This window comes from Vitis riparia, chromosome 18 (assembly GCF_004353265.1).
Source record: "Vitis riparia cultivar Riparia Gloire de Montpellier isolate 1030 chromosome 18, EGFV_Vit.rip_1.0, whole genome shotgun sequence".
In the NCBI taxonomy this organism is placed as follows: Eukaryota; Viridiplantae; Streptophyta; class Magnoliopsida; order Vitales; family Vitaceae; genus Vitis; species Vitis riparia.
Genome location: NC_048448.1, coordinates 13673854 through 13817502, shown reverse-complemented (window position 1 = coordinate 13817502; position 143649 = coordinate 13673854). Strand labels below are relative to the sequence as shown.

At 34.4% G+C, this 143649-nt stretch overlaps 12 protein-coding genes and 1 non-coding gene across 15 annotated transcripts; 6 read left to right on the top strand and 7 right to left on the bottom strand.

Annotated features, from left to right (window-relative positions):
• Window positions 1–7812: 7812 nt before the first annotated feature.
• On the bottom strand, window positions 7813–9091 carry LOC117905433 (bifunctional aspartate aminotransferase and glutamate/aspartate-prephenate aminotransferase-like). Its single transcript, XM_034818357.1, has 2 exons — window positions 8837–9091; window positions 7813–8124 (listed from the first exon to the last, which is right to left on the bottom strand). The coding sequence occupies exons 1-2, from the start codon at window positions 9089–9091 to the stop codon at window positions 7813–7815; spliced, it is 567 nt and encodes a 188-aa protein (XP_034674248.1).
• A 27090-nt stretch (window positions 9092–36181) lies between these two features.
• Window positions 36182–39302, bottom strand: LOC117907242 (alcohol dehydrogenase-like). Its single transcript, XM_034820712.1, has 10 exons — window positions 38932–39302; window positions 38499–38635; window positions 38325–38371; window positions 37916–38241; window positions 37719–37801; window positions 37552–37627; window positions 37376–37437; window positions 36937–37032; window positions 36695–36856; window positions 36182–36538 (listed from the first exon to the last, which is right to left on the bottom strand). The coding sequence occupies exons 1-10, from the start codon at window positions 39101–39103 to the stop codon at window positions 36416–36418; spliced, it is 1284 nt and encodes a 427-aa protein (XP_034676603.1). The 5' UTR covers window positions 39104–39302; the 3' UTR covers window positions 36182–36415.
• A 16726-nt stretch (window positions 39303–56028) lies between these two features.
• TRNAL-AAG lies at window positions 56029–56109 on the bottom strand. Its single transcript has one exon. It is a non-coding gene; the product is annotated as a tRNA-Leu (tRNA).
• Window positions 56110–58301: 2192 nt separating this feature from the next.
• Window positions 58302–61408, bottom strand: LOC117906038 (auxin efflux carrier component 6). Its single transcript, XM_034818974.1, has 7 exons — window positions 60964–61408; window positions 59998–60632; window positions 59370–59571; window positions 59204–59289; window positions 58973–59130; window positions 58811–58887; window positions 58302–58641 (listed from the first exon to the last, which is right to left on the bottom strand). Exons 1-7 carry the CDS (start codon window positions 61389–61391, stop codon window positions 58575–58577), a joined length of 1653 nt encoding a protein of 550 aa, XP_034674865.1. The 5' UTR covers window positions 61392–61408; the 3' UTR covers window positions 58302–58574.
• Window positions 61409–74678: 13270 nt separating this feature from the next.
• On the top strand, window positions 74679–77333 carry LOC117905469 (alcohol dehydrogenase 1-like). Its single transcript, XM_034818381.1, has 10 exons — window positions 74679–74789; window positions 75166–75302; window positions 75413–75459; window positions 75560–75885; window positions 75967–76049; window positions 76149–76224; window positions 76332–76393; window positions 76478–76573; window positions 76681–76842; window positions 76931–77333. The coding sequence occupies exons 1-10, from the start codon at window positions 74753–74755 to the stop codon at window positions 77045–77047; spliced, it is 1143 nt and encodes a 380-aa protein (XP_034674272.1). The 5' UTR covers window positions 74679–74752; the 3' UTR covers window positions 77048–77333.
• Window positions 77334–84775: 7442 nt separating this feature from the next.
• On the bottom strand, window positions 84776–94816 carry LOC117906721 (putative transcription elongation factor SPT5 homolog 1). Its single transcript, XM_034819885.1, has 22 exons — window positions 94374–94816; window positions 92907–93145; window positions 92647–92793; window positions 92360–92518; window positions 92162–92245; window positions 91954–92024; window positions 91050–91407; window positions 90786–90941; window positions 90582–90679; window positions 90453–90501; window positions 90223–90375; window positions 89997–90140; window positions 89751–89844; window positions 89438–89596; window positions 89301–89349; window positions 89108–89202; window positions 88920–88998; window positions 87649–87706; window positions 87435–87552; window positions 87222–87359; window positions 86360–86460; window positions 84776–85795 (listed from the first exon to the last, which is right to left on the bottom strand). Exons 1-22 carry the CDS (start codon window positions 94681–94683, stop codon window positions 85550–85552), a joined length of 3105 nt encoding a protein of 1034 aa, XP_034675776.1. The 5' UTR covers window positions 94684–94816; the 3' UTR covers window positions 84776–85549.
• Window positions 94817–98307: 3491 nt separating this feature from the next.
• LOC117905432 (peroxidase 43-like) lies at window positions 98308–99738 on the top strand. The gene is made up of 5 exons (XM_034818355.1): window positions 98308–98419; window positions 98544–98698; window positions 98778–98960; window positions 99067–99229; window positions 99314–99738. Exons 1-5 carry the CDS (start codon window positions 98308–98310, stop codon window positions 99736–99738), a joined length of 1038 nt encoding a protein of 345 aa, XP_034674246.1.
• A 1262-nt stretch (window positions 99739–101000) lies between these two features.
• On the bottom strand, window positions 101001–109812 carry LOC117907963. Its single transcript, XM_034821650.1, has 2 exons — window positions 109614–109812; window positions 101001–101299 (listed from the first exon to the last, which is right to left on the bottom strand). Exons 1-2 carry the CDS (start codon window positions 109749–109751, stop codon window positions 101231–101233), a joined length of 207 nt encoding a protein of 68 aa, XP_034677541.1. The 5' UTR covers window positions 109752–109812; the 3' UTR covers window positions 101001–101230.
• A 4773-nt stretch (window positions 109813–114585) lies between these two features.
• LOC117907887 (probable beta-1,4-xylosyltransferase IRX10) lies at window positions 114586–120762 on the top strand. The gene is made up of 8 exons (XM_034821560.1): window positions 114586–114990; window positions 115746–115892; window positions 116043–116107; window positions 117337–117406; window positions 118189–118407; window positions 119585–119728; window positions 119818–119953; window positions 120054–120762. The coding sequence occupies exons 1-8, from the start codon at window positions 114622–114624 to the stop codon at window positions 120281–120283; spliced, it is 1380 nt and encodes a 459-aa protein (XP_034677451.1). The 5' UTR covers window positions 114586–114621; the 3' UTR covers window positions 120284–120762.
• Window positions 120763–121331: 569 nt separating this feature from the next.
• Window positions 121332–124149, top strand: LOC117905820 (psbP domain-containing protein 4, chloroplastic). Of its 2 annotated transcripts, none has more exons than XM_034818682.1 (5): window positions 121332–121831; window positions 123097–123200; window positions 123320–123431; window positions 123582–123809; window positions 123930–124149. In XM_034818682.1, the coding sequence occupies exons 1-5, from the start codon at window positions 121501–121503 to the stop codon at window positions 123992–123994; spliced, it is 840 nt and encodes a 279-aa protein (XP_034674573.1). In that variant the 5' UTR covers window positions 121332–121500; the 3' UTR covers window positions 123995–124149. The 2 variants fall into 2 exon arrangements, with proteins under 2 accessions (XP_034674573.1, XP_034674574.1); XM_034818683.1 differs by having other exon boundaries at window positions 121739–121831; window positions 123093–123200.
• On the bottom strand, window positions 122792–126473 carry LOC117905819 (pentatricopeptide repeat-containing protein At3g21470). Of its 2 annotated transcripts, none has more exons than XM_034818680.1 (2): window positions 124696–126473; window positions 122792–124420 (listed from the first exon to the last, which is right to left on the bottom strand). In XM_034818680.1, exon 1 carries the CDS (start codon window positions 126470–126472, stop codon window positions 124760–124762), a length of 1713 nt encoding a protein of 570 aa, XP_034674571.1. In that variant the 5' UTR covers window position 126473; the 3' UTR covers window positions 122792–124420; window positions 124696–124759. The 2 variants fall into 2 exon arrangements, with proteins under 2 accessions (XP_034674571.1, XP_034674572.1); XM_034818681.1 differs by having other exon boundaries at window positions 122792–123835.
• An 806-nt stretch (window positions 126474–127279) lies between these two features.
• On the top strand, window positions 127280–129749 carry LOC117905431 (pentatricopeptide repeat-containing protein At2g29760, chloroplastic-like). The gene is made up of 2 exons (XM_034818354.1): window positions 127280–127438; window positions 127514–129749. Exons 1-2 carry the CDS (start codon window positions 127280–127282, stop codon window positions 129122–129124), a joined length of 1770 nt encoding a protein of 589 aa, XP_034674245.1. The 3' UTR covers window positions 129125–129749.
• Window positions 129750–139033: 9284 nt separating this feature from the next.
• LOC117906031 (bidirectional sugar transporter SWEET1) lies at window positions 139034–141473 on the top strand. Its single transcript, XM_034818964.1, has 6 exons — window positions 139034–139346; window positions 139475–139511; window positions 139982–140077; window positions 140527–140806; window positions 140903–141022; window positions 141114–141473. The coding sequence occupies exons 1-6, from the start codon at window positions 139304–139306 to the stop codon at window positions 141282–141284; spliced, it is 747 nt and encodes a 248-aa protein (XP_034674855.1). The 5' UTR covers window positions 139034–139303; the 3' UTR covers window positions 141285–141473.
• The last annotated feature ends 2176 nt before the right edge of the window (window positions 141474–143649 follow it).

Genomic DNA, 143649 nt, shown 5'->3' with positions numbered 1-143649 from the left:
AAGAACTACTATGGTCATAGTTTCCATGAACACACCTCCTTAGGATCACCCAAAGGAACACATTGTGTCAATCTCAAGATATATCATGGTGCGTCTATTGAGAATACCTATTGTTATCGGCTTTTATCAACAATGACCCAATCCCTAGGGAATATATGATCAGCATACGATCTCCCATCGATCAAAGACATTGCTAACTTAGCACAAACTCAATATTCTCTCAAGGTTGAGAGACAACACAATGAATCAGCTTAGTGAGGTCATGACTACTTGATAGCCTTAAGTTATGACTTACCGTAAGTCTTATCCAATGTGTAACCATACACACTACTACACTCACCATGGGAAACCCATCCCAATAGCCAAGATCAGTCATCCCTCCAATTAGGAGGTGGTGCACTACAACATTTAATGAGTTGCCTAGGTTCAAGAATCGACCGTGAACAAGTCATCTATTTGCAAGGAACCCATGACTTAGAACTTTTGTGCAACTCCTAATATACCTAAGTCACATACAATGCAAAAAATGCGACAAGAATGCTCATAAAATATTTTACATGAAATAAGGATAGACAAAAGTGAAACTGGAACATCATTAAATAAATAATTGTTGGCCCAAGGGTTCTCCTAATCGGGTTTTGATGATAACAAACCATGGTTAAATGACTAATTGGTTTAATGGTTAAGAATCTCAGGCATAAACTCGAAAATTCATCAAAGGACCAAATGGATACAAGATCGAGACGTTTGGAAGACTTGTGATAATAGAAAACTAATGTAAGATGAATGCATGAGTGCACTTAGGATTTTCATACCGTTTCATGCAACTTAGAAAACTCGGTTTATTCTTTAAAACTTTGATTTCATTAAAACCCGAGTTTTAACAAATGTACCTTAGGCAAAATGATTTAAAATTGGCATAATAATTCACCTAAAAACCTTGCCTAAGTGTTAGAAAAGAAATGAATTGAAAAAGATAGGTTTTCAGGGCCAAAAGGCTCAACCAGTCGAGGTTATGGCCAACCGACTCAACCGGTTGGGAAACCTGTCGACTGGTTGCCCTTGTCCGGTCGAGGACCGATCGAGGGATGCACAAAATTTACTCTCTCTCCCAGTAGCCTTTTCTTCCCGGTCGAGGTCCAGCCGAGGCAATAGCTAGTAAACCGGTTGACCCCTAGCTCGACTGGTCGAGGTTACCTTTTGCTATTTTTGGGTCCCGAGCTTAGAAACCTATAAATTGAGAGCTCCACTTCATTTACTGACAAGAGAACACTTGCAATCAATTGTCTACCTACCTGTTCTTGTCCAAAAAGCTCTCATTTCTTTCTTAGTGCATTAAATCATCACTTGCATATCCTTTAGTGCACTCTTGTGTGTCATCCTAACTTTGTCTTGTATTTGAGCTAGGTTGAAGGATTCATTCTTGTAAAAACTGAGTGTTAAAGCCTTCAAAAGGTTTGAATCTTGAAGAGATTGTGTAAGAGCCCATTGGAGCCGGAATCAAAGTGTAAGAAGATTGGAAGTTTGGTTGAAGTTTCAAGTTAGTGGAATCCTCACTCGATTTGGAGATTGAGGAGAGTGGACGTAGGCAAGAAAGTGTCGAACGACTATAAAACCCGAGTGTGAATTCTCTAACTCTATCTCTTTATTTTGTCTATATTGTGTTTCAACTTATTGTGATTGAAAAGAATTTAAAAAACCCAATTCACCCCCCCCCCCCCCCCCCCCCCTCCCCCTCCCTCCCTCCCTCCCCCTTTTGGGTGTTTTTCTTAATTAAGCATAACATTTATTTTCTCAATTGGTATCAGAGCTAGACCTTTTTTTTTTTAAGACTTAATCGTCTAAGAGAAAATGACTATTTCATCAAGCTCATCTCAAGCTGAAATTTTTTCAAAACATAGAGTTCCATTCTTTACGGGAACCGACTATCCCTATTGGAAAACTAGAATGACTTGGTACTTACAATCTACTGATTTAGATGTAAGGGGCGTCATTGGAGATGACCCAACTTTTCCCACGAAACTAGTTGATGGAGTTTTGGTTCCAAAACCTAAGCAAGAATGGAATGAGCTTGATAGAAGAAACTTTCAATTAAATGCTAAAGCCGTTTTTACTTTGCAATGTGTTATGGATAGAAATGAATATAATAGAATATGTCAATGCAAATCGGCTAAAGAAATTTGGAGGTTGCTTGAAATAACTCATGAAGGAACTAATCAAGTAAAAAAGTCAAAAATTAATTTACTTGTTCATAACTATGAATTGTTTTTAATAAAAGAAAATGAGACTATTGTTGAGATGATTACTAGGTTCACCGACATTGTCAATGGTCTTGAAGCTTTGGAAAAAACCTACAAGGAATCCGAGAAAGTGATGAAGATATTGAGGTCTCTCCCATCAAAGTGGCATACCAAGGTCACCGCAATTCAAGAAGCAAAAGACTTGACTAAACTACCTATGGAAGAACTCATAGGGTCATTAATGACATATGATATCAATTTTACAAAGAAGCTACAAAAGGGTGAAGACAAAAAGAAGAAGAGCATAGCCTTCAAAGCTACAACTAAGGAAGAAGAAGATGTAGAAGAAGAAAAACCAAGTGATGAAGATGATGATTTAGCCTTCATCACAAGAAAGCTCAACAAATACATGAGAGGTGAAATGTTTAGAGGAAGAAAGTTCACCTTTAAAAGAGATCCTTCTAAAACGGAATCTTCATCCCATTGTGACAAGGAGAAATGGGAAGAGAAAAGAGATTTGATATGCTTTAAATGCAAAAAACCGAGACACATTAAATATGATTGTCCTCTCTACAAGAGTGAAGCCAAGAGAAGAATGAAGAAGGCAATGATGGCCACTTAGAGTGAAAGTAAAGAATCCTCCGAAGAAGAAAAGGAGAAGGAAGTGACAAACATGTGCTTCATGACAATAGATGATCTTGATGAGGTAAACTCTAACTTTAGTGATGAAGATATGCATGATGTTTTTGAATAATTATATGAGGATTTTGAAAAACTTAGTTTCAAAAATAATTCTCTTAAAAAGAAAATTCAAGAACTTGAAGAAGTAAAAGAAAAATTTTCAATTGTTGAAATGTTTAAAACTCATCTTAAAAAAAAATGAGATTTTGAGAAGTGAAAATGAGATTTTGAAAAAGAAAAATGAAAGGTTAACCTCCTCTCTTTCAATTTTCTGTTGTGGACAAAAAAGTTTTTAAATGATCTTAGCTAGCCAAAAATGTGTTTTTGACAAACAAAGGCTAGGATTCAAATCTTCAAAAAATCAAAAGTATTTTAAAAACTACTTTGTAAAAGAATCCGCAAGTGCAAGTCCTTCTACCATTTGCAATTTTTTTGGAAGAGGAGGGCACATTAGTAGTACATGTCCCTTAAGAAATGGTTCTCAAAAGAATTCAAATGCTAAAGTTAAAAAGGTTTGGGTTGAAAAATCCAAGGTCACTAACCCTCAAGGACCCAAAAAGATATGGGTACCTAAATTAACTTAAATTTTATTTTGTAGGGTTCAAAGAAGGATAAGTGGTTCTTGGATAGTGGATACTCAAGACACATGACCGGGGATGAATCCAAGTTTGTTTTCCTTACAAAGAGAAAAGGAGGATACGTTACCTTTGGAGACAATGCAAAATGAAGAATCATTGGTCAAGGCAACATTGGTAATGACACATCCTCTCTTATTGAAAGTGTTTTATTAGTGGATGGTTTAAAACATAATTTTTTTAGCATAAGTCAACTTTGTGACAAAGGTTTTAAAGTGATTTTTGAAGCATCTCATTGCATCATCAAGGATATTCAAAATGATAAAACCATCTTCATGGGTCATAGATGTGATAATGTTTATGCTATAAATATTTCAAAATATGATGGCCATGATAGATGTTTTTCAAGCATGCATGATCAAAGTTGGTTGTGGCATAGGAGGTTGGGACATGCTAACATGGACCTCATTTCCCAACTCAACAAAGATGAACTTGTTAGAGGCTTTCCCAAAATAATTTTTCAAAAAGACAAAGTTTGAAGTTTGTCAAATGGGAAAGCAAATAAAAAACTCTTTTAAAAAAAAAAAATCATTTCAACAACTAGGCCTCTTGAATTGTTGCATATGAATTTATTTGGTCCCTCTAGGACACCAAGCCTTAGAGGAAAATCTTATGCATTTATTATTGTGGATGATTTCTCTAGATACACTTGGGTTTTATTTTTAAGTCAAAAGAATGAAGCCTTTTATGATTTTTCAAAGTTTTGCAACAATGTTCAAAATGAAAAAGGTTTTACAATTACTTGTATAAGAAGTGATCATGGGAGAGAGTTTGAAAATATTGATTTTGAAGACTATTGCAATGAGCATGGTATTAACCACATGTGGACCTCGCATTTCGTGCTCATGCGTTTCCCACTCAATGGCGAGTTGGATTTTTATTTGAAAAAAAATTGATTTTTATTGATTTTGAAAATGACTTGGAGTCGCCACTTATTTTTGTTTTATTTTTAAAGGGTAAACAAAATAAGAAAGAAAAACCCTAAGTATGACTCCTTATTTTGGAAAATGTGGTCTGTGAAAAACTGGATCAGGTTCGGGGGTCAGGTTACTTATCGGGAAGGTACGGTAAGGTCCGTAGCACCCCTCTAAGTCCCTAAAGTCAGGTCTCTACTAATGAGATGAAGCTGACATGGCAATGGATGAATAAATTAATGAATACTCAGAACGAAATATGCACATACGGGAGTCATAAAAATGCATATAGACTAACCAGAGTAGGAATGAGTGTGTACCTGAGCCGCGAACCACTATGTGCTATCGAGAGAGAGGGTTAGTGCAAAATAAAGAGCATAAACATAGCTCACATGTCACTAAATCGAGTACAAAATCATCAAAGGCACGCATGACACTCCACTCAAAATTCATTTTTATTTTAAAGAAATTTTATTTGATGTTGGGCCCCCCACCAAAGCCCGTTTATTTTTGCATGAATTAATTCCGTAAATTCCATCACTCGGAATTACAGAATTTAATTCTTACTTATTTTAAAAACATTTTAAAAACAAAGAAAATGCAAAAGTGGCTTGCCGGAAGAAAAATGGCAACCAAATTTTTATTGAAAATGGGATTTTGGTATCCAAAAAATTCTAAGGATGGAAAATTAGATGACTTGAAATCATTAAAAAAAAACCGGTAGTTGGAGAATCGTTTGAAAACGGGGTTAGAAAGTTATTTTTGAAATCAAAGGGAAAGAATTTGGAGGGTGACACGTGGCCCAAAGTTGGCCAAGCTAAAGATGGCCATGTGTACTTGCCTCAGAGGTTTAATTGGGTGCTTGGATAGTCACCTTTGCATTTCCATATTCTGAGGACAAAACGGATATGTCACTTCTATTTCTTCCTTTGCCATTGCCATTTCCATGAACCGGTTTCTGTGATTTCCAGGTGTTGAAAGAATGATCCCTTGAGTGATGGTGGTGACTGTCAATACTCGTCGTCAGGAGGCTGCTGAAACTGAACAGAAGCATGAACGCTTGCATTGCAACTACATATCTCATGGATTGCATGTTCTTGAATTGTCCAAGTTCTCTTTGCAAAGCCCTAATACCCCTTTCGATTATCTTCTAAACCATAGCAGTATTTCCATTGGCTTCTTCCAACTTTGCAATCGTTATCCAAATAGCTGGCTCCTTTGAGAGCTCCTCTCTTGCCTTATTGAGAACCTTTGTTTGCATTATCATAAGTTTCCAGCCTTGCAAGAGCAAGTCACAATTCTGCATGCAGAGGACAACATTCCACAGCCCTCTGAAGCAAATGCTTTGCACCCTCCTAATTAGCAAGCTCCACAACTGCTTTCCACAGCCTCACAGAGTCAGGTATATATTCAAGCCCTTTCTTCAAGACCATGCTTTCATTCACATCATCGTGCTTAAGCTTTGCAGCTTGCATCCACAACTTGACCGAATTGGATATAGACATCACTCCCTTAGCTATCACAACCTTGGCTTCATCAGGACTTGCAAGCCTACAAGCCTCAAACCGCACCTCCTCATTCTCGGGGCACTCCTCACATCCTTTGCGTATTAACTGTCTCGCAGCCTGTATCTTACCAGCAACCTCTTCCAGTCTTGCTGTAGCAATCCACCTAGGTAGGTGTTTTGGATTCGTCTGTGTGACTGACTTAAGCAATAATCTAGTCTTCTTAATATCTGAAATCTCTGCATCACTTGTAATCTTCATACTTTTAAGATCAGTCAAATACCCTTTCGGGTCCACAACCGTCAACCCTGACATGGAATCTGAAAGCCTATCCGACTTCAGTGATAAAATTGTTCCTCTCCTCTCTCCCACTGCTGTCAAATCTGTTGCTGGAGTTTGTGTCCATGGTGTTTCAATCCCACAGTCATCAACCATAGCCTTTCCGGTATCATCAGCTTACTATATCATTCATCTGATTCTTCCGCCATGCCGAAAATCTTAGTTTGCAACATAACCCATAAACCTGTAAACCTCCGCCATCATTTATCCCTCAACATGAAGCCACCACTGAGATCACTACACCGGGGATTATAAATTTATAGAGGGAGAAATGGGTTTGGGAGTATGATTTGATGGGTATGTACATGGGTAGGAAAAACGGGCATGGGGATGGGTGTGAAGAGGGGATTGGACTTCTCAATTCACTTGGTGCAAGGCAAACTGTGCACCCTTTGTCATGGCATCCGCCTTGTCCAGCAGAACCATCTTCAATAGATGTGTTAGCATCAAAGGAGTTCTGAGTGCTAACAAAAACCCTGTGTTTGCTTCCGCGACACGTCTATTCTATGATCACCAAAATAAAATTCAACTCAAAGATCATATTACAGAATTGCTCTCTGTATAGCTGAAGGGTGATTGAGAAGATGATTGAGGTCTCGTCCATGTCGGAGGTCCACACGGTAGTAGATGAGGCACAACTAATCATCACTCATGAACTTATCGATGGTACCAACAATGAACATGATGAGTTGCAGTGTCGGCAAGGAAACGTCATGCATGAAGACTAATGGGTGACGGATTTGAGGAATATGAGATCGAGATGGCAGCTTGAATGATGGTGGAAGGTTGGTGGGAAAGGTGGAATAATGTGCATGAGAATTGATGGGATGGGTATGGAGAACAGGTTCTGTGAGGATAATGGAGTGGTTTGGCTTGTTGTAGAGCTTGGTTGTGGCCTTGTGAAAATGCAAAGGTTTCTCCAAGTATCCCAAACTTAAATTCATTCACAACATTAGCTGTTGACATTGCACTTCTTGATGCCCAGAACTTCTTAATTTCTTTTCCCAATTATCTCATGTTGAATTCCTTGGAATGAGCAGTTACTTTATCAGTTTCGTGGCAGGGGATGAGCACTGGAGCTTTCCTCTTGACGATTCTTGACCTGGAAAGCGGAGATTAGATACCAGTAATCCATGATAAATAGTAGCTTCCCCACTTTTCCAGACTGGAGGATGATCTTCTCATGTTGTTTCCCTTACCAACCCAAAATCTGAAACCTTTGTGGTGAAATCATCTTCTAGTAGGACATTGCTAGCCTTAAAATCTCGATCAATTACACGAGGATTAGAATCTTCATGATGATAAGCCCATCCTCTTGCTGCACCAAGGGCAATCTTCACCCGTGCATGCATCCAAGGGTCCCCAAGATAGTGTTAGATAAGTTGCTAAGGATCATTTGAAGAATCATACCACATTACGGCACCAGAATCAGTTGGGGATGGAGCTATCTTGGAAACTCTCTTCTTTGAACGAGCCAGTTAACGCTTTCTGGATAGGCTTAAAGATTAGTGGCATCATTTAATTGAAACTTAAGAACAAAAGCAGAGCTCTCAGCTTGCCCCAGCTTCAAAGGGATGGTAACTTCACTGATGTTATATTGCTCAAATATCTGCATTGCCCATTGGTAGTAGTGAAGCTTCCATGCTGCAAATGACATATGACTATTGAAACCAAGATATGGCAATCCTGCTTCAGAAGGCAAACTCGGCAAGGCCCTTGAAGCTCCCTCTCCAAACGAAGTTTTGAAGAAGCAGCGAACAGATTCACAAATCCTCTTTTCCTTCTGTGTTCCATTTAAGCCACCTTGTGCCTGAGCAAGAAAAGAACATCCTAGAAGATGATGGGGTGCAAGCAGTCGACAGTGAAGGCTATGACATTAGGTAGATTGACTGTGGAGATTAAGTCATTGGGGGATGCAAACTTATAGAGAGAGAAGTGGGTAGATAAATGGGAAGGTACGTGGTGTGTGAGAGATGAATGAGTAGTGAGAAAAATAGGCTTGAATAATGAGTGGGATGAATGAAAAGTGGTTTAATGAATGCATGGGTATTGGTTAGTTGGATGAGTGGCAGAATATCGTGATAGAAAGGGATATAATGGGAGCGATAAGTGGAATGATCTGTAGCAGATGGGTGTGATGAAGGTAGACGTAATGATGCGTATAATGGACATGAAGGGTGAGGTGGCCATGCATGGCCATGCAAAGGTAAGGGGAATGGATTTGAAATGCAGCCACGGGTAGAGAGAGAGAGAGATAGGTTCAGTGGTGTTGTCCATGGGTAGGCTAGATGATAGAGGTGTAGTGTGAGAAATGGGTTAGTGGGGGGTTGGAGAATATGAAGATATAGGTGTAGAAATGGGTATTGATAGGTATGAAAATGGGTTAGTGGAATGAATTATGGAGGGAAGCGCGTGAGGATATTGTAGAAGTGGTAGTATGTATCTGAAGTCCCTTCATTCCAGGAGGTATCACTTCCATGTAGGGATCAGGTTGGTTTCGATAGTGAACAAAGAATCAGAACCTTTGACTTCTCACTGATTGTGGACTTAAGAACCTCTGGATCCAAGAGAAAATTGATGGAGATGAGTGTAGGAAGAATTACAGGCGTAGCATCAGCTAACCTTGCCACTCCAGGGTAGCTTACATAAAATGGACCAGGAATAATAACCTCATTACCTGGTGAACAAACTGCAAGCACAGCTTTAAGTACAGACTGCTTGGCTCCATTCATTGTATAACCTTCACGAATCGCATTTATCCCGGCCTCAGCAACCATAGTAAGGGTATCAAAATCAGGTTCTCCTGCTGCCAACTGTATAACTGGAACTCCAGCTTGCACAAGTGCAGTTGCCAAATCAGTTATAGCAATTGTTTTTTAAGGCTTCACAGAATTTACTCTTGGGCTCAATGAGATATCAACCTCCACTTGCTTGGTTATGCCTTCTGCCCTTACATTGGTACCCATTTTAAGGCGCTGCACATGAAACCTTTTCTCCAATGATTTGGAGATCCTCCCTTGTCTTGGCTTCAAGCAATCCCCATCATATCCAAAATCAACAAAACCAATGAGCCGGCTAAACCATCCTCCTATGATCTTCTTCTGCTGTTCCTTATTTCTTCATCTGGAAATCAGAATCCTCCTTTTCTTATACTCGTCTAACTTTACCTCATGGAAGCATGCCAACCAAAATAACCAACCCCCACCAACTGAACCCCAGCTCTGATACTCAGCATCCTAAACGCAGCAACAACAGAGGAATAAAAGCGGAAGAAAAGAAAGGAACTGGAGCACAGACGCATAGAACCCAATGAATATGGGATCGTTATTTGACCTCATATCCCTCCTACAAGGTACAGAACCCTGTCTTAGTAGCCCATCTCCTTGTAATAAACTTCGTGAATACCTTTAACAGGATATCTTACAAAGTGTGACGAGAGACTCATAGTATAAGATCCTCCTGTTCTTTTTCTTGGAATCTGGACTAGAACAGAGGAATTTGGAGAATGATTCAGCTTGAATTTGACAATTTTCCAGTTATCACAAGGCTCAACTTTTCTAAAACATTCTTATTCTCTGTTGACACTCTCAGTTGAACATCCAACCCCTGTTCCTGAAGAGACAGTATCTCATATCTGATGGGTAGGCAACAACCTTGCCCTTGTTGAGGTTCGAATGTGTATCCAGAATCATCAGTAGCTGAGAGATAGCATTAATGCCTTGCTATGGCCGTCACCAATCTTTTTGAGCAAAATAACCCAGCAATCTCACGAAGAAACGAAACAACTGCTACCCAAACTCAGAAACTGTGCCCATACAGAAATCAAAGCAATGCTGGCCAAAAACTCTTCTCCTTGGAGGGCATGAATGGCCATCGATCAAGAACAGAGTATGAACAGCAAGGGAACAAGCACAAAAACAGAGTATCAACTGAACCAAAGAAAACACCGACCCGAGCTCCCTTTCATATTGGAATCAAAAGGCTCATGTATAGGTGGGAAAATCAGTGGAAATAGGACCCAAAGATATGACTCAAAGCACCCAATGAAGAGATAAAAAGGAATCGGATCATTCTAAAACAAATTTTCTATGAAGAACAAAGCATGGATACATTATCACATAGTCACGGCAACCCCAAAAGATATCAATGGCAAGCAAAATGTGGTTTAGAAAACGTACCTGAGGATGCTCCTTTCCTCTATTATCTCCTCCTTCAACTGAATAAACTCCTTTGTAAGTCCTTCCCAAGCCAAGCAGTCTGCTACCTTCCTCAGCTCAAAGGATCCTCCCCTCTTTTTTTTTCTCCCCTTCCTCAGGAATCCCTTTTCAAAAAAATATCTCCTCCCTCAACAACAGAATCGGCCCCTCTGAAAAGCAACCACGGTTCCTGCAGCTGCCAGCCACCCCCCTGCAAATACGCTCCTCCTCCAACAGAAAAAGGCACCCCTCTGCAGCTCCCCTCCAGGTGTCAACCATTCAATGGCTCTTTCAACTCCACTACTTGATTCACTAAAGGCCAATTACGAGGTGACACGTGGCTCTTGAAAAAAAAAGCCCTCCACCTGGCAAAGAAAATAACCTGCATGAAAAAAGTGAATAAGCCCCAAATGGGGGTCTACAAATATGCCCCTCTTCGGTAGAGATCACGAGTGCAAGGAATATGAACACTGGAGTGAAAAGCAAGTGTGAATAGTGAGTGGAATGAAGTGAACTCTACCGAAGAACCAAGGAGACCCCCATAGGGACACTAGTGAAACACAAACTCACTCAGGCTAGCAGAAGAACACAAATGCTCTAATCCTAAAAGAGAAGGATGTCACAAAATGTCTCTGAAGTCACACTAAGGATCCAGGCTCTCTCTAAGATGTCTCCAAAAGTGACTCGAAAATCGATGTCAAAGATGAGTAACGGTCGAACCACCTTGGAGTATAGACAAGAACTCGTCTAAAGGATACTATTCTATGTGGACTACGAGATGAATATGCGATAAGCACAGGGTAACGAAGTGAGGAAAACCGAGGACGAATGCAAAACCATGAAGGTAAGATGTGCAATGCCAGTGAATATGAATGCCAGGAGCTGTGACTCTGAATGACAAGACTGACTCTAAACGCTAAACTGAGAAAAATAATGGCTCTGGAAGCCAAACCAAAAAGCTAACTCTAAACGTTAAACTAGAAAATAATAGCTTTGGAAGCCAAACCAAAAAGCTAACTCTAAACGCTAAACTAGAAGGCCCATAGGTGAAGACCTACGACGGTGATACAATAAAAATGCCCATAGATGCCTGATCTATGGTGGTGAAACTCTCAAAAGCCCAAGGATGAAAATCCATGGTGGTGAAATAACTGAAATGCCCATAGATGTCCGATCTATGATGGTGATAATCTCGAAAGCCCAAGGATGAAAATCCATGGTGGTGAAATAACTGAAATGCCCATAGATGTCCAATCTATGGTGGTGAAATCTCGAAAGCCCAATGATGAAAATCCATGGTGGTGATAATCTCGAAAGCCCAATGATGAAAATCCATGGTGGTGAAATCTGAAATGCCCATAGATGTCCGATCTATGGTGGTGATAATCTCGAAAGCCCAAGGATGAAAATCCATGGTGGTGAAATAACTGAAATGCCCATAGATGTCTGATCTATGGTGGTGAAATAACTGAAACAAATGCTCATAGATGAAAATCTATGATGGTGAAAAACTGATCAAAGCCCATAGATGAAAATCTATGGTGGTGAGAAATCGAAACAAAGGGTGATGCCCTAAGCAAACTGAAAATAGGGGGATGCCATAAGCAAGATGACGGTAGGGGGATGTCCTAAACAAACTGAAAAATAGGGGGATGCCCTAAACAAACCGAAAATAGGAAGATGCCCTAAATAAGATGACAATAGGGGGATGCCCTATACAAGATGACAGTAGGGGGATGCCCTAAACAAGATGACAATAGGGGGATGCCCTAAATGAGACGACAGTAGGGGGATGCCATAAACAAGGTGACAGCTCGTAAAGATCGACAAATGTGATCACGAGATGATGTGATCACGAGAGCATAGCCTTCTTATCATTGTTGACATATTTTTGAGATGATTGGATCAGGACACGGACACTTATGAGAGCATGCAGCGGAGTTTAGTCATTTCAGGGTTTGCCCTATACTGGGGCATAACCCTTTCATTGGCGTTTGATCTTAGAGATACCAGCTTACATTGGGGCATGATCATGTCTGGGCCCATTTTTTGTTGAGGCGTAGCCACCTTGCTTGATCTTTTTCACATTGAGACATGTTTTTTCTTTAGAGGAGGTCAGATACTCTCTTCACATTACCATGATGACTTCGAGGAGCGGAGATTCATTTTGATCAGATGATGTATGATTGGTTGCACTCCTCTCATCAACGTTTGATTTGGAGATGCTTACACTGGGGCATAGCCCACTCATCGATGATGATTTTGCTAGATGACAGTTTATGCCAGACACTTACTTTCTAGAGATCATTCTGCACTGAGAGCTTACCCATTCTGAGATGATGCGTTCATACTGGGGCATAGCCACCTTGCTGATTTTGATATTGAGACTTCATCTTCTGTTTATGATTGCTGCTTTCGATGGATCATAGAGTCATTGACACCCTAGGCTCAGTCTTCTCAGCATACTTGGTCCGACTTGGGTACCCACTTACCTTTGTTACACATCCATACATCCTACATTGGACATCGTTATACTTGCACCCATCTTATCAGAGCCTTACATCTTTTGAGCCCACATATTTCATCGTCTTACATGACCTTATCCTTTTTTCTTGTGATCAGAGGAGGATGCAGACTAGTCTCGGGTTTTCTAGTCGAGTTTTCACATGTCTTTGGGCATCAGGTTCAACATTTTCCATGATGGTAGGGCTTGTTAGATTATTGATACATTTGTGATGATGTACCCATATTGATAGTTGACATGTTGTGTCTTGATTTGCTTACATTTCAGACTTAGAGTTTTGGTCAGCATTTGTTTGATCCATTACTTTGGTTTTGCTTTGTCAACATAGTTTTGGTGATGTCTGGTCTTGTTTTAGCATTTGTTCATTGAGGCTATGTATATCCTGTTCATTGCATCATCGTTGAGCATATCCCAGAGTATCTTGTTTTGTGACGTTCTGTGTCTTATGTTGGTTACTATCTTACACTGGGGCATACCCCCATCCTTCAGTTCATCAGATGTTTTGCGGTTTTTCTCACTGCTTGATCTATTTCTTGATCTTTGTGAGTCGTCACACTGGGGCATACCCCCTTTAGCATTTTTCTATTGGGGCATACCCCCTCTCTTTGGGTTTACAGTGTCTCGTATTGATTTCATGGTTGTCAGACCCATTTGTCGATCTTTACGAGTTATCACCTAGGGCATCCCCCTATTGTCATCTTGTTTAGGGCATTCCCCTATTGTCACCTTGTTTAGGGCATCCCCTATTGTCATCTTATTTAGGGCATCCCCCTTTGTTTCGAGATTCTCACCACCATAGATCAGACATCTATGGGCTTTGATCAGTTTTTCACCATCATAGATTTTCATCTATGAGCATCTGTTTCAGATTCACCACCATAGATCAAACATCTATGGGCTTTGATCAGTTTTTCACCATCATAGATTTTCATCTATGAGCATTTATTTCAGTTATTTCACCACCATGGATTTTCATCCTTGGGCTTTCGAGATTATCACCACCATAGATCAGACATCTATGGGTTTTGATCAGTTTTTCACCATCATAGATTTTCATCTATGAGCATTTATTTCAGTTATTTCACCACCATGGATTTTCATCCTTGGGCTTTCGAGATTATCACCACCATAGATCAGACATCTATGGGCTTTGATCAGTTTTCACCACCATGGATTTTCATCCTTGGGCTTTCGAGATTATCACCACCATAGATTTTTATCTGTGGGCCTTTGAGAGTTTCACCACCATAGATTGGCATCTATGGGCATTTTTATTGTATCACCACCGTAGGTCTTCACCTATGGGCCTTCTAGTTTAGTGTTTAGAGTTAGCTTTTTGGTTTGGCTTCCAGAGCCATTATTTTTCTCAGTTTAGCGTTTAGAGTCAGTCTTGTCATTCAGAGTCACAGCTCCTGACGTTCATGTTCATTGGCTTTGCACATCTTACCCTCATGGTTTTGCATTCGTCATCGGTTTTTCTCGCTTCGTTACCCAGTGCTTATCGTATATTCATCTCGGAGTCCACATAGGGCAGTCTCCTTTAGACACGTTCTTGTCCGTACTCTAGGGTGATTCGACCTTTACTCATCTTCAGCATTGGTTTTTTCGAGTCACTTTTGGAGACATCTTAGAGGGAGCTTGGGTCCTTAGTGTGACTTCAAAGGCATTTTGAGACATCTTTTCTCTTAGGATTAGAGCATTTGTGTTCATCTGCTAGCCTGAGTTACTTTGCGTTTCACTTGTGTCCCTATGGGGGTCTCCTTGGTTCTTTGGTAGAGTTCACTTCATTCCACTCACTTTTCACACTTGCTTTTCACTTCAGTGTTCATATTCCTTACACTCGTGAACTCTACCGAAGAGGGGCATATTTGTAGACCCCCATTTGGGGCTCACTTTCATGCAGCTTGTTTTGCCAAATGTCGCAACCACAGGAGGCCACATGACGTCTTTTAATTGGCTGCCATGGAATCAGATAGTGCTTTTTGAAGGGCTATCAGGAGGCGACACCTGGAAGAGGATATGCAGAGGACGTTCAGAGTTTGTTAGAGGAGGAGCGTCTCCTGCAGGTGAGGTGGTGCTTTTGGGACGCCGGTGAGGAGCTTTTGAGATGGAGAGAGGCTGGTGAAAGAGGAGAGCAGAGGAGTGAGGAGAGAATTCTGGAACCTGGAGAGAACCAGGGAGAGGATTTTTGCTAGGAGATTTCCATTGCCAGAGGGAGAGAGTTTTTCACGGCCGGAGGGATATTTTTTCCAGCTGGGAGAGGGTGGTCTGGGCAGCCGTTAGAGGAGATTTTCAGGGGGCGCGTTTGAGAGAGAGATACTTTTTTTTTAAAGAGCTTTGTGAGTTTGGGTAGCAAGCTAGATGGTTAGAGGAGAACAGATTCTAGCTAGAGAAGGGATTCTCTGTTTGGGTAGGCTTTTTGCTTGAAGAACTCAGGTATGAACTCTGCAATCTTTTCATTTCTCCTCATTCACTGTCTTTCCTCAGATTGCTATTGTTTTTCTTAGCATTATATTGCTTGGGGTGGATAATGAAGGCCACTTGTTTGCTTGTTGAGATAATCTTGCATCCATGTTTGCCATTGCTGATTTGAGTATGCTATACCTCTATTATGCCAATGCCCATAGTTGTATTTGAGATGGGTTTTACTCACCAAATCAGAGTATTCACTGACGATTCATGAAGTGAGGACTTTGAGTTTTTCTTTATTTATTCATTTTCTTTTATGCTCTATTTCTCCCTCTTCCCCTATTTCTTTATATCCATCCATGGCATACATCGTTTATTTCATCTCTGTCTGAGGAGGTAAGGTGCTAAAAGATTTGCTAAGTCGGGACTGGCTCTCTGGTGAGCACTAGCCTCGCAGTGGTTGATTTGGTTCAGCTGGTGTTAGTGTCCTGAGTCACAGTATTGAGAATGGGGTCAAAACAGATGGGAACCTGTTCAGCGCCCCATCCCATTGTCGCAAATATCATTCTGGGGGCTTTTATGAATCAATGGGTTCCATTAAGCATTTCATTTCATCAAGTTGTGAAGGTGAACCATGGTTGGGGTAATAGTCTCCGGTCAGATTGCTGAATCTATTGGGCGAAAAGGGTCATTGATGATTGCTATAATTCCTAATACGATCGGATGGCTTACAATATCATTTGCTGAAGATTGTTCATTCCTGTACATAGGAAAGTTGTTGAAAAGATTTGGTGTGGGAATTATCTCTTATACAGTGCCTGTGTACATAGCCGAAATGTCACCTGAGAATTTGAGAGGAGAATCTCTTCGGTGGCTCGCTAAGATAGGTATGACAGCAGATTTTGCAGCTTCTCTGCAAGTTCGTTGGGGTTCTGATACTGATGTCACTTTTGAAGTGAATAAATTCAAGAGGGTTGTTGCATCAATGAGCAGAAGGATATCAATCCGATTTGCAGCAATCAAACAGAAAAGATATTGACACTTGGAAGCTCCTGTGGTAATGATCATCAATCAGACGGTGCATCAGTTGCTTGGTATTGGAAGCCATGGATCCTTGATGTCCTAGATTTCACTGACAGTGGATATATTAATACCTTGACTCTGATGAAGGTTGTTTCTGACGTTAATCCACATGGATCATCACGTCAGTTGCTGTAGGAGTTTCGTGGCTACGATATGGTGGCTATGGGCCTGCTTCCTACCTGGTACTTAGAGGTATCGATAGTAGGCTTGATAATCCTAGTGGATGTCGGCAGTGGTGTTGATGATACATGCAGTACCTAGCTGATGATAGAGGTTGGAACTGGGATATGGTTTAGTAGGGGCTGAGGTCATGTTGAACCTATCGCGGTGGCTACTTGTTATTTTACAACTTTCCTATGTTTCCATTATAACATCAGGGAGAGATCACCGAAGCTTTAGATAAAGGAAAGTGGCAGTTCCTACCACTAAACTGCTCAATTCCAACTGCTTGCCCTACCTCCAACTATCGTCATTACGCTGCTGCTAAATCACTTCTGCCATGAGTTTTATCTCAGAGAAATGATGATCTTCAAGCTGTTTCAAGGCTAAGGGACACTGTTCAACACAGAGAAGTAATGAAGCTGACTCAACCGCCTTTCACATGCAAAGACCATTAATCTCTCAACACCAGTACTATGATGCTGATTATCTATCCAGTGGCGATACGAGTGGCAGAAGCAGACCAATCAATACCAAACAATGATTCCAAGCCACACAACTACACGTCTGGAGCATCATAGCCATACCTCTCTCCCCATTTATCATCCTCTGCTACCATACCCATATCATCATGCCTTACAAATCCACTCCATTTCTCCACCACCTTCTCAATATCCACTAATCCATTTCTCTCGTTATTCACTCCCCCATGAAACCCACTGCTTTCATACCCCAACATATCCATCCACCCACAACCCTAATCCATAATGCCCACGTTTTCCATTTTTTTCAAATACCCATCAGACTTGTTTCTCTCACCACCATCCATCATTCATTTCATCAAAGATGTCCATTCTCCCTTCACCACTTTCCATCACCCCTAATGGTCCTCACCATACCCGTCACCATGTATTCATATCCGTTAACCCATCTCACACTAAATCCCACTACCTATTCCACCCATGACGCCCATTTCTCCCATTCATTACACCCATCTGCTACAACCTATTCCACATCCATATTTCCATTATGCCCTTACCCATCACATACCCACCACGTCCATATCTACACTCATCCTTCACATGCATCTCCTCGTCTTACCCATTTTTCTCCATTCCATGTTGTTCACTACATGCAGCCAGCACCTTTACCATGCATACCGATCCCTCCTTCTCACACGTTCTGCCATTCATCCCACTGATCACCTGACACTCCTCCATACCCGTCATCAACACTCCACCTTCTCTCTTACCATCTTCCATATCCATTTGTCAACAACCCATATCCAGTCTCTCTAATATTTATACTAACATATGTCCATCATCTACATACCGATATTTCATACTACGTGCCCCCCATAAGGAATGCATGGAAGTTTCAGCTGCTGGTGTTGATGTGGGCACAACTAGACAGCTTGGCGCAAGATTTTACCCGGCTTACTTGGTGATTGAGAAAGTGATTGTTACTATCAAGCACAATGATGACAAATAGTATGTACAGGAGTCCAAAGTTGGTAGAGCTTTCGCGGTTTCTGAGGACGTATGGAATGAACCACTTGGACACGAAACTGAGATCAGATTTGCCTTTCAGAGGAAGCCTGGGAAGAAGAAGGCCATTTGAAATCCATTCTTCTAGATCCAACTCCTGGGGCCGTTGTGGTAAAAATAAAGACCTTTGTGGTTTTGTTATTGTTGATTCTGTTCGTGGTGTCTCAGGTCCCGTATAGGACTGCTTTGCCATCCACTGTTCCGGTATTTCTGTGGTCCCCTCACCAGATTGAAATGAAGAAAGTTGTTAGTTATCAGGCACTCTCTCAAAGGGATTTAACCAAGTTTGTTGTGTCTGAAGAGGGCTGATCAAACTTGCTGTGCCCTGGGGAGAAAGATCAGCAGCCTGTGGATCTTGCACTTGCTTTTATTGGTAGAGAAGCCGCCGGCGGCGAAACGCCTCCGCCATCATCAAAGCACCAGTCCAACCATACCCAAATTTATTTCTTTATTGCTTCCTGACGTGAAAGCTCCTCCATCCATGCATCGGAGAGGATGCTTTACAAACTGAGAAGTGTAACTGGAAGCAGTGACTGGCCATTCATCAAATCAATCTGCATGATTAGGGAACTTTTGCTTATCTGTTCAAAACATGAGACGCCATCACCTATGAGTTTTGGTCTGATTCCTCACGTACACTTCACCTGCATGCATGTCCCTTTTGGACACTTTAAATCCCCGCCTCATTATCCAGAATCTCCTGCCCAGTTTCCAACTAATAAGTATATCAAATGGCATGCGCGAAGTGGGGTCTGGTCTCTTAAAGCTTGATATCCAGGCTGTTAAGGGATTGAATCCTAACATCAGGTTGGCTTCTGTATGAATACCCTTCTAGATCCTCAAAAAGTGGACTTCAATGTTAGGCATCTTGAGGCACGGTAAGGTAAATTCCTGATCAAGGCAGTTGCCACTCTTGAAGTCAAGTGTTCAGTCAAGGGTTCTATACAGAAATCTGATATTTTGGCTGCTAAAACTAGTTTTGTTGAAGCTGCCATGTCCACCAGTGAGGATAGAAGTATTCAGAAAGCTTCCAATGAGTCAAATGTTCTCAAATGCCCTGTAGATGGAATCAATGAATTATGTGGCAGCGATGAAAGAATTTCTGAAAGTTATTCAATTGCTCCTTCTGAAAATCAGCAAACATGTGAGGTTGAAGACGATGTGAATGGTGTTTCTGAGCTATCCATTAGGAACTTACCTCTCTCAGCCATTGGTGATCTTAGTAACTTGGATGCCACGGACCTACTCCATGCAAATAAGGGTAGGGCCATGCAAGATATTATTGAGCAGGTTTGAGATGGCAGTACCATCCGGGTCTATTTGCTTCCTGAATTCCAGTTTGTTCAAGTGTTTGTTACAGGAATCCAGGCTCCATCAATGGGAAGAAGAGCTGCAGCAGAAGCCTTTGTAGAGACAGAACTGGCATCTGATGAGCCAAATGGAGAAGAATTTGCTGAAATTCGGTTTGCTTTAATAATCAGTGCAGAGGTGTGAGCGCCTTCTCTTCTCTGACATTACTGTCGAGGTTCCTGTGTTATCTTCCTCCCACTTTAGCTACAGCAACCACGCTGCATATAATCACAGAGTGAGCCACAACACTTGGTGGTCTCAGTGTCAGTGATTGAGATACTCCAATCACTGAATCCAGTGGGGAGTTAATGTGCCTGCAATGGTTCTCATTCTTCCAGTTCCAAAAAGCGATCAGGATGCAGTTCAGATAGCCTCTCATCTTCATGACCATCCACAAGCCCACCGAAGAAACAAACTCCAAGTGCTCAGTACATTCTTTCCCACCAAATATTGCCCATTGCATGACATAGGCCCGATCCGAGTTTGAAGGTTTTTCTTGAGAAAATACCAGTAGAAATGAAGCATCAAATGAAGATGCACACTGGATGCTCCCCATCTTCCATGTCAACAAATTGAAATAGGATCCAGTTTCAGCAAGCCCCAATGGCCCTCACCCCGCGTGCTCCCTCAAGGGCGCATGACACTCTATGAGAAACGAGCCGCTCTTCAAGTCATTGATCGGCTTTTCTATATGGGGCAAGCTGATCTAATTGAAGGGCTTCAAAAAGGATTCATCATGTGGTGAAGCTGACTATTCTGGTGCTATTGCTGCCCAGGTCTAACGGCTAGCAATGGGGGTTAAACAACTTGCCTTAGCTCGACAGATGACTGTCCTGAATGGGAATTCTGGCCAGCTTTGCAACATAGCATCACGTGTAATCTCAGCTGTCACCTTGGGGCATGGGGGATATGGTCACATATGGTAGAGGGTATCAGATCTTATGTGCATAACGAAGAAGAATATGGGTACCATTGACCGGAATTATTCAATACAAATGAAAGTTTCTGAGATGACTTTGGTAGTGATGGCGCTGACAAATGTCTAAGGCACAAGATACATAGCATCCATGACTTCGTTGAAAAGTGCAGCAGATGAGGTGCGCCATCATGATGTTTTAAAGTTGCGTAGACATGCAGGAAGTGGACTATTGGGTACGTTGCAGGTGAGCCTCAGCCTGGCAGAATGTATTTTGATGTGACATATGGAGTCCATGCCGTGAAGTTTGGCAATAAGGCTTCCATTTTGCAAATCCTACCAGTAAAGGCCCAAACCCTCTTCTACAAGGTTTGCATGGCCACCTTGGACGTGCAGCCTTTGACCATGAGTCCTCACCTTTTATTTCCTCATTCTCTGTTTTTAACCATTGCTCCTAATCCCATTTTGCAAGCATTTTCTCGGAATCTGGTTTTCAAATAACCCCAATTCTCTCATATTTCCCCCTTGGAATCTTTAGGTTCCAAAAGTCTCACTTTCCATTAAAAATTTGCTGTCATTTTTCTTTCTGGCAAGCAATTTTCACACTTCTATTTCTCAAATGTTTTAAAATAAGTATGAATTTATTTTTCGTAATTCTTGGTGATAGAATTTATGAAATTAATTCATACAAAAATAAACAAGCTTTGGTGGAGGCCCCACATCAAATAAATTTTCATCAAAATAAAAGTGAATTTGAAATAAAACCATGCATGATATTGGTGCTTTTTTATCTGGTTAGGTGATATGAGTGACATACTTTATGTTCATTACTATGCACTAACCCCATTTTGTCATAGCGCGTTGCCGTTTGCTGATCAGGTACGCATCCACTTTCACTTTGGTTATTCTCTATGTATATGCTGATACTCATATGTGCATGATCGATTCGAGTATTCATTGATTTTCTCATTGATTGTCATGTCAGCTTCGTTTTATTAGTAGAGACCCGACTTTAGGGACTTAGAGGGGTGCTACGGTCTTTACCGTACCTTCCCGATAAGTAACCTGACCCCCGAACTCGATCCGGTTTTTCATAGACCACCTTTTCCAAAATAAGGAGTCACACTTAGGGTTTTTCTTTCTTATTTTGTTTACCCTTTAAAAATAAAACAAAAATAAGTGGTGACTCCAAGTCATTTTTGAATAAATCAAATCAAATTTTCAAATAAAAATCGAGCTCGCCATCGAGTGGGAAACGCATGAGCCGAAATGCGGGGTCCACACCACAATTTTTCGACTCCTAGAACTCCTCAACAAAACAGGGTAGTTGAAAGGAAAAATAGAACTCTTAAAGAAATGGCTAGAACCATGCTAAATGAAAATAATTTACCAAAATACTTTTGGGCCGAAGCGGTTAACACTTCTTGTTATGTTTTAAATAGAATCTTATTGAGGCCTATTCTTAAGAAAACTCCCTATGAGCTTTGGAAAAACAAGAAACCCAACATTAGCTATTTCAAAGTCTTTAGGTGCAAATGCTTTATATTAAACACTAAAGACAATCTTGGAAAATTTGATGCAAAATCAGATGTTGGAATTTTTCTTGGTTAATCAACTTCAAGTAAAGCCTTTAGAGTTTTTAACAAAAGAACCATGGTTGTTGAAGAGTCCATCCATGTTATTTTCGATGAATCTAACAATTCTCTCCAAGAAAAAGAAAACTTTGATGATGATTTGGGCTTGGAGACCTCCATGGGAAAATTACAAATTGAAGATAGAAGGCAACAAGAAGAAATTGTAGAGGATCCCAAGAAAGAATAATCACATTTGGCACTACCTCCTCTTCAACAAGTGCAAGGTGAATCAAACCAAGACCTTCCTAAAGATTAGAAGTTTGTCATCAACCACCCACAAGATCAAATTATAGGTAATCCATCTAGTGGGGTAAGAACTAGATCATCTCTTAGAAATATTTGCAATAATCTTGCTTTTATCTCTCAAATTGAACCTAAAAATATAAATGATGCTCTAGTTGATGAAAATTGGATGATTGCTATGCAAGAAGAGTTAAACCAATTTGAAAGAAGTGAAGTATGAGAATTAGTGCCAAGACCTCAAAATCAAAGTGTTACTGGAACTAGATGGGTTTTTAGAAATAAAATGGATGAAAATGACATAATTATAAGGAATAAAGCAAGATTGGTAGCCCAAGGTTTTAATCAAGAAGAATGGATAGATTATGAAGAAACCTTTGCTCCCGTAGCTAGATTAGAAGTCATTAGGATGCTACTTGTCTTTGCATGTTTTAAAGACTTTGTTTTATATCAAATGGATGTGAAAAATGCTTTCTTAAATGACTTTATAAATGAAGAGGTATATGTTGAACAACCACCTGGTTTTCAAAGTTTTAATTTTCCTAATCGTGTTTTTAAACTTAAAAATGCACTTTATGGTTTGAACAAGCACCTAGAGCATGGTATGAAAAATTGAGTAAATTTCTTTTGAAAAAAGGTTTTAAAATGGGAAAAATTAATACAACTCTTTTCATAAAAATCAAAGAAAATGACATGCTCTTAGTACAAATATACGTTGACGATATCATTTTTGGAGCTACTAATGTCTCTTTTTGTGAAGAATTTTCTAAATGCATGCATAGTGAGTTCAAAATGAGCATGATGGGAGAACTTAACTTCTTCCTTGGACTTCAAATCAAGCAACTAAAGGAAGGAACTTTCATCAATCAAACAAAGTATATAAGAGATCTCCTCAAAAGGTTCAATATGGAGGAAGCCAAAACAATGAAGACTCCAATGAGCTCATCCATCAAGTTGTACAAGGATGAGAAAGGTAAGTCCGTCAACTCAACTATGTATAGAGGCATGATAGGTTATTTGTTATATTTGACCGCTAGCAGACCCGACATCATGTATAGTGTATGCTTATGTGCTAGATTTCAATCTTGTCCTAAAGAATCTCACTTAAGTGTCGTAAAACAAATTCTTAGATATTTAAAAGGGACAATAGACATAAGCCTATGGTATCCTAAGGGTGATAACTTTGAATTAATTGGATTCTCGGATGTTGACTTTGTCGGTTGTAAAGTTGAAAGGAAAAGCACTAGTGGCACTTGTCATTTCCTAGGACACTCACTTGTTTCATGGCATAGTAAGAAGCAAAATTCGGCAGCCTTGTCAACGGCGGAAGCTGAATACATAGCAGCCGGTTTATGTTGTGCACAAATCCTTTGGATAAAACAAACACTTAGTGATTTCAATTTATTTTTTGAGCATGTTCCTATTAAATGTGATAACACTAGTGCCATAAACATTTCAAAAAATCCAGTGCAACACTCTAGAACTAAGCATATAGAGATTAAACATCATTTTCTTAGAGACCATGCACAAAAAGGTGACATTATACTTGAATTTATGAGCACAAAAGATCAACTTGCCGATATTTTTACAAAACCTCTAAGTAAAGAGCAATTTGTTGATATTAGAAGACAACTAAGGGTCATTTCTTTATGATCAAATGATTTCTTGATGAATTCTTGATTGAATATACCTTATAATTGCGTGAATTTCATATCATATGCATCATATAGAAATAATCTTAGGAAAAAGGTCAAATTTTGACCAAAAATCAAAATTCCCTTGGCATTGGACATAAAAAATTAGGGATTTCAACTGAAAAGAGCAGAGGGAAGATCACGAGACAAGAAAAGGCAAAAAAAAAAATTTGGAACGTTGACCATTGACCATTGACCGTTAACCAAGCGGTCTACCGATTCGTCGGGGCTGGGAATTTAAAAAGGCCCCCACGCTTCATTTTTTTCACTGTTCTCCTCCATTCCTTGAAAACTCTTCACATACCTACTTCCAAAGACCATTTTGGGTTGGATTTTGGACTGATTGAAGACCGTGGAGTTGATTTTAGGACGCTTTTGAGGCTAGAGTTTCAATCTGAAACCTAGGGTTTTCATTTTTGGGAGCGATTCCTCTCTGACCGCGCACATCAACCAGGTTCAGCTCCACCTCAATGCACTTAGGGCTTCGGGTTGGATTTCATTCTCTCTTGTTTGGTTTCATTCTCTCTTCAAACTTCTCTTTCTTCATTTTTCGTTCTTTGGATGACGCCTAGGAGAGAAAAAGCTACCTCCAGGGCTCAGGGCAAGCGTCTTGTTGAGTCATCTCAGCCTGAGCAGACGGAGGCTCGCCGAAAGGCGAGGTATGACACGACGCTCTTCAATTCCGTCGAAGATTATCAGAGATACAAGCAAAAATTCGCCCAGAGAAAAGTCGTTCCAGGGAGAAGTATCAATTTCTCCAACTTCAGTACTTCGGGTTTAAGAGACTCTTCATTCGGATGGGATGGCTGCCAGTTGTGACGATTTTCAAGCCGATCTTCCCGACTCTGGTGCTGGCATTTTATTCACGGGTGACCTATGGACTTGGAAGACCGATCATGTCTACTGTTAGAGGTGTTGAGATCAGACTAAGCCTAAAGAGCATTTGCCGCATTCTCGACATTCCTTCAATTAGACTCCGGGTGTATGAGTCCAAGGTTTGGCCTATTGTGCCAGGATTCGAGCCTAAAGAAGCTATTCAGAGGCTGTGCGGATTTGCAGAGGCCTAGGGGATGGGCAAACCATCGGCACACAGCCTGACTGTGTCCAGTCGAGTCCTTCATCACATGATCTGCTCCATCCTATTGCCACAAGGCGGACATCGAGACGAGGTCTCCTACCTGGAGGCTTTCATAGTGGACTCCATTCTGATGAGGAGACGGATTCATGTAGGGTATCTGATGATGATGCATATGATATCCTACTATGAGAGCACGACCCGAGTACTCCCCTACGGACGCTTCCTTACTCGAGTATTCAAGGATGTCGAGGTCGATTTGAGCAGAGAGACGGACTTCGAGGCCCTTACTAGCTCTGACACTTATGATGAGCAGTCCTTGGGGTGAATGAAGTTCGAGAAGGCACCCGATGGCTCCTGGATTAGGAAAGCTGAGCGACCTCCAACACAGGCCCAGGGACAGGGATAGATGCATCCCAGAGTAGAGGAGAAGGCCGAGATAAGAGAGATGGAGGATGGGTTAGACCCTAAGAGGGATTTTAAGTAGAGAAGGTCCGGGCTTGACATTCCTCCTCCACCTCAGTCAGAGGGTATTCATGTTGAGACCACTTTCTTAGAGCCTATGATGACTGAGTCGTCTTATACAGCGGGACCATCATCTTAGCCATCATTCACTGAGCTTCCTCACACAGAGATACCATCTTAGGTACCTCACGCTCCTGATCATGCGCCTTAGATGTGTGTATCAGCACAGATCAGCTCCCTTGGGACTCGTATGGAAGAGCTTGCTTTAATCCATGATACTCGATTCTACTCTATGGAGGAACTCATAGATCAGTATCAGACTAGCTTCACTTCTCGATTTGAGCACTTCTAGTAGAGATTTGAGCGTATAGAGGAGAGTATGAATCAGCAGTAGGCTACAGTCAAGCATCTCCACCAAAGTAGTGAGCGCATTGAGAGTCGTCAGGCGAGTCAGCATGAAAAGATGATGGCTTACCTCTGCTCCGTGTTTCCTCCTCCACCCCCTTAGCCTTGAGTTTATCTAGAGTTCTCTCAATTTCTTTTTTATGTTGCCAAATGGGGAGAAATATCTAGGATCTAGGAGACCCTCATGCATATCATTGTCATATCTATCTTGATTAGCATATATGTTATGTTTTCGTGTACATGTGAGGTTACCATATATATATACGATATGTTATTTCATGATCCATTGTTTCCTATTCAAATTTTCATGCTTTACATTGTTTCCTATTGAAAATTGATTAATTGATCCATGATTGGTTTAAGGGGGAGATTTTTTTTTCTCTCCTAGATAACCAAGGTTTGTCATCATCAAAAAGGGAGAGATTGTTAGCCCAAGGGTTCTCCTAATCGGGTTTTGATGATAACAAATCATAGTTAAATGACGAATTGGTTTAATGGTTAAGAATCTCAAGCATAAACTCGAAAGTTCATCAAATGACCAAATTGATACAAGATCGAGACGTTTGGAAGACTTGTGATCATAGGAAACTAATGTAAGATGAATGCATGAGTGCACTTAGGATTTTCATACCGTTTCATGCAACTTAGAAAACTCGGTTTATTCTTTAAAACTTCGATTTCATTAAAACTTGAGTTTTAACAAATGTACCTTAGGCAAAATGATTTAAAATTGGCATAATAATTCACCTAAAAACCCTACCTAAGTGTTAGAAAAGAAAGGAATTGAAAAAGATAGGTTTCGGGGCCAAAAGGCTCAACCGGTTGGGGAATTGGTCGACCTTGTCCGATCGAGGACCGGTCGAGGCAACAGTAACCTGTCAAGCATTAAATGCTCAAACAGCTAGTGAACCGGTCGACCCCTAGCTCGATTGTTCGAGGTTACCTTTTGTTGTTTTTGGGTCCCGAGCTTAGAAACCTATAAATTGAGAGCTCCACTTCATTTATTGACAAGAGAACACTTGCAATCAATTGTCTACCTACTTGTTCTTGTCCAACAAGCTTTCATTTCTTTCTTAGTGCATTAAATCATCACTTGCATATCCTTTAGTGCACTCTTGTGTGTCATCCTAGCTTTGTCTTGTATTTAAGCAATCCTTAAGCTAGGTTGAGGGATTCATTCTTGTAAAAACCAAGTATTAAAGCCTTCAAAAGGTTTGAATCTTGAAGAGATTGTGTAAGAGCCCATTGGAGTCGGAATCCAAGTGTAAGAAATTGGAAGCTTAGTTGAAACTTCAAATTAGTGGAACCCTCACTCGGTTAGGAGATTGAGGAGAGTGGACGTAAGTAAGAAAGTGTCGAACCACTATAAAACCCGAGTTTGAATTCTCTAACTCTATCTCTTTATTTTGTCTATATTGTGCTTGAACTTGTTGTGATTGAAAAGAATTTAAAAAACCCAATTCACCCCCCTCCCCCTCCCCCTTCCCCTTTTAGGTGTTTTTCTTAATTAAGCATAGCCTTTATTTTCTCAATAATGAATTCCAAATTTATTACATCTTATCATGCTTTTAAGGGTTTTATCCTAACAATAGAAATGTTGAGACTTTTAAGGCTAGACTTGTAGTGAAGGATTATAGTCAAAAACCTGGTTTCGACTATGATGAGCTCTTCTCGTCGGTAACCATGCTCAAGTCCATCACAATACTCCTATCCATTGCAGCATATCTTGACTATGAAATATGCCAATCTTGATGAGAGCGTCTATATGATGCATCCATACAATTTTGTAGCAAAGAGTCAAGAGCATATGGTATGCAAGTTGCATAAATCCATTTATGGATTAAAGCAAGCATCCCGCTCATGGAATAAACGTTTCGATCAAATAATTAAGGCCTTTGACTTTGATTAAAACAATGGTGAACCTTGTGTGTACAAGAAGATGCAGAGAAACATGGTGATCTTTATGATCTTGTATATTGAGGACATTCTACTCATTGATAATGATGTAGGGTTATTGTCATCAGTCAAGATGTGGTTGTCTACTCAATTCAAAATGAAAGATCTAGGAGAAGCGTAGTATATTCTTGGGATTAAGGTCTTTAGGGATTGTAAGAATAAGAAACTGGTGCTATATCAAGCTACCTACATAGATAAGCTTTTGGTCAAGTATGAGATGTAGAATTCAAAGAAAGGTTTGTTACTTTTTAGGCATGGAATTCCTTTTTCTCAAGATCAGTGTCCTGAAACACCTGAGAAGAAAGAACGCATGCAGTCATTACCTTATGTCTCTATAATGGGTAGCCTTATGTATGTGATGCTACGTACTAGGTTAGATATTTGCTTTACAATAGATATTGTGAGTAGATATCAATCTAATCCAGGTCTAGAACATTGAATTGCTATCAAGCATATACTCAAGTATCTTAAGATGAAGAGGGATTATGTGTTTGTGCTCCAAAGTGTTGAGATAGTTTAAAGGGTGACATTTAGGATGACTCTATAGCATAAAATGGGTGTATTACATAAAATTCTGAGAAAATGACTTTATTGATCGCTTCAAGGCACGTTTGGTTGGAAGAGGTTTTACTTAAGAATTAGGTATTGATTGTGATGAAACATTTAGTCTTATTGTGAAAACAACTACCATTTGACTTGTCATAACTCTTAACTCTTTTTTTTCAACTAGAAAATGAATCAACTTGATATAAAAATTGACATTTTGCATGGTCATCTCAAATAAATAGTACATATGGAACAACCGTTAAGGTTCATAAATTAAGCCATGCCTAATCATGTTTGTTTACTCAAAAAATCCTTATGCAGTTTAAAACAAGCACCTCGTGCTTGGTTTGACTGTCTTTCCTTATTTTTGCTTTATCTTGGGTTCTATTGTAGCAAGGTTGATTAGAGGTGTCCAATGGGTTGGACCGCCAATTTTAGCCTATGGCCCAGCACTACCCAAAAGAGCAGGTTGTGCTAGGCCTAAGGAGATGGCCCATCGTGCTATTGTGTTGGTCCATCGTGCCATCGTGCTAGCTCGTCATGCCAACTGGCCTATTCAAATATTACTTTTTACTTTTTACTTTTTCCTTTTATTACATGTCAAATGTTTATAATATTCATCTCAACAACTATATAATGACTAATTTGAGAGGTAAAAAAGTGAATTAATAGCTATTTTTTATTTTATTTTTTCAAGTCAAATGTCTATATTACTCCTTCCAACAACTATAGAACGACTAATTTAAAGGATAAATAAGTAAATAACTTATAATTAGTATTTTTTTATGTCAAATATCTATAATATCTCTCTCAACAACTATATACCGACTAGTTTTAGGGATAAATAAGTAAATGACTCACCAATAATTTTCTAGAAATACCCTTCATTTTAATTATTTCTCACATAATTCTTTATTCTCACTTTTCACAATGTTTACAATTCTCTCTAGTATCTCTTTCTATAATTCTCTAAGTTTAAATTCTCTACAAGTCCTTCAATTCAAGGCTTCAAATTATCTACTCTCCACAAGTGTTCATTAGTTACAAGTTTTTTTTATGATAAAGATATCTACTAACTTTATAAGTGTTCATCATCATAAGGTTGAGGTATTTATATTTAGTTATTTCATTTATTTTTTTAATTCTATATTTTAATTTAATTGTTATCTTCTTTTTACCCATTTTTCTCTCTAAAATTAAAAATAGATTCCCATTACCTAGATGTTGAAAACCTTGACTTTGGTATCGATGAATATAATGATTTTAATCCTTTTGAAGTGAAGAGAACCCTATCCTTGCTAGTGTCCTTCCCTCTAACCTTCCCCAACTTGATCCTATAAGCAAAATACCTAGGGTTAATAAATGCACATCTATAGTATGAATTTACTTCACTATAATAATTAGACAAAATACAAAATGAGAGGTAGAAAATCTAATTGAATGTAAATATTGTAAAAATAAAAAATAAAAAATAAACAAAAAATAAAAAACATATAATTACAAAGCTAGTGGTAGCATAGGTCACCTTAGAAGACATGCCGAACAATATACCAAAAAAACATGGTGCATCAGACCCTAGGCAATCCCAAATAAGTCAAACTGAAATATGATCTAGTATATCTTCAATGTCCCCCATTACATACAATCAATAATTCATGAGAACAAGGTTAGTTGGAATGGTAGCTAGTATAAGGCTTTCAATAGCATTTGGAGAAGATCCTATATCCTAAATTTTTCCTTCCATTCTTTTTCTTCCTCATTCTTCTTCAACTTTTTTTTCCAGCCCTTTTCTCTACCCAAAAACTCTTACACGGGCCCCTATTTTTTTGCTCCATTTTTTCTCCTCACTCCCACACGGTCGAAGCCTCCGATTTCTTCTTCCTCATTTTTCTTTTTTTCTCTCTCCATTTCCATTCCCAAAAGACCGATCAACCCCCCATTCCTTTTTTTTTCTTTTTCTTTTTTTGTTTCTCTCCCTGAACTCTCACATGGCTGGCCCATTTTTCACTCTCCATTTCTCAACTATTCCCCTCATTTTCTCCATTTTTCTCTACACAATCGGCCAAGACAACCTCCATATTTATTTATTTATATTTTTTTCCTCTTTTTTTTCTAGTTTTTTTCCTCCATTTTTCTTCTTCTTCCCACAACACTCCTCCCACTTTTTTTTGTTTCCCATTTGTTTTCTCCTAGTCAGCCCTCATTTCTTTCTTTCCCTCATTTTTCCTCTCTTTCTCTCCATCCAAACACTCTTCTTTTGATTTCTACTTATTTTCTTTTCTTTCATTTCTTTTATTATTATTATTATTATTATTTACTCTCCTCTCACCATACCCAATTTCTCACCACCGTCGGCAAGACCACTGGTCAGTCGTCGTCGGCGAGCCACTACCGACCGACAACACCCTCCCATTTTCTCTCATTCCCCCACTTTCCAGTCGCACTCATTTATTATTATTATTATTATTATTATTATTATTATTATTATTATTATTATTATTACTTTTTTCTTTATTTTTCTTGATTTGATTTTAATAGTAATTGTTGTTGATATTAGGCTTGTGCATTTATGTTTGTTTGTAGGCCTTATGTTTGGGCTTTGTTAATTAGTATGGAATTTAAATTAATTTTTTGTTGGTAATATGAAATTTGGGATAATTTATTGTTGGTGAATTAATTTAGAATTGGCTAATTTGGGTTAGATTAATTGATAATTTATATGGTTGTGATCATTTTAATGATTTAATTTGGATATGATATAATATTTTGGATGTTGGTTTACATATTAAATTGAGTTGATTTTGGTAGTGGATTTAGGTTTACATATTAAATTTAGGCTTGTATTATGGGTTATTAAATATAGGCATAATAGGATTTATTTTAATTGTGACATGTTTTGGGTTTGATTAGTTAAACATATATTTTGACTATTAATTTGGAAACTTTAGATTAGGGTTTATGACATGTGAGATGTTTTTGTTGGACTATATTTGTTAACTTGAGCCCATTTTTAATTGCTGAAATTTATTTGACTAATTTGAAATTTGAATTTGGATTTGAATATTTGTTTGGTATTTTGTACATCTCTGGATATTTATATTCGTGTTATTTTTGTTTTTGCAAGGACCTATTCTGCAATGTTGTTGGTTGAGTACGAATTTATGACACGTGGAGTATGAAATTTCATGGAAGAAAGTGAGATTGAAAAAACTGTAAAAAGACATTGAGCTTGTTGTAAGTTTATTTGGGTACATATTTTATTTCTCACATTTGTTTGATTTTATTTTTATTAGTTCTTGTAAATATTCGTTTGTATATATTTATTTAGTGTGTACAAAATTGAACATCGAACAAACTAGAAATTTTGTTTAAATAAGAAAAAGAATTCAGTAAATATGTTTTAACAAAATAATAATTTTAAAATATTATTTTTAATAAAAGTAAGTTTTTTTTTATTAATAAAAATTCAGAAAAATGCATTTAGAAAAATCCAAAAGAATTGTTTTTAATAGAAATTGAAAATTTGTTTTTAATAAAATTGTCCAAAAATTTCTTTGTTTAATAAAAATTGTTTTGTAAATAAAGGTGTTCCAAAAATTATTTTTTAATAAAATTGTCCAAAAAATGTTTTTTTAAATGAATTCTTTTTCCTTTATTAAAATGGATTAAAAGCATTTTTTTTAGAAATAGATGATTTAAATCTTTTTTTTTCTTTTTAATTAAAATTCCTTTTGCAAATAAAGTCATCTCTTTTTAAATAATTTGTATAAATCACTTTTCTTAAATGAAAACAAATTGAAATACTTTTGTAAATAAAATTGTAAAAATTCATTCATTTTTTGTAAAAGCAAGTAAAATAATTTTTGTTGTCAAATTGAAATTTTGTAATAAATTATTTTAATGCAATAAGTGTAAATAACTTTTTTGAAAATTGAATACAAATGAAGTTGAGAAAATAAATTGACTTTTTTTTGTAAATAAATAAATTGAAAATTGTTTTTAACAAAATTCTTTGAAATTTCTTGAAAACTGATTCTTTTGAAATATTTTTTTAGTTCAATAAATCATTTTGCATAATTCTTTTATCATTTATTTCGTGTATTCTTGTAATTAGATTTCATAATTATTTTTATGTATATTGATTTTCACCATGACCTATACATACGCATTTGCATGATTATTTTTCTTGGTATCCATAATTAATTAATTAATTGTCACAATTCCCTTAATTTGTTTAGTAGAGACCGTATATATACGGGCTTAGAGGGGTGTTACGGCTCATCACTGTACCTTCCTAATAAGTAACCTGACCCTCGGGACCCAGACTCGATTTTTCACAAACCTGTTTTTCCTTTAGGAGTCACACTTAGGGTTTTTCTTTCTTATTTTGTTTTTCTCTTTAAAAATAAAACAAAAATAAGTGGCGACTCCAAGTTTTTTTTTTTCTAAAAATCAATTTTTCACAAAATAAATATGAAAAGCGAGTCTTGTCGTTGAGTGGGGACGCATGTGAAAAATGCGGTCCACAATAATTCTATAACAAGTATTTTTAAAGAGTACAACATACAAAACAAAATTTTTAGTATTACACTTGATAATGCTTCAAACAATACAAGTGTCATAGATTTATTTGTAAGAACAACTAGAGGAGGTCCACTAAGTGAGATATTTCATATGAGATGTTTTTTTTCATATAATTAATTTAATATTACAAAACGGTTTTAAATTAATATCACCCTCATTAGAGGCTATCTAGTTTGCTTTACATTTTATTGTTTCATCTAACAAATTACAAGAATTTAATACTTTATGTTAATCAGTAGGTTTGAAGAAAAGAGAATTTCATCATAATATCAGTCATTGTTAGAATTCTACCTACCTAATATTAAAATCTTCTGTAGAGTATAATAACATAATATTAGATTATGTTAATAGTAACCTAGGTGAAATTAAAATAACTTCAAATGATTGAGAGAAAGGTTTTTCTTTTTTAAAATTTTTGAAGGTTTTTTATAATACCACTGACATGTGTTTTGTTGTATATACCCCCACATCTTGTATAACACTTGGATGTATTTGCAACATGAGTGTTGTGTTTCAACAATATAAGGAATATCCCATTTTTAGTGAAATATGTGTAAAAATGGAAAAATTAAATTGAAATATAAGAAAACTATTTCACTACTTTTTTGTTTAGTTGCTTATATAAATCCAAGGTTTAAGGTTGAAGGCGTAGAAAACATTTTAAATTTTATAGCTACTTGTATGAACCAACCATTCAAATTAGAAGGTAAAATATATGAACAATTAAACAACTTATATAAATATTATGAGAATAAATATGGTAGTGCCTCTTCAAATGCTATAACTCCATCTATATTTGGAAATGATCAATTCTTTATGCAATTAGTTAAGGGAAAGCAACAAGTTGGTCCTTCAAGTATGTGTGATCTTTCAAAATATTTGGATAGTAATTACTATTTATACATATCCCCTAATGAAAAAAGAAAAAAAAATGATATTATGAACCGGTGGAAATCTCATAAATCCATATTTCCTATGCTATCTAAAATGACACGTAATCTACTAACCCCACTAGTGTCTATTGTAGCATCGAAAATTGCTTTTTCTATGGCAGCAAATATAATTGGAGACCATAAGATAAGTCTTGCACTAGATATGCTTGAAGCCTTGACATTTTTGAAGGATTGGAAAGTTGGATGCATGGGGCTTTGAACTTTAGAAGATGACTATAAAGAAGACCTTGAGAAATTGGATCTCAATACAAAAAAAGATGTTCAACAGATTGATGACGATTGAAGATGAAGGATGAAGATGAAAAAGAAAAAAGAAAAAAAAGAATGAAGATTGAAAAAGAAGACAAAAGTGAATATGAAAATTAAAAAAGTATATGTTGTCCGTTTCTTAAATCTACTAAATGTAACTAATTTTTAAAAGTTAAGTAATGCATATGATTGATAGTTCAGTGGGTGTCAACCTAGTTAGGATGTACTCAAACTATAGTGATTCAATTCTCACTTTTTTTTCTCCTTATTTTTTCATGTAATCTGTTGAAATATTGAATAAAAGAAAATTTGTTATTTCCTATTGTATTCCAATATTTTAAATTTATTGTTATTTTGATTTTAAAAAAAAGTTCAAATATGATTTTTTTTTTTTTTTTTTACTATTTTTAATAACAAAAATTAACATTTCTATAGATTTTACAATTACAAACTTAAATATAAATATAAAAAATAAAAAGTATAATTATTAGAGATGTTTAAAGAAAAAAAAAAAAAAGAAATTTCATTTAATAATGAAAAAATTAAGACAAAATGACTCAAAAAATTAAATTAAAAATTTTAACAAAGTGAGTAGGCCATAAGTCGTGGGTCATCAGCATGATCTATCGACACAACCCCTTGGCAAGGAACAAGATGGCACGATTGGCATGGCTCAGCTCGACACGACACAATACAAAACGATTGGCCTACGGACTTATGGGTCGTGTCGGGCCACCTATTTGGTTTGCAAGGGTTGGGCCAACCTGACACGATTTTTAAGTGGGTCATTCCAACCAAACATGTTGGCCCATAATGGCCCGCTAAACATTGGGTCGTGCCAACCCAGCACAGCCCATTGGATACATTTAAAGCCTACTCTTCTTTCTTTATTTATCACAACAATAATATTGTCACTATTCTCCTTATATATGAGGATGAAATTCTTGTTGTTAGTAACAATGACCACTTTATTTCATATTTAATCACCCATTTTGGTCATAAGTTTGTAATAAAGGACCTCGATTCATTGCATTATTTCTTGGGTGTGGAGCTTCGACCTTTCTTTAGTGGCATTGTCCTCTCCCAAACAAGATACATTCAAGATCTTACTTGAACAAAGATTTTTGACAGTTCTTCCATAGCCACACCAATGGTCCTTAAAGAGAAGGACAACTTTTACATGACCTGACATTGTTCATGTTGCAAATCGGATATCTCAACATTTCAACAATCTCACGTTGGTTCATTTAAAGGCAGTGAAGCGAATCCTACAGTATCTAAAGGGCACTCAACACATTAGGTTACACTATCTTTTGCAAAGTCCTTTATATGCCTTCAGCGATACTGATTGGGTAGGATGTTCAGTGGTTTTTGCGTCTTCTTAGTTATTCTAAGATAATATGATCACACTCCATATGTCAATCAATCCAATGTTTCATGCCCGATCTATACATAACGAGTTTGTCTACTAGAAAGTTGCTATGGGTTCTCTTGTCACATGGTACATTTCTTCATCCTCTCAGCCCGCGGATATCTTCACAAAACCTTTGCCTAAAACGAAGCTATCTTTCTTCTAAGACAAGCTAGGAGTTCATTTCCATTCCCTCTCTAGCTTAAGGAGGCGGGTTAAGGGAGATTATTCTACCAAGGAAATAATCTCCCTCCTCATTGTGATAGTATCAAGGAAGGTTGACCAAGGTCAATCACAGTTAATTTACATTAAAAAAAAAAAAAGATTAAAGTTCTCTTTTGAACTCACAACTCTACAATGAAATCATAAGAGTATAAATCTTAGCCAATCCCTCTCTATCTTAAATTTCTTAATAGGCATGGCAAAGATACCCGTAATTTCCAATTCTCCCTATTAAGATTTCTTATGATATCAATGGAAATATTACTAACATGTATTGAACCTCAGAGAAAAAAGAAAGATACCCAGAATTTCCGAAAGCGAGTGGGAGTTGTTTTTGAATCATCCTTAACAACACAAGTGTCTAAAAGGCTACACCATATAACGTACACAGCCAAATTTCTCTTGCGTTATACGCATTCGCACAGGCTCACTCCTCCCTTATTTTCTCATCATCTAACATAGACTCCACTCATGGAGTGTGTTCTAGGCTCCCATGCGGATGATGCACCGGAGGCCTTCCCCCTTCAGCATGTAGTCAAATGCTTTGTTGATATCAGAGAAGGAGACTTCATGGGTGATGAATTTCTCCAGTTGCAGGTCCAGCTCCTGCAACATTAAGCCACCTGTGAGATCATCTACACCTAAATAAATGGTCTGCAGAGCGCCCTCTAGAAGGCCATGGCTCCTATCCTTAATTTTGCAAGATTTTCCAGTTCCTCAAACAACAACCAGTAACTCTTGTGGAGAGATTTAAGGTTTTACCTTATTCACGTATTTCTCCACGAGACGGGGAAGATCGGTGCGGGGTTTGAAGTTGCCAAAAAATGTGCCCTTGAGAGTCCTCTCATTCAGTAGATTCATGGGGTGAGTTTTGAATGAATCGTCTCTGTTTGGCACACCAACAAGAACAGCAACGCCCCAACCCTGAGAAGGAAGCATCTTAAATTTCAGCTTCTGATTACTAAACTTAAAAGTACATGAATAAGGATGATGAGTAGAATTACATCATGAACACATTCAAATGCAGAGATCATGGCGGCAATGCTTCCAGTACACTCTATGCTCCGGTCAACTCCTCCATCGGTCATCTCAGCAATCACCTGATGAGCAAAATCCATACACAGTTTGTATCCAAATATCCAGTTGTAAACCATTGCCTATTGAAAAAAATCAATGCTGCTGCAACTACTATTGAATATTTAAAGGAACAGAGCAGACTCTGTTCAGCAATCTCAATTCCTTCCCAGATGGACCTCATATACTGGAAATTTTCCAGGAGAAGTTTAGTTAACATTCTCCAATATTCATGCTTCACCATGCTTTTTGCTGTATTAAATTTTTAGGATACTTCTCTCACCAAGGAATGAAGAGCCTCTGGGAAGCAAGGTATATAATCCATTGCACATGAAAGTAGAATTTGAAGTGAAATGTCTAGAAACCAACCTCTTGAACAGGTTTGTCATGATCTTTGGGGTTCACGAACTCGGTCACACCAAACTTCTTGGCTGTTGAGCGACAAGAATTTGAGTCACCATCAATCATTTAAAAAGGCTAAGAGTATGGGAGTAAATAAGTATGTGTGTATTATTCACCCACATGTTTGTACTTGATTCATTTACCTTGTTCAAATCTACTGGCGTTCAAATCGACACCGATGATCCTTGATGCCCCAGAAATCCTAGCCCCTTCAGCAGCCTAACAATTACAACAAAAGGGGAAGGAAAATGAAGCCACATCACAAAATCAATTTCTTTTTTGGCTCAAACAGGACAGAGGAATAACTCACTGCAAGGCCTACAGCCCCCAATCCAAAAACTGCAACAGATGAGCCCTTTTTGGGTTTTGCAACATTGATAGCAGCACCCAGACCTTCAAAAGCAAAACCAAATCCAATAAACAAAAACCCAAATGAATAACACTGTCATCATCATCATCGTCCTCATCATTATTATTGCCAAAAAGATGGAATTTTCTTTTCCAAACCTGTAGATATTCCACAACTAAGAACACAAACTTTGTCAAGTGGGGCAGCAGGATTGATTTTGGCCACACTGCCAACATGGGCAACGGTGTATTCGCTGAAAGTGGAGGTCCCAAGGAAATGGTAGATGGGCTTTCCCTTAGCGATGAACCTCGATTTGCCATCACTCAGCATAACAGTCCTGTCAGTATTTATCCTAAGGAGGTCACACATGTTGCTCTCTTCTGATTTACAGTGCCGGCACTCCTTGCACTCTCCGGTGAACACCGGGAGGACAGTGTCTCCTGGTTTGAGATCCGTTACGCCCTCACCCACGCTCTCAACCACTCTAATAACCAGAAAGATCAAATACAACTATAAGTACTTGATTTCTAATGAAGCTAATGCCACTGTTAAGATTTGGATGCATACCCTGCAGCTTCATGGCCAAATATCCGAGGAAATGCTGGTTTTTGTCCCTGCGATGTAGAGAAATCGTTTCAGATTTAGAGACCTATTTGCAATTTATGGGATAACATAAGATGAAACCGAATCTCACTTATAGTTAATGAAGAAGATGCCTACAAAGGAGGACAATTATGTTACCTTGGCCTCCCAGAAGTAAACATCAGTGTGGCAGAGAGAGGTGAAAAGGATCTTTATACGAACTTCATTTGCCTGTGGTGGAGCCACCTCCACTTCTTCAATCACCAGCGGCTTCCCTGCCTCCCATGAAACCGCAGCTACAATCCCATACACACCCAGTTAACCACTACACCAAACTGATAAAGGAGATCAAGATTGCTTAGGTAGACCCAAAACAAAATCCCCAATTTGGGAAGAAAACTATGAATATATACCCCCAAAACAAGGATACATAAGCATCACGAAAAGCAAAAAGGTTGGGATCCAACCACATGCCATATGCAGACAAACCCCAATTACCCAAAAATTAAAATATCAGACTAAATCAGATGATAAACCCAGACGAAGAAACAATAGTAAAAGGCAGAAAGAGACAGATCAAGTTGATATCTACCCTTGCATTTAATGACCTGACCAGCTGTATTAGACATGGCTGCTTTAACAACTCTGAGAGAACGTTTCGTGGAGTAATGAAGATGCTGTGGGTGATACTTATGGTGGAAGAAAGGGGGAAGAGGCCACCGCGCTCCAGTCGAATGGACAAGAATACCATTTTGTTTCATCATTTTTACCGGTCTCCACTACCCTATCTCTCTCCGAATAATTCCCTCTAACGAGAAGACACGATCATAAAGCTACGTGCCACCTTCTCAACCCGTCCAAACAGAAATGCGAGATCCGAGAAAATGCAGGAATTTGGCGTGGAATAAGTAAATAATAGTAACTTCTCCAAACCTCGAAAACCAGTGAGTGGGGGGGGCGGCGGGACTGACTGATTTACAACAAGGGGTAAGTGAGGAGGAGAATGAAAACAGGGCACGTGGTATGATTTGTGAAACGTGGTGGCCCCGTTGATAGACGTGGATAAGTTTGAGTGTGGGGCTCATGCACGGTGGCACGTGTCTCATCACCGGAGATCAGCACCCTCCTTACATCACCCAACCAATGGCAATTTCCAACCAAAACTGTTGGCGATCCACAGTGTGATCCCATGGTTTGGAACCCCTCATCGTTATCTCATTGCTCATATTTCCTTCAAACGATTTAGACAGATATAGGCCAGACTACCTATTCAAAACGTATCATCAAGTACTTATATTTTTAAGTCTCATTGTATTCGTTTATAACCTCCAACCTTTCTATCATTATTTCTTCAATAATTTAAATTCCATTGTATATATTTTCCAATTGACTGACATTACCATGTTCTCTTTAGCATTTTCCTTTAGATTTTATTATATAATTGAATTCCCAAGTTTAATCTACCAATTCAATACTCCAACATTTTCTCATAAATAAGTGAAAATGAAGAAAGTTTCTAGGATGTGATTCTCCTTGTTTGCGCCATCTAATTTAACTCTACTTCAATTGTTTTAGTGCTTTTATTATAATATTTATGATGCATATTTGAAGTATTTTAGAAAAAAAAAAGTTAAATTATAATCATATATATACAATAACACCACATATTTTAGACAAAAATCAAATTATAATTATATTATAAATCCTAAAATTTATTGAAATTTATTTTATATTAATTTTAAGTCTAATTTTATCTTTAAATTTTAATTTCATTACATTTTGATTTTTCTTCAAATCTTAACTTTGTCATTTTATTTTTATTTGAATTTTTTTTTTCATTTTTCTTTCTCCCGCTCCCTTACCCCTCGAAGAAACCCACTCACCCTATCTCCCTCTTCAACTTTTTTTTTTTTTTTTTGTCCTCTTTTTTCTTTATTTTCTTTTCTTCTTTTGGATTTCCTCCTTTTTTTTCTCCCCCCTCCATCTCCCATGGCCGACTGCCCTCATGATCTCCATGTCCACAACCCCTCCACAGCACCACTACCATCCCATTCCCCACCATAGGATTTCAAAGATGGGTAATTTCTTTTCCCTCCATCTCTATAGTAATTGTTTTTGGATTTGGGCTCGAATTCTGTCTACTTGGGGCTTGTGTTTGATGTGTTCATTTCACTTGGGCCTTGATGATTTGGGTTTATTGGTTTGGGTTTTGTTTGGATTCATTGATTGTTGGATTTTGGGTTTATAGATATTGAATTTAGGTCTAAATTTAGTTTGGTTGATTGTGCTTATATGTTGGTTATTAATTTAGAATTTTGGATTAGGACTTATAACATGTTAGATTTTTCTATTGGGCTTTATTATTAATTTGGATTCATTTTTATTGATGAGATTTATTCGATTAAGTTGAGGATTGTGTTGGGGTTTGTTGAAAGTTTTGTACATTTCTAAATATTTACTTTGGGTTCATTTTTGTTTTGTATGAGCATATTCGACCACTCCTATTGGTATTTTGTAAGTTGAGCACGAACCTATGATGCATAAAGTCATGAAATGAAACTAAAAAAATATTGTAAATAGAGCATGAGACCTTAAGCAAAAGCAATGCATTGAGTTTGTTATAAGTTTGTTTTTAGTTTCATTTCTATTAGCTCCTGTACATATCCTTCTTTATACATTTATTGGTTGTATATAAAGTGGATGTTTCATAATCCAAAGATTTTGTTTTAATAAAAGAAATAATTTATTAATTGTGTTTTAATAAAATAATAACTCAAAAAATATACTTCTTAATAAAATAAATTTTCTTAATAAAAAAATTCAGAAAAATATTTTTAGAGGAAGCCAAAAAAATTTATAATAAAAATTCAAAAAATTGCTTTTAGTAACAATCATCCAAAAATGTAGTTGTTTAATAAAAATTGTTGAGAAAATTGAATTTTAAATAAAATTGTTCAAAAAGATAACATTTAATAAAAATTGTCCAAAAAAAATGATTTTTGAATAAAAACTATCCAAACTATTAATTTTTTATAAAGTTGTTCAAAAAAATGATTTTTTAAATAAAACTTTCTTTCCGCAATATGAATGCCATTAAAAGTAATTTTTATAAATAGAAATTTTAATTTTTTTAAAAAATAAGAATAGGATGAGAAAATAATAAAAATAAATTCCTTTGTAAATAAAATCAAATTGTAATATTCTTCTATAAATAAATTTGTAAAAATATTTTTAAAAATAATTCATAAAAATCTTCTTTCTAAATAAAATCCAAAACCTTTTAAATAAGAATTGAATTAAAAGACTTTTTTTAAAAAAAAATAAATTGGTAATAAATAATCTCTTTCTAGACGAAATCTAAAAAAATTCTTGTGTAAATATCTTGCTTTAAGTTTGTAAAAAATATTTCTTTAAAAATAAATAAAAATTAAATCAAAATACTTTAATAAATAAAATTATAAAAATTTATTTTCCAACAAAGGTGAATAAAAATCATTTTCCTATAAAAAAAATCAAATTATTTTTTTAATAAATTCTTTTGGCGACAATAAATGTAAATAAGAATAAAAATTGAACACAAATAAGATTGAATCAAATAGCTTATGAAAAATAAATTGGAACTTTTTGGCAAATAAATAACTTTAAATAATTAATTCAAAATTCTTTTTAACGTCCATAAACCCTTTTAAAATTTCTTGAAAATATGTTTGATATTTGAAATCATTAAACCTTTCTTCCTATTTACTTAATAAAAACCATTTGCACATTTATCTTATTATTATTTTATATATTTTTGCAACCTGAGCTTCACCTTAACTTTGTGTATGTTTATTTATATCATCATGTTTCTAGGTTCCATACTAATTAATTAATTGTCATAATTCCCTTTCACTTGCTTAGTAGAGACCTTTTTAGAGTTTAGAGAATGCTACCCTATGGTACTTTTCCAATAAGCAATATGACCCTCGGATTCGAATTCGATTTTCACAGATATATTTTTTCCTTAAAATAAAAAAAAAAAAGTCACATTAGGGTTTTATTTTTTATTTTATTTCCCCTTTAAAAAATAAATAAGTGATATTTCGATTTTTTTTTTTTTTTTTTGGGATAATTGTGTTTTGGGCCTAATTGGATCCAAAAATTAACATCTGGTTCATATAACTTACATAATTAAGAGAAATGATATAAGATGTTAAGAGATCAATATACCCTTCAAATTTCTACATATCACCTTTTAAGGATATAAAATAGTGATAGACTAAAATACCTAATGACCTTTCACCTAAGCTTTTTTAAAATTTGGATTTTAACAATTTTCACACCACTATTAACGCAACCATAATAATTCTATTTTAACAATTTGGATTTTTCATTGTTTTTAAAAATTTTTTATAAATAATTGAAAATCAGCATTATTTTCTATTTTAAATTATAAATAAAGAAAAATTATGTTCAAAAACTATTTTAAAAAATACTTTCTAAAAAAAATGGTAATTTTTGTAAAATTATAAAATGAAATGAGAAGAAAACAAGATAAATCAGAATGTAAGAAGATAATAAAATGCACAAGAAAACTCTTTCTTCAATTTCATTAGGGGTCTCTCCCTTTTATAGGGAGTTACAAGAGATATTTATGGATGATTATCCACAAGTTACCATAGTGGTACAAAATCTCATATTTTATAACACTCCCCCTTGGATGATCATAAGAATATGTCTCATTGAAACCTTACTAGGAAAAACCCTAGTGAAGGAAAAATAGTACAATATTCTTTTGGATTACTACAACTGCCTCGTTAAAAACCTTGCTAGTAAAACCCAATGGGACAAAACCTGGACGAAGGAAAAAAAAAAAAAAAGTGCAGTATATCCATATTATCAATCTCCTCCTCATGTAAACATGATTATGATTTCTTCAACATTTCAAATGGTAGATCTCTCGATCTTTGTATTCCAAAGTCATACCTTAACTTTTTCAATGTGGTCAAAGGTAACGCCTTTGTGAATAGATCTGCTAGATTATTGCATGATCAAATCTGCTGAACATCGATCTCAACTTTCTTTCGGAGCTCATGAGTATAGAAGAATTTAGGAAGATATGCTTAGTTTTGTCACCTTTTATGAATCCTCCTTTAATTTGCGCAATACAAGCAACATTATCTTCATGTAACTTGGTTGTGTTGCCTCTGATGGAAGGTAATCCACATGTTTCTTATATATGTTGGATCATTAACCTTAGTCATACACATTCACAACTTGCTTCATGAATTGCAAGAATTTCTTTATATGGATTTGAAAGATATTTTGCATCTGCATATCCAAGTAATTGTTGCTTTGATTCCATTGAGTAAAATAGACCCATACTAGTAATTCCGCAAAGATAAAGCAATATATGTTTGATACCATTCCAATGTCTTCGAGTTGGAGCGGAACTAAATATTGCTAATAAATTGATAGAAAGAGCAATGTTTGGACGTATACAATTGGCAAGATATATAAGTGCACCAATAGCACTAAGATATGGTACTTCATGTCCAAGTAATTCTTCATCATTTTTCACAATGACAAAATGGGTCATTTTTCACATTAAGTGATTGAACAACCATTGAAGAACTTAAAGATGCGCTTTATCCATATAAAAACACTTCAAAACTTTCTTAATATATGTTGATTGATGTACTAAAACTTCATTTGGAAAATGCTCGATTTGCAGGCCGAGACAAAATTTTGTTTTTCCAAGATCTTTCATCTCAAATTCCTTCTTAAAGTAATTTGTTGTTCTTATGAGCTCTTCAAGAGTTCCAACAAGATTTAAGTCATCAACATACACTATAATAATTGCAAATTCGGTTTGTGATTTCTTAATGAAGATGCATGGGCATATAGGGTTATTCATATACCCTTCTTTTAGCAAGTATTCGCTAAGGCGATTGTACCACATGTGTCCAGATTGCTTGTATCCATACAAGGATCATTATAACTTGATTAAGTATATGCTACAAGGCTTTGTACTATTTGCTTCAGGCAATTTAAATCCTACATGGATTTTCATGTATATATCATTATCCATGGATCCATATATAAATATGTTGTAATAACATTCATGAGACACATATCTAGTCCTTCTAGGACTGCCAAACTAATTAAGAAATTATATGTGATTGCGCCCATGACGGGAGAGACTGTTTTCTCATAGTCAATACCAGGTTTCTACGAGAAACCTTGTGCTACTAATCACACTTTATATCTTATGATCTCATTATTCTCATTGTGTTTTCGTACAAATACCCATTTGTACTCAACAGGCTTTACATCTTTAGGTGTTTAGACTACAGGTCCAAAAATTGCTCATTTTGTTAATGAGTTTAACTTTGTCTATATAACTTCTTTCCATTTTGGCCAATCATTTATATGTCGGCATTCTTCCACATTTCATGCTTCAGGATCTTCATCATTCCTTATGGAAGCCACTTGGGAAGTGAAAATAATATTATTTTGATCCCATTTTTCTCCCATGTATACTATTGAGATCTCACAATTTTCAGGTACCTATGCCTCTTCAGGGGCTTTTTGTTTAATATGTGCCTCTCCAGGGGCTTCTTGCTCAATATGTGCATCTTCAGAGGCTTCTTGTTCAATATGTGCCTCTTTAGGGCCTTCTGCATTATTTGTGCCTCTTCTAGGGCTATAGATTTATCAACTTTAAACTAATTAGTTATTTTTTATGACTTCTTTTAGAGTACCAAGTTTTTCTTAGGTACTCTTTTTGAGGAGAGTTACATCCTTTGAGCCGACAGGTCTACCACGCTTTAGGCGTATCTTAGATTAATTTGTTAACTGTCCTATAAGGATATCAATCCTTACCGGAGTATTTGCAACCGGGATATATGACTTTGTCACTTTCTTTGTATTAATGAATGCATCTTGTAATTGATTTGCAAGATTTTGCAAATGAGTGATCCTTTGAACTTCTAGTTGACATTGATTTGTATGGGGATCAAGATGAGTCAAAGTCAATGCATTCCAAATAATTTCACACCATTCTTCTAGAACTGGCTCTTCTCCCCCTAACAGCGAGATAATTGTCTCACTAAAATGATAATTTGCACAACAAGTCATTCTACCTTTTAAGTGTATAGGTAGACTAGTCACTAAATAAAAACTTCTGGTTTTATAATGTACATTCATGTGATCTTTTACCCCGGGGGACCAAGTTGGTCTTAAAAGATTCTTTTGGATTTATCACCGTATAAAGTGTCATTCACATGGAATCAAATACTACGAGTGACACAGTATAAGCTCTTCTGGAGCCTTTAATTAGGTTTCTATCACCTGATATAGTATTAACATTGTTTGTCATCAATGTTGTGCAATGAATGAGACAAGAGTTTCATCAAAATATCAAGTCATAAAACATTGTCATAAAGACTTCATCTTTATGGAGTTGAAGAAATATTATCATAGAAAAAGAGTTAAAATCAATGGAAAAATATTAGTCATCGATGATGACTTAACTTAATAACTTGCGTAAAAGCAATGAGAGCATATATAACACAATAAAACAAATATGAAAAGATAATTTAAAGTTATATATTTCTTAAATAATCTCACACATTTGATTTTGTAAGTGTGGAGCAATTTATACATGAAATAACAAGGAAGTATTTCAATAACCAAACTAATTGTAGTGATAGATCAATAATTTTATTCAAAATATTATTATGATCTAAATCAATGTGCAAAAATTAATTTATAAATCAAAATTTCAAGAGAACATATCATGATTTAAAGCATCGTGTTGTCTCAAAACTTTAATTGAAATACTACAAATCCATCTAAACATATATGTAAAGATATAACATAATATATTGAGAACAATAGTTGAACCTATTGTAATTTCAAAATTATTTTCGATAATGAAATTATTGCATTAATAAAAATACTGTATGTGGCAACATACAATAATATATGTAAATTTTTCTACTAATGACAGTATAAATTCTAATAATAGAAATTTATAAAAACTATCAAACACTTACCTATTTGTATAACTTGATATACAAAAATATTAATCATTTGATAATATGTAAATATTATCTATATGCTTGTTATCATAGCTTCAGGCTATAATATATTTCATTATAACTTTTGGTTATATAAATTTCATAAAGTTGTACAAAATTGTTAGTTAACAATTTCGTTCTCTATAGCTTCTAGCTATAAGAAAGTACATATTAACAATTTTGGCATAACCTTTGATTAGCACAAAGAATATTAATTTTCTTACTTTCATAACTTCGGGTTATAAAAATAATATTTATATAACTTCTGGTTGTATAACAAAATTAAAAAAATTATGCATCTTTTAGGTACATAGTTGTTCATTTCAACTTCCTTTTCTTTTATTGATGTTTGGTAAAGGTCGATCAAATATTTGGGCGTACAATAGGTATGCGACCAATACCCCTTCATACCACATATATAACAATTATTCTCATGGTTCTTAGGAGGTTTATTTTGTAAACACTTCCCATTTTCTTGTTTTACCTCAATATTATTCCACTTCTGGTGGTGCAATGAGGCTTTCCTTTTCTGAGAATTTGGTGAATTATTACTATAAGAACCATGGTATAGGGGATTTCTTCCACGACCACGTCCTCGTCATCGTCCACGAGTTTGGGACAATATTGCATTCACTTTAGGGAATGATTAAGATCTAATTGGACGAGACTAGTGATTTCTCATCAAAAGCTCATTTTTTTTCTTAAACCTTCATGGAGATGATGACGAAGGAAAAATCAGTGTTTTTGTACGATCCTGCAAGGATGCTTGATTTCCTTCTTTGATCATAGCTCCAAGATTCATTGACAATTTTGTTTTGAATAACTTCTAATTATACAAGAGAATTAGAAATTGTATGCATAGCTTCTAGCTATGAAACTATTGTTAATAAAAATTATTTTTCATAATTTATGTTGTGAAAAATAAGTGAGTACAAAATAAAAATTAAAAGTCAATATTTTTCATAACTTTGAATTATGATCATTTTTTCGAAACAAGAAAATACGCAAATTTGTACATAGCTTCAAGCTATGAACTATTTATGTATAACTTCTAGTTACATAATATAATTAAAAGAAATTAAAAGTTAATATCTTTCAAAGTTTCAGGCCATGATTATTTTGTTAGAATAAGAAAATATTTAAATTTGTACATAGCTTCAGGCTATGAATTGTTTTTTATATAAATTTGTGCATAGTTTCAAGCTATAAACTATTCATTGGGTAGATTTGTGCATAACTTCAGGTTATAAACATTTATTTATTTCATAGTTTTTGGCTATAATATTGTTTGGTATAACTTCTAGTTATACCGTATAATTAAAAATAAATAATTAAGGACCATATACATAACTTCTAGTCATGTATTTGTAATTTATAATTTTCCCTATAATTTTTTATTTTAGGGATTGCACATATTTTTCATAACTTCTAGTTATGAATGTACTCTATAATTTATAATTTATGATTATAGGGATTGTACATATTTTTCATAACTATTGATTATGAATTTACCCAATAATTTATAATTTATGATTATAGGAATTGTACATATTTTTCATAACTATTGGTTATGAATTTACCCTATAATTTATAATTTATGATTATAGGGATTGTACATATTTTTCATAATTTCTGGTTATGAATGTACCCTATAATTTATAATTTATTATTATAGGGATTGTATATATTTTTCATAACTATTGGTTATAAATTTACCTTATAATTTATAATTTACCTCATAACTTCTGGTTATAGGGATTATACATATTTATGTATTCAAATAAAATATATGAAAGTAGAGATCAAAAGGTAATAAAATAGAGAATCATGATATAAGTTTATCACATACTTTTTTGTGAGAAATAAGAAAGAAAATTTTTCTATTTCTCTGAAGGGAAGAACATTTTTCTATTTCTCTAAAGAGAATAACGTCTTTCTTATTTCTTTGAATAGAGAAAAATCTTTATATCTCTTTTGTAGAAACTATTCATGCTGATAACGTGTTGTAAAATTATAAAGTGAAAAGAGAAGAAAACAAGAGAAATCAGAATGTAGGAAGAGAATAGAATGCACAAGAAAACTCTTTCTTCAATTTCATTAAGAGTCTCTCCCTTTTATAGGGAGTTACAAGATATATTTATGGATGATTATCTACAAGTTACCATAGTGGTACAGAATATCATATTTTATAACAGTAATATGATTTATATTTTTTATATTTTCTTTTTGAAAAAACATTTAATTAAAAAATGAAACCTATTTTTAAAAATAAAAATTGAAAACCTTGTTTAGTACTATTTTTTTATATGAAAATAATAAAAAGAATTAAATTTTATTCATTGATTATCCATTTTTTTTTGTTCCATTAGTTATTTTAATAATAAAATATAAAAAAATATAGTATGTTTACAATTAAACAAAGGAATTAGTCCATTATGTGTTTTTTTGTGACTATCTTTTACATGAAAAATAATTAAATAACTAAATTATATATATTTATTACTCTTTTTAATTTTATTTCCTTTATTTATTTTTTGTCTAATAGAAAATTTTTTAATATATCCATAATTAACAAAGTAATAGATTAATTGTGCACATTTTGATTAAAAAAAATTACTTTCTAATTTAAATAAATAAAATGAAATAAGTAGATAAATTTGAAGTTATTTCTATTTTTTAACATATCTTGCATTAATATTTTTTATGGTTGAATAAATTTTTTTATTATTTTTTTCTTTAATTCCAAAAATAAAATGAAATAAATAAATAAATTTGGTATTTTCTAACTGATCTTATATTCATATTTCTTATGGTTAAATAAATTTTTTATTCTTTTTTCTTTATTTTAAAAAATAAAAGGAAATAAATAACTAAACTTAATTTAAATAATAGTTTTTAAGTAATTTCTTTGTCTTATTTTTAATTACATTTTGCATCGAAAATAAAATAAAATAATGTTTTATTTGTTTTAATTATTTTAAATGTCAAACTATTGGGAACATAGTTTACACATTCATGTGGATATAATTTATGCATATATATGAAATTTATACCATTATACAAGGTTATTACACTAATTGTACAAGGGATGTACAAGATTGTACATTTTGAACAACTTTTTTTTTCCTTGTCATCTAAGGATTATATACTCTCAAATCACAAATTCTTTTATTTTATGTACTTTATTTAACTTGCATATAACAATTCAAATACTTACCTTAATAATTATGTTTAAGGAAAAATTTTGTTTTTACGTTTTATATCATTTTTTAAATCAAACCATTGGAAACATGGTTCACACATCATATGTGGCACATAATGTATACATATGGATAAAATTTGCACCATTGTACAAGGGTGTTATACTAACTATACAAGGTAAATGTCTAATTGAACAAGGCAAATATTCTAACTGTACAAGATAAATATTCTAACTATACAAGGGGTATATAAGGCTATCCTTTGTGAAAAATTTCAATCATTTTGGACAACTTTTTTTTTTTGTATTGTCATCTAAGAATTGCACACTCTCAAGGTACACATTCCTCTATCACACACTCATCTTATGTACTTTATTTGACTCGCATATGACAATTCGAATACTTATATCACTAATGATGTTTGAAAGAAAATTTTGTTTTTTCATCTTCCACTATTTTTTTGAACCAAACCAATGAAAACATGGTTAATCTACCTATGGTTACACATTGAGTAGGGGGTATATGGAATTTGAGTCGCTGTACAAGGTATGTACACTAAGTGTACATGATAAATATACAACTGTACAAGGGTGTACAAGACTATTATTTGTGAAGGATTTTAAGTGATTCAGAAAAACTTGTTTGTTTATCTATCCTAACCGAGGATAGATGACATTCCTTACACACATTGATTAAGTATACATTCATCTTATGCACTTTATCTAACTTGTATATGGTCATTTGAATAGGTACCTCACTTATGATGATTGTAAAACAAAATTATACAACAATTTTTATTTTATTTTTTAAAACAAAACCAATGCAAACATGTTTAATCGACTTATTATCAGATATTCATGAGATGATGTATGAAATTTGAGTTATTGTACAAGAGTATTACACTAACTGTACAAGACAAATTTACTAATTATACAAGGGTGTACAAGACTACTTTTTGTTAAAGATTTCAAGTGATTTTGAAAAACTTTCCCTTTTTTTTCCACTCAAGGATTTTTCTGCACTCAAATTCTCTCACTCAAGAATTGTTTCAAATTTTATTTTTAAATTTCATCATCAAAATTTTGTAATTGCATATTTTGTTTTTGTAGTTTTAGCAATGTTCTTTCTTTCCACTATTTTTTTTTTTTTTTTTTTTGTGAAATTTTATCCAAATGAATCTCTATATTTAAAATTATAATCATATTTATCAATTTTTTTACTAAAATTATCTTTAATTCTTTTAATATATTTATACTCATTCAGTTAAAAAATGAAAAACTAATTTTTTTTTTTTTGTAAACATGTTCTATTGTCTTTCAAATAAAAAATTAGATAAGTTTTAAAGTCAATAAAAAAAATTAAATACCACTTTCAATAATTTTGAGATAAAATTTTATATAATATATTTTATTTAAAATTTAATTTCTAAAGTTTCACTAACAAAATACTTTGCATTAGTCTATCTAGATAAGAAAAATTATTAATATAATATTATAACTTCATATCTTAGTTATTTTTTTCAATAAATTTATCTTTTAAAAAAATTTAAAATAAGAACATTAAAAATTAAAAAGCTAAAAGGATATATATATATATATATATATATATATATATATATATATAGTGAAGTGATAGTCAATTTTAAAATTTTTTAAAATATGGTTAATGTAGAAAATATAAAAAATAATTAAAAATAAGAGAAAAGTATAAATGAAAGGGTAATATAAATTCAAAATAAAAAATGAAAATTAAACTAAAAGATAAATACGAAAAGATAAAAAATATTTGGATGAAAAATCCCAAAATTTTTATCCTTGCTTATAATAAGTGAGAATGGCAATGGGCAGGTTTGGGACGGGTCACCCTTATCTCATTCCCATCCCAAACCCGGGGCGGGGCGGGGTGGGGCATTCCCATCCCCGTTATGGAGTTAAAATTAAAATCTCATCCCCGGCCCGACCCGGGTATGTGTTGTCGGGGCAGGCTAGGCTGGAGTTATTAATGAAACCAAATAGTTGTAAAATATATTTCTTTAACAAGAACAATTGTAGAGCATTTGAAGATACCTGTTAACACCAATGTCCTCCATGTTATGAATGCACCTACTACAAAGGCAATGAACAACCCAGTAACAATAAAGAGCTACAAAGCAAGTAAATTGCCAATAAAAGGCTTGATGATGATGAACAAAAAACCGAATGCCCATTATAAGCTATTCAAATCCAAATTATTTCTGGAAGCAAGTTCAAAGAATAATGCTTCTTCTTAAAGAATTTTAGAAGATTCTGAATATTGGAGTCATTGTAAATTTTAAAATATATATATATATATATATATATATATATATATATATATATATATATATATATATATATATATATATATATATATATATATATATATATATTTCTATTTCTTCTAAGGTTATGTGCCCAATCACTTAATTTCTGGACTAATTGCATGCAATAACAAATCACATTGAAATCATACAACTTGAAATCATTTATATGATCATTATAAATTATTCTTCAATAAAATTGCTTCTGAAAACATTAAGAAACATTGCTTCTTGAACATGATTTGATGTTGCTAGTGTTTCTCGATGATTTGTAGGTGTTATTTTAGCAATGAACACTGGTATCTGGTCATACAGAGAAAGAGAGAAATGTTTAAAGTTTACAAATTTACATATTTATCAGAACTTGTCATGAATATGTTGTATACAATGAATAGAAACTGCATACCAAAACCAGAAACAAAAGGGAAATGATGAGTAAAAAAAAAAAAATCATAGCCAATAGCACAAATTCCATTTAAGGAATGATGGTTACCATACAATTGAACAGTTTTCTAGGTAAAAAGTGGGACCTATCCATTAGATTATCTATGTGCACTAAAGAAGGAAATTTGCAATATAAAATACTACCTTAAGTGATAAACATGATTTGAAATTTTTCTAATTATAAGAACATATGAGGAAACACAACAAACCTTAATAGCATAAAATAGATGTGCTACACCTATTTGTGATCAATCTACTCCAACCATAGGCATGAACTGCCCTAGAACATCTAACCTGTAATAAGAATGCAAGACAAAAGGAGTCAGATGGATCCAAGCAAGAATATATGATCTACCGATGCTTGTATCAACCAAACTATAATAGAAGTGAAATTCAATCCAAAAACTTCTAACATACAACGTATCAATTTTTAACCTTAGAAAAAATTTTGAGTACCCTTACTTGGTAATTGTCCCATCAACATCTAAGATTACTATGCGAGTGTTCCATTTCCACAAATAAATCATGGCATCAACCTGTTAACAAGTATTTCAATAAAGCATGGCAACAAAGAAAAACATAGAGGAAAAGATGTGTGTGTGAGAGAGAAAGAGAGCTAGAAAAAGAAATTGAAAAATGAAGCAACAAGTGACTTGTTGTTCCCCTAGCATTGTAGTTGAGAATGAAGCAACAAGGCTAATGAAGAGCCAGCATATAAACATGTTTTTTTTTTTTTTTTTTAATAGGTAAGGATCTGAACTTGGATAAATTTTAACTAATATATAATATGAATGCTACAAGAATTACCCCAGTTCTCTTTTGATTTAAGCCTCCATTGGTAGCAATCATCAAGAATCGATTGGGAACTGTGATAGCTACAGCTTCTGTAACATGAAAAGCATGGTTAGATCAAGACTCAAATTATTAAATTGAAAACACAATGCAAGTGTAGAAAGATAAAATAATTGCTACACATTACAAAGCCAAAGGTTAGCAAGCAACAATTAAAGAAACCCTAGAAACAATATGAATGGAGTGGAAGCATTTGACGATAAGAGTTGCTTTGTCCCTATTAAGATTCGCAAGAAAGGGATTCAAAACCCTAAATAGCAACCCGAAAACTAATAGAAAAAAAAAAACCTTCAGTAATCTGAAACTAGAAATGGAAAAATTCTAAATCTCGTATCTCTTTCCCGAATTAGAAATGGACTACAACGCCAAATCAAGGCATCATTCAACCAAAAAATCAACAAAAAATCATACCGGTTTGTAGATATGTGAAAATATGATTCCTATGGCGAAAATGGTAGTAGCGTAAACTCATGAGACTACTAATAGTTGTGATTCTTGTGAATATGGGATAAACAAGGATGAATCGAGAAGAGATGGAGGAAATGAGATTATTGAATGGATTTCTGCATTGAGTGGGAGGAACAACCCTAGAGTCGACAGGAACGAGAACCCTAAAATGAGATAAAAAGACCTAAAATGAGAAGAGGAAGCAAATATTTATAGGTGGGGGGTAAAGTTGTAATTTCATATTCGGGACGGGGCAGCGCAGGTCAAATTATAACTAAACCTAATCCCGCCTCGAACCCAATTTGGGTTTTAGAAAAAAACCTAAACCTATCCCATCCCTAATTTCCATGTTCCTATACCCATTCCAATAGGGACAGGTCGGGGCGGATGACCCGAAAAACTCGCGAAATTTCCATTCCTAATAATAAGAGTAAAAAAATTCAATATCTTTAAAAATGAAAAAAAAACGTTGTTACTTTTTATTTGACATAAAATAGAAATATAAATTGGAAGAAAAAAAAAAGAAAAAAAGGTTAGAAATGAGTAATACTTAATAGGGAATAGAAAAAGGAAAAAAAAAACACAAAAAAATTGAAATTCACACTAGTGCCTAGGTAACGACCCCAACTATGTAGATATTGTCCGCTTTGGGCCCAAAGGACCTTCATGACTTTAAAACGCGTCTACTTGGTTAAGAGAAGTCTCTACATATATAGCGACATGAACATTCTCCCCTATCTAATGTGGGACATCACAAACACCCCCCCATACAGACACAACATCCTCGTTGTGTCCCATGGGATTGCGGGGCCAAACAAACCCCCACACCGGGGTCGGGGATCGACTCTAATACCATTTGTAACGACCCGCACCCAACCATGTAGATATTGTCCGTTTTGGGCTCAAAGGGGCCCTCACGATTTTAAAACACGTCTACTTGGTTAAGAGGAGTCTCTACATATATAACGCCAGGAACATTCTCCCCTATCCGATGTGGGACATCACAACCTATGTAAGGATTAAGGTTATTTTAGAAATTAATGGAGGACAATATCCTTCTTCTCAATTTTCAGACTTTATTTGGGTGTTGGGCTTACTTATATAAGATATATGGACCAGATCTTAATTTTTGGACTCAGTTGGGCCCAAAACACAATTCTCCCTTTTATTTTTATTCCAACTGATTATCATGGCCGATTTTGTTTCGTCCGCGATCGATATCCAATATTTCGGAGAAAAAAACCGATTTTTCAAACACGGGACATATGGTTCATAGATTTTTGATGATGTGGGATAAGTTTTGATTATAATAAAAACAATAAAAGGCGGTTAACAAAATAAGTGGAGGACCATTGGGGTACACAACCACTTTAATAAATAATATGATAAATATCAATATATCCTTTATTTAAATTTTTATCATATAAAACATTTAAACAAGTATAAATATTTATATTCACTATTCTTTTTATAATAATTATTGATGATAAGTATGAAAATTATATAAATTAATTATTATAATAATTTTAAAATTTTAAAAATAATAAAATACATAGATATGTAATTAATTAAATGTTATAATTTTCTTTTCTTTTTAAATATATCTTTATATTTAAATATTATACATATTTTATTTAATAAAATTTAATATATGAATATAATTTTATTTATCATTATCATTTAATTTAACATTTCAGATATAAAAAATAAAATATTATTAAAAAATTTAATATATATATATATATATATTAATTTCTTATAATTATTTTTAATTTTAATAAAATATAAATTATATATTTATAATATAATCATTTCGACCTCAATCAACCACTGAATTGTAAATTGATAATTTTTTTGGATCAATGTGTGCATTAATGCTATTATTTGAAGTGCAACAAGACACCTTACTATAATGAAGCCACCACTGAAAAATATCTAAATTTTTGGAAAAAGATGGAAGGTTGGTTTAGGGTTTGAGTGGGAAGATTTTCTAAAATTGCCCTTAAAAACCAAATTTTAAGAATAATTTTTAAAAATAGTTGTGTAATGTTTTTTTTTTTTTTTTTTTGATAAAAAACTTATGAACTTGAAATGTTATTAATATGTTTTTCATATTAATTTTATTTTATCACTTTTCATATTTATATAATTAATTTTTAAAATAGCCTCTAAAATTTAAATAAAAAGAATTAAAATATATTATAGAAAACAATATATTTTCATAATAAATTCAAAAAAAAAATATTTTAAAAAAAAGCAAAGTTTATATATTTTTTCCTGAAATAAAAAATCATTTGGTAAAAGTTGAAAAAAAAATTAAAAAATAAGAAGGATAAAAAGTAATGTGTTGAGAGTGGGATTTGAACCCACGCCCTTTCGGACCAGAACCTTAATCTGGCGCCTTAGACCAACTCGGCCATCTCAACTTTGCTGAATTTTTCTGAGCTATTCTATATAAAAATAATAAAGATCTGTTTTATTTTTGTTAAGAATAGTATAACTTCATGATATTTTAACACACACAGCGAAATAGATTTAAATGATTATTGGGATTCTTCATGTTCTCATCAAAGTATGTGTATGATTAGATCCGGTAAATTTTGGAACATTAAATTATCAATAAATTTATCAAAATTTGAACTTGTAGTGAGTGATAAGCTCTAGCTGTTCACTGTTCAAGAATTCTTGTTAAGGCAATTTATACTATCCATACATAGTGTTTTGATATAAGATTTCAATTCTTTCATGTTTCATTAGTAGCAAATTGTTTCATGAAGTTAAGGTCCAAAATATAAAAGAAACAAGTGTTTTCATGATTCTACCACACAATCAATTTTATTTCACTTAATTTTTATTTCATGATCACATATCCTTTTGGACAAGGAATGAGAAATATTTTCCCTGTTACATGAATCCAATTTTCATTTCATCTGGAAAAAGTCATTTTTCTTAACGTCTTTGTCATTTTATTCAATAGTCATATGTTAGATAGGAACGGATTTGACCAATGATGAGTTATACACATTGAACACATGACATGTACATGATAAAATTTGTAAGGCTACAAGATTAAGTCTTACAAAATAAAATCAACTCAAATAATTGAAATGAAAAGAGAATTAGAAATAAACATTCAGTCATTGGCAAATATCCTAAACAAAAGAAACAAATCTTTCCATTAAAGTAAAAAAGGAATTGAAAATAAATATTTTCCTATTGACAAATTTCCATACAAGTTATTAAAACAAAATAATCAAAGTCTTTAAATCTTGAAATTTTAGATTTAATAGAAAGGATTAAAAATACAAATTTGAACAAGCCATTGTAGACCTTTAATTGATCTTCAACTTCAAGAAAGCACTCACATTGTCATTCAAAAAAACACTCATTATCATCCTTATAATTGTGATCAAAATGAATGAACAAGAGGAAAATATTATTTTCAAAACAATATTAGAACCAAGAGTGTACCACATTAATATTTCAATATCAATAATTTTTATAAGTATATTTTTCCTATGATTTTTTTTTTTTTTTTGAGACTCAAAATATCGATTCTCATTAAGCTTACTTAAGGGTAGGCTTTTTCAAATAAAAATTTGATTGAATTAGCATATTTATTCTTAAGACAAAGCCAATATTCTAGTAACTCATGTTACTTACTCCCTTAGGTTAAAGTACATGTTGGGTCATTTTCCTCCTTGGACATAAAGCTTGTTAACCTTCTACATTTCCCTTTCTTTTACATAAGAGAAACAACCCCTTCATGTTACATTTTCTATTTATAATTCCCACCTTTTCATCCAAACATTGGTATTAGAATAAGAAGTTGATGCATTAGATTCCACTCGTTTGTTGAAAAAGCCTGGCCCTTGATGCTATGTAATTGATATAAAATTGAGTTCCACGTGGGTGGATGTACATGAATCCAAATTAATGAATGAAAACCCACTATCATGCATCATATTATTAGGCCTGCTAAGAGCCCAAAAAAATGAGTCTTCCTACCCTTACCAAACAAGCAAAGCAAAATAAATGATGATGTTTCAAGACTTGTGCCACAAGTATGCATTAGAGAGACAAATTTTATTTTCTTTTCCATTCTTTGCTTCATAGGAGGCTTTTTAGGCCGTCTGAGACACAATGAAATGATTGCATTTCCATGAGACATTCATGGAAGGCCCTCGTCCTTACATTTTTGGATATAGTGGCAACAAATAAAGGAAAGAAAACTGATCAAACTTCTCTAGAGATCTCGCTTACAACATTCCAATTCTAAGACAATCTGGTCTTTGTTTCATATATTAAAATCGCTTCAAAAGTGGGAGGCAAGAACTAGTGTGGTGATCATTGTTTTACATATCCAAATGACACAAAACAAAAGCAGAAACGATCGAATGATTTTGCCTTCTCTCTCTCTCTCTCTCTCTCTCTCTCTCTCTTTTTTTTTTTTTTTTTTTCTTTTTACTTTTCTGGAGTCAAACACACTTGGTTACAGGCTTACATGAACAACTTTATCCAAGCCCAGCACCCCCCACCCCACCCCACAGGAAAAATAGGTCTTCTTCCTTAATCATAAGTCATGATCATCCATTTCCTTTCGGCTACCACTAGTCCATGCACCAAAACAACTCCCACGGCCTTAAAACCCTAATTCTTTTTTGTCAACTTCTAATTTAACCCTATTTTTCGGCTTTTGAAATTCTACAAACCCCAAGTCAGCCCCTAGAAAAGCATTTTCAATATTGGAAAAGCCTAGAGAAACCATTTTTAGTGGGTAATGAGATGGGCGTATGCCTTGGCTCAACCCAACATCAAGGGCCCAAGTGCTGACACGGAATACTTTGGATGCTCCACATGCTTTGCTGAAAGTAACCCCCAGCCTTTTTCTTCATAGGCCTAATAATATGTAGTAGAGGAGCGTTACTGGTAAGGACACTAACATGCCAAATATAACCCTGCAGTAGGAGGAGGAGGAAAAGTGTTCAAAGAAAAGACTTGACAGCGATTAATCCATGTCAGAACAAGTCAATGATCATAAGTAGCTTTTCTAAACACCATGGATGCAAAACAAACCAAACACCCTTTAATTTCTTAATCTTTTAAGGTAGCTAGACCTAGACTTACCCGGTACTCAGAATATCAGGATGCAACCCGTATTCTCTAGCGAAGACAAATGGTACAATCCCTTGAGGAAGAGCTGCCTGCATTACAGTATCAAGAATGTTACTTCCAAACCCTAATGTAAACTAACATGTCTATATATATACGTATGAAGATGCAACATGCCTGTACTATGGCTGCGTGAAGTCGAACTCCTCTTAGTCCAACAGCTATGGACGCAGCTGACATTAATATAGGCCCGCAAATGAAGCGGATCCCCATTCCCATGGTTGCCCTCTTTGTTCCACAGGCAATTATCCGGGGCTGAAGAGCCATGAACAGCCCTGCAATTTAGTGATCATGGTAAGCAGATATGCATATGATTGAGAATAAATGAAAGGCTGTTAACATATGTACCTAAACTGAACATGGCCATCCCTAGACCAGCATCTGAAATTATTTTTATTGAATACTTCACCAAACTCGGCATCCCCACATTCCATCTGCACAGCCATGGTCATCGTCAGTAATGTTCATGAAATTTCCACGTATTAACTGAGATCAAGTTAATAAACAGACTCACTTGAAGGAGATTAGAGACCACAGAAGGCCTAGGACACTTGAGTAGGTATTGGGATTACGTGAGAGCTTCCGGCCGACCATGGTCAGTATGAGCCGCAGCATCACATGGGTGCGTGGCATATCTTGACCGGTCGCTGTCGCTTTTGGGTCTTCTTCCTCCGCCACTGGAAATTTGGAGCTGTCCCTGAAACTAATCTCTCTTTCTGGGAGATTAGTGAATAATAATCCAGACCCATTTATATTTCGGATTCAGGAAAAATTAAGCAAATAAAGTGAAGAAAAATTAATCATCACCAAAATTGAATTGTTTGTCACTTTATCATGTTGGGTTAATTGTAGAAAGAGATATGGTCGAAGTGAATTGAGATGGTGTGTCAGAAGACAAAAATTTATGGGTTATGGAGACAAAACGTCCATGCAAACCTCAAAAGCCCAGTGTCTCCTTGATATTTAGGGTCCAACAATTATTCAGGTGTTTCTGTTTTTTCACGACTAATGTTGCCCTTTTAACCGCTAAACGACACAATTTCATCACTTTTTTCATCTAAACGACGACGTTTTTATGCCCCTTTGATTTTTTCTTTCTAAAAAAAGTTTTTTATAAAAGAGACAGGACACTGTCTACGTACCTCCGACGACATCTTTGCACCCTTGTCTCTCTCCCCCACCACCGTTGCACTTTCCCGGCGACTCCCACACCATTCTCACCCCTGAAAACGCCGGCGACTGTTGCCGGTAAACCTTCCCGGCCACCGGGGATCTCACCCAGAATGGCGTGTTCGTCGTTGTTATTGTAGTGGTGTCCAATTCATTGAAATTGGAGGCGCGTGGCGTCGGTTGAAGCGAATAAGCGTCGGACGAGGCGTACCCGGATAGTCGAGGACTCGCCGACCGATACCCGAATCCCAAATCTCCATTTCCGAATGCAATATCGGCGTTTCCGTTGTGGTACTCATGCAGCGGCGCGGGAGTGTTGACGGAGAAAATTTCGGCTCCGGAGAGATTGGACGCCCTGGGAGTGATGCCCATGGACGATGATAAGGCCGAGTCCGGAGCGGAAGATGTGGACCGTCTGATACGCACGCGGATACGACCATTGCCATCGATTTCAGATTCGGTGCGTACTGGGTCACGGCCATCTAGCGATATGACGTCTCCGTCTATCTCAAATTTCGATATGGAAGCGGCAGTGGAGCCTGGGAACTGGTTCTTGATCAGTAGAGTGGCAGCTCTGTATTCAAACAGGAAGAGCAGTAGAGTGTACCTGCAACAACGACATAATCTGCATGATAAACAACTCCATTTGTGTATCTAATTTTTCCTTTTTATTCCAACTTTTCAGCTTAATAAAGAATCCCCATGCTTATATCTGAATGTCTCATTCAAATATGGTTGCATTTCAGCCAAATAAGAATCAACTTTTGTTAAAGAAAGTTTGATGCTCTTTTGTTCTGTTCTATCACTTTACAGCATCCTTTCTTCAAAAGGTTTAGACAAGCAAACATCAAATAAAGCTGAGAGAGGAGAAAAAGAAAAATGGCCTTTAGCTTCCTCAACATACGGAGAGAGAACCAGAAAGATAATTAAAAAAATACCAGATAATGCACTGAAGAACAACCAGTTGCACCATGAGGCTCTGAGTGAAGTCTCCATACATGGCATTGAGCAAAGGGATGCCCATGACCAGAGTGTTTGGCAAAGTGGCGAGAGAGAAGAGAGTGATGAGCCAGTCCAACCCTCCCTTAAACAAGATAGCCCACACGGACAGCAACACAAGAACCAGCAACTTAGAGAGAGTGTCTGCAACTATAAACTTGGTATCCATCTCATATGGGTTGTTCTGAGATATGAAGTGGAAGGAAAGAACCGGAACGGCAAATACCGCAACGAACCGGTTAATGCCGGAGCACTGCTCCGGCGAGAATATCTTGCACCATTTCACTGACCCATATGCAACCAGCATTGCAAAATACAATGGAACCATTGCACACATGACCTTGTAGAAATCATCTGCACTGATCATTTTCTCTCTTCCTCCACTTCGTTTTTGAGTTTGGGTGGGCTGAGATGGCTGGGATACGTGTTTATATAAAGCTTTATAGACAAGATTGCCCCTCAAAAAGTCATTGATTTCCTACACATGTACAGTAATTTAGCGGGGATTACGGTGTGTCAACCTCATGATTCAACTTTTCTTAAAAAAATAAAAAAATAAACAATAATAATGTTTTTCCATCCAAAAATACGCCAGAAAATCCAATGTAAAATATCCCAAATGATGATACTACGTTTGGAAATGTGTAACATTTTCATTGTTAGGATCATTCCTTGGATTCTTTGCCCATGGATAAAAGTTGATTATAATTGAAATTCGATGATTATGTTTTTTTATATTTTTGGGCCCGTGAAATCACCCAAGAAAAAGAAAAGAAAAAAAAAAAAAAAAAAAAAAAAAAGTAATGGCTTTCCATTATTATTGTATGGCTCTCCATTATTACCATGGTGGGGATTGGGCATTTGGAGATAAAACAATTTGACAATGAAAGCAACAATAATGTAGCAGGAAACATGATGTTAACAGAGCAATGTGGGAGAGCTTTTTGATTCATCAGTAAATTAGGGTTTTTGCCAGGGAGAAGTCAAGGTGGGTTCATCAATGTGTGAGGGCTTGGCATGATGGTGATGATGAGGTGCCTATGATCATCAGCTTTGTTGTACGATGCCTGATCACTCTCATTATTTTAACAGTTGGTTGATGCATTCATTTGGACCACACGATTGGCTGCCCTACCCATGATTCATCATCATCCTCCATCACGAGAAAAAAAAGTCAGACAACTCCCCCCACACCCCATCATTTTAGGTTTGTTTGGTTAATTGAATGCCTGTTCTTCTTGTGAAAGGACAAAAATTCCCCCCCTCAATTCGATTAATTTTGGGGTGATTTTCCATTGATAATTATTACTCAAAAGAGTTAATAACATTATGTGCTTTTAAATAAGTTTATGATTAAAAGTAATTTTGAAAGTAATTATAAAAAAATTAGAATACTTGTTAAAAGTGCTTTGAATGTCACTTTTTAAAAGTGTATGACCCAATTTTCATACTCTAGTTTTGAAAAAATAGTTCTTAATTATTTATAAGAATAAGATTTTATTTGAAAATTTTAATATTAAAAATGGTTTTTTTTTCAATTTATCTTTTATGAGTTTTAAAAATATTCCTTATATTTTTAATTATGAGTTAAGTAATTTTTATTAATCTTTTTTAAGATTTAAGTTAAATACACTTAATCATCTTAGTTCATATTACATTTTAAGTGATACCAATGTGATTTCTATGTTTAAAATTTTAAACTTTCTAAGCCCGCTGCAAAGATGGACTTTTCACTATATGGTATGAAAGGGTAAAACTTAAGTTACTCTTTGACAACTAATTTTTAGAATAGTTTTTATTTTTTAGAATAAAAACAGTTAAATATGATTTCGTAATCTAAAAACAATTTTTTGTTCCTAAAAATAGAAAATAAGGATAATGTTAAGTGACAACATGTTTCATAATTAGAAAATAGAAAATAATTTAATTTTAAAAAATATAAAATAAAAATATTTGAAAAATAAAGCATTGAGATAAAAGTTATTTTTAAAATATGTTAAAAATGATAAATAAAAGATATTTTTTAAATATATTTAAATTATAGACAATAAGTTTAAAATATTTCAAATTTTTAATAGACTTTTATTCTATAAAATATTGGAAAATAATTTTTAAAAGTTGTTATTCAAAAGAAAAAAATTAAAACAATTCCCTAAGGAAAAAAAAATCTAAAATATCAAAGAGTTAGTTGGTGTTTGTTTTTTTTATTTAATTCTAAATATAATCTTAACACTTAATAATGTTAAATATTAGGTTGTTTGTTTTTATAATATTTTATTTTTATTAAGTATTAAAAAGTAAATAAAAACAAATATATTTTTTTTTTCTATTTAGAAAAAACTACATATTTTGGCTTTTTCTATTTAGTAAAAATTTATAATAAGTCATAAAAAAGTAGAAAAACAAACAACTTAAAAACAAATTAATTTTAGCAAAAAGTCAAAAAAAACAAACATCTTTTCGACCTCTTAATTTTCATTGTTAAAATTACATAATAAAATATAAACTGTTGGATAAAGGTACTAATAATGAAATTAATGTATTACAGATAAGACTAAGTGTAAATGAATAAAATCAATATACGGGGATCATGAATACAAAATAATAAGAAATAAATGCACACGTAACATAAGTGATATCATTTTGTAACATAGTGACACCATAATGATAATTTGGTATGTAAATTTCTATGCCTGTCATATTTTGCTTTTTTGCTTTTGTTTTTTTTGGTGGTTCTAATAGAAAGGTAGGGCCCATTCCAATAATTATAGGGAACCCACCCACAGGGCTACACTTGGTTTGCAAAATTACCACTCATGCATCAAAAAGAAAGTTCTTTGTTGATGCCTATGGAATGAATATGTACTTGTGGTACATAGAAAAAGGTTTGAAGAAGCTAGCTAGGGGTCCTCTACATTCACTAAAGACTAACTTCTTTTTATTATGCAAGTGAGATCATTGAGAATCTAGAAAGGAATTTCGAAATCCAATGTTCATCATCCATCCATGGTCCCAACCCTTTGCCCTCCCATTGAAAGGCTGAGCAAAAAGCTCACTTGGATCCAAGCCTCCTCCATGGACTTCACTGTGAGAGGGTTGAAATCTGGAAAAGCTCAGCCCACTTTCGCATTTCTCATAAAGATGGCTCTCTCTGTATTTTGTATTGCTTGTAAAAGGGTCCTCCCTTTCCGGACCCGATATTAATAAAGGCTATATAATTTGTGAAGGGAAAAAAGAAAAGAGTTCAAATAATGGGTCGTCTTCTCCAAGTGTCAGAAAAATTATGGAGAGTTGCAGATTAAAGATGGACCAGAGCATCGAGGTTGGCATTTTGGAATTGAATATTCGTAAGACCTTTCTCTTTTTCTCTTTATTAAAAGGAAAGGTTTTGAGTCAGCCTATGATGGGCTGAACCATGCCCAGGTTCTTGCAGAAAAGAGTATCTTGCAATTTGCCAAAAAAAAAAGATACTGAAATTGCACCGAAGGTGGAGATTCTTAAGCATCGGAATTACACTGATGTTCATAAAAGTTCATGACCCCCATTGCTGGTGCTGGGTCGATCATTTTATATCCTCCATACCCGTTAGAGGGACTTTATTAGTAACCATAATTTTCATATTTATATAATTATTTTTTATATTTATAAAAGATTTTTTTAAAATGATATTAGAAAATAGTTTTATATTATATTTTTTTATTAAATAAGGCTATGAAGTGAGTTACAATAATCTTTATAATTAAATTTTTTAATATTTTTAAGGAAATTTGATCATCAAATAATTGATTTTAAATTATAAATATTTTTCTTAGTTAAACTATATGTTATTCTATTTGCTTCTTATAAATATAAATATGACTTGTTATTCTATTTGCTTCTTATAAATATAAATATGACTTAGATCCTGAGATAAACTTCCAAATATCATTTATTAATAACACAATAAAATTAAAAATATTGAATCTTTAAATTTAAGAACTTATTATTCTTAGCAACTAATATGTTATTTATTAAAATCATACGTTCTGTATTAATTATTGAAATATTACTTATATGTCAAAAAATAATTTAAAACAAGAAAAACGGAAAATACTATATTTTCACAATAGATTAGTAAAAACGTATTTTTGATATTAAAAAAAAAAGTATCAAATGTGTTTTGAAGTTTAAGAATATTTTTATATTTTTAATACTAGAAAAATATATTTTTAAAACTAGGCACTAATACTTTACTTTTAATTTAAATTTTTAGGATTTCCCAAAAAAAAAAAAAAGTTTAAAGAAGTGACTTATCTTAATAAGAGATTTTGATAAGGTCATACGTGAGTTGAATATGACATAATCATTGATTTAAATTAGCTTGTTATGTTGGACCTTAATGACGTCCTCTTGCCATAAGGTTAAGAGGGTTATCTACGGCGTTATCTTTGGTAACTTAGGCGGAAAAGGGTAGTGACAGTTGATTTGAGTCACAAGAAACTTAGCAAAATCTTGTGGCTTTTGAAACTGAAGCTGGACAAATTTTGGGCCAGAGAGCAAGGTTTGGCTGACCTCATTGTGACATGCGCCCTCTAGTGGCAATTTACAGATCCCCAAGTACCTGACCCCTAAAGAGCCATGCATCATAACTTCACTCAAAATCAAATTGACCTCCCAACTTTGGATCAAAAGGGTTTGACCTCGTTTTCTTTTTCGACCCTGGGATATATTTTTTGTCTTCAAAATACGAGTAGGGATTTTGATTGTTGTGATCAGAAAAGTATTAAGTTTTGAAATTATGAAGAAACTGTAGGTTGATGTAGAAGTAGGTTAATGGCGGACATGGAAGGTTAGAAAAAAGGGAGAAAGGAGGTAAAATTTTTGTCAGTTTCACGTCTGCAGAGGTCTGTAAGGGGGCAGAGTGAAGGCAGGGTCCCCGTTATTCTCTATGGTGAAAAACCAAGAGCCTGAAAGCCCCATATGTCATATCACCCCAAACCCAACACCCTGCAAATTGGCAGGGCAAGATGAGGATAGGAGCAAGGTAGTATCCATTCTGGAGCAAGCAACAAGGTCCCCACCCCATGTTGTGAAAAATACTTGATATTTATAATGAATTGATGCTTATCATAAGAGAAACAAAAGCCCTTTAACATAAGTTAAATGGGGTTTGTGGTGTGGGAGTTCGTAGTGCATTTTTTGTTGACCTACTTTCTGATAAAGGTCTACACTCAGGAGATCTTGGATTATATCTGGGTTGTCATCTCCATCGGCCATTGCTTGTGTGGATTTGTTTCAGCATTGGAAACCGAAGAATGACTTGACCCCATTCAAATTTATGTTTGATCAGTGAGGACTGAGGAGTGATGAGTGCTAATAATAGAGATAGAAGAAATTAAATAGAAAGGAGAACGGAGGAGGTTAAGAAGAAGGAAATGTTGATAATGATTGGGTGATGGAGGAAGAACAGGTTAGCGTAGACAAGGGTGGTGGAGTGGGTGGGGAGAAGGGGAGTGTCGGGAAATTAGGAGCAGAAGTTGTCTGGTTATGGTGAAAGCGAAAGAACAGGTGGTGTAGAGGTGGGCCCAGAGATTGGCACGCATGCTTCAACTGCACCGGCCCATCAGCCGCTGCCTCCACCCCCCACCACCCCACCCACCCCCACCCCTTTTACTCAGAGGATGCTCATTGTTGTCTTGTAATATACATACCATCTTAAATCAAACCTACACGATTACACCTACCTTCTCACTTCTCACTTCTCACTTCTTACTTCTATCCAAGCTCGCTACAGGCCTAAGACCTTTCTCTCTTCCTTCTTTTTGGAGTTCTGGGCTGCGTCACAACTCTCAAACAAGTACGTTGTGTCAGTCAGCCAGCCATCAAACACCCACGCGCCATTCCATCACTATTCCTACCCTCCCATTTCACCCCCTGCTTCCCAATTCAACTGCACCAAAGCAACCACACTTGAGTTGTTGGCTTGTTCACTTGGTTAGATAGATGTGATATGACACTGATCCACTGATTCTGCCAAAAATAGAAATAATAATAATAATGATATAGAAGACCAATGTGTATTTCATCCAATAAAATGTAAGGCGAGGGTGAATTCATTCTGTGATTCGACGTTGTTCAACTCTACAGTATACAGTTTTAAAACAGGGTAAATCCATGCCCTATCCATGGTTCTTTCATTGTTGATGTGGATGGGCTGTCTGGTTTCTTCTTTGTTGTTTGCTGTTCCCACAACCCTAAATTTGAAACCCAGGATGAGGGTCCAGCCCAAAGAACGTTTCTCATGCCAACCTCAAATTAAATAATTGGGCCCAAAGTCTCAATCACCCATTTAACTATTCAATCCATGAGGCCCGTGGGTACTATTTGGGCCACCGAAGTGGGTACCCAAATTAAGAATTCCATTTTCACATGAAACTATTCAATCCATGACCACACGGCCTCTTATATAATTTATACTACCTATAAAAGTATGACTTGTTTGCCACTTTTTTATTTCCAAAAATAGACTTATCAAGACTAATAATTAACTTGAATGAGAATTTAATCTTTTCATTTAATTAGGGTTTTAATTGTTTAACCGAAGTCATTCCTAAAATTATCATTACCAACCTAATTCAAAATTTAATCTTTTCCGTATTAATAATCAATTTTCATTTAGTTAGGGTTTTAATTTTTTGACAAAAGTCATTCCTGACATTATCATTATCAACCTAAAAGATAATTCAAAATTTAATCTTTTCCATATTAATAATAAATTTAAATGGGAATTTAATCTTTTCATTTAGACGGAAGTCATTCCTAAAATTACCATAACAAACTAATTTAAAATTTAATATTTTCCATACTAATAATTAACTTAAATAAGAATTTAATCTTTTTATTTAATTAGGATTTTAATTGTTTGACATAAATCATTCTTGAAATTGTTATCATAGACATAAAAGGTAATTGAAAATTTAATATTTCCATTTGTTTCAAATTTTCATTTCATTAATTATTTCAATAAAAATTTAATTTAAGGTTTTAATTACTTAATTTAACGGGAATTTGGATATTCATAACTTTATTTTCATTTTGTATTCAAATTTCATAATTCATTTTGATTTTATATTCAAATTCAATATTAAAATTGCTATAAAAAATTATAAAGAAAAAGGTTAATACGTGTGGGAAACCTCTTAAACTGAGCATTCATATCTAACACCAAGTCATATAATTATAGAATCTGATTATTAAATAAATTAATTTGGATCAAATACGTTGCTAAAAAAACAACTTATTTATTAAAAGGTTTATGCTGGTTGATACTACCCAAATATAATTATACTCCATCCAAATATTCAAAAAACATATCAAGTTTTAGTTGTGTTAAGAAATTTATTATCCGAGCTTAAAATTTTCAAATTTTTTATTTTTTTTTCAAATAATTTTTTTTTTAATAATATTTCCTTAATATATATATATATAAAGAAGCTAATAATACCACCTTTATAAATACAAAACATCAATAATTACTTGTCATGTTAGTATAGGACAAAAGCAGAAGTAAGGGTCTCCAAAAAGCCCGCGGCCCGTGGCCCGCTTTAGGCCCGGCCCGGCCCGACGGGCTAAAGCCCGGCCCAAGCCCGTTTTTGGGCGGGCCGGGCCGCGGGCCTAAGTTTAGGCCCGGCCTGCCCGTAGGCCCGCCCCTTTAAAAAAAATTACAAAATAAAAATTATTAAAAAAAATATTCATTTCAAAATTTTATTCATTGAATATATAATTACATTTGAAAATGTGGGAAAAGTTTACATCACTACAAAATAAATACATCCTAACTAGGTTGGCACCTATTTATTTGTCAATCATTTGTATTTTTCAACCACAAAAAATAAAAATAAAAATATAATATACATTTAGTCATTATTTTCTGGCGGTGATGGCGAACTATCATGCATCCATGAAGATCTTGATAATTTTAAAGATTCCATATCGGCAAGCATCTCTGTTTCTCGAATGGAATCATACATCCTTTTATCTGCTATTTCCCAATCTTTCACACATATCCCTGCTTCAATAACATCTGACGCTAAGTTGCATCGTTTTTACTAACTACTCTTCCACCTGCACTAAAAGCAGCTTCTGATGCAACTGTACTCACAGGAATTGTTAGTACATCACGAGCAATTATAGAAAGCACAGGATATTTGTGTTGATGTGATTTCCACCATATTAAAATATCAAAATCTTCTTGATCTTCAAATAAAATTGTATCAGTATTAAGATATTTATCTAAATCAGATGTATTATTTGGAGAACTATTTGTTGTCTTTTTTCGACTTTTCAACATTTCTAGAGCTCCTTTATAAAAAGATGAGGAGTTTGTAGATGTATGTGGTAATTTAATAGTATTAATAACATTACCATATTTTTCTTTATAATAGTTATATAAATTATATAATAATGAATTTATTTCATTTTTAATTTCTTCAATTTTTATTTGGTCATTAAAATAAATAACTTTTAACCATTCATCCAAAGCTTCAAATTTCAATCTAGGGTCCACAATTAAAGCAATATAAAAAAATTAAAGGTATTTCTCCCCAATATTTTCTAAATTTTTCTATCATTGCAAATATTGTATCATTAAATATTTCAAAACTTAAATATTTTTTAAATACAAGAAAAATATTAGTTATTTGCGTAATAACTCGATTTGAAGTTGGATAATATACACCACAAAAAATATTTGTTGAAATATCAAAAACTTCAAAAAGATCTCTTAAAAGATCCGCAATATGCCAATCATAATCATTTAATGCATAAATATCTGCTTCACAATCATTATTAATTAATTGTATTTCATATAATTCGACTACTTTTCTATATTTTGTAATATTTTGTAAAAGTTTATATGTGGAATTCCATCTAATGGCCATATCCAAATTTATATTTTTTCTTTTCATATTTAACATTTTGCAACAATGAAAAAATAATTCATGTTTTGCTTGAGAACTATTAATACTATATGCAATGCCTCTAATTTTTTCCAATGTACTATCAACATTTTTTAATCCATCCTTTACAATTAAATTTAAAATATGTGCACAACAACGCACATGAAATATTTTAGCATGATCTTCTTTTACTTGCCAATATAGTTTTAGTCTATGTATTGCTGCATCATTATTAGCAGCATTATCTAATGTTATTGTCAATATTTTATCACGAATGCCTAAATCTATAATTTCATCATTTATTAAAGATGTTATATTTTTACCATTATGTGGAGCATTTATTAATTTAAATGAAATTATTCTTTTATTTAATTTCCATTCATTATCAATGTAGTAAGCAGTTATACATAAAAAAACCAGTGTGAGTTAAAGATGTCCAAATATCAGATGTTAAACAAATATTTCCTTCAAAATTTGCAAAAAAAAATTTTTAAATTTCTTTTTGTGTATAAAATTTTTTCATAATATCTCTTTTAACTGTATTTCCAGACCAACCTTTAAATTGAGGATTAATACCTCGTTGAATTGTTCCTACAAAATCATGAGTTTCCATCATGTTGAAAGGTTGTTCTGCTCTTATTATATAATCAATCATTTCTTCACGACAGTTAGATTCATCATAAAAAAATGTTTTTAAATTTCCACTTTCATTTTTACCTAATTGCATATAATTTCTAATATCTACATTATTTTTAGTTTTAAAATTTTCATGATGTCTTTTTAAATGACTTATGTCTGCATTTGAGCCACCAGTAAGAAATTTATTACAAATTTTACATTTTGCTTTTATTTCTTTTTTATTATTTTCTAAAATTATTTCTATTCTATCAAAAAAATTCCATATATTTGAAGTAAATTTTTGTTTGATGATATTTCATCACATGGACTAGATAAAGAAGCACTTGTCATATTATAATTATTGATAAAATATTATGCCAAAAATAATAAAGTAATAAATATAAAAAAAAAATGTAACAAAAAAATAAAGTAGTAGGGGTGAAGTATGTTACTCAATTAGAGAACCAATGCAGAAATTCCTAGCAAATTTGAACTCTTGGAGCCACCAATGCTTGTTTTGCACCACCAACAATATTGTATAATTTGATGGAAAAATAAAAGAATTTGAAATATTGTAGAATGTGAGAGAAATAGAGAGAGAAATAGAGAGAATTTGATGAAAAAATGAAAAGGAAGAAGATGTATTCATAGGAAGATTTAAAAAAAAAAAAAAAATTGACATGTGACCGTTGGAGCCTCCAACGGTCATATGGGAATAATGGGATGGAGCTAAAGGCTCCAACGGTCATGTGACCGTTGGAGCCTTTAATTTTTTTTAAAAAAATGATATACTGTATTTTTATATACATATAACTAAGTCCATTAATAAACATAAAAAGTTTGTAGCTTAGTTGGTTAAAGCCTTAAATTTTAACCATGAGGGGAGGGGTTCGAATCCCCCTCTCCCTTCCCTTGTTTCATTTTGGCTTTAATAAAAAAGCCCGCCGGCCCGGCCCGCCCACCAGCCCGCCGGCCCGGCCCGCCCACCAGCCCGCCAACCCGCGGGCTCATAGGCTGGGCCGCGGGCCTACCATTCTTGCATGGCTCGGCCCGGCCCGGCCCGTTGACTGGTCAACGGGCCCATAGGCCCGGCCCGAGCTGGGCCGCGGGCCTCTTATTTCAGGCCCGGCCCGGCCCGCCGTTGGAGACCCTTAAGCAGAAGCAGTCCAAAGGAAATTCGCATATCCAATGGCGTGATTTGTCTGCAAGAAAGTCTTGAGCAGAGGAATTTTTATTGGGGAAATACTCCAACGGATTCAATTATGTATCCACAAAGTCATGGTTATGAGTCACGACAGCCATCATTATCCATGAGCCAACTTGGTAGCAAGTAATTGGGAAAATAAAGGAGAAAAGTGACTTAAAAGGGGGATGTTAAATGGATCAACACCTTCTCACTTTTTTTATGTATATTATTTGCCCAATTCAAATAATCTGACATGAGATTTTTGTTCCTTTTCAAGTTTTATGCATACCATTCTTAAAGGGTTTTTTTTTTTTTTTTTTTTTTTTTAATGGTTTGAGTAATTTTATGAAAAAAAAAAAAAAACTTATGACTTAAAAGAAAATTAATATATATTTTATTTAAATATTACCTTTATATTAATTATGGGTTTTGTATGAGGCCAAATTTGAATAGCAAAAGCAAACTTCATTTTCAACTCCATCATCTGCTGGTGGTTGTCTTATTCAATATTGCCTGCCGTACGTATGTTCAAATTTCAAACACTAGCCTTCTAGGAAACTATTACTTTCATCACTCTTCCAAAATTAAATAATAATAATAATCATTTTCATTCATTCTCTTTCTTTATAACAAAAATTTTACAAAGATTTTGATGGATGTTTCGTGTGATCGTGTCCATTGACTAATAATTTTTAAAACAATCCTTATAAAACATCTTTTGAAAATAATTCTCAAAATCAAAATATTTTTCAAACATGCATTATAAATTTGAAATTCTTTCCAATTATATATATATATATATATATATATATATATATATATATATATATATATATATATATATATATATATAACGAGAATATGTTTGATAATTGTTTTAGAAAATAGATTTTAAAAATTATTTTATAATATTTTAAAAATAATTTTTATTTCTATTATTTAATTTTTAATCATTCTTTATTTTTATATAATCATTTTTAAAAATAAAAATAAAAAAATAACTAAAAAATATTATCCAAAAATACTTTATTTTTTATCCTTAACAATAAATCCATATGATTTTTTTTTTTCTTTTTCATTTTTCATCAAAAGTTGAAGGTTAACGAGAGATATGCATTTAGTGCTGAAAGCCTTTTTTAAGAGGGAGAAATTTGTTTCAGTGGGACACTCTGGTGATGCGTCAATTCACTTGATCGTGGTAGTAGCCACCACTAACTGTCATGATCAACTTTACAAATTTCATAACATTTATAAAAAGTATTTTTTTTATTATAATAAAAAAAATTAAACATAAGATAGAAAGGTTGGATATTAGAATTTCTCATATTTTAAAAATAAATATATTTTATAAGAATATATTTTATATATATGTTAAAATGAGAAAATTAAAAATTTTAACTTAAATTATTTTTCAAATTAATTTTGTAACATAATTTTTAGTTAATTCCCATTTTTGCTCTCATTATCATATATTATAATTTTTTTGTTAGGGGGCTCTACATTCTTTCATTTAGAGTTTGTGATGCGTAAAGTCCAAAAATCTTTGAAAGAATAGAATTAGAAAAATTAATCCTAAAAATTTGATAATAAAAACACCGTTAATTTCAATAAGTAGAGTCCTCCCTAACAACAAAAAGTAGAGTAGTAATATAGTAAAAGCATAGAGGATAAGGTGTTGTTTATTTTTAAAATTTTATGTTAAAGGTATTTTATTTTTAGATTTCAGATAATTTATTTATTAATTTATCATTTATTTCTTAAATTTTTTATTTAATAGAAAAATCAAATTTTTTTATTTTTTCTAAATAACATTTTGTTTTCTATTTCTTAAAATTTAATAAAAATAAAATATTTTAAAAAATATATAACTTAATACTTTAATAGTATTAAGTTTAATTAGATAAAAAAAAAAAACCATTGTATAAATTTCAAAGGAAATGGTCAAAGAAAGAAAAATTAATTTATCAATTTAGTTGAAAAGATTGGGATGTTATGGGCATAGCCGCATATGTTGCACCATCAAGACTTTTAAGGCTTTAAGAGTATGATAAAGTTAGATATACTATCTAGACTTTTAAGGCTTTAAGATTATGATAAGTTTAATCCACGTACAACAATGAGAGTTCTTCCTACAAAGACAATGAACATTTGAAAAATACATGTTATACTATATTTGAATAATACAATTTTTCCTTGACCACCTATTCTTGTGAAAATGATTTCAAAACTATAATCAGTCCAAAGTTGTCGTCTTAAAGGTGAAAAGGAAATATCATAAATCTTATCGGAATTTTAAAAAGGAATATTGAATTATTCTTGTAAAACTTTACAATGGGTTTTCAAACCCACTCTTTTTATTAAATATTTTTAAATATATTTGTTTTTGGGAAGAAATGACGTAGATAAAAAGAGCTCGAGAAATTTCTTTATTTATTTTTATCTACGAGACATTGGGGTTACCAAATCTTGGTTTTTATTTGTTAATATAGAGAATTTAACGAGTGCTTTTATTTTCGATTCCCTTTTAAAATAAATAAACAAAATTTATAGAATATAGAAGCTTAAATATTTTAGTATATATTATTTTATTTTTATGTCTGTGACATCTATTTTTCCTTGCCTGCATACTTTTCAATCTGAAAGGGACTTTACTGACGGGTCATCAAAATCCACTAGACATGTGGGCAATCACAGCCATGGCACCTTTACTTTGCTTAGAGATGTCAATATCTGCCCAATATACTAATGATAAAGGAGAATGCAACATAGGAAAACCAGAGTCTAGAAATAATTGTAAGCTGGGAATGGTTTTGCACAGCCTGTTGTTTTCCTTGGGTGATGAAAGACCATTGAAATATATCCAGAAAGCAACTGTATCGAGTAACGTTTCATCGAAATAATTAATTAATATTTTTCTTCCTTCTTGGGGGCTATAAATACCCCACGGAGGACTGAGGAGCACCATATCTTTGGAGTATCTAAGAAAATATGTCAGGCACTGCTGGTCAAGTCATCTGCTGCAAAGGTATAACAATGCTGCATAAATCCATTCATCTCTGATCTATCCACATCTGTTCAGTTGATAGGCTTTTGAGAGAGTGGAGGGCAGAATTTCTTAAAGAATTTGATACAAGTTCTTTGTCATTTCCAGAGGGTTTCTCCATTCTGGTGTATTTTATGCATAAATGGCTTTGCTTTTGCTTTTATAACTCTAGAATATTTGCTCTTTCCTTTGGGTTCTTTTTTTTTTTTGTAAATTTTAATGAAGTGGGGCTTTCATCAAATATATTTATATATATATATAAAAACCATCTCCTTCAAATTGGAACTGAATCAACCAAGGGAAAGGCTTTACTGGTTAAGTAACTGATGTCTGAGATTCTCTCTTTCTGTGATTGCAGCTGCTGTGGCATGGGAAGCAGGGAAGCCATTAGTGATAGAAGAAGTGGAGGTGGCACCCCCACAGGCCATGGAGGTCCGTCTCAAGATCCTCTACACCTCCCTATGTCACACTGATGTCTACTTTTGGGAAGCCAAGGTAAAAAAAATAAATAAACAAATGAGAACTCTTTTGCATAGTGTCTATGTGATCAAAGCCATACCATTAGTTAATATCTTTCACATATTTTTTCTATTGGGATCCTGCAGGGACAGACCCCTTTGTTCCCTCGAATTTTCGGTCATGAAGCAGGAGGGTATGTGAATTTGCACAAAGTACATCTTAATTTCTGAGGATTGCTCATCTTATAAAATACCCATATGTAATGGACTCTGCTTAACTTTGTGGGTGTATAGGATTGTGGAGAGTGTTGGGGAGGGTGTGACAGATCTCAAACCAGGAGACCATGTCCTCCCAATATTCACCGGAGAGTGCAAGGACTGTGCTCACTGCAAATCAGAAGAAAGCAACCTGTGTGACCTCCTCAGGATAAACACTGACAGAGGGGTGATGATCCATGATGGAAAATCAAGATTCACCATTAAGGGCAAACCCGTATACCATTTTTTGGGAACTTCCACCTTTAGTGAGTACACCGTCGTTCATGTTGGCTGTGTTGCTAAGATCAATCCCTTGGCCCCTCTTGACAAAGTCTGTGTCCTCAGTTGCGGCATCTCCACAGGTACAAAAAATCTTTAGTAACTTGTATTAATTAAGGCTTTTATGGCTGTGGATGAACCAGTTTTGGGGTTTTGGTTTTCAGGCCTCGGTGCCACTCTCAATGTGGCAAAACCGACCAAGGGCTCAACCGTAGCCGTCTTTGGACTGGGAGCTGTAGGCCTTGCTGTAAGTAGCCGCCCCCTCAGCTGTTTCTCCTATCTCTTTTGTTTTGGCCAAAATTTTCTGCTGGAAATCTTAATAGTTGTGGTTCTTTATTGTGATCAGGCTGCAGAAGGGGCTAGGATTGCTGGCGCTTCGAGGATTATTGGTGTTGATTTGAATCCAAAAAGATACGAAGGGGGTAAGTGAAGCATTTCAAAGCAGATATCATACTCGCATTTAATATCCATTATGCATGAGAATATAAGCAAAGAATTTGTTACTGAAGTTTCTGGTGCTTGTTGACAGCCAAGAAGTTTGGTGTGACCGACTTTGTGAACCCAAAAGACCATGAGAAATCAGTTCAAGAGGTTTGTTACTCAACTTTTTGAGTGAAGCTCCCAACCCAAATCTAAAGATGCTTCAAAGAGTTTGCTCTTGGAATTGTTCATTAGGTTATTGTGGAGATGACCGATGGAGGCGTCGACAGAAGCCTCGAATGCACTGGAAATGTCAATGCCATGATTTCTGCATTCGAATGTGTTCATGATGTATGTGGTTTGAGTATTCTTTTATCCCATTTTCCTGGGATCCAAGCAAAGCCGTCATTGTATGGGGTTGTTTTGTGTCGCTGAATTAAGCCATATTGTTGTCTCAGGGTTGGGGTGTTGCAGTAATTGTGGGGGTACCAAACAAAGATGATGTCTTCAAGACCCACCCCATCAACCTGTTGAATGAAAGGACTCTCAAGGGAACCTTCTTTGGGAACTACAAGCCCCGTTCTGATATTCCGGCTGTGGTGGAAAAATACATGAACAAGGTAAATTTGGGAATTCAATTTCACTTTCAAAACAAATCTTCAAGCACAAGATGAGAAATGCAAAATTTCTTTTTGTCTAATATTGCAGGAGCTTGAGGTGGAAAAATTCATCACCCATTCAGTTCCGTTCTCAGAGATCAACAAGGCCTTTGAATACATGCTAAACGGGGAAGGCCTTCGATGCATCATCCATATGGAGCCATAGAATATCTTGAGATGAGAGAGTCTAATTGAATAAAACTAAGGTGATCTTGGGTGACTTCATATTAGAAGGTTTGGTTTTAGCCGGTGAAAGAGAGCATCTGTCTGGTTGTTACTATGAAAATAACTATGGTTAATAAAGGAGGTCAAAACTCATTCCCCTTGGCTTTAAATTTTTCAATTTTCAGTAGTGCAATGTCACGTATTCATGGAGGTTAATCCTCCCCAGGAGATCAAATTCTTATTTATAATTTTCGCATTGAGGTTAATTAGATGTGTATTTTGGAGTAGCATTGAACCGACTTGCACCCGGTGATTAAAATATCGTGATATTTTGGTGATATACTGTTGAAATATCGAGTATTGGTGGGACCTCGACATGACCTATAGAGAGAAATATCAATACCTCGATATTTCAGCAATTTATCATGAATTTCTTCAATTTTTAGGCATTTATCAGCATTTTACCGATATTTCATGATATTTTGGGGCTATCAACACGGATCAATGTAGCCTAACTTTAAAAATGACTTGAATTTTCAATTGTTGCTAGGGGCTTGAACCCTAGCCAACTTCAAAAATGACTTGAATTTTCAATTGTTGTTGGGGCTTGAACCCCAGCCAAAAGGGCCAACGAGCAAGTTTGCGCCTAGTTATATAAGTTGCACCAAATATATGTAAACTCAAATTCATCATATAACAATAGTTTTAAAAAATGTTTTAAAGAATAAATTAATTATAATTACTTTATAATTAAATGAAAAAATTTCATCTATTTGAATACAAAAAATATAAAAATTATCATTATAATTTTCTTCGTGTTTTTAATATCATTAATATATTAATTAAGTATTAAATATATATATATATATATATATATATATCATCATTTATTTTATATCATTTAATGCAATTAAATTAAATGAATTATAATTTTAATATTAAATATATTTTTAAATTAGACATATTATTATCGAATAATATTTTATATAATTTAATAATAAATATATACTTATGAAATTCATTTTTTTTTTATTAACACATACAATATTATTATCAAATATAATAAGTTTTATTATACATATATCAATTTTTTAACAAAACAACTTTAAAATATATCTTATACTTCTAATTTTATTTTTAAGAGTTTTTTCTTACATTTTTATAATTTTTGATCAATTTTAGGTTTATCGATATTTTGTATCAAAATATTCGTCGATATATTTTTTATATATCCGTAAAATGGAAGTATCGATTGTGGACCCACATTTTTCACGATGTGTTCCCACTCGAATGGTGCAACTCACATTTTTGTTTGTGAAAAAATTATTTTTAGAAAATACTTAGAATTATCAATTATTTTTGTTTTATTTTTAAAGGGAAACATAAAAATGAAAACTCTATGTGTGACTCCCGAAAGAAAAACAAGTCTATGAAAAATTGAGTCTGAATCCAAGGGTCGGGTTACCTATTGGAAAAGTACGATAATAAGTCATAACACCCCTCTAAGCCTTAAGAAACGAGTTGCTACTAAATAAGGTGAGGCAAGTGTAACAATTGATAAGAAAATCAATGGATACTAAAGAGTAATCAAAGATATACTATGACTAGAGCATATATCAAAAATAAAATAAAAATGATCAAGCAAATGAGAGAGAATAGGATGCGTACTAGAGCAACCAATCAATAATGTGCTATCATGGAAATAGGGTTAGTGGATAATTATAGAATAGTCATATGCATGTCACAAAGCAAGACAAAATTAATTAATTATCGCTCAATCAGCATTGTAATTAGAGTCAAGAGTATCATGAATGTTGGGCTCGTACCAATGCCCGATTTATTTTTACATGAATTAATTCCACAAATTTCATTATTTTGGAATTATGAAAAATCATTCATGATTATTAAAAATTGTGAAAAACATGAAAATTATTAAAAACCAAAGAAAGTCACAAAATGCATGTCCGAATGAAATATGGTATCAAGTTTATTAAAAATTAGGTTTTGGTGACTTCGGATTCTAAGAAAGAAGAGAAATAAATAAATAAATAAATTTAGGAGATTTAAAACCATTTGAAAGACAGATTTTTGAAAATCAAGTTTTGAAAGCAAGAGTGAAGGATTAAAATGATGAGAACATGTGGCCTTTAGCATTGCATGCTGAAGGTGGCCATTCATTCTCATGTGGAAGTAGGGCCTAGGGTGCAGATAGGACTACACTACTAGTGGTTCATCTTCATCTAATCATATAGTTTTCTTACATGGGCCAGCCATTTGAGTGCTTATTTGGTTGTCATGTAATATGTTGAAATAAGATTCATCCTTGGAAACATTTTTCCCCAAGAAAAGCTTGCAAGTTGCAAAAAGCTTTCCCATATTGATCAATGATGTTTTCCCATCAACTGAAACTAAAATGAGCTCAAGAAATTCAAATGCTAGGGAATGAACAAGACTGGAATGAGGAATCCACGTTGGAACCTCCAGCATAGTCCCATATATGCTCATAGTTGAGTTGAGTTGCATGTAGTTGTAAAAAGAGTAATCGATACCTTGAATTTTCGGTCTTTGTTCTTTCATTTAATTTTTGTCTTCTCACCGGTTCCATTGTTAGTGGGATCATTTTCATCAAGAAGGTGAAACCTATTATCTCAAGCTTATTCGGATATGGGGCCGATAGAAATAGATTCAGATATGCGCTTATGTTGCCTCTTGCGGAATCCAACTCTCAAGTTAAAGGGCATCTCCTCTTCTTCCTCTTCCTCACAAATAATAGGAGGCACCAGTCGATTCATCCCTGCTTCTATTTTGTCGTTGGAAGATAAAGAGGACAAAGAAAATCAAGGAGACGAAAAAAAATGATGAAGACAAAGTGGCAAGAGGCGGAGTCCTCGCTTTTTGGATGGAATGAGTTGTAGGCTTCTTCTTTGGGGCAAGAGGATGGACAGCGGAGCTGGAAGCCGGACAACTAACAACCGAAGCTTGCCTTAGTGTTTCCTCCTAGCATTTCTTCTCACATTCCTCTAGACGAGCCTAACGTGCTTCAAAATCTACCAAATAAGCAATCTCGTAGAAAACACAAAATGTTCACCAAGCACTAGAGACGGAGGAACTAGTCGGGGAAATATCGGATAATAAAGGGCTTTGGATTTTCAATTAGGGCTTGGAGGTTCTTGTCTGATAGGAGAACAATGTGAGCCCATTCAACAACGTCTATTTTGAACAACTTGTTGAGATAGACAAATGAAGCCTTCTCTACCCACTCTACAAGGTGTCCCCACCTCTCCTTATTTGCATTAGACGAACATAAGAATTGGGAGAAAGTTAACAACAAGGCTAGAATAACAGTAAAACAAGACGAAAATAGGAAAAACATAGTTTACTTAGAATCTCCAACGAGCACTGTGGAGCAAAAACTCCGTTCAGACCCTCAGACAAACCACTCCAAGGATCGGACACCAAAACATGCTCCTTGGCCCAACCTTTGCTTGGGTTCTGAAGATTGGTCACAAACTAGAGAGAATGAATGTGGGCAGACAAGCTGAACCTCTCCTTTGGGCTCATCTTGATAGTGTAGATGAACAAGAATTCCAGTAAGAAGGGTCTAACTGGAAGAACATGTCCAACACATTACACCCCATTAATATCCAAACGAGGTTCGAATGAAGGAAAGCAGGCGGAACTTGTGTGAAGTGAATAAATTATTTAAGAAGGGACAGAAGGGGGAAACGAAGCCTGCAACAAATTGATCATTGGTAAAGTATATCATGTTATTCGGAAGTTCGACTGACGATAAAGCTTCACCATCTATTAACTGAATCAGGATGGTATCCAGAATACGAAAATGAGCCCGGAACTCCCTCTCGAACAAGTCACCAACTAAGCGATCCGGCCTAGAGCGCTCGGCTCTAGCATTTTTTCGTCCACCTTGCTGAGGCTTTTCATTAGTAGAAATAATCCCTCCTTTGTCCATTAGATCAAATAGATCTGGGCCATGTGGAAACCTACGTGGATCAACGTAGTTGTTAAAACCAATCACCCAACCCATCCATCGTTCAGTGTTGCCCTAATGACGAACACCTAAACCTAAACGAACTATAATCCGAATCTAGACGAATTTGGTTGTGAAAACTTGCAAAACAAGTTTTTTCTCCAATAGCAGACAAAGAATCGCGTACATCGCACCATCGCAACGACAACAAAAGTGTGAGATGACAACACAAATACAATGACGATGTAGAAACAAACAAGAAGCCTAAAAAGCCCCAGATTTGGACACCAATACGTCCACTCCAAATAAGCAAAGGGAGTGAGCGGGAAAACAGAAAGACCCCAAATCTGGACATTGATATGTCCATTTTCTCTCCAAACAAACAACACCAACACAATCGGAAAAGTAAAAACAAACAAAGCAAAGAAACAAACCAATGATAGAAAATTAACTAAAGTCAAGATTGAAATGCTTTCTAACGGAAAAGATATTCTCTAGTAGCAAACCAATCGGTAATGGCGATGAAGGTTAAAGGGAATAACCAGTGGTAAGCACAGTGACGACGAAAGAGCAGCGTAGGCGATAGAATACTAAATGGTAGAAAGCCAAAAGGTGAACCAAATGGGTGGAACCTAACTATTTATAGGGAATGAAAACCTAGGCAGACTAAGAGACACGCTACCTAGAAGTGCTTACCAAGATTAGTGAAGGGACATGCCACCTGACAACCGGCCTTAGTCGATATGATCCATCATTAAAGCACCAAATGGCACGCATCCCCTGGTGCCCAAAAACTTGAAAAAGTGGACAATTTGTCCTGGCCTAGCCCATCAGCAACCTGACCAAATAGAGGCAAATGAATTAGGGGGCATTGTGGGAAGTTTCCCTCCGCATGTCCTTCATAGGCTCAAGACATTTTGGTCGTCCAAGGTAAGCAGATAATTTGTTTGGAATCAATCCATTTGGACCAAGACAAGTTTCATCTGACGCAAGAGGAAAGACAGATTTCCTTCTTCCCTAATGTCAAATGGAATGGACAGACCAAGTCGATTGGGACTTCCAAACGGACAAACCAGCCCAACCGGAAATTCTAAGCATTTGACATATTATTAATCACTACCAATGTCTAAGAGACAATCAAGACGACATTTACACTCAAAAATCAATGTCACCCAATCATTACAAGCAATTAGCGACATTGGCAAACATAAATGCACAATCAACAACATAGTTTGGAATTATTGCACGACAGACAACAAATGACACCAATTAGCAGCTCTTATTTGGTATGATTGTTCAATCCATACTAAGAAAATGACGTTGATTAACTTATTAAGGCATAGTATCTTCCACGATGACATTCATCGATGCAAGAAAGACATGAATGCACGATCAACACTGCGACGATGGTGTCATAAGTTCTATAAGAACCCTTTCAAATGCATGAAAATGATACATGCACATATAGTCATTCAAAAAGTTGGATTCACTCTTATTAGATTATGACTTAAGCTTCAGATAGGTGTGCCCGAACCACCTGTCCAAACATCATTTTTGTGTATGGAATAAGTCTGTTTGACTCCAGTGAAGCTAGACGAACCTACATCCAATTAGCACAACTCCAACAGTACTTAATGGATCTAAGCAGGTGGAACGAACAGTGAGCACTTGTATGATTAATCAAATATCAAGCTCAAAGAAAACAATCCATATATCAGTCATTTATAGGGGAAATCAAAGAAATTAGAAAGAGAACAAAATAGAGCAAGTATGAAGTGAACTTAGATTCAACAAAACCCAATCCATAACAAACAATGCTAAAGTAGCAAGATGAAATGATAAAGAACGGTGAAAATGAGAAAGAATGAACAAGAAATCTGCAAAGAATCCATAGCTAAAGGTGCTGCTTTGATCCTCCAAAGATCGATAAACTTTCTTCCTCCTTGCTACTCATAGTTTGCCTCCTACAACTCTTTCTTCTACTCCAACTCATGGCTCGCTTCAAGCTCTTTGTTTTTCTTCCCCAAACTTGTTTTCTTCTCCTCTCAAAAATGACTACTTCACAGCTTCCTTACTCTCTCCAAAAATGGCTCCCCCATTCCTCTATTTTTCTTTGGTTTCTTCTCCCAAAATCCCTTCCAACAATCTCTCAGTGCTTACCCTCTTCTCTACTGCCCCCCTATTCATAAATGTCTCAATCCTAACCACCACCATGCCAAGGTAGCAGTGTCCTTTCCTATGCGTCTCTCGTAGCTTGTTCCTTTGTAGAGGTTGTCCCCCACTTTCTTCTGTAGAGAAGATTTCACTATCCTGTAAAAAAAAGAACCCAAACTCCCTAGTAACAAGAAAATGGTTGAGAGGAAAAAACAAATAAATAAAATATAATAAATAATAGTAATGAAAAACAAGTATCTACTAATCCAAAAAAGAGGGATCCATTCCAATACATCCGTAATTACAGATATTTTTATCCTTATTTGCACTTAAAAATACTATTATTTATTCACCCATCATGCAATGTCCCGTTCCTTCAATTCCTTTGTCGTATAGATATTGTCTAATGGAGGTACTTCAGCCATCATGTAAGGACAATTGTACAAGTGCATCCCTGTAGATATTATCCATATTGTTAGCCCACTCGTTTCCCTATGTAATATCTGTATTGTCAGCCCACCACTAACCGATGTTAACCAGATGTAGATATTATTCATAATGTTAAAGCAGGCACGGCGTCATGGTTTAGATATTGTAAGAGCCTGCTGCCTCTCATAAATAGTATAATGGTATGGGTATAATAGATCTGACGGTTTAAAAGGACATTCCATCAAATCCCTGCAGATATTGTAATGGCCCAAGTCCAATAGGCTTTGTCAATCTCAACTTTAAAAGCCAGTCTATACAATTGAAGAGACTACTGCTTACATATATCTTAGAATCATTTTCACTTATCATTCCATTCCATGTAGGATTAGCACACATCAGCTTGTATACACCTCATTGGTTGAAAACAAGTAAACGTAGCGTAAATCTAAGCACTAGTAAAGATGAATTTTCATGGCTCGCCAGAGTTTCGCCTCCGGTTCCTTCCGCTTCTTATTTCCAAGTGTATGGAAATTGAAAGATACTATAGCAAGCAGTGATGTGCCCTGTCTATCAAAAATTCGCCTTGTATAAATGGTTGGTTGGTAAATTGAAATCTTTTGAGTTTCATGAAAAACCCAATATCCCTCGCCCCCGTATCTAATTCAAAACTTCATCAGTAAAATCATCTACAGCCAGAATAGCATTTCACCCTTTCAACTGCAACTCCCAGAAGAGACCCTTTCAGACAACATTGCAGAAATGTAGAGATAAAAACACAATTTTTCCTTGGGCATCCTGGGCACGGTATCAGTGACATATTAACTGAGCTTTTTTCTTCCATTTTAATCTTTTCAAAACCAGGATCCATTATTCAATCTGGAAAACATAAAAACAGTAAACCATGTTTCAGATATTATTTTGGGAAACGTTTTCACACCTTAGTTTCTGTTAATAATATTATAAGATTTATAAATAAGTATTTATTTGATTATATTCGACTAAATTAATATTGTACATAAACCAATAAGCTGTCTATATCTTATACGTTTCTGCAAACTTGATAATGAAAGGACTTCTTTAATACGTACGATTCTTGTTGGTACACATAATTTCTTAGGTCACAATTCTCTCACAAGATGATCAACCAAGACAGAAACATAAACTCAAAAAAGATACTTGCTACATATGAATCATTCTATAGGAAACACGAGGAAGGCCCGAATAAATTATTTCATCTATAATCAATTGTCACGCAGGATGTCCAAATTCTATCTCCCTTTCTCATCAGGCCTACCTCATATGTTGGAACCCCTTTGAAAACAGAACCCATATCACTAGGTTCAAAGAGACGGAGTTTATTCCATTCCTTCATTGCCTGCAGTAAGGCAAAAGACCCACAACAATGACAGATTGGATGGTACAACGAAAGTGAATTGGAAAACGAGGTCAATGTTTCAGCTCAGATTAACGCTTGAACAGGGATCTTGGTAACCTCATTACTTTGTGAATGCGCCACTCAGATCATAAAACTAAAACCAAGCCCCCGCCCAACCAGTTTTTACAGAAAGAAGACGATAGAATTCCACTTTAAAATCCAAAAAGAATAATATTCTTAAATACACAAAAAAAAAAAAAAAAAAAAGAGGGCGCTCAATAGGTCCATACACCTAAATTATTTCTAGACCGGGGGTTCAAACCCGTCTACAAAATGAAAAAGCTCCACCCAAAATTGGCAATACTGCCCCCAAGCCCAGGTTTAACCAAGTCCTATATCTTCTGTTCCTTCTGAGTGACATACAGGTTTTGGATAAAAATCCATCTCAATCAACATCCAAACACCTCCATGTATATGTGAATGAACATGATTCCTCAATGAAATTTGAGAGTAAGCAATAAATATACACTATAAAATTGTGTTATCACTATTGTTGATCATGGTTGTACTAGTTTTGCCAAGAGAACCATGTCCAATATCTTAACATCAAGGGTATCATCTACCTTTACGATTCCATCAGTGCCATCAACACCAATCAGCTTGCCAGTGGCACCACGATGTGCACCACCCATAATCTTGATCTTGTCTGATTTTCTTGGAGCCACAGCATCAATTTCAGCATGCAGGACAGTTACTATTTCACCCCCACCACTGGATCCAAGGCCCACTCTATAAGTACCATCCTGGACCACAAAACACTTGTTAATTGATCCACTCAACCAATGGAAAATTCCCATGCCAGATGCATGCTGGATATTGCAAGAAAATTAGCCATGTTATTACGTTATTAGTCACAATTGAGTATGCTTTCAAGAGGGGTTGCTCTTATAGACTTTACAATGACCTTTCCCCTTGAATCGGTAACATACAGCACAGTTACCTACCATAGCACAAGCTGGACAACTTTGTGCAAAACCATAGGAAGATTGTAATGTTAAACCCACCCATTTAAGTTAAAGAGGTAATGTTCGTCACCTCATGAAAAAGTGCCTTTGAGCACTGCACTGCATCTGTGCTCAAATGCCAAAAAAATTATAAAAAAAAATGAAATTAAATACATAAATGCAGGAGAATGGCAATAAACCCAAGTGACATCCTGCTACACAAACTGGTTACAGTTCTATTTCTTGAAACACAGCAAAAGTCCACAATTCCCTAAAATCCTCACATTTCTTCCGGGCATTACATTCAGAGCTTAAACAGATGCAATTTAAGAGCTAAATCAACAGTGCTAGCTAAAAACTTACCGGAAGCACCTCCCGGATAACTCCTAGGGTGTTCTCTTCTCCAGGCCTGCGTATGTGGACCAATATGTCTGGCATAAACCATGGCCCTTCTTGTTCTCCACCTGCCATATATTCATACTCACCAAATTAATTTAGAAATAAAAATACTTACAACTTGATTATAAAATTTGCTTCTGCTTCAAGGATCTAGTTTGCAGTTGCTCATCAGAAGAATATATATTGTATTTGAAATGCCACTTAAATTGCATCTATCTTGTTTTACATAGAGAAATGAGCAACAATTGTACCCAGCATCAGCAAACAGAATTCAATGGATTATTAGTTCTTTTTATTTTATAAATTGAAAGGGAGGAAAAAGGCGGCCAAGTAGGTAATGATTACATTCTTAAAAAATGGTTTCAACCTTTCAAATTCTTCCAAATAATAGAATACAAATGGAAAAATTTAGTGATCATGTGACATTGAAAAAGGCCGCCCCTTGCTAGTGATTAATCATAGGATTAATAAGATGCTGTTACAAAATCACACAACACCGGGATGCTGAATATGATTTTGATCCAATGCTTACATTCTTGCATGTTAAGCATAAATCTTTTTAGTGGATATGAAAATGACTTTCAGACTAAGACACTTAGTTTCGTTTTCCATACATCTAAGCCAAGTGACATTTAATAAATTATGTCATGACTATGAAATTACCTTATTTACTATACTCCACATGATAATTGAGTACTTAATAAGAATCTGACATATGTCAAAAATCATGAAGAATTATACAAATGTAGAAGCTTTTTTCTCAAATAAGATGACTTAGTGGTTGGAGCATTTTACAAAAAAAAAAGGCAGAAAGTAAAAAGCATACCTATTGGAGACATAACATCCACACCAGTTCCAGGCGTCATTGGCTGCCCCCCAGGAGTACCTGGTAGGTAAGATACTGAATTTGGTGTCATAGGTTGTCCACCAGGAGTTGAAGGCAAGTAAGGACTGGGAACATTTGCTACAACAGGAACACAGAATTAGTAATCTTAACCATAACTATGGCAACTCAAAAGGGGCTCTTCAACAGAAATACCATAAGCAGGGGTACTATCCCTCGGTGTTCCAGCTTCACTGTAATTGCCACCAGGAGTGCTAGCCCAGCCTGAACCTGGAGTAGGTGCTTCATATGTTCGTGAAGGAGGGCTTCCAGGCTGAGAAAAATGACAATTAGTTCACATTACAAACATTGAAAAAGCATTTAAAAAATTTATTAGCATATTAAGGTCAACCTGGGGAAGATACCTAACCTGATACTGTGGACTGGTGGTTACCCAAGAGGCAGGATTTCCTTCTTCCCAATTGTCCCTGATTTGTTTTTGTCACAATTCCAAAAATGAATCAGGAGTCACATGACAAATGCTTCAGCAAAGAAAAAAAAAGGTGATTTATATTTCCATTTCTTTCTCTTGACATCTCCAATAATCATAAGAAGTTTGATATTTTACAGGAATTAATTAGACATTGCAACACTTGATTCCCTCTTCATACCCTGTCTCTCCTCTGATTCCAGAAACTGCTCATAATCTATCCTCAACTACTTCCCTTGATTCCTTTCAACTATTCAAGCACTCTCACCTCCACACCTCCATGAGTCACTCTAATCTCAAAATATGTTTTTCGCTATTTTGGTTACTCCTGTTACAGTATACCTCAAAATTTATTTCTTCTATACCATCCATCTTTTTGTGGGAAAGGTAAGTATTAGAAGGCACCAATCAAAAAGGGACATATTTCAAGTATACTAGTTATATATAATGAGCACCAAAGAAGGTGAAGAAATTAAACAAGCAACCTAAACAATCTACAAAAACAGCCTATTTCTCTTCTTCCCTTTCTGTCTGAAAAAGATTTTTAACTCTTATATTTAATTTCTAACATGATGATATGCTGTCAAACCAATTCATTACCTGACATGTCTCCCTATTATTAACTAGTATATTTAATTTTTTTTCACTAAATTTCATATTTGTAATTTTTTCTTATAAAACTTTTTTTACATAACTTCCATGCCTAAAAGAAAAGGGAAAATATTGGTTAGAGAAATTTACCATCTTATAAATTAAACTGGAGTTTATAAATGCAGTTTTTGTTAAAGCCAATATTTATGTTTATATTAAATCATCTCTGTTGTTTGTGTTTTCAAAAGAAAGAAACTTAAGAGCTCGGTTTTCATTGTTTTCATTTTAAAATTGATATCAATCCTACAAGCCCTCCCAGGAGTAGTGCAGCAGTTGTGCACTCTAACAATAAACCAAAGGTCCCAATTGCAACTCTCCTTGGTGTAGGGTAGAGTGATGGCCCCATATCATTTGGGATTTGTTTTGCTTGTAATTGGGATAAATGCCTTGCTGTTGTCAAAAGGGTTCTCCATTATCAGAACAAGAAAAAAACGATATTAATTCTAAAATGTTTGCCTATAGTTTAATATTATATTCATTTTATAGTGCATGCAGTATATTTCAACCTTCTAATTTTATAACAATAGCTACGAAGGATCTAGTCAGATTCAAGGACAAACCTTGGAGGACTCATTGGTGCATAAGGATTCCATGCGCGGTCCCGCATGGGTGTTCTCATACCATCATGTATAGGAGTAGCTGTAGAAGGTACAGGAGATACAGTAAACAAATGAATAAAATGTAGGAAATTATCAGAAAGTGTATATATTTCTGGAACAAGGGCAACACTAGACTCAAAGGAACAGACCTCCAACATCCCTCATAGGAGTCATATATGGATGCAGTGGAGTTCGTGAAGGATGCATGGGTGTTTCACTTCCCATACCATATCGAGGTGCATCACTGGTAAAACAGAAACAGTTAGAAACTTAAAATTATCAAGCATACACACACACACACACATGCACAAAACAAAAAACAAAAACAAGATTCTTGCATACCGGTATGGGGTTGCAACAGCCACATTATCAGAAATCTGATTCCGATCAACTGCACATATGAAAGCAGTCATCATCCAATCAGGAAACTTGACAACCAAAGACAAAACACAAATTTTTTAAAACCAAATAAGACTTGCCTGTAACAACCTTCATTTGGGACTCCAATTCAACCCGAACAGATTGACCATTAACATCAACAACACGCCCACGGTAACCCTTAAAAGGTCCCTGGCGAATTTTTATTGTACTACCAACCAATGAATCATGTCCTCTTCCACCCCTATGCCTTCCTCCAGCTGCATAATAGTAAGCATTTGTCCATAAAAGAACTATTTCTTGAACAGAACATAACTACGAAAATCATCGACCACCATAAAAAGAATAAAATTAGAATGCTCAATGATGAATTCATAAACAAAATCAAAAAAGCCTAAAACATCAACAACATACAGTCCATTGAACGACCTCCTCGAGGGAATCTCCTTGGTGACTCAGGAACGCGAGGTGGTGTTCTGAGATTGGCAAATCTTGAGAAGGAATCACCCTAAAAAAAAAGTGAGCAAGAGTGAGCCAAATTAAGCCCCAATAAAAAGAAACAAGAATAAATAAATAAACTTCCTTCAAAGCAGACAATTTACACACTAAAAAACAGAACTTAAAAGGGAAAAAGACAAAAATAAGACTGCAAGGACTTACACTTCTGTCAGCATTACTGCGTGATCCTCCTACGACAACACAAGAGTGGGATTTAGCGCAAATAAAACCAGCATGCTCAAGGTGATGTCGATCATAAATGAACAGAACTCCTTTATATATATGTTCAACTGGACCTTGTTTCCCCTAAATATGATGGAAATAGTTAATAGTCTTTAAAGAAAAATTATTGTAATAAGACAAATCAAGCAAGATATGGGGAACTCACTTTGCAAGGTCCGTCAAGAATTCTAACAACATCTTTTACAGATACCGTGTTCTTAAATCGATCTTGGACATTTACCCTCTTATCAATCTTGAATTTTATCTCTCTTAGCTTCACAAGCACCACTTCAGGTCTATCTGGAACTCCCTTTAGAACCTGGAAAAAAATTGATAAAGTTGGGAAAATTCAAGGGCTATTCAACAGAGTCACAAGGCATCCTTTCAATCACTAACCTGGAAAGCTTCACTTTCAACACGTATAATTACACCGAAGCTCAGATTGCTGCTCCAAATAAATTAAATATATAAGACCTCAAATGAAGGAAAGCAAAATAAAAGTAGTTCTTAAAAACAGAAGCTTACTCCAGCAGCACGAGATCATGAAGCTCATAGTCCCCAATTCTAGTGACACCAGAAGTTACCTCTGAGCTCTCCACAACATCATCAGCAAACACACGAAGCTGTTCACAACAGATACTCATGTAATTTATTGCATCATTAGCCCAGTAAAAGAGCTACAACTACCATGACTTTATTCTTAGGAGTAAAGAAGAATGGATCACTTACATGTTCCTTGGTTGTATCGGACAAAATGATGAGCACATGGCCCTCAACCTTAACAACCATACCAGTCGCACCTTCCTGTGTGCCAGAGACAACCTTCACATGATTCCCTGGTTCAAAGTACTTGCATAGCTCTTTTTCATTTACAGCAAGAGTTTTCTGTGGAAAAATAAGCAAACAATGAAATGGATCAAAAAAATTAAAAAAATCCACACACATTGCACCAACCAAATGGAAAAACGTAGCAAAAGTTCAATTAGATCTTACTGGAAGACCCTTCATTTCTGGTCTGATGTGAACATTCTCTTCCTCAACCTTCTCAACCCATCCCTTCAAATTTTTTAGATCTCCCTTCACTATAATAACTGCATCACCTTTCATGAAGTGACCTTTCTTTCTATTTGCAAACAAAGTTGACAAACTAGCCATATCACCATCTCCAGTCTCGCCAGGTGTTCGAAATTTCTCAAGTTCATCAAATGTGGGCTGTATGTTCTGAACACTAATTGATTTCATGGACACTGTTTTATACAAGAAACCATCCTTGAACATCATACCACCTATATTCTCGAAATAATCACCAGTCATCGGATCCCGCCTACGCTCTACACGGATATGCATTTCTCTGAACATAAAGCATAAAGCATTAGAAGGCCAGAAATAATCAAGTTGCATACAATACCACAAGTAAAGGACCCTTGGAGGTTGCTGGAATACATGGTTAGAAATGGGCTCAAACAAGCACCCATCAGAATGACTAGTAACAAGCCTACAGACACCTTCCTAGTTCACTAAAAAAATTTTCAGTGCACATCCTGAATCAGTCCCCCTATTTACATACAAATATCAGTCAATTAGCCATGCCCAATGAGATAAGCTGCATGGGGATGAAGGAATATGGATGATTCAACCGTGTGTCCATCTCCTACCACAAGTGAGTTTACAAGAATATGACACCCAAAAATATGCTTCAACGGGAAGTATAAATGTAGAAATTTTATCCTGTTATGTCTGTTGGCCATCAGTCGAAGGAACAATCTGGCAGAGTAACACAATTATCATCTGACACACATACACCTACCTAAAATGCAGGCCCAATTCCACATAAAATAGGGTATAATAAGCATATATTGATATGCAATTGTGATGAACCAAATAAAGCAAAATTTACCTAGCTTCCTCAACATTCATAAAACGTGGAGGAGGTTTAAAGGCCTTCTTTGTCACAACTTCTCTACCTTCCTGCAACAATTATGGAGTTCCCTTGTAGTCATTATCAGATACAAACAAATCAATGCAATTGAACATGAATGTTAGACCAAAGCAAAATGCAACTTCCTTAACCAATCAATATGAAATAATGGGTAATGAATAAATACCAGCTTATTTGCAAGAGCTTGCAAGTCAATTCTTGGAATTAGTTGCACAGTAACTCTCTGTCGCACATTGTCCACATCAACTACCTATAGAAAGAGACCTTCAAGTTAGTATAAAATAAATAAATAAATAATGATATTGTTTTATAGGTATGAATGGTATGATAGATATTTTATAGGTATGAATGGTATGATAGATACTTTTGCCAGATCTCCTTTATATGTCCCAATCTTCATTCTGACCCAAGTATTCCTAGAAAGATCAACTGCTTTGCTTTCAACAGAAAGTACATCAGTCATTTCTCTAATCGGAACAAGCATTACTTTCTGGGCATATATGTTGCGTAGACCTTTGCATGCCTGAAGCAGGGGGAGAAAGAGATAAGAGAAATCAATTTTCAATCATGACATTACTGTATAACTCATCATTTTGGGCTTGTTCCAATTTTCTGTTACACAAGAGATATGCATTGCCCATCATGACATACCTCCTTCACATGAGCTTCTTTGTCAGCTTCAATATATATATAGTTTTTTAGATGATCTAGGGCAATAGCAGACCTGATCTGCACCTCAGGTCCTTTATCAATGGATTTCTGCATTAGGCAAACAGCTGCCTCTCGCTCATGACCAATCTACCATACATCAACAGAGAATTAATGACAGATTCTGCCAAAAACCATACAGATATAGAAGGAACAGATATAAAGTACCGAGTTATATTAAAATCAGAAAATGATAATCATACCGCACATTTCACCATCCACAACTTAGGATCCCTAACAGATGGCAAAAGAGCTTGCTGTTCTACCTCCGTGGTCTCCTCATCATATTCTGCATGACTTGACTTACCATATCTTTCCTGAATCTTTCTCTCTAGAGCCTCAAAATCTTCTTGCTCATCTTCTTGTGGCAGCAAGGGGCGACGACGCATCCTCTGACCATCATCTTCATCAGGTAATTCAGCTCCAGCATCAACAATGAAATCTGCATGATAAGACCATAGATCAATCAGTGGATCAAAGAAAATGCTGGCCAAGTGTAAAACAGTAAATGAAAAATATGAGATCCAATAGAAACTTCCATAGTTCAAAGTCAAAGTATTCAAACAACAGAGCATTTGGAACAAATTTCATGCTACTCTTTATAATTTGTTGGCTCCTAAGGTGAATGGTTCCATTCCAACCCCTCTCAATACAAAATAATAATATATTTATCAGGAAAGTAAAAAACAAATTAAAATAAGACACCCAAGTAAACATAAAAGTTTTACACACAAGTCCGAAAAGCAAACCAAATTGAAGAAGGCAGATAACCTTATTCAAATCACAATTTGATGGCAAGGATAAACTGTGGGTGCAGAACTGTCATAAGGAAAGAACATTCAATCTCCTACTTAATTAAGCATCATATCTCAGTAAGTTTTTCATTATTTTGTTTGGCATGTTCTCTGTTGTTGCTAGTTTGAATTCCGGTTTTTGCTTTAAAGCTACCATCACATTATTTCTAAATCCAAGCTGTGCATCATGTCAAGTCCACCCAAAAATTGGAAAACCAAAAGGAACAAAACAAAACAAGTATGATACCACATGAAGCAGGGGAAAAATGTAACACACACACACACACACACACACGCATATATATATATATGTGTGTACATGTTTGGCACCTTGATTATGCACAATTGTAAAAGCCTGAGAGGGAAAAGGGGACCCAAAACATAATCCCAGTACACGTAAAATTTATCCTTCAAAGACCACCCCAGAAATGAAAAATAGTAAAGACATATATAATTCTAAACCCGCGATGCCATCAGTTCTTCATTTTATAACCAAGATTTAAGTTAATAAATTCATAGAAGGTTTTAAAATTTGATGATGAAGATTTTTTGCTTTCTATCATCTCTTAGTTTCCGGTTAGGTTTAGTTCTAAAGAGAAAAAGTCCAGCATTCAACTTAATCGAACATCTAAACCCAAGAGTCTTGCCTCAATTCATCTCATATCCAGTGATTTCGAATGCTGACTACTATTTCTAATTCCCAGATTCCTAGTCTCCATAACAAATAGACCTAATTCAACCCTAACATTGCCAGATTATAAAAACACTAGAGTATCACATGCAAAAAGTTCAACCATCAAGCTTTAATTCCAAAAACATTTTCATCAATAAAAAATGAGAAAAACATCCAAAAGCACAAAAAGAATAAACCCTAACCGTCCTCGCCGTCTTCCTCCTCCTCTTCCTCATCACTGTCGACCGCAGCTTCAAGGTCCAGAAACTCGGAGCCAGACCGCCTCTTGGCCCGGTGGCTGCCGCGACGAGCACCTCCAAAATCCTCATCGTCGTCGTCGTCATCCTCGTCGTCGTCCTCCTCGGCAACATCATCTATAAACGCAGATCTCGACCTCTTGCGACTTGAACCGACTCCGACGTCCTCGTCCTCGTAATCTTCGTCGTCGTCGAGAACATCATCTTCCTCGGGCTCCAGATCATCGTCGTCGTCGTCGTGTCTCCGGCGAGGCATGGTGTGGATCTTTCAGTAATTGAGAACCCTAAAAGGATATCGGGAACTTGGGATTAATAGGCTGGTAAGTAAGGAGGTGTCGGGGGCTTGTGTGGGGCTGCGACCGCCTTACGGACAATGCTGCCTATGTTGGGTTTTCAATTTCAGAGCTTCGACTATGAAAAAATAGGGCCGAGACCAAATATCTAATTTACAATATTTGGATAAGTCAAGGCTTGTTTGGTAACTGATTTCAAAACAGTTTTTCATAAAAAACCAAAAAAACATGTTAGGTAATAAAAAAACTATTTTATATCCCTTATTTTTAAGAATAATTCTTAAGAATAAAAATTAAAGTATTTTCAGATAACATCTTTTAATCGTTTTTTTTTTTTTTTAAATAAAATAGTATATAATATATAAAAAAATTTAGAACATATTTAAAAATATTAAAAACAAGTTCGATACAGACTTTTGTTCAATAAACATCATAAAACAATTTTCAAAAACTATTTTTTTTAATTATTTTAAAAAACTGCCACCAAATTGAACTATTGATGTTTTATAATTTATTTGAGAAATAATGTTCTTAAATAAAAATATGAATATATATTAAAGGTAGTTGTGGGCTAGTATAAAGTAAAGAAAGTAAAAGTCAAATACACGACTCGATTTGTAACCAAATACACAAATCAATTAACTTCATTAATCTAGTTAAATATTATATATTCTCAATGATGTTCATAGAAAGCATTGAAATGATGTCTTGAAATGGGGCCCGGGGGATATTTTTTTCTCCGAGAGAATGTGATATTATGGTTTCATGCTCAATTAATTAAATTATTTACATGGCAGCTAGTGCTATTCAAAATGACTAAAGAAGAGAAAACTCGAATACTTAGTAAAAGGTAATGGAAGAATTTATAGTATCGAAATATACTCTCTTTTTTTCTTTTTCTTTTTATAAATAAAGGTACCATCAATCAAGTGGCATCGTGCATTTTATACTTCAATCACATTTATTTGTAACTTCGTATCCTTATTCAAATTGTTTGTACCATCATGTAATAATATAGATTTCATCTTATATATTTAGTTGTCCAGATTTGGATTTGGGTAGGTACCACGGATGGTACATTAGTATTTTCCAAAAATAAATGATTTACAAACACACTAATTTTTTTGCTAGATTACTAAATTTAATATGACTTCTAAAAGGATCTCCGGTCATTAATGAAAATGTGATAACTTATTTTTCAAATTATTTTAATAGAAATAAAGCAAATTGTGTTATGTTAAATCATATCTTATACTTTTAAAATCTCCTTATATAGGCAACTCAATGATTATAATGAAAAGGGGAATCAGTGATAAAAGGCCCACAAATTTTTTGAAACACTAGTAGAATTCTAAGTGCTTCACATGTAAAAATGGCATAAAAATATATGAAGGTTATGCATAGGTAAATTTACTTCTTTTAAATGGTAAGATATAGAAATTAAAATCAAATGAAATTATATAGGAATAAAATAGAGGAAATATGATATTAATCCGATAAATTATTTTCCATATTAGTATTTGATATTCATTTTTTAAATGATGATTGTCTTTCTTTAATATGATATATATATATATATATATATATATATATATATAGATAGATAGATAGATAGGTAAATAAAGGGCTTCTATTAGAAATGCCTAAAAATGACAAAAACGGTATGCATAAAGTATACAAATAATACCCCAAAAAACTAGGTAATAAAGAGACTAAACAAAAAAAAAATTACTTAACAAACAACCAATCTATAAAGTCAATTGTTGTTAAAGTGTGATCTTCTGTATACACTCTAACTCAATTCACAATATATATATATATATAAATAGTTTGATTAGACCGCTCGACATCATTGAAAACTCTTTCATTCATTTCCTTCCATAAAGTCCACATTAAATAGAAAAGGTTAACCCTTCTTCTCCCGTCATTCATTAATATGATACCACGACTACTTTATTATTTATCAAATTTTATTCAAAATTTTCATATTTTGAAATTACTTGTTATAACTAGTTTTAAATTTTATTGATGTCTTTATCAACATTTTCATGGAATTTATGTTTTTATTTTAAACTTAAAAAACCATGGGACTATTTGGGTTTTCAAAAACTATCATCAAAACTTGAAAATATGATTTTAACTAACCTATACCATTCATGTTCCTATTCGAAATCTGACAAATTATACATCTATCTAAGAGCATATTATAAAATTATTCTTAAAAAAATTGTTTTCATAAACAATTCTCGAAAAAACTTCTCATTAATTTTTAAAAGTAGAATTTAAATAATTCTCAATTTATTAATTCTCCATGAATACATTGTACATCCATATATAATATAAAAGTTTTAAAGTATATAAAACAATTGAAACACCTCAAATTTGTTCTTAAAAACCCTGTTTTTGAAACCAAAACTGTTTCTTTGTCGAAATTTTGTTAAATGAGTTTTGTGAAGTAGAAAACGACTTTTTATTGTAAAGAACATAGAAGTGTTGTCTTTGGACCCAATAGTTCCATTTAATTCCCTACTTGGCATGGCATGTGAATTTCAGTGTCGTTTTATCACTTAAGTCAAAATCACATCGGTTTTGTTTTCTCTTGGCCATCAAGTGTCAACGTTCTGTTTCAATTTTTGTTTGTTTCTACTGCCAAACCAATGCCCCATTAAGCCGTTGGCCCCTAAAACTAGACAAAAGTCCATGCACAGCAAGCGTTTGGTTTTCAAGAAAAACATGAAAATTAATGCCCCCTTCCAACAATGCTATGTTTCCTGCCTTTTTTTTCTTGGTGGACTAGAGGAGTTGATGAATGTAATAGGATTAATCTTTGGAAATAGAAGAAAGCAGTGTGAATGCCCTTCTGGCATCTCCAAACCAGCCCTCTGAGTAAAAAAATAATGGAGATAATAGGAGAGAAGGGGGCGCCCATTAGCCATTTGCAAGAGTCAAAAAGGGGCTTCACTTCGACTTTTGCCAACTGCTACCTTCTAAAGACAGGGTGTGCCATGAGTCAAGTCCACCAAATGGGTAGAGATGGCAGTTTCAAACCTTACCATTCTTGTCTCCCTCCCTTAATGGAGTCTCTGTGCAAAGCACAGCCAGATACATCCTAAATACCATTCAGGACCTTTGTCATTTAGGCTTTTCTCCTTGGACCCATGTGCATGTAGGGGTGGCTCATAATTACCCCTTCAACAGACATCAACCGTATACATAATCATGTTGATAAAATTCAAAAATACCAGTCTTTATGATACAAAATGATTTCTTTCCAAGTGCTTTTTTTTTAATGCTAGGAGAGTACTCATTTTGATTAGTTTCTGAAGCACCTCATCATAATTGAAAAGTTTTATATGTCTTTCAGACCAGAGGTACACGCAAAACAGACAGATTTTCTTCTCATATTTCAAAAGCTAAATAGAGGATGCTATGATTCATGTTGGCGCTTGGTCAGAGGGCAAAGCAACTTCTAAGTTTATATAGATTTTTGCAGCTTCTGCTTTCCAGTGGGATACCAAAAGACAGTAAAGAATAAATAAAGGAAGTGAAAGAGTAGGAAGCAAGAATTACCCATAAAAGCCAAAAAAATGGTGGAGAAAGGATTGAAGAAAATTGGAGACATGCAGTTTTTGGACACATTGCACGTAAAAGCTGATACATATTTAGGGGTTCATCAGCCTTCATTTTCTACACTATTTCGTCCCTCTTGATCTCTTTTTCTACTTGGCCATGGGGTTCTCACCTTTCAAAATGCCCATTTACAGTTCAAAGTGTGGTCTAATCATTCTGTTTCTTATGAGTTTATGTTGTATTCATCCTATAGGGTTTTCACAAGGCGAGCTCAGAGTGGGATTCTACTCTCGAACATGTCCCCAAGCCGAATCCATTGTCAGCTCTGTTGTTAGAGAAGCTACCCTCTCTAACCCCAGGACCCCTGCACTATTGCTTAGGATGCAGTTCCATGACTGCATGGTTGAGGTGATGATCTCCTCTTTCTTTCTCAATTAGCATCAGAACTTCTTAATGAAAATACTTGTTGGATTGTTGTTATATATAGGGCTGTGACGGATCGATTCTGATTGATAATGGGAACGCAGGCGAGAGAATGGCAACTGGTAACCAAGGTCTTGGTGGTTTTGATGTGATAGATAAAGCCAAGGCAATGCTCGAAAGGGTTTGCAAAGGAGTGGTTTCTTGCTCAGACATAGTGGCTTTGGCTGCCAGAGATGCTGTGTTCTTGGTATATATGTTGTGTGAATTAATTTCTCAGGTATCTTTAATTTCTTCATATAAATCATCAATCATTTTTCTTGTTAATTTCTGGTGCTGTGCTTGATATGATGCAGAGAAATGGGCCATTTTATCAGGTGCCAACCGGCCGGAGAGATGGCCGGGTCTCAGATATATCCCATGCTGCCAACATCCCAGAAGCCGGTGATTCCATCCAACTTCTCAAATCAAAGTTCAGGCAAAAGGGTCTTTCAGATAGAGACCTTGTTCTTCTCAGTGGTATATTATGCAGCCCCCTCCCCCAAACTGAATTCTTTGTAACCATTTTTGTTTTTTTTTGTTTTTTTTTTCCTTCTTTTTCAGCTGCGCACACCATTGGGACAACTGCATGCTTCTTCATAGAGACGAGACTCTACAACTTCACCCGAGGCGGTGGCTCGGATCCTGCAATCGACCCTGACTTCCTCCCAAAACTAAAGGCCAAGTGCCCGTTTCGGGGAGATATCAATGTCCGACTACCACTTGATCCGGTGACTGAAGAAACGTTTGATGTTCAGATATTGAGGAATATCAGGGATGGATTAGCAGTGATAGAGAGTGATGCTAGGCTTTACGATGACAGAGCAACCAAGCGGGTGGTGGACTCCTACATTGGGCAGCGCGGGAGTTCTGCATTTGGGCAGGACTTTGCAGAGGCAATGGTGAAGATGGGTAACATTGGAGTGAAGACGGGTTCACAAGGAGAGATCCGACGTATTTGCACAGCTGTTAATGGAGTCCCTTTGTAGTTTTATTTCCCGTTGCTTAATTACCATATAAATAATAGTCTCTGCGTGAGGAAATTGTGCTCTTTCTTTCTTATCAATGACAAGCAGAATTTGAGGTTCAGCTGAAACAGGGCTCCTCCAAATCATGTCTCCCTCCGATCAATTTGCAGTAGTTTGATTCACCTTTTTCCATTTTTATGGGACTAGAAAGTGGAGAACAGGTGAAGGGTTGAAGAAAAAAATAATAATAATTTAATTATTTCGTAGCTTTCAAATTAAATAAAAATAAATCCCAACATTTTTTAGCACTTGAATATGATAGGGTTGGACAATATTTAAAGAAAGTTAGATATTATTATAAAAAATATTAAATGCTAAAGATAATTATTTTAAAAAGAATCAAAATAAAATAAAAAAATTTAAATCCATAAATAATTAGTAAGGTTGCAACTTGAGCGGATTGGTCAAATTGATGACTAACCTAAGACCAACACAAATTAAGAAACAATCAACCCGATTTCAACTCAACCCAAATTTCAGTCCAACCCAATTTCATTTTTATAAACTCAAGTTGAGTTTGAGTTATTTAAATTAGACTCAAATTGGTCTTGTTGCATAATTCAAATTTAATTTATAATATTTTTTAAAAAACTTTTTAAATTTATTTATATGAAAATTTAAATAATAAATAAGACAAAATTTCAAAACAGTAATAAAAAAATAAATATAAATTTATATAGAAAAAAATATATATGATATAATATAATTTGATGGCTTTTTTTTATTAAAAATAGAAAAAGAAAATCAATATGATTATATAGGATAATATCTATTATAAAAATATTAAATTGGATTCGAATTAGACTTGAATTGTCCAAAGTTTAGATCAAATTGTGCTCGGATTAAAAAAAAACCTAACCTAAGAAGTCCAATCCGAATATTAAAAATGAGTGTCCAAACCCATACAAATGTCCGATTGAATTTGGGTTGGGTCGGGTCAACCCACCCAAATTGCCCCACTAATAATTAGTCAAATTTCTATCTCTAGCTGGACTCAGGGTCTTCAAGTTATTTTTAATTTTAATTGGTTTAAACCTTATGTTATTAAACATAAGAAAATGGGACGTTATATAAAATCAAAACAGACTAACTAGTTCCTCTATAACTTTTTTTTCAACATCAAAAGGACCAAGAAACAAATAAGAACGATTTCTTAGCAAGAAATTGCGGGTCTCGAAAGACACATGATAGCTTAAAAGTAACAGAGACGGGCAGCCAGTCGATAAGAAAAAGTACACACTAACTCGATCAATATCCCCTTAGAAACAAGATTTCATTGTTTTTGAAAGAACTGCAACCAAGTCCTCAAATTCTGACAGCATATTCACATTATTTCATCTTCTGATTTCATGTGGGAATTACATACAGGAAGAACTAACTAGTGAACTACTAATTGTAGCTGAATATCCTGGATCTTTAATAAATATGGTCTTCAGAATCTCCATGAAAGCTTCTAGTAAGGCCACCAATCCGGTCCACCAGGCTTCTTTACAAGAATCTGATTGTAGTCGGGCCTCGATGTCTGCAATCACTTCATTCCATTATTAGAATTTTGACAGAAAATTAAAGAAAAAAGTTTATTAATGCAGCTATTCACAATGCCTCACATGTACCATCCATATAAGAATTCAGTCATACCTTCTAGTTTCATCATATGTGAATCATGCATGAATAAATTGAAGGCAGGATCGATAAAGGAAGACTATGAAATTCCATATATATCAGATTAGGCTTCTCCATCAATCAAATTTTATAAAAAAGTTTCAAGAAGAAATTTTTAGTACCAAAAATTTGGTTGATAAGAAGATATCAATGGTAAGAGAGTGCATTGATAATAGCTTAAGACTAGTGTGCTTGATAATTGGGTGGAGCATCCTGGAATTTGTTCTGATGCATTATGAAGGGGCAGAATGGAATCACTTTCAAAGGTGTGGAGCTGTCACAGCTGGCTAACTGGAAAGACCCATCCCTTAAATCTCTGTTTGTTTGATCAATTGATTCACAGGGGAAAAGTTGTGCAGCCTTTATAGATCTCATAGATAGGTTGGGGTTGGAGTCAGGAATTAATGCAGGCCTTCTGTTTGCACTCTATTGCATATTTCCATGGAAGTTCATATTATACTCAACTATATACAAGGATTTCACCTTCTCTTTTCAGCATATTCTTATATATTTATTATTTGTCTATCAAAAATGTTAATTAAGATGCACAACGAAGGGGGGCATGTTTTCCCCAGTTAATTAATCGATTCACAGGGAGAAAATCCATTTTCCCTTCCAATCTACTGCAAGTCTAGTGTCTTCATCAGGCTCTAGAAAGCACCACCATGCTTTAGTAACAACCTATTGCCTTGGCAACTTTTGATGTCAAAAGAAAACATATGAAACATCTTATATTGCTCTCTGCTAGACATATTTAGTTTGTTACAGAAACCAGCAAGAAGTGCAAATGCGAGGATGATTGCAATTGGTTCACTGTTACTTTGGGGTTGGATGTTATTACGAGCAGAAGCAAGAGAAGCTCTGTCGGTGAACAGAAGATCCCTTTATCAAGTCCTTTATTACCATCCAAAACACTTCCTCCACAAAGCAATAGATAATAGTCATGAAGTCACATTGCCCTGGAGTCTGTCTACTGCTATTGGATGACATGCCTCTCAAGCACTACTCCAACACCTTATACCATAAAGTACCCGTGCCCCCAAGAAGGATCAAGCTAGAGAATGGCAGGAAGCATGACTACCAACTCAAAATCCAAGTCAAAGCTGACCTCCATATTCTCTCCACCCATCTTCAATCTCTGAGTTAATAATCCTTCTCCTTGCACTAATGATTTCCATTGCCTTCTCACAATTGGCAGAACTTCAACAACTATCACCAATAACTGCTTCAGTGTAGCCAACCACTCGAACTTCACTTTTGTCCTTCTGCAAAACTCCTAGTTTCTTTTTTTTTTTTCCTTTTCTTTTTTCTGAAATTTTCATATTAAATTTTTATGCAAAGACCCAAACAAGAACATAGCATACAAGTTATGTTATTTATTTTTAATGCACCTACATCTTTCTCCGAGGCCCTCCTGAGTGTGTTACCACAGTTGATGACAACAAAACTATCAAATGATAATTATGTCATGCGGTAAAGGCCAAATGGCAGCTATAGTCAAAGACAGAAGGTAAGGGGTCATCTTGATGGTTTACTAACTGCCTCACCAGTTAAGATGCTGGCAGCAGAACCCATACCATATACACCCCTGACTGAACCACACCCACTACCCAGCTAATGCAATGATACAAGAAAGATCAAATTATTCTAGAATGATAATACTGAACTCTATCACCAGATATCCTTGTCCAAGTAACCAATTTGTCACCAGCTGATGATGTTTGGAACATAATCCCCCTCATGTTGAAAAGAAAATTTAATATTCAATGATTCTATTAATAATATTGTGTCTAAATGATAATATATGTTCTATCAGTATCAGGATCATGGTTTTCTTTAAAATAAAAAAACAACTCATTAGAAGAAATAAAAAAGAAAAGAAGAAAACAGGAAATAAGAGATATCATTAAATAAAGACAACCACATGAGAACTGGCAAAAAAGAAAAGCAAAATCCACAGAGAACTAAGGTGTGTTTGGTGTAGAGATCCCAACAAAGTCCATTAGTTAGCTCCAATTTTAGCCAAAACATAGGCCACTTGATTGTCCACTTGTCCTCAGGTTCATATTATAGGGATTAAACATGGATCCTTCTCATCTGATGGACAACCCAACACTGGTCTCTACACCCTGAGGTAGCCTAGGATATAACAACAGAGCCCTCTTCAGAAGGAGATTTTCTATTCCCAGCTTAGGTGCTCATTAATCTTTCCTAAAGGGAAAAAAAATTAGCATCAATGGCTGACCTAATCCTGGTTGACTCGGAGAAAACATGCAATTTCTCTCCCTTGTGATCTTTGATGAATCATCTAATATATACAATTGGCATCATCCACCCAATCATAACAATCAAAATTTGACTTGGACCTATAAAAAGGAGGGAAACACTAAGACAGCTTCACTTTTTCCCTAACTTTTGAAGAACATAACTTTCCAATCCATAAACATAATACTGATCAGAATCCCATGGAATTCTTGGTTAGATGCTCAAAAAGAGGTGTACCAATTCTATCCCACCTTTCCAATCCATAAACATAATAATGATCAGAATCCCATGGAATCCTTGGTTAGATGCCCAAAAAGAGGTGTACCAATTCTATCCCACCTTTTCTATTTATTTATTTACTTATTTTTCGTTTTTTATTTAATGATCTATTCCTCACAAGATCATTGTGGTTTAAAAAAAAAAATCACATCCTAAAAACCATTCATTTAGAAAGCTTAAAAGAATCCCCACTAAGCCAAAAGTAACAAGAAACAATGAAAGAAACACATAACCAGTTAATTCTTCAATATATCAGCAAGCCTATGGAGAATTGATGATCTTAGAATTATTCAGCAGCTTCCCTGATTTTGCCAAATAAATCCCCCAAATTTAGGTTGTCACTCAGTATTTCAGAATCAGAGTCGAGGCTTTCATCCAAAAGCCAAAATTCCTAGTTTCAACTCTCATTACAAATGAGCCATAAGAAAATTTCTGGTTACGAGGTCATTAGCAATAAAAGTATTCACCTTTGATTATATGATCTAGATTAGTAACGCAAAATTGGCAAAATAAAGTAAATCAACATTGTCCAGCTAAAATAAGGGTGGGCAAAACCAGACCACACTGAATCAAATCAATTGTTTCAAAATTTTCAATTTTATTGGATTAATTTGAAAAAAAAAAAAAAAAAACTGAAGCTTTCAGTTTGGTTTTGTAGGTTACCAATATTTCAAACCAGTGTAAAACTGAACCGAACATTTACTATATATAAACATTTTTAAAAAAATATATGGGCTAACCTCAGAGCCTTACTCATTGGCCCACACTAACCCAATATCCTCTACCGCTCTACGCTAATAGGGCACCAACCCACAAAATCCACAACCCAACACATTATTACTTTTCTTTTTCATTCCTCATTAACACACAAACCCAACACCTCATTCTCATTTGCCTCAACCATCAACATGGGCAATAACCCACACCAGCTGGAGCCCATCAATCCTCCACTCCTCCAACTTCCAGCCACATAGCCCCAGGTTAGTTGACTGCTTCTTTCTCTGTTAATTTGTGGTTTGATAATCTAGTTGATGTCCAAAACAAATGAACCAAATCAAACTGAACTGATGTTAAATGGGGTTGGTTTGGGTCAATAAATTAATCAGTTCTAGTTTAATTAAAACCGACCAACTTGGATCAGTTCTTCAGTTGGTTATAAACTGATGAAAACCAAATTCTGCCCACCCAAGCTAAAAATAAAGATTCAAATAAATGGGATTCATATGAAAAAAAAAAAAAAATCAATTAACTCATGACACCAAACAAAATGATTGCGAATCAGAAAAATCGAATTGCAAAGAAAATTTTTAAAAACACTAAAGATATAACCTTCATTGTATAAATTCCTTAGTCGTGAAGATAAAAATGGCTTAAATATTTATAGATCACCATTAAGTAATTACCAACCAAGATATTTTTTATAGTTACAACATTTAAAAAATGCAAATTATTTAACATGCTGCAAGGTATTGCTATCAATAATTATCTAGGCCAAGACAATATTATGGATACAGAGAAAAATCTGTATAGAAAATATTTTGATTGGAGAAATCTCAAATTTTGGAGGGAAAAAAGGAAAAACAAATGCACACCCAAAAAAAGGGAGGTGGAAAACAAATGATTCGCGCCCTGTACTCTGACAGTAGGTTGTTTGGTTGTGAGGTAAGAGAGTTATAGGATTATATTATAAGATGAAAGGCCCTTACTAGCTTTGTTACCTTTCCTGAGGTATTTCTGCTCGAATAAAGCCTGTGGATTATCATACTTTATTTTCTGGTCATTTACTTGAAAAACATGGATTTATTTTCTTAAGGACAAATCTAAGAGTTCTCTGAAGTTTATAGAATCTTACTTTCATATTAAAATTTCTTTCTTGCATGGTGACACGAAAGTTCTTCTCCCACTCCCTTCTATTCCTATCACCTTTTACAAGGATTGACACACCATTTTTATGTTTACAGATACCCAGCCAGAAAGAAGTCATGAGCAAGAACCATTATCAAATTGCTAAAATCCAAGTTTTTTGTTTTAAATCTTTATCAGAACCACAATCACATTCTATGAGACTTCTGACTGAAGGTATCTCATATAGCTTCGTTGTCATTTAAGCACTATAATCTTAGTCAATATTAATTTTTTTTCTCATTCCTTTAGGATGCTTGCTTACAGTTTTGGGATACAAAACACTATTACTAAGTTAAATAGAGTCAACAATCTGTAGTGGGCTTAATCTATGATTCTGTGAAGGTTTTCCAGAAGTGCAATTGAAGTACATTATATCCAAAGTACTAGCAGAGTTCAATAAGTAGTTTATTGAATGAAAGTATGACAATTTCTTCTGGCTGGCCTATGGAACACCAGGGAGACAAATTTTAGTATAAGTGGTGTTTTCTAACACATCTAAAGGAGATCAAGGATGCAGTTCCTGAGATGTATTCTATGGACAACAATGTAACTTGAACCTACAAGTTGTATGAGAATATATCTTTTATCCAACATGGCAATAAAAATTTGAGGCCTGAGCTAAAAAAATATCTTGAAGAGGACTCAAGCGGTTTCATGCTTCCAAGTACTTTCAGGACTTAACCCAATCCTCAAACTATTCAAACACAGATTGTGACTGGTAATAGCAGTATTTTATTTTATTTTGATAACTAAGCAAGGAAGTATAATAAATATCAAAAAATATATATACACCAAGGTACACAGGACTTACACAATGGGCACCAAAAGGCATTGCTATAAAGTCTAAACTAACTACTCCCTCCCTCAACTAGAGCCCACCTTATTAACAAAATCAATTAAAAGCATCGAATCTAATTCTATGTACATGCACCTAATGCTAGATTTCTAAGGAAAGAACACTTTAGAGCTTGAATGGGTTGTTCCTCACTTTCAAACACCTTTCAATTCATTTCCTTCCAAATAGTCCAAAAAATGCGTTAGAAAGTCCCCTGACCATAGAAGGAAGGACCCATGCAGTATTTTATCTCATAATAATATCTTCTTGTCTATATCTTGCAACCACTGAATTTCCATTCTCCTCAATATCTTTGGTGATGTTTGCACATTGAGAGGGTCCTTTCAAGGTCATGGTACAAGAGGTCAAGCAAGAGGATATGTGATTCTGATGTTCATGTTGGTAATTTTGGTGGTGGGCAATAACTTGTCGAATGTGGAGGAGTTTGCCGTGATTCTAGGTTGTCAAGTGACAGCTCTCCCAACCACCTACCTAGGTCTTCCTTTGGGTACGCCTTACAAGTTTCCAAGGGTTTGAGAAAGGGTGGAGGAGAGGTTTCAGAAATGGCTTGCTTTGTGGAAGCAATAGTATCTCTCAAAAGGTAGAAGACAGACTCTGATTAAGAGCACCCTTTTTAGTTTACTGATTTATTATATGTCCCTCTTTGTCATCCCTAAGAGGGTAGTGGCTAGATTGGAAAGATACAAAGGGATTTCCTTTGGGAAGGGGGAGCTTTGGTTAACAAACCACATCTGTTGAGTTGGTCTGTTGTGTGTTTGGAAAAATCGAAAGGGGGTTTGGGTTTCAGAAACCTTCCGACCTTTAATAATGGCCCTTTAGGAAAGCGGTCTTGGAGATATGCAACTGTAAAAAATCCTCTTTGAAAACGGGTAATTGTTGGCAAGTATGGGCAAGAGCATGGGGGTTGGTGCACCAAAGGGGTGAGAGAGAGGTATGGAGTGGGGGTATGGAAGGCAATTAGAAATTGTTGGGAGGCTTTTAAAGCCAACACTTGCTTCAGGGTTGGTTCTAGGAATAGGGTGAAGTTTTGGAAGGATAGATGGTGTGGGGAAGTGCCATTGAGGGAAGCTTTCCTAGATCCTTTTTCTATAGCTTCCTCTAAGGATGCTTAGGTGGTTGATGTTTAGGATGGTGGTAGTTGGAATCCTAGGTTCTTTAGATAGTTGAATGATTGGGACTTGGAGGAAGTGGACACCTTCTTTGGGAGGTTGCATGATCATTCCCCTTTTCATATTATAAGGACATTTTGGTATGGGTGGATATAAAGAATGGCATTTTTCTATTAAGTCCTTCTACTCTTCCTTGGACAGGGAGCGATCCTTTCCCTCTTGGTTTAGTTTAGAATTTGTGGGCTCCAATTAGAGTAAGCTTTTTTTCTTGGGAGGCAACTTGGGCCAAGATTTTGACACAGGATCAACTCAGAAAGAGGGTTGGAAGATGCCTAACAGATGCTACGTGTGTAAAGAAGAAGAAGAAACGAGTGATCATATTCTTCTGCATTATTTGAAAGCTCGCATTTTGTGGCAGCTGATTTTTGCTTTATTTGATGTACAGTGGGTGATGAACTCTTCGGTGAGAGGGTTGCTTTTAAGTTGGGGAGGCTCCTTTGTTGGTAGAAAAAGGAAAAAAGGTTTGGAAAGTTGTTCATTTATATATTTCTTGGACCATTTGGAGGGAAAGAAGTATGAGAGCCTTTGAGAATTGTGAAAGTTTAGATCAAACTTTTAAAAGCTCCTTTTTGTATTTATTTTGGGACTGCGCTAGATTGTACACTGGGGATGGTTCTATGTCCTTGCTAGATTTTGTGGATTGGTTAGGTTCTTCTTAGGGTGCAGCCACTTGTTTTTGTGTATTCGCACTTTGATTGCTTTGTATACGTCGTGTATACTTTTTTCCTTTAATACAATTGCCTTTACTTATCAAAAAAAGATGTTCATAGATTTACTTATTGCCATTGGAATTATTGATAAATGTCATGACTTTAATGGGAAAATGTGGAATTAAATATTCTTATGAGGCTAGTCCATCTCATTAGCAGGACCTGAGTGCTCTCATTATCTCCCACTGAATCTATTATTCTGTCATTAGAAATACTGTGCCTTGTCAACAAAGGCATAACATACTTAAACTACAGAGATTTTCTCCTTTGCTCTCCCAGGTACTGTTGCAACTTTGCCACTCACAATGGTTCTGAGGCCAAGGCCTCATCTCTAGCCCTCTTAGTTGCTAGACGTCAGTGCTGTATTTTGGAACACAAGGCTGCACACCCAATTCTATTACTACCAAGCAACCAAACAAAGTCCCCTCCATCCTACTATTTTAGCTGCAAATAGCTCTAAAGTTAGAGCTATCTCAGTTCCAAAAAATCCAAACTCCGATCCAACTTCCCATCCAAACCCAGGAAAGATTCAAACACCAAATTCTTATGGCCTCACGCATGCTTCATAGGTTCCAACTCTGGGAAACTACTCTTAAGCCAGGTTCCAATTCTCAGGGGAATCCCCACACATCTTCATCTCTGCTCTTGCTACCACTGAAGGCCCTTCTGAATGCCATAACTATCCCCATATCAAGCATGGGGTCACCATTTCAAATTTTAAATTTTCACTGTCAACTGTCATCCAAAAGAACCTTCCTGACAACCATGACCCATCAAATTACATACAGACAGACACGCTTCCCACGATGCTTTCAATCTTAGATCCATACACTAGGATTGACAAATAATCAAACACAAAACCAAATTGATGGTGCAATTGAATCTACACTTGATAGAGCCCAATAAAATCATTTTGATAATAACAATATATATATAAAGTCAAAGTAGAATCTGATTAAATTGGCGAACCCTAAGAATAGAGAGACGCACCAGATCTTTGAAAATGATGAAAGCGATGAGGAAGAAGAGAACGAAGAGGATCTCAAACTCGGCATATCGAACGAAGGTGAAAACGGAGTTGACCGCCCGAGTGAAGGTCGATGGATTCCTGTTTGAACCACCTCGCATCTCCAATTCGATCAAACTGAAAATTCAACTCACCTCTACTCTGACACCTGCCTCCTCCCTCACACCCTCATATTCACAACTGCACGTGTGAAGTCCGTGCAAGCCATCTCAATTCACATACCATTGTAATTGGATTTATTTTCTAACTATAATTGGATTTATTTCACGATTGTAATTGGATTTATTTTGCAAATCTTTATTTTATAATTATAATTAAATTTATTTTGAAAAACTTAGAGTTCGTTTAGTGGTGCTTCTTAAAAGTGTTTCTAGCCTTAAAAACACTTTTAAGTGTTTTTATAATAAAAAATAAGTGTTTGATAATATTTTAAAAAATAATTTTGAAAATTTTGAAAAATACTTTGAAATAATTTTAAAGAAGCACTTGAAAAGTGTTCCTGATATCCTCACTTTCCCTTTTATTCTTCTCTTCATCCTTCCCTTTCCATCCAACTAGGGGACTTCATAGTCCAAAGGTTTTCATCACTCTCATTCAACATGGGTGAACTCAACTCCAAGCAAGATTGCAACTTGGGTGGATTGATTAGGTTGATGACTAACTTGAACTCAATTCGAATTAACAAACAATCAATTCGAGCCCAACCCAACCCAAACTCTAACTTGAGGTATTAAACTTAAGTTCAATCCAACCTTATTTTTAACTTGAGGTGAGTTCAAGTTATTTAAGTTAGACTCAGATTGGTTGGGTTAGACTCGAATTGATCAAGTTGAGTTCAGGTTGGTTAAGTTGCATAATTCAAAATCCACTTATAATATTTTGAGAAATTTTTTTTTTAATGTATTTATACAAAAATTTAAACAATAATTAAAACAAAAATCAAGATAGCAACAAAAAAATAAACATAAATTTATACATTTTTATATATATAAAAAAGAAAAATATATGATATAATATAATTTGATATTTTTTTCTTAAAAATAGAAAAAGAAAATAAATATTATTATGTGGGATAATATGCATTATAAATATTATAAAAATATTAACTTAGGTTTGGGTTAGACTTAGGTTGTCTCAAACTTAACCTAATCCAACCCAAATTAGAGCTCAAGTTGAAATAACTTAACCCAAGTCGAACATGAGTATTGAAAATAATTGCTTAAGCTCATCCAAATGTCAAGTTAGGTCCGAGTTAGGTCCAGGTTAAGTCAGTTAAGTTAACTAGCCCAAATTGCACCCCTAGCTCTAATGTACTTTCTATTATAGATGAACAAGTTTTGTAAAGTAAATCATGTGCAAAATGCAAAATGCAAAAAAATAATAATAATAAAAAAAAAAATCTAAGTCTCTACAAGCATTCCTACCTCGTAGAAGTAAAGAAATTGGCATATTTTTATAGCGTACATATGTGAGTGTTTGAACCTAAAAATTACATATATATATATATATATATATATATATATATATATATATATATATATATCACAAGCATCATAAAACTACAATTTCAACCCTATTTTATAACCCAACCCCTAGGTAGGAATATAAAAGAGGTAAAAATTAACATTTGACTTTTTCAATTTTAGACTAATACAATTTAAGAAAACCATTGAATCTTAAGTAGCTATCACCTATCATTTGGTGATAAAATTTATTATTTTTAATCTAATATATAATCAAAGAATTTGTTTTATTTTGAAAAATTGTTATATCATGATTGATATTTATTTATTAATCTATTTTTTAAAAATATTTTTCAAAAATTTCTTGTAATCATAAAAATGATTATTTTTAGTTTTTTTAACAATATAAATGTTTATATATTCTTTTAACATAGATGTTTATATATTCTTTTGTAATGGCAAGTTCCTAATTTATTATAATATTCCTTTTTGTAATTAAATTGTATGTCATTTTTTGTAATTTATTAATATTAAAATCATTTTTATACTTATGCAACATATTATCAAAAAATATTATTAGAATCATTTTTTCAAATTCTTATAAACGTGTTTTTCACACAAGTGCTACAAAAGAAAACACTTTCAATACAAATACTTCGATTAGAAGTACTATCAAATGGACTCTTAATTTGAATTTAGTAGGTCTTTATATCTTATAAATACCTTACCCAAAAAGGATTTTGATTTGATGTAAACACGATAGAAAACTTAATTTCCCTTTGTATTTCCAAATCCGTTAAAAGAAGGTTGTTTTACTTGTAATGGGTTCTAAAATAGAATTGCACCCCCTCAAGTGTTAAGATGAGATCCCTAAGAGCACATGAAGTGATGCATTACAGATGTAGAATATAGTGTTTGTCAGGTGAATCTATGTATTGCATTCTCGTATAATGGATTGTTAATTTGAGAAGGTTTTTGACCATGTACTTTTTTATCTCACATTGTGTGGAGTTTTCCATAGGAAAAAAAAAATATTTTGTCTCTCTTGTATGATTGTTCTTTGGGCTTTCTTGGTTTAGAATTGAGATTGTTAAATAATTAAAATATATTTTTGGGCTATTTTTTTTTGTTATGTTATTCAATATATAAAAATAATTTATATATCATATATTATTATTATTATTTTATAAATATTTTTTAGTTTTTTATTTTTTTAGCCATAAATTTAATATATAATAAAAAAATTATTTCGAAAAATAAGCATATCAAAAAATAAATAAATTGATAAAAATAAATAAATAAATTTATGATTTATGGGATGTGCATATCCCATATCTTAATATGTGATTAATATATGGGTTATTTGATTAAAAAAATAATTGGAAATCCAATTTTGGAAATCTAACATTTCATCCATTTTTGGTCTTATTTTGATAAAAAAAAAAATACCTTTGTTGTTTTCTTGTAAAAATAATCATTTCTTTTATAATATATTGTAAATACTTGAAATAGTTAAGGGTATTTATGTCAAAAATAAATTATTCTTCAAATAAAATATGAGGAGGGATAAATTCACAAATATAAGAAGTATTTCATCACTTTTAACTAATTATTTCTTAATATATCCCATGTAGAAGGGATGAAAAAAAAAAGAATAAATAATATACTTCACCACTTATCCAATCTTTGGTTTGATTGAACATAGAATATGATAAATGATGTGATAAATTTTTTTATCCCATCATTAATCAAATATGAGATATGATATAATATCTCTTATATCATATTTCATGTTATATTTAACTAACCAAATGAATTTATTGTAACTTTAAAATGAGTTTTAGTTTTTCAAATCTCAATTCAAATGGGACTTAGCCACTTAGGTATGTCATTCTCTTTTTTATAAGTGGTAAGATATGATATGATAAAATATGTATATTTTAAGATATTATATCTCATTGGATATGATATGATTTCCAATTAGATACGATATCTTGGGATATACATATCCTATGGACATGACATTTTAAAGTAGCATATTCAATGTGATATGTTATATTATATTAATTTATATTTAATTTGTGAAATGAATAAAAAATAATATGAAATATATATTATTTTCAATGTTTAAAATAAAAATTATATCACATTCAAATGTTTTCTATTTGAAAAAATGAAAATTTTGTTATGTTTAACAATATTCATGATTAAAATATTTAAATTTTACAAATAAAATTTTTATATTATGTTATTTAATATGTAAAAATAATTTATATATCATATAATAATATTATTTTAGAAATATTTTTTTTTAGTTTTTCTTTTTTAATTATAAATTTAATTTATAATAAAAAAAATATTTTGTAAAATGAGGATATTAAAAAAAATAAAAATTGATACAAAAATAAAATTTTGATACATGAAATATACATATCTCATGTCTTACCATGTGATTAATATATCCCACGTGAAAGGAATAAAAAAAAGTGGATCATATATATCACCATTTTTCTTATCTCATGTTTGATTGAACATAAAATATAATAACTTATCATATTCCATTACCAACTAAATATGGAATAGGATATAATATTCATTCTCTTATCCTATCGTATGTCGTATCAAATCAATCAAACATGACTTCACTCATCCAATCTATCTTTTAGTGAGATATATTATTCACCCTATTTTTTTCATCCCTTCCACATGAGATATATTAATTCTATAATAAAATATGATATATATATCCTATATATCAAAATTTCATTTTTTTAATCAATTTTTTGTCTTTTAATATACCCATTTTATAATTTTTTTATTATAAATAAAATTTATGATTAAAAAAGAAAAACTAAAAAATATTTATAAAATAATATTAATATATGTTATATAAATTATTTTTATATATTAAATAACATAATATAAAAAAATTTATTTGTAAAGTTTAAATATTTTAATCATGAATATTGTTAAACATAATAAAATTTTCATTTTTCTAAATAAAAAATATTTGAATGTGATATAATTTTTATTTTAAACTTTCATATTATTTTTTATTTATTTCACAAATTCAATATAAATATAATATAACATATTTCATTAGATATGTCACCTTAAAATATCATGTACATAAGATATGTATATCATATCTTATCCCATTTAAAATATACATATTCTATCTTATCCCGTCAATCAAATGTAGTCTAAATATGTTTTTTTATTAAGTGTTAAAACCAACTTACTTTAAAACTTTTCATATTTTTGTTTGAAGACTAACCCATTTTTGACATAAATGTCCTTAACTATTTTAAATATTTACGGTATAAATCAACAAATTAATTTAACACTTATACAACCCTTACTTAAAACATCATTTAACAATTTGCTCCATCTAAGAGATCAAAGTGGAAAATCCACTTTCCTAAACGACGTCGTTTTGGTCCCCACTCTCCCCTCACTTGAAAAGCGCTACCGATCCGACTGTTTCAGGCGTCGACGGACACTCACCATGGGAAGCCCCAACAATAAGCCCAGAGCCTTCACATCTCACACTCACCATGGCCTCTGCACCCGCACCCACCAGATTGCTGCCCTAGCCCTCATCATCGTCACCTTCTTCCTCACAAGGCTCCTCGATCAGTCCTTCTCTTCCTGCGCCTCCCAAGCCTCTGTTGCTCAGCTTCCTGGTTCTCGGACTGTCCTGCGTGTTAACGGCGGTGGGTCCCTGTCGTGGCCCGAGCGCGGGTACGGGTCTCAGCTCTCCCTCAAGATCTACGTCTACGAGGAGGATGAGATCGACGGCTTGAAGTCATTGTTGTATGGGAGAGACGGTTCGATCCCCACGGAGGTTTGCGTTACAGGCCAGTGGGGGACTCAGGTATTTTCTTGTCGTGTTTCGGTTTCGCATTTGATTGTCGAGGAAATGGAGTTTTTATTTTTGGATTTGTGAGAAAAATTGGTTTCTTGTGGTTTAATTTGATGCCCTGCTTGATTTCTGGGAAAAAGGTAAGATGGGAAAGAAAAAGTTTGGCTCTGGAAGGAAAAAAATTTAAGTCGAGGACAATGGGAATATGAAATCTACTCAACTGAGCCTAATCCAACTGTTCAGTTTTTGGCTCGGCATGCTAAGCTGAGTTTTTCATTTGTTTTGGGAATAAAAACAAATGTAAAACCTAAGATTCTAAATTGAATTTTCACACGCCAAACCCCAGCGGTAGTTACATGAGCTTTTCCTCACTGGTGGTCCATAATTCAAACAATTCGAAGGTACTAAAAACTTCAGTTGAATTCTTGCATGAGAGTATGAAACTCTGATGATAAATATTCTTGAACTTAGTCTTATTTTATTACAAAATGGAGGTAGGTATGTATCCACCTAAATTATGTGAGTTTTCTCGCCTTCTATAATGCAAAAAAATGAAATGAATGGGGGAATGCAGATTGAAGACAGAACCATTTTAGAATTTACCCATTGTAGCATATTGTGTGAGACCCATTCAGGGTTCTCTATTGGATGGTAGGGCGTCTGCAATATGTTTTGAGCTTGGCTCTTCAACCTACTACTCTACAGGTTGCCCTCTTCTAGGTTTTCTCTTAATTAGTGATTAATATGTTTTTATCTGTCTATTGTAGGTTAAAATACACAGACTTCTATTGAAATCAAGATTTAGAACAAGAAGGAAAGAGGAAGCAGATCTATTTTTTGTGCCAACTTATATTAAATGTGTTCGGATGAAGGGAGGTCTGAATGACAAAGAGATTGATCAAATGTATGTGAAGGTAAAACGCCATTTGCTCTTGCTTCTATTTTGACACTTGCATATGCATATCGCTTGCTATTTTTGTTTTCTTGGGTGATTGTCAATTGATGCAAGTATGATTAGATGAGTTAAGAAAATTTTCTGGTTGTACAATGGCTTTTTTTTTCAGGTCTTAAGTCAAATGCCATATTTCAGGCTATCTGGTGGCCGAAACCACATATTTGTTTTCCCAAGGTATAATTGCTTCTTTTATCTATCTATCTATCTATCCATCTATCTATCTATATATATATATTTGTTTCAACAAAGGATTAGGAGAAATGTTTATGTACCTTTAACTTGGAGCAAAATATTGAATCTAAAGATTTTCATAGCGTTCATGTTGCATATTAGATTATGGAAAACCTTGAACCAATCAAGCTATATTAATTATGAGTTGACGCTTCTTCTACCTTTCACACACTCATGAGCATAGCAGTTTAGGTATAGATTGTAAAGAAAATGAGTCAATGCAATTCTCTGCTATCGCATAGCTCAGTCAGCATTTTGAGAATAGTATGATTTGCATAATTAGAGACTGAATTATGAAAAATAATTTTTTCTACTCATTAATTGATAGGAGCTGTATTTTAAGTTATAGAAAATGATGTAATATGGAGGTACAAAAATCTTGTCTTCCATGTTAGGTAGAAACATATGAATAAGCTAGGGATGCATCAGTTAATTGAGCAAACTCCAAAGAGAGTAGTGCTGGTTCTAGTAACACTGCCAATGGGGACTGAGATGCTACCACTGTTTGTTAGTGGTGGTGTTAGCAAAGTGGTGGCTCAAGGTGGTGGCCCAAGGTGATGGAAGCAGCAATTGCAACAACCATAGGTGTTGTGGTGCTGGTGCCAGTTAGGTTTGCAGCAGAGATGGGTGCTTGGCAGCACTACTGGTGGTTGGCTGGTGGCTGCTTTTGGTGGTCATGCATTGGAGCCTTGTAAATTGAAGCATTTGTAGTAATTTAATTTGTCAGGGTCATAAAGCCTACATATCTTAGATAGGTTTCCCTGTTTTTGTGAATAACTGAGATTAATTTCATGCTTATATTTAAAGATATGCCGTGTTTGGAAAAAAAATAAAAAAATCAGCTCAACTTTTTACAGCAATGGCATTTTCCTCAAATCACAACATTTTCTCACTGAAAATAATTTTTTTTTTCTAAATATTACTGTGTCTATTCAAGGTTTGAGCACAAGACTACTCTAGCCATGGTTACTTGGTGAATTCAAACAATTATTAATTTGGTAAGATATCACATTTATCCATAGAGGCTGAAAGTCAGTCATTATTATCTTTATGTTTTAAGTGAAGTTCTATATGTATGCATACATATTTGAATGTTGGTGTATTATGATGCCATTTTTCTTTGGTAGTCCTGCTACTATTATTATCATTGATGAATACTTGCTCAATTGCAGTGGTGCTGGGCCTCACTTGTTTAAATCCTGGGCAACATACTTAAACCGCTCAATAATTCTTACTCCTGAGGTATCAAGCTAAGTTTACTACATATGTATTTCTTGTGCTCTCTTTTGGAGAAACCCATTTGCTGTTTGGATCATTCCTTGTGTGCCGAAGGACTGAATTTCTAGTTATGACTACATTCCTTTAGGGATATAAGAATTAATTTTCATTTGTCTGCAATAAGTAACAGTAGTAAGGAACATTTTATGCTATCCTACGAGGTGTTTCACACCCATTCTCTTGATGTTGACCTGAAAGTCTTCTAATCAAACTATATTATAGACCCACACCTTATCTTCATCATTCTAATCAAACATTTTATGCTGGACTCGTATTGTCAAAGGATCTAAATTTCTGAGTTTGTGCTTTGGTGCATTAGCTTCATCATTCTTCCAACTTGTGTTTTAAAAAGATACATTTGGTTCTTGGTATAATTTGGAAAGACCATGTAAATATGGTCAATGAGAACTTGTAATTTTAGAATTCATTGACTGGAAATCCCAATTTCACACCAGAATGAACAATCCTGAAATTTCTTAGGTTGGAACTGTTGATGGTCTTCTATAGTGTTCTGAGTTATAGGTTGGCAAAGTACGGGCATCTTATTGACTTCTATGATCTTTTAACTATAAGGAGTGTGATCTGGTCATAAGTCTTCAAAGTTATAAGTGGTTGTGATAGATAGGTGTCATCATCAACTTTTTCAGTAGTGTGTTTCTTTTAGTTGCTGTTTCTTTGCTGGTTCTAAAATAGAAACTCCAGGACACTCAATATCTAACTTGAAAACAATGTCTGTGCTACTGCAGGGGGACCGTACAGACAAAAAAGACACAAGTGCCTTTAATACGTGGAAAGATATCATCATTCCCGGAAATGTTGCTGATGAGATGACTACAAATGGAGCTACCCTTGTACAGCCTTTGCCTCTATCAAAGAGGAAGTTCTTGGCAAACTTCTTAGGCCGAGCACAGAGAAAGCTTGGTCGTCTTCAATTAATAGAGCTTGCGAAGCAATACCCTGATAAGGTATCCCTTCTTCTGTTACCTTGTGGTTTTTCTAAATAAAATTATACAATTTGCTTAAATTTCTTCTTTCTAAATTAATTTTTATGGCTTCAATTTGGAGTTGGATTGATCAAATTGAAAATTTTATTCATTACGATGTCCTGTATCCAACTCTGTTTCCTTGCTCTGTGAGTGGGTTATTTTGTTTCAGTCTGTAGGAGTTTGCATAATGAAGAAAAATGATCTGTTTTTGTTTAATGTCCCTATAAGCATCATCTGTATTATAAAAAAAGCTAAAATCTCATTTTCTCTCCTTTTGTCTTTCCCAATTTAAAAATGCATTTTTATATCAAACCACCTACTTCAATGTAAAGATCATCAATTTAAATTTAAAACAAGTAGATAGGCAGCTGAAATTTATTGTTCAAAATCCACCGAAAGTAATTTACTGCTCTAAAATCTCTCCTCACAAACTCTTTCACTCTCAATTTTGCACTATTTAGTGTATCTCTTCTCGTCAATCACTCTTGAACTCTTCCCAGTTTTTATTTTTAGACACAATAGAGTGTTATCCTTCCATGTGCCACCTGTATTCTATACATAATGGAAAGTCTGAAACCCCAACACACACGCATACTCATACCACTATGTGATGTTAACATCATGTTAGCATAGAATCAGCTTAAGCATCTTTTCTTCAAGTATGGTGGATCTGAAATGTGATTGGACAATGTTTCTTTGGGGCAAGTGATTACTCCATTTTTATTTATTTAATTGCAATTCTTACCTGACAAACTGTTATTTCTATTGGTGAGGGATGTTACTGTGCCATCCAATAGGTAAGAAAGTTTCTCTCTTAATCGCCAAACTATTATTTTCATTTCATACCCTGGGATTTTTATTTTTTATTTTTTGTTGTTTAGAATACACAGGCAACTTATTTCCTTAATTATTGCATTTTGTTATCGGTCAGTTATTTTCTGATGTTCCTAAACAAATGCCTTAATTTAACTGTTAAAACAACTTTGTTGTTTCGGTTCTGGATTCTTCTTGTTAATGCATGATATGCCTGCATGCTATTTCATCACTTCATTCAAAAGCTCCTTTGATTATAGCACATCATCTATTTTTTATTTCTGTTCTTTTTTAATGAAATGATACTGCCTCCAGAAACTATGCACATTGATTTTATAAACAGTTGGAATCTCCAGAGCTGCAGTTCAGTGGCCCTGACAAATTAGGCAGGATAGAGTATTTTCATCACCTGCGCAATGCCAAGTTCTGCTTTGCCCCTCGTGGGGAGTCATCATGGACTCTTCGTTTCTATGAGTCCTTTTTTGTGGTATCTTCCTCCCTTTGTTTCCATCTTTTTAGATGCACACATGTTGATAGGATGTGCTAATCAAAATAACAATTTTCTTTGCTGAACAGGAGTGTGTCCCAGTGATTTTATCAGATCAAGTAGAATTACCTTTCCAGAATGTCATTGACTACACCCAGGTATCAATCAAATGGCCATCCTCTCGAATTGGACCCCAACTTCTGGAGTACCTAGAATCAATACCAGGTTAGATCTTGGCAGCTCTTTTCCATATTTTATCATGTGCTTTTACATCTTAGGAAAATGTAGAAGATTATAGCTCACAGCTTCTGCTTTGCTTCACCAGATAAAGTGATAGAGGAGATGATATCCCGTGGGCGAGAGGTGAGGTGTTGGTGGGTTTATGCTTCAGAATCAGAGCCGTGTTCAGCAATGCGCGGAATCATGTGGGAACTTCAGAGAAAAGTGAGAAAATTCCACCAGTCAACAGAAACATTCTGGCTGCACAATGGATCTATTATAAATAGAAATTTGGAACAATTCTCTAATTGGAAACCTCCCATGCCTTTGCCTTGATTATGCCCAGAAGATGATCCCTACTGCTTGTCTCGTTCCCTATATGCAATGCCCTAAATCCCCTCTATAATGGGTGCCATATTTTTCTTTAAATTCTATTGAATTTCTTCCTGCCAAGCTTTAGGGTTGCACTGAACTTGTGGAGACTTTCTTTCCTCTTCATTGGCTGATCTCCTGTCTTGGTGGTTATGCATACACGAATATAGGTACAATAGCCATAATTAGTTATGTCCGGGTCCCCTCCTATGATTCCAGTATTTTCCTTTCTTCTTTTTGTCTCCCATGCTTTCTGAAATTCCATGTCTTTTATTTGCGGCATTCCATGTTAGTTGTTACTTAATTCACAGATTCTACTCTGTATCAATCACTTTCCCTCAAAGTATGAACTCTCCTTTGGAGAGGCTTTCTGATTCCTGAGAACTGGAAGCATTTTGGCTGATTTTAACTTGCAATCTGAATGTATAATGATGTGGTGGCAAGGGTGTTGTTTGGATTAATTGCTGCAAATTCTCTACTTTCAAGATTTATGCCATCATTGATCTCTTACACCTTCCAAGCCATGAAAATTATAAAATGCCCCTTCTATTTAGTACTTTTAGGGAAAAAAAATTATTTGAAACAATAAAAAATCTTTTTATTTCTTTTTGAAGGTTTTGAAATTGTTAAATATAACAAAAAAAAAACAAAAAAAAATAAAACTTGGATTTTTTTAGAAAGTATATATAAAAAAAAAATTGTTCTTTTCATCTCATTTTTTATTTTTATATTTGTTTTTAAAATAAAAAAATTTCTCACCATGTCTAACATTACCTTGAGATAGATGCTTAAATTAAAATTATGGTGGAGTTCCATCACCACACGATGGATTTAAGAATTAAAATAAAAAAATAAAAAAAAATGGAAGTACGGACTCCATTGATAGAGACAAGATAAGATGGACCTTGTAATTGGTGGTGTAACTTGGAGGATCATATTAGCGAATCAAGAAAACATAAAGCAGTGATACCACGTCCACAAAAAAGGAAAAATAAAAAATAAAAAAATCCACTTCTTCAGTATCCCGAGCACCTCAAGTTCTTCCCCATTGTTCCCCACCCAAAGAAAATTTATTGAACTACTGAACAAAAGAGCATATCACTCAGTTCTCTTGTCTGAATTTCTGATCACAAGGGCCTATCTCAGTTCTCTTCCAGCATTTTTTTCTGCGTACAGAGAAAATGGGAACATCCATATTCACTAGCTGTAGCTTTTCCTGGAGAAATCATCAGCATATCATTCCTTCTCACCGTTTTCTTTCTCATTCTTCGCTGGATAAGGGTTTATCGGTAGCAAAAGCTGCTGTAGATACAAGACAGAATGGTTGTGTTGAATTTGTTGATGAAGAAACTGAGAAGTTCTCTGGGTTTTTGAAGAGAAGATCCGCTATTGTTTCTGGGGTCTCTTTGATTTCTTCCACAGTTTTGGGTTTTCCAAGAGAGGGATTGGCAGTTGTGAAACAAGGCCTCCTAGCAGGAAGGGTACCTGGTCTATCTGAGCCAGATGAACAAGGTTGGTTTCATAGCTTTCATAACCTTAAACACATGTGCTCTGTTTCTTTCTATCTTTACTAGTGTATTTTGGACATTGTCATGGTTTGAAAATTGAGAAGGAAAGCAGAATAAAGCAAAACCCACAGAAGAGAAGAAACACTTTTCTCTAAACATTCTCTCTTCCAAACACACTAGCTTGAGAGTCTGCCTACTGAAACATATCTCCATTGAGAAAAGCCATTTCAGTGTATATCATTCTTTCTTCATATGCCATGTATGCCACTTAGAGTTATTACCCATTTGGTAGTGGTCTTAGAAATCACTTATAACCATTCTAACACAAAAAAAAAATATTTATCATTAAGTGTTACAAAGATTAAAAACGTTTTTTAAAATCGGTATCATATGCACTCATAGAGTGCATTTGACAGTGATTATAAAAAATGTTTTTAACTTTTCTAATATTTGAAAGATAAAAATTTTTAAGTGTTACAAAAATTAGAAATACTTCTTAAAATCAATATCAAACGGAGTATTAGAGTGCGTTTGATAGTAATTTTAGAAAGTGCTTAAAACCTTTATAGCATTTAAATTTGTTTATCTTTCAAGTGTTAAAAAGATTACAAACACTTCTTAAAATCACTACTAAACACACTTTTAAAGCTTGTTTGATAGTGATTTTAGAAAATGTTTTTAACATTTCTAATACTTGAAAACAACTTTTTTCATAAAATTCTTTAAAATATTAGAAACATTTTCTAGAACCACTGTCAAACAAGATCTTAAAACCCGTTTGACAATGATTCTATTAAACGCTCTTAATTTTTCTAACATTTGAAATTTTTTATCATTCTAGTGTTAGCAATGCTAAAAACGTTTTCTAAAATCATCCCCAAACGCACTCTTAGTCTGCTTCCCATACTCGGTCTAAGCACTTTTATACTGGTCAGAATTCAAGATGAGAACCAAATTAAAAACAAAAACAAAATCATCTCTGATTTCTTCTCCCCTCTCCAACTATTGTTCTTCCATGTGAAAAATCACATTATATGCCATCTTGCGAGGTTGGAAGATAGGCTTAAATAGACACAATAACCAAATTTCACATTTTTCCCCATGTACATTTGCAAATATTTTCTGCAGTTTTGCCACATTCAGCCAAAACTATGTGCGGAATCCCTTTCTTGAAACTTAAATTAACATGCTAAAGCAACTGGGTCACTTAGAGCTCTCTCTGTTGTAAAGTGAACTGTCACCTTGATTAGTAAAGATGTGCTCAGACAGGTTGGAGGACATACCGGAGACCGGATGAAAAATCTGGAGGCCATGGTGTTGGATGGAGTCCGATTATTCCTTACATCTTTTCAGTCCCTTCTGGTTGGGAAGAGGTAATAATCTACCTCCACTGGACCATAGACTCGACCCCTATATTGATTCATTTTCCCCCTTCCTGGACATCTACCTCTACCACAATTTCACCAAATAAGCTTCTTGATCCATGTCACAGGTTCCTGTATCAATTGCAGATCTAGGTGGGACAGAGATCGATTTGAGGTTTGCCAATTCTAAGGAAGGGCGTTTATTTGTCATTGTTGCTCCAGTTCTCAGATTTGCAGACAGTAAGTTTCTGACAGATCTTGTATTTAAGACCTTGACTAGTGGACAGGAATCTTGAAATGAAATGCAGTTCTGAAGTAGTTTTCCATGGTGAACTTGGTTCACTAGCCTCAGATATTCATTTCTTATCATAGTGTTGCTATGATGTACAGATCTTGGGGATGATGCTACAGTTGAAAAAATAGGACCTCCAGAGAAAGTGATCGCTGCTTTTGGACCAGAAGTGATTGGGGAGAATGTAGAAGGAAAAGTCTTGAGCATGGGAGTAGTGGAGCACTCAGGAAGAACATATTACCAGTTCGAATTGGAGCCACCTCATGTTCTTATCACAGCAACTGCAGCGGGAAATCGCCTTTACTTGTTCAGTGTAACTGCAAGTGGTATAGAATTTCTTCGTCCTCTCATGCTTCATATCAAAAAACAAGAAATTGTTAGCCATAAATGAAGTTTGTGTCTCGCAAAATGAGCTATAACTGATTATAGGTTACTTATTTCTGCAGGTCTTCAATGGAAAAGACATTACAAGGATTTAAAAAAGATAGCTGACTCTTTCCGTGTTGTCTAGTCGAGATATTTCTATGAATTGAGGGAGCATAAATATAATATCCTTCTCCTACAATGAAATTTACAACAAAAAAATTGCATGTATAGAAAAATAGAATTCATTTTTGAACCACATATTTTTGGTTCACATTGAATCTTGGGAGAAGCTTTGTAGAAGTTGCCTGGCAGTGGTTTTACTAGTATACCTAGAGGCCAACCTTCCACTTTCTCCATGATCAAAATTTCCATGGTTCAGCTCCTTTGCGATTGCTTTTTCTAAAACTGTTTCAAGCAAACCACCTGTTGCCCATCACTTCTCTGCAAGGTACATGATGGCCTGGAAGCATGTTGCCCTGACATTGGAAGGAAGAAAGTTTCCTCTTGTCTGGTGAATTGGGGGCAGTGCCCTTTCAATCCCAAATCCATGCTCTCATGACGAATGGATATACTGCAATTACATATAATTTACTATGTATAATATAGTGATTCTAAAAAGCGTTTATAATCTTTTTAATATTTAAAAATTTTTTATTATTCAAGTATTAAAAAAATTAGAAACGTTTCCTAAAATCACTGTTAAACACACTCTAAAAGTGCATTTGACAGTGATTTTAGAAAGGGTTTTTATTGTTTATAACACTTGAAAATTTTTATCTTTCAAGTATTACAAAGATTAGAAACATTTCCTATAGTTACTGCCGAACGAGCTCTAAGTTTGCTTACTGGATTTAGCAAGATGCTTTAGACTTCACTTCATAGCTGATGGGGTATGAACCACTGGCATGATTTACTCATGGGTGGTGTTGCCTGGCATAATTGAACTGCACCCTGTTGTCTTTTGAAACCCTTTATTCGCCATTTCCATCCTCATCTTTTCAGCCTTCTCCCATCTATCAGAAGCAGCATAAATATTTGACAGCAGCACATAATGTGAATCACATCCAGAGCTAATGTTAGAATCCACTTTAACAATCTCTTCCACCACCCGGTCTGCCATCTCCATGTCCAAATGAACCCGGCAAGCTCCAAGAAGGGCGCCCCAAACTACATCATTTGGTTTCACTGGCATTCTCTTGATCAAATCATAAGCCTCTTTAATTCTCCCTGCGCGCCCCAAAAGGTCAATCAAACAACCATAATGTTTGATGCCCGTTGTCAAGCCATATTTTTCCATCCTAGAGAAAATTTCTAAACCTGCATTCACAAACCCCCCGTGTGCACATGCTGAGAGCACTGAGAGGAAAGTTATCTCATCTGGCCCCTCATGGGAGTCCTCCATTCTGCCAAAAAACTCAAGAGCCTCCTTACTTTGTCCATGAATGGCAAAACCTGAGATCATGGAATTCCAACAGGCCCTGTTCCTATGAGCCATCCCTTCAAAGATCAGTCTTGCATTAGCTAAATCTCCACACTTTGCATACATGTCAACCAGTCCATTCAGAACAAACTGATTTAGCTTTATGCCCTTATGATTCATCATGTGATGAATTTTCTTACCAGCATCCAACATGCCCAACTGAGAACAAGCAGATAAAACACTGGCTATCGTGACCTCATCTGGCTCAAACCCTTCAGCTTGCATTTTTCCAAATGCTTCCAAAGCTTCCTCAGAAAACCCATTTTGTGCATACCCAGAAATTAGGGAATTCCAATTCACCAGATTCCTTACTGGAATTCGATCAAAAATAGACCTTGCCTCCTTAACATTACCCTTCTTGCAGTACCCAGAGATCATAGATGACCAAGCAAAGAAATTCCTCTGAGGCATCCCCTCAAAAACTTCCCTTGCAGCCTCCATCTCCGCATTTCTAGCATACCCATCAACCATCACAGTCCAAGTTACTACATTCCTCAACTCAGATGGAACATCATCAAAGAAACGCCTAGCAGTCTCAGTATCCCCGCTCCTTGCAAACCCATCAATCATTTCAATCCATGTCACTGCAGTTCGTATAGACATCTTTTCAAATAATAACACCGCGGACTTGCTGTCTCCATTCCCCATGTATCCACATATCATCGCATTCCATGTCACCGCATTCCTCTCAGGCATATAATCAAATACTTTACGAGAATCAACAACATTCCCACATTTTGCATACATACAAACCAACGAAGTTCCAATCATTACATCAAAGTCTACCCCATTCTTGATTGACTCAGCATGCAAAGCTTTTCCATGCTTCACTATGGAAAGAGAAGCACAAGCCTTGAGAACCAAAGGCGCCACACCCAGAAGGAATACACCTTTCCTGCGCAAACCAGTATACACAAGAAGGGCTTCTCTTGGGGCTCCTTGAGAGAGGTAACTTCTTATAAGGTGACACCAATTTGAAAGACTCGGAATGCCTTTTCCGGGGCAAAAATCAGAGCCTTGTTTGAGGGATTTGGGGAGTGATGGGCTTTGGGTCTGGTGATTTTGACGTTCATTCTGGGTTTTTGGGCGAGGGCTGCGGGTAGTATCTAGTGAGTTTTGGGACAAACTTCCAATTCTCATCATCTGCAGTCCAACTGTCATTTGGAGGGAGATTGTGCCAGCTTAGCGGGATTTTTCACCAAAAAAAAAGAAAAAAGAAAATATATATATATATATATATATATATAAAGTATTTGTTAAAGATAGTTTAACCTGAAAAATAATCTTTGAAAAATATTTTTTAATATTTTATAAAATAAATGTTTGTTTAGAAATTTAAATATTTTTAATTATTTTTATTTTATTTCTGATGTTTTTAAAGATGTTTTAAAAAACTAATTTTTATATTTTTAAATATATTTTAAAAATATTTTTTATATAAAATATTTTATTTTCAATTATTTTCTATATTTATATAATTATTTTTAAAATAATTCTTAAAAAACATATGAAAACAATTAAACTATGTTGACTAAAAATCACATATTCTCTGTTTTTAAAAACAAAAAAAATCATTTTTTATTTTCTTATTATTAAATGTAATTTTTTGAATAGGACTTTAAATTTTAAAATTGTAAAGAAATAACTTTAAATTTTAAAAATTAGGTGAAAATTATTTTTCAAAAAATAACTCAACTTATATTTTAAATAATAATTTTTAAATATGTATATAGATATTGAAAAATATTTAATAAAGATTTATATCTGAAAATATTTAATTTTATCCATTGATCCATGCACTAAATCACATTGTAATTTTAAGCTGGCCAACATAATATGGCTCATCTCTTAACAAATGCCCATATTTCCCTCATTAATAACGAAAATGCCCCTCCTAATGGTTTTCTTGAGAATAAATTAAATTAACTGTATTTTGAAGCTATTCCGGTAATGGAGCAGAAAATGCTCCGGATCCTACAAAACTGCAAGAATATCCGAGAACTGAAGCAAACCCATCTTCAGATTTTCATACATGGCCTCCAGCATAGCGATTTTATGCTACCGAAACTGATCACTGTCTCCTCCGCTTTCAATTTACTCGATTATGCGGTGAGCATATTTCAAAATTTTTGTAATCCAAATGTTATTGCTTATAATACTATGATTAAATGTTTGATAGGACAGACTCATAAAGAGGCATTGCGTGTATATAGTCGAATGAAGGCGTTGATGGTTGAGGCCAATAGTTTTACCTTTACCTTCCTTCTTAAATGTTTTGAAACCTCACAAGCCTTGGAAGATGGTAGAGTGATACATGGTGAAATTTTGAAGTTGGGTTTTGGTTCTAGTGTGTTTGTTCAGAATTCCCTTTTGGGTTTCTATGCAAACTGCAGTGAGAATTTAGGTTCTGCTTACCGGGTATTTGAGGAAATGCCTGAACGAGATGTTATTTCATGGAATTCTATGATTAGTGCTTATATGACTCGTGGGGAGATACAATCTGCAATAGGGTTATTGGATAAGATGCCAGAGCGGAACATTGTGACGTGGAATTCTGTTGTTTGTGGGCTGTCTAAGGCTGGGAACATGGAGTTAGCTCATTCTGTCTTTGAGCAGATGCCACTGAGAAATGAGGTTTCTTGGAATTCAATGATTTCTGGATATGTAAGGATTGGTGATGTGAAGGCTGCACAGTCTATTTTTGATCAGATGCCTGAGAAAACTGTGGTTTCCTGGACGGCCATGATTTCAGGATATGCAACAAATGGAGATCTTAAATCTGCAGAAAACATTTTCAATCATATGCCAGTTAAAAATGTGGTCTCATGGAATGCTATGATTTCAGGTTATGTTCACAACCACGAGTTTGATCAAGCTCTGTGTGTATTTCATCATATGTTAATCAATGGTGAGTGCAGGCCTGACCAGACTACTTTGATCAGTGTACTGTCTGCCTGTGCTCATTTGGGGTCTCTTGAACATGGGAAGTGGATCAATTCATATATTAAGAAAAACAAGCTTCACTTGTCAATTCCATTAGGCAATGCTTTGATAGACATGTTTGCAAAATGTGGAGATGTAGAAAATGCAAAAGAAGTGTTTCATCATATGTCTAAAAGATGTATAATCACATGGACAACAATGGTCTCAGGGCTTGCGGTTAATGGGAAATGTAGAGAAGCCATAAATCTCTTTGATAAGATGTGTCTAGAAGGAACAAAACCAGATGATGTTATCTTCATTGCTGTTCTGTCAGCTTGCACTCATGGAGGTCTGGTGGAAGAAGGTAAAAGGGTATTTGATCAAATGGTACAAGAATTTGGTATTAAACCCCGAATTGAGCATTATGGTTGCATGGTTGATCTTCTTGGTCGAGCAGGGAAGTTAGAAGAAGCAGTCAGATTCACAGCAAGAATGCATTTGAAGCCAAATGCTGTCATTTGGGCCACTTTGTTATTTTGTTGTAAGATTCATGGAAATGGAGATTTGTTAAAATCCGTGACTGAGAAAATTATGGATCAGGAGCCGTCAAATCCCAGCTATTTAACTTTGGTTTCAAATTTGAGTGCCTCATTTGGACGGTGGGAAGATGCCTTGAGCTTTCGGGTAGCAATGAGACAGCAAAGAATGGAAAAAGTACCTGGTTGTAGCTCAATCCAAGTAGGGAACAGGGTCCATGAATTTCTAGCTAAGGATACACGGCATGTGCAAAGGAAGGAAATTTATAGAGCTTTGGATTGTTTAAATGGACAGTTGAAAGTTGAATGTGATTGTGCTATAAGAATATCACAATGACTATTGCAGTAAGGATGTTTACCCCATGGTGGATGATTTAAAGAGTGGCAAATAAGAACGATGAATAATGAAATTATATATCACCTTTTGAGCAAATTGCCAAGTGAAAGCAGGCACTTTTTGGCTGCTTTCAAGAATGGGAAAACTTATATTGCAGTGTAGTAAAATGAGAAGGTATTTCACGAGATGGGTGATATAATATAGAAATTGAATTGAAAAGTCTAATTTAGGGTGAAGGAAGAGGAACTTTGCCCTGGTGAAACTGCATTTTGATGCATGGATGACTAAATTTCTGAATTGATGTATCTAGCAAATGGGCTTGTGGGCACTTAGCAGGGAAAGAACTGTGGGCAGTGAAAAAGCAATTGTTGTAAAGGAGTGCTACATTTTCTTACAGATTGGACAAGTAATTTAACTTGGGCAGAGTCTCATTACAAGAATGCAACAGAGATGGAAACAACTCCATTTGGCTCTTGGCAAAGGAGCTTTTGAGTTTCTGTGTGCCATTGTGATACCATTAGTTTGGTTTTGCTTCCTCTAAGCCTTTTTCAAGCATACAAGTAGGAGCAATTTTGAGAGGATCAAATCTCTGATTGGGAAAGACAACATGGGCACTTGTAACCATATCTAGATTTTAATTTAATTTTATTTTCAGTGCATGATTTCATCTCAGAGGTTTGCTGCACTGTCAAATGCAACTGTGTGGAAATGATTTTGGGACAATTGTGTTTTGGATCTTGTTGGGCCAAAAAATTAAGTTTTGATCTATATAAGTTCACCATTTAAGCCAAAGACCTAGAGTAAGTGTGAAAATTGAGAAGAAGGATACTGATTTTTTATCTTTGCAAAAATGACATTTATTGACTGAAAAAAAAAGAATAGAAAAACATTAATTTAAATTTTATTTCTTTTGTAAACCTCAATAAAATTTAATTTAATTTAGTGATTTAGAAAAAATACACCCTTTTAAAAAAAAAAAATTATTATTATTATTATTATTTAAAAATCAAACATCTTAGAAAATATATATATTTAAAATTGTGTATATAAAAAATAACTAAAAATATGTCAAATTTTTTTTTTAAATGATATATTTTTAGAATATATTTTTTAAAAATATTACTTTTCTAAAAATAATAAATTTTCAGAATGATTATTAAAAAAAATAAAATAAAAAAGTTTGTCAAACATTGTGGTAGAAAATACTCAAAATAGTTTTGAAAGGTATATTGGTTTCTTCACATTTTATATCATTTCCATCAATTATGCAACTTTTATAGGTCAAATCTTAATTTTTGGCCCAACCGATGCAAAACACAATTCTCCCGTTAATTTTCTGGCATTTCTACCGGTTCTTTTAGTTGTTTGTCTTCTAACTGTAGCATGAATGGTTCTGCCACTGTTTCAAAATTTCCTTCGTACCCGATAAATCCTCTATTCTACTATTGGTTCATCACTATTTTGTATTCATCTGTAGGGGAACAAATCAGCCATCCATTGCTTTTGAGTCTCAATCCTTGCCTGTCCTTCAACCCTCTCCAATTTCAGTGTCTGTTATGGTTCCTCAGTTATTGTCAATGTCAATGATTTTCTCGTTTCGGACCACTGGTCACGATTTGTCTGACAAGGTGGCGAAATCTGATTCTTTCACATTTCCTTGAGGATTGTGTGGATGAAATCGTCCTTCTTGTTATGTTCAATACCAGTTTCTTTTTGTTCTTTTCTTGTTGGGTGTTATCATTTTTGGTGGAATCAATGCATGAATATGATGCAACTACAAGAAAAATATTGTAAGATGCTATTCCATTCTGAACAAAAATTCATCCCAGGTGATGATTATTTCATTTTGAAATAGAATGAAGTGATGGGCAAGAGCCAAGTGGTACACACAACACTTTGGTGTTCAATGTTGATTGTATATCAAAATTCAAAATTCAATGTTGGTTGTTGAGAAAGGATGAAAACATTTCTAATCCAGGAACTGCAGCCTTCTTTTAGGATTGGTTCAGCTTCGTTGAACCTCTTGTGTAATCATAACTTTTGTATTACTCTAGCTTTGCAACACAAAATTCTGCTTGAGGGTGTCTAAAAGTCGCCTTCCAATTATCACTCACGCAAACAAATTATTGGATGAAGAGAGTTAATTATGCATGTGTCGTGGAGATTGGTTATTTGTATGTGATGCTGTTTTGTTCTAACACCAGAAGCAATCTGTTCAATCATTTCGGTTACGGAATCTATTGGTGACTGGAAAGCGAAAGCGAACAAGAGACATGAGGTATATGGTCCCAAGTTCCATGCACCTTGGCTGCTTTTCCTGCCTGACGACAATGCGAACCTCCAAAACCTCATGGCCTTAATGACATAAGTCAGGAGTGGTGCCAAGTAGCACAGGAAATGTGTGGTGGGACTACTTGAGGCCGAGAAAGACGACCTGTGCCATAACACAACACAGAAACAAACAAAGCAAGTCCCTCAAATCCATCATATGGATTCCTTGACAGCAAGGTATGTGAAGGAAGAAAGAAAGTGGCTTTCATTTGAATAACCTCACTGGAAAACCAAGTGAATTTGTGTATAACATCAAAGTAAAAGAGAGGAGATGGAAAAACACTCTAGAATAATGGGAAGAAAGCAGCCTATTAATTCACGTATCTGGGGGAACATATCAGCCTACCCAACAACTTTTGGCTGATATGAAAGTGAAAATGCAGACGCGGAGAACGTAAAAGATTTTGTTGGCAACTGTCACATGGTTTCTGACCATTGTTCATGCCTGCCTGCCTACCTACAAGTTCAGGTCCTTTCAGGATCTCTGGGCTCAAAATTATGTCAAACTGAACTTCCCCCTGTTGAAGTGGCTAAGCTTCATTACCAAACGAGTCATAAAGAAGGGAGAAGAAAAGTAACCTGTTTTTCACTTAATTTTCATCTGCACTTGACCTAGCTCACAGGGCACCAAGAATTGCCCAAAAATATAAAATAAGAGGAAAGGAGAACCTCATTAATGGCAGCTAAGCTTGCGTCCACAAGTTTGATTTGAAGACTATATATGCTCCATACACGGAAAGTATTCGTGATTTTGTTGGCCATAAGCTTCATCTCTATCTTCTGTAGAATCATTAATGCCTGCGGTTTCTGCATGTGGCCGAACTTTGGCTAGGACAGACCCTTGTATGCTCTTTCAACTTAAAGAGCCCTTCACAAGAAGGCAGTGTAGCCTTCAAAACTTCAATACCAGCCCCCTATAATACAATGACTGTGATGGGTCCTTATGAGTAGAGTGAACACAGAGAGGAGGGCTCTTTACCCCCCATGGCTAGTTTACCTACTACATTTCAGTCCATGAGCCTCCCTCATGATTGTGGAAGTTTGGCATAGACTGTTGTTTTGTCAAATTTTTGTATAAAAGCAAAATGAATGGGGACATTCGGATCAATCTATATAAAAGCTAAGCAGTGGATGATGGTATTATTGGCAAAATCATTCTCAAGATGAGAACCAAAATGGCCTAATTCAATTAGGTATGTTATTTTGAGGGTGAACCAACTTTCCCAAGACCCAAACATAGAACTAACTTGATTCAGGTTGGTCTCGATTTTGTCAAACCAAAAGGTGGGCATCATAAAAGTTCAAGACGCACAGGCATACCCACTGCCAATCACCCGAAGTTAAAAAGTTCATGGTTCCTTATCACAGAGCCTGGTATTCTGGTCTTTGCCACGGTGACAAGGGTAGACAATATCTCCTTTTAAGGGTGGGCTGTTTGGAGAAAAATTTTCTTTCCTTTGGAGTACTCAACAGGCTTTCCTAGTATAACCATGAAAAGCCTGCATTTTCTTTAGTGATTTTGCAGAGAATATGGGTTCCAAATGGTGCCTACTTGGCTACTTGTGATGGAAAGGGAGGGTGGTCAATTCTGAGAATGAGGAAGTGGCAATATGAAAATGAAGTCGTCTGTGAGGGCATTGATGACAAAGGATTTGATGGGAGCCACACCCTCACAAGCTCTTGTTTTGGACTGAAATGGAAGATGCCTCTAGGCCTGGGACCCCAACCCCAATGCATCTAGAAATTGCATGAAGATATGGGTCTGTATCCTTGGCTAGGCTCCTCTCACATGCTAATATTCTTTAAAAAATTCCACTTGAGTTACATCAGCGGAGTGACCATCTAATCTTGTCTATCTTTTTTATACCACAAAGCATATAAATATGTGATGATTACTAACATTTCCCATAACTTTCTAATAAAAGAAACTAGAATACAGAAAGCCCATTCCCTATAATTTGAAAAGAAGGTAAAATAATTTTCTAAATTTGTGGGTTCATTGCTTTCATTGTACCACTTTTGCTAATGAACTGAAGGCATGGATATTGAATTCAGGGAACTTCTTACTCAATCTGTGTCCATCTGCAGGAGTGATCTTTCTCTATCATTGGCCTCAGCACCATCCTCACTGAATCCAAATTAATTGTGCTAACACATGCCTAACTTGCCTTACCTACCTATGACAAGGAATGAGAATAGCACACATTCTTTCCTTTTTCCTTTTTTTCTTAAAGGGAAAACACTAATCCTGAAATCAAAGAACTAATCGGTAGTTAGTTTGCTAAAGGGAGAAAGAGATGCTGATTAAAAGAGAGCCATCTGAAAGATCAGCATAAGATCCGATAAAGTTAATGAAAAGGGGGGTTTTCCCAATAGGAATGTGAAATGATTAGCTTAGAAATATTAAGAATGATCCTAATAGCAAACTCAATGATGCAAATTCAAAGGAATAACCCACCAACCTTTGAAAAAGAAGTTCTGATATTTGCCTCTTTTTTCTTCAGTGATGTGTGCATAATGTGTGGACACAGGTGGGTTGGGAGGAAGTCTAATTATATTCCCTAAAAAGAATATCAAATCATTTGTCCTCTTCTCATTCAACTTTGGAGGCTACTCCCCTCTCGAGCGATTCACAAGCTCTGAAAGCCAAAGCATGGATGTGACACAGTGGAGGCCCTCACATGATCAGAAAAAGAAACCTGTAGAAAACAACACTTCTGAGATCCTACTTTGAAGCTCTCAACAATTTAAATATGGTGGGTTTAACTGATGAATTCCTTTTCCACACTGCAGCGCTTTGGGCATTAATGCTTGGTTGAGTGAATTTTAGCAATTTCATTTGCAATATTCTTACCAATAATTTTGTAAACTTTTCCTTTTGTTATAAATCATACAAAGATAATAAAATAGAAAAAGAGCCTTTTCAAATTTTATGCCTTGTTCAAATTGTTCTCATTTTTAACTGGTATTTGATAAACCAATTTAATAATTTAAAGTGATTTAATAACTTAATTTAAGTTATTAAGTAAATTAAGGTGATGTTTGTTTTTTTTTTTTGCTTTTTACTAAAAGCAATTTAGTTTTGGAATTTAGGTTATTTGTTTTTCTACTTTTTCATAACTTATCATAAACTTTTTACTAAATAGAAAAAACTAAAATATGTAGCTTTTCTAAATAGAAAAAAATAACATATTGGTTTTTTTTATTTTTTAATACTTAATAGAAATAAAATACTATAAAAACAAACAACCTAATATTTAACACTATTAAGCGTTAAGGTTCTATTTAGAATTAAGTAAAAAAACAAACACCACCTAAGTATGTTTGGCAAAATAACTTAATAGTATGACTTAAAATCAAAAATAATTTTAAGTAATAAGTAAAAATAATTAACTTATTTTTAAGTCAACATCTTCATTTTACCTTTTTATCCTCATTTGTCCTAATTATCTTTACGATTTCTTTTATTACTTTACAACCTCTATTGTTATTCAATCTCCTTTATTCTAGTTATAACTTATACGGATAAATATGTCAATTTGATGAATTAGAATAAAATCTTAGTTAATTTTATTAAATAATCTTAATACTTAAAATAAAAAAATAAGTAATAAAGCTTTTAAGTTAACCATTTAAGAATAATTTCACTTAAAATCAATTTAAATCATGAAATTAATGCATTTACCCTTGTGAATTTAACTAATATTTATCTTCATCGATTTTAACTCATAATTATTTTCATTAATTTTAAGCAATAAATTTATTTATAAAACATTCATATTTAAGCATTATAGATGCATAAAATAACTATAAAATATTTAATATAAAAATAAGTCATGAATCGAAATCATAATTCTATAATATGAGAAAATAAGATAAAAAAGATTTCAGATTGAGAATAAATTAATTATTTTGTTTTAAATTTTAATACTTAAAGTTATTTTGCCAAATATGTTTAATCTATTTAACGACTTAAATTAAGTTATTAAATTATTTTAATCACTTTTTCATAGGTTGACTGGACTTGATGCAACCAAATAATAAATTAAAAAAAAAATGTAATTTTTAGGAAGTTCTAAAACCATCTAGATGCCACCATTATAAAATAAAGAAAGGAAATGGATAAAATGTCTTTCTCAATCATATATTCTTCTTTTTCTCAATCCAATCAAACTATTCAAAAAAGTGAAGATATTTGTGTTGTAATTATCATTGCTACATGTTATAAGTTTATCCAGAGTCAAAGTGAAAAGATTTTATAGATGAAACAATTTGTAAATATTCTTAGACATCTCAAGAGATATGTCGTGGTTTTCTTTGGTGGCACAAGAAGAAGATATGTTACGACTTGTATAAGGTGATTTACCTTTCAGTTGAAGATTATCACCGTTAATAAGACAATATCACATCATCATCATCACACTTTACATAAAGATAGTGTAGGACAATATCATATCCTAATCAGGTCATACCACATTTGTCACTATCTCCAAAATATACAAGAAAATATTACAAAATTTTAGAGGGCTGCCAACATATTTTAGGTATGCTTATGCCATCTAATTGGAATTGGATTCATCCTTCTTCACACATTCTATTCCCAAAGTGGTGGTAGGCCTTTCATACAAGAAATCCCCTCTTTGTTTTCTTGGTCTATGTTGGGTTCTGTTAAAGAGAGCCATTGAAATGTTGGAGATTATGTGTTGCTGCCCATCACATAGGTCATGGCTAACCGTATGATGTTGTGTGCGGTCATGTGTAAGAGCATTTAATTGAGGGGGAGTCCCATTGGCCCGCTTTTTTATTTATTTATTTATTTTTTTGGCACAAGTAAAATTATTTAAATATATATATGTGTGTATAAAATGATTTTAATAATAAAAAAAAGAGTCTAAAATGATCTTTTAAGAAGATGAATTGAATATAAATGATAATAATTTGAGCTTAAAAATGAACTTTTAGAGATTGGCCCTCGAGTGCAAAGGCAAAAGGGAGCTTTTTTTTTAAAAGACGAGTTTAGCATGAAAATAAAATAAATTAGGGAGGGTAGTATGTAATGGTTAAAAAAAATTATTTTATTTATTTTTCAAAATAGGCTTTTCTAATAATATTTTTAAAACTCCTTTTTGTTGGGGCCTTTATAACACCACTCTGTTACATCAGCATGCCATAGGGATTCTAGCTGGACCAAAGATTCCCTCTTGCACCTTGGAATTTTAATATCTGAAATTACTAAAATGCTCTTATCTCACGTTCAATTCAAACCCTGACTCGGATCCTGTTTTCTTGCTCTTCTTCTCTTTCACTTCGATCCCTTCATCATCCTTTACCTCCTCGGTTTCCATTTATCTTATTTTCCTTCCCACTTCAAATTAAAAATACTATGACTCCTTTTATTTTATTTTTTGCAATTTGAAAGGTAAAGATAAAATAAAATGGGCAAATTAGTAATTCACATGTCCTTTTATTGAATAAAAATAATTTAATACTTTTTTTTATTATATTTAGGAAAGAGCTGGTTTTAGCTAGCTAATTTGAAAAAATAAAAAAAATTAATCTCAATTTTTATATATCAGTTTTATCTTCATTCATTTTAAAATGCATATATTTTTTATGAACCAAAAATAATTATTTTTTGAAATACCTTTTTACTTCATAATATTAAATAAAATTATCAAAAAAATTAATTTATCATCTTAATTTCATAAAAGTATTATACAAATAAATATGTTATAATTTTTTATTATACAGGATATAAATAAAATCTATCTAATTCTTTAATTAATAATGATTTTATATGTTGTATTATATAAATTCATTCATCTTCTTCTTCTTCTTTTTTAATAAAATTGAATAAATTTTTGTTAAGTTAATAAAAAATAAAATAAGAAATTTTAAAAATTAAATCTAAAATACATAAAAATTAAATCCAATTAAAACAAAAAACTTATAAATTTTAAAAAATAAAATAAAATATCAACTCCTATTATATTTTCAATTCTTTCTGGAATCTATATTTTCTACTAGTGTGATATATCAAAGTGAATGTTAATTTTTATTTTTATATTTTTAGCTTTAAATTTTTTTTAGTACGATTTATAAAATTTAAGTTCTTTTTTTTTTTATATATATTTTTTCATATTAGTGAGTTAAATCTCACTTTTCCTCATATTTATAAATATTATTCATCTTGTTTATGAAAAGCAGTATCTTAAATTTATTTATGGAATGACTTGTTTTTTTTTTAAGATTTAGCCTAAAATGATTTGTTTTTTCTTCCTAATATTCTATTTATGGGAATTTTTTTTTTAAAAAAATCCTATTATATAAAATGTACTTTTTTATGATTCTTTTGAATTGCAAAATCTATTAGAGAAAATAATGAAAATAATAATAATAATGTATTCATTTAAAATTTCATTTATTTAAGAAAAAAAAATAAATATTCTTGAATTTGGTTTTTTTCTTAGATTTGGCCTATAATGATTTGTCTTTTCTCCCCTAGTTTTCTATTTATGGGATTTTTTTTATAAAAAATTCCTATTATATTAAATGTACTTTTTTATTATTCTTTTGAATTGCAAAATCTATTAGAGGAAATAATGAAAAAAAAATAAATAAATAATATTGTACTCATTTAAATTTCATTTATTTAAGAAAAAAAAAGTACTCTTGAATTTGGTTTTTTTTCATAGATTTGACATATAATGATTAGTCTTTTCTCCCATAATTTTCTATTTATGGGATTTAAAAAATAATAATAATCCAATCTTTTTTAAAAAGTGAAAAAAAAAAATCACTAATTCAGTCTTTATCTATTTTACCTATAAATAATTTCTCATCTTGCCATCTTGTGTGTGAAAAAGAGTAGACTTTTCGGCCTATGAGGTGACTTATTTTTTTTCGATTCGACTTAAAGTGACTTTATTTCTTATCTTAACATACTATTTATGGATTATCTGAAAATATCTATGCTTCAAAAGTGATTTGTTTTCTATCATTCATTTGAATGGTTCAAAGCATTAGAAACAAAAAAAAAAAAGAAATTCAATATTTTAATTTGTTCAATTATATTTTTAATTTTTGTTTCAAAAAAATAAAAACTAGTAATAAATTTTATATAAAAGACAGAACCCCGAGGCAAAAACGTATAAATTTATCAATTATCTTTTAAAAAAAGCTTTAAAAATTTTACAACAAATCTTACCATTAATTAATGATTCAAAAATGGTAGGCACACTCTTTTTTTATTTCTTTTTTTTCTTTTTTTAATATTTGAAATGGTGGGATATCTTACGGAATCTAAGAGGAAATTTCAAAATATTGAAGAAATAAATGAAAAAATGAGACTAGAATTGAAACAAGCAAGATTGAAGAGATTCATGCTAAAAAGAGTGGAGACATCCCATCCCGGCAATGAAATGGTAGTTTGTAGGAAAAAAACAAACAAACCGAACTGAAAAGCACTGCTCCACACGTATGACTAGGAAACCTCTTTCACTCAAACCACCAACCTCTAAGTAAACCACCACCCATCACCATTTTCACATTCCACTTTTCACCTCTTTCTGATTCCATCACACCTACCGCTTTGTTTGCGCATTCAATGCTGTGGGGAAGAGACAAGTCTTGTTATCAAATGGGCTTTTAGGATAAGGATGATTTCTGTATTTACCGCGTGCTAGAGCGAAGCTAATCCCACCTCCCATAGTTATTTTTTTCTCATTATATATAGCCGGGCCTTCCTCCTGCTGCTGCTCTCACCACCTTTTGTTCTTGAATTTTGGGTCTCTGGCGCTTTCTTGGAAAAGCATTTTCCTGGTCTTGGTTCTTGTTGGATTGTGAAGGATGGACGCTCATCATGCTCTTCATTTCACGTTTGGGATTTTTGGTGGGTTTTTTTTTTATTTCCATCAAGATGGTCATCAGCTTTGTTTCTTGTTTAGATTTTGTTTTTTCCCCTTGTTTTCTTTCTGCCTTTTCTTGGTTTGTTTTTGATCTTTGAATTATTTGAAACAGGAAATGCTACCGCTCTGTTCCTCTTCTTGGCTCCACTGTAAGTAGAGAAGGCTCTCTCTCTCTCTCTCTCTCTTCCTGTGATTCTTGTTCTTTTGCGTTTTCAAAAGTTGCGCTCAAAGGGGCTCTAGTTCATCAAGAAAGTTGGTGAATGATACCAGCTGCTATATGTATATATACAGATGAGGATGACATAAGTGATTTTCTTGTCTTTTCTTTTCTTTTCCTTTCGTTTCTGTTCCTTCATTCCCACTTCAGACAATCGGCAAACTCAGATCTTTTCTTCCATTTTTTTTACCAACTAAACGCAGAGCTACCATCCAAATTTTCCTCTTCCAACCTCTCCTGAAATGGGTTTTCATTTCTCCAAGTATAGTTTTCCCACTTCTTAAAGCACTTCCCCGATATGGGAACAGATAAAAGATCAAACAGCTTCCAACTTCAGTTTTCTATCCCCATCAAACTTCTTCAGAATCATTTAACTTTAATTGAAATATTTTCTTTTTTTAGGATTACTTTCAAGAGAATCATTAAAAGCAAATCTACGGAGCAGTTCTCAGGAATACCGTACGTCATGACCTTGCTCAACTGCCTTCTCTCTGCTTGGTAAGCCTCCTCTGCTTTTAGTGCTCCTTTATCTTAATGCCCTTTTTACCCATCTGATTTTCTGGGTCTAGACCTTCACTGGGTTCTCTTTTCTTTATGAAATGGGGTCATTTCTGTCAAGCGATCACCAGCCTACCATAGACCCCGGGGGTTTTTGATCGGTGGGTACCCCGGGAAACATGGTAAAATGACATAATTCCCTCTGTTCATTTCTCTATGCTACTGGACAAAACTAGAGAAAACTTGGGAAAATATTTTAGAATTCTGTAGATTCTTAAATTTGATCTCTGAATGATGTAATCATAGGTTTGTTTGTGTCTGTACAAACATTTTGGAAAGGCTATCTCTAAGAACAATATTTCATCCTATTCCTTTGAATTTCTCTGGCACGCCCTTCAGTATGGAAGGCCCCATTATACTTTCTGAGTTACCCTCTATGAATCAAACAGGTATGGCCTTCCATTTGTATCAAAGAACAACATACTGGTGTCCACCATCAATGGCACTGGAGCAGCCATTGAAATCATATATGTGCTCACCTTCATCGCATACTCAATCAAGAAGGAGAGGGCTAAGATACTAGGCCTATTCATCTTCGTGCTTTCTGTGTTTGGGGTCGTCGTCTTCGTCTCCCTCTTCGCCTTGCATGGCCATAGCAGGACGCTCTTCTGTGGTTTGGCCGCCACCATTTTCTCCATCATCATGTATGCATCACCTCTGTCCATCATGGTAAGCTCAGTTTACTCCCTTTTTCTTTAGTAGTCTCTTGAATAAGACAGATTGGATTGGATGGGATTAAACCCCCTGATTATTATGTAATTGCAGAGAATGGTGATCAAAACAAAAAGTGTAGAGTACATGCCCTTCTTCTTATCACTGTTCGTGTTCCTCTGCGGTACTTCCTGGTTTGTCTTTGGCCTACTCGGTAAAGACCCCTTTGTCGCGGTAAGCGCTTGGTCCTTGTCAAGGTTTGCCTATGTGGTGGGGAATTACCCAATTGTAGTTTAATCAAGCGGGACATTATATGGTGCTGCAGGTGCCGAACGGCTTTGGGTGCGGCCTAGGGGCGATGCAGCTGATACTGTACGCCATCTACTGCAACAAAGGCAAGTCCAAGAATCTGGCCGCTGCAGACAAGCCGGTGGACATGGAGCTTGGGAAGCCCCAGCAAGAGAAGCAATCCAGGGCGCAAAATGGAAACGTCTAGAGCCACATGGGCGGATAGGGTTAACAAACCTGGACTTCCTGGGCTCTGTTTCAATTACTAGTGACTTTTTTGCCTTTTTCTTTTTTTGGTTTAGCGTTGCCTTTCTGCTGTATCTCGAATGTCTAATGACCAAGCCTCAAATGGGCTACCATAATACACAAGTAGAATGTTTGACTGATTTTCGCTTTATTGGTCCGATCTTATACGGAGATGGGCTATGATGGGGGTTGTGACTGAATTTTGAGTATCAGACGAGCCAAAGGGTAAAGGGCCGGCCCACAACGCACCTTGCAACAATTACAGACATAAATATTTTCTTTGTCCGACCACTGGCGGAGGCAGCATATGCCCATGGGCAAGTGCCTCCATGAAAAACCAATTTTAAAGGTAAAAAAGACTTAACCATGGAGCCAAAATTGCATCTTGAAGACACATTTCCCCCCTCCCCCCGCCCTACATATACATTTCTGACTCCGCCAATGTGTCCAACAACTCAAAATATCCATTAAAGAATGGAATTATTGTTTATAATAATACTCTAGTTAATTATTTAGGCTAAAATTATAGTTTTAGTAAGTTTTATCTAATAGAATTAATTTACTGTTTCAAGTGCTTCATTTTGAGAACGAAAATTGTCCCAAATTTCTCCTAACCTAAGCCCACGGGCCACCTCAAAGATTAAAAGTAAGCCCAAAGGCTGGGTTAGATTAGAAATGCATTTGGTCGGCCCAACCCAGCCAATTTGACCCCTTGTCAAGATTTATAACAAATTTTTCAATTTTGATAATATATTATGAATTCAAAGCTTTTCGAATGAAATGAAATATTATTATTATTATTATTATTATTATTATAACAGTGTGAAAATTTTTAATATAGATGATTTTAAACAAAGATATAAAGTAAATATTCCAATTGGAAAATAAAAACTTAAAAACTCTATAAAGTGAAAATAGTGATAATAATGGAAGTATAAAAACATTTCAAAAGTTAAAAAAACAAAACAAAAAAAAACAAAAAACAAAAAAAAAAAAAAGGAAAACTAAAGATGTAATTTAAAATGAAGTTCACCAAAATAGATAAATGTTTTCTTCTCCTCATCATCCGAGTTCTTCCATAGGAACTCGTAACTTTTGGATAAAATAATAAAAATAAAGTAATAATTTTGAAAAATTGAAAGATAAATGAAAAAAGTAGAAAAAATAATTAATTAATTAATTAATTTAAAATAAGGCAATTATTATTATTGTTATTATTATTTTGCCAATGCTCTTAGCCTAAAGGTTCTTCTAATCGGTTCTGATGATAACAAAACAAGTTAATGCTACTAATGGTTTAAATCAAGTTAAGTTTTTCAAATTTATTGTTAAATTCTTTTTATTAAAAAAAACTTAAGTAATCATAAAAAAATATAAATTTCATGAAGACTTGAATCCTTGAAAACTTAAAATGATCTCGGATATATTGTAAGATGGTATGTGTTAGTGCACTTAAGTCTAAACTATTTCTCATGCACTTAAAAATTTATTTTCATTTTTACCCAAGCTTAAAACGATTATTTTTATCAAAGATTTAGATGAATCTTTGTTTCAATTCAATTAAAATCTTAAGTTAAATTATTTCTAAACTTTTTAAAAAAAGTTTTAAGAAGGGTTATCGAAATTATTGGAGGTTTTAGACCTTGAATTGAGGTTTTTAAGCACTTTTAAGTGCAAACAATCGAGGAGGTTAAGAATAAGCTAAGTCGGTTAAGCTAGATCAATCGAGGGTACTTTTGTATCATCTCTCTAGTGGCCATGGTGTAGCTGGTTAAGGCATAACCTCAACCGTTTAAGGGTTGATTGCATTATTTGTTGAGCTCAAAAACTCCAACGGTTAGTGAACTGATTGAACAAGTCGCATTTTTGTAACTTTTAGGGTCCCCAAACTATAAACCTATGAATTGAATAATTTTAGAGCATTTATTGATAAGAGAACAATTGTATTCAATTAAAAAAAAAAAAAAAAAACTTTTTTTTCTTTCATTGAAAGATCTTTTTTTAGAGTGCGATGATTTCTCACTTGCGATTCCTTTAATGGACCTTTAAATCTATCCTAACTTCTATTTGTATTAACAACTAAACTTTTCTCTATGATTGAAAGCATTAAATTATTTCTTATTTACTCATTGTGAGAGAAAAAACCTCAAGTAGGATGATTATTTAAAGATATTGTAAAGGTCCATTGAAACCTTGAAATCCAAGTGTAAGAAGTATTTGGACATTATGTTTTGTTTTTATTGTTGTCAATTTTGTTCCTTTTCATTTTTAGCATAAGATCTTTTTAGATAATAACTTACTCTCCATTAAAAATTCAAGGATGTTGT

What these genes read in the sequence shown, in the direction of transcription:
- LOC117905433 (XM_034818357.1), bottom strand. Translation starts at nt 9,091, where the DNA reads ATGGTTGCTGAGGCCGGGATAAATGCGATTCGTGAAGGTTATACAATG. An exon ending in CAATCAGTGAGAAGTCAAAG is followed by an intron (nt 8,125 to 8,836) that starts GTTCTGATTCTT and finishes TTTCTTGCTCAG; the next exon opens with GCACAAGGTGGCTTAAATGG.
- LOC117907242 (XM_034820712.1), bottom strand. Translation starts at nt 39,103, where the DNA reads ATGATGAAACAAAATGGTATTCTTGTCCATTCGACTGGAGCGCGGTGG. An exon ending in TTTGGCCATGAAGCTGCAGG is followed by an intron (nt 38,242 to 38,324) that starts GTATGCATCCAA and finishes TCTGGTTATTAG; the next exon opens with AGTGGTTGAGAGCGTGGGTG. An exon ending in TGGGGGCTGTAGGCCTTGCA is followed by an intron (nt 37,628 to 37,718) that starts GTGAGTTATTCC and finishes TGTAATTGTTAG; the next exon opens with GCTGCTGAAGGGGCTAGGAT.
- LOC117906038 (XM_034818974.1), bottom strand. Translation starts at nt 61,391, where the DNA reads ATGATCAGTGCAGATGATTTCTACAAGGTCATGTGTGCAATGGTTCCA. An exon ending in GTTCTTCAGTGCATTATCTG is followed by an intron (nt 60,633 to 60,963) that starts GTATTTTTTTAA and finishes TCGTTGTTGCAG; the next exon opens with GTACACTCTACTGCTCTTCC. An exon ending in TTCACGCAGCCATAGTACAG is followed by an intron (nt 58,888 to 58,972) that starts GCATGTTGCATC and finishes ACTGTAATGCAG; the next exon opens with GCAGCTCTTCCTCAAGGGAT.
- LOC117905469 (XM_034818381.1), top strand. Translation starts at nt 74,753, where the DNA reads ATGTCAGGCACTGCTGGTCAAGTCATCTGCTGCAAAG. An exon ending in TCAAGTCATCTGCTGCAAAG is followed by an intron (nt 74,790 to 75,165) that starts GTATAACAATGC and finishes CTGTGATTGCAG; the next exon opens with CTGCTGTGGCATGGGAAGCA. An exon ending in TGGGAGCTGTAGGCCTTGCT is followed by an intron (nt 76,050 to 76,148) that starts GTAAGTAGCCGC and finishes TATTGTGATCAG; the next exon opens with GCTGCAGAAGGGGCTAGGAT.
- LOC117906721 (XM_034819885.1), bottom strand. Translation starts at nt 94,683, where the DNA reads ATGCCTCGCCGGAGACACGACGACGACGACGATGATCTGGAGCCCGAG. An exon ending in AAGAAGCTCATGTGAAGGAG is followed by an intron (nt 92,519 to 92,646) that starts GTATGTCATGAT and finishes CCCCTGCTTCAG; the next exon opens with GCATGCAAAGGTCTACGCAA. An exon ending in AGGAGGTCGTTCAATGGACT is followed by an intron (nt 89,597 to 89,750) that starts GTATGTTGTTGA and finishes ACTATTATGCAG; the next exon opens with CTGGAGGAAGGCATAGGGGT.
- LOC117905432 (XM_034818355.1), top strand. Translation starts at nt 98,308, where the DNA reads ATGGTGGAGAAAGGATTGAAGAAAATTGGAGACATGCAGTTTTTGGAC. An exon ending in TTCATTTTCTACACTATTTC is followed by an intron (nt 98,420 to 98,543) that starts GTCCCTCTTGAT and finishes TTCATCCTATAG; the next exon opens with GGTTTTCACAAGGCGAGCTC. An exon ending in TCCATGACTGCATGGTTGAG is followed by an intron (nt 98,699 to 98,777) that starts GTGATGATCTCC and finishes TGTTATATATAG; the next exon opens with GGCTGTGACGGATCGATTCT.
- LOC117907963 (XM_034821650.1), bottom strand. Translation starts at nt 109,751, where the DNA reads ATGCGAGGTGGTTCAAACAGGAATCCATCGACCTTCACTCGGGCGGTC. An exon ending in TCATCATTTTCAAAGATCTG is followed by an intron (nt 101,300 to 109,613) that starts GTGCGTCTCTCT and finishes AAGTGATTGCAG; the next exon opens with ACATCGAGGCCCGACTACAA.
- LOC117907887 (XM_034821560.1), top strand. Translation starts at nt 114,622, where the DNA reads ATGGGAAGCCCCAACAATAAGCCCAGAGCCTTCACATCTCACACTCAC. An exon ending in CAGGCCAGTGGGGGACTCAG is followed by an intron (nt 114,991 to 115,745) that starts GTATTTTCTTGT and finishes TGTCTATTGTAG; the next exon opens with GTTAAAATACACAGACTTCT. An exon ending in CGAAGCAATACCCTGATAAG is followed by an intron (nt 118,408 to 119,584) that starts GTATCCCTTCTT and finishes TTTTATAAACAG; the next exon opens with TTGGAATCTCCAGAGCTGCA.
- LOC117905820 (XM_034818682.1), top strand. Translation starts at nt 121,501, where the DNA reads ATGGGAACATCCATATTCACTAGCTGTAGCTTTTCCTGGAGAAATCAT. An exon ending in AGTTCTCAGATTTGCAGACA is followed by an intron (nt 123,432 to 123,581) that starts GTAAGTTTCTGA and finishes TATGATGTACAG; the next exon opens with ATCTTGGGGATGATGCTACA. An exon ending in GTTCAGTGTAACTGCAAGTG is followed by an intron (nt 123,810 to 123,929) that starts GTATAGAATTTC and finishes TTATTTCTGCAG; the next exon opens with GTCTTCAATGGAAAAGACAT.
- LOC117905819 (XM_034818680.1), bottom strand. Translation starts at nt 126,472, where the DNA reads ATGATGAGAATTGGAAGTTTGTCCCAAAACTCACTAGATACTACCCGC.
- LOC117905431 (XM_034818354.1), top strand. Translation starts at nt 127,280, where the DNA reads ATGGAGCAGAAAATGCTCCGGATCCTACAAAACTGCAAGAATATCCGA. An exon ending in TCAATTTACTCGATTATGCG is followed by an intron (nt 127,439 to 127,513) that starts GTGAGCATATTT and finishes TTGATAGGACAG; the next exon opens with ACTCATAAAGAGGCATTGCG.
- LOC117906031 (XM_034818964.1), top strand. Translation starts at nt 139,304, where the DNA reads ATGGACGCTCATCATGCTCTTCATTTCACGTTTGGGATTTTTG. An exon ending in TTCCTCTTCTTGGCTCCACT is followed by an intron (nt 139,512 to 139,981) that starts GTAAGTAGAGAA and finishes TTCTTTTTTTAG; the next exon opens with GATTACTTTCAAGAGAATCA. An exon ending in CATCACCTCTGTCCATCATG is followed by an intron (nt 140,807 to 140,902) that starts GTAAGCTCAGTT and finishes ATGTAATTGCAG; the next exon opens with AGAATGGTGATCAAAACAAA.